Source organism: Crinia signifera, chromosome 6 (genome assembly GCF_055691185.1).
Source record: "Crinia signifera chromosome 6, ASM5569118v1, whole genome shotgun sequence".
In the NCBI taxonomy this organism is placed as follows: Eukaryota; Metazoa; Chordata; class Amphibia; order Anura; family Myobatrachidae; genus Crinia; species Crinia signifera.
In genome coordinates, this window is record NC_139222.1 from 179317691 (window position 1) to 179461869 (window position 144179).

The 144179-nt window shown below is 43.5% G+C and overlaps 2 protein-coding genes across 5 annotated transcripts; one reads left to right on the forward strand and one right to left on the reverse strand.

Moving 5' to 3' along the window:
* Positions 1-17056: 17056 nt before the first annotated feature.
* MAP2K4 (mitogen-activated protein kinase kinase 4) lies at positions 17057-76222 on the forward strand. 4 transcript variants are annotated; one of them, XM_083148308.1, is made up of 14 exons: positions 17058-17230; positions 31230-31262; positions 48616-48681; positions 50925-51018; positions 51348-51461; positions 53156-53330; positions 53918-54037; positions 54786-54905; positions 55846-55897; positions 58086-58213; positions 68915-68992; positions 69522-69670; positions 72833-72878; positions 74485-76222. In XM_083148308.1, the coding sequence occupies exons 1-14, from the start codon at positions 17128-17130 to the stop codon at positions 74596-74598; spliced, it is 1392 nt and encodes a 463-aa protein (XP_083004434.1). In that variant the 5' UTR covers positions 17058-17127; the 3' UTR covers positions 74599-76222. The 4 variants fall into 4 exon arrangements, with proteins under 4 accessions (XP_083004437.1, XP_083004436.1, XP_083004438.1 ...); XM_083148311.1 differs by lacking the exon at positions 48616-48681 and having other exon boundaries at positions 17057-17230; XM_083148310.1 differs by lacking the exon at positions 31230-31262 and having other exon boundaries at positions 17057-17230.
* A 5165-nt stretch (positions 76223-81387) lies between these two features.
* On the reverse strand, positions 81388-91903 carry LOC146008717 (E3 ubiquitin/ISG15 ligase TRIM25-like). The gene has a single exon (XM_083148307.1). It carries the CDS (start codon positions 91887-91889, stop codon positions 90363-90365), a length of 1527 nt encoding a protein of 508 aa, XP_083004433.1. The 5' UTR covers positions 91890-91903; the 3' UTR covers positions 81388-90362.
* Between the last annotated feature and the right edge of the window lie 52276 nt (positions 91904-144179).

Genomic DNA, 144179 nt, shown 5'->3' on the forward strand with positions numbered 1-144179 from the left:
CAGTATTTACCCTGCACAGCAACAAAATAACTCAAACAAATCTAACTCTCTCTATACATGTTATATCTGCCCCACCTGTAGTGCACATGGTTTTGCCCATTTTGAGAACAAATTTGTTCTGCGATCAGATCTGAATAATGGCCTAATTCTCCCTTACAGCATTGTTTTAAACATAATTGTACTCAACTTAAAACACAGGCCTTAAACAGGGAATACATGGCTACTTGCTCATAAGACACTGATATACAGTTCGGGGGCAGGGCAGATGCTGAAATCATTAAGTTCTGCCCCATCCTATCAGATCCGTGCAACGCTTTTCTGTGTAAAAAATATGTAAAAATAAATAAATAGAAAAATGGTGTAGGGTCCCCCCCACCACCATCCCCCACGAGTATAACCAGACAGACAGAACCCCCTCCTGGGGCTAGACGGGCAGAACCCCCTCCTGGGGCTAGACGGGCAGAACCCCCTCCTGGGGCTAGATGGGCAGAACCCCCTCCTGGGGCTAGATGGGCAGAACCCCCTCCTGGGGCTAGATGGGCAGAACCGCCTCCTGGGGCTGGAGGGGCAAAACCCCCTCCTGGGTCTGGACAGACAGAACCCCTCCTGGGGCTAGACGGGCAGAACCCCCTCCTGGGGCTAGATGGGCAGAACCCCCTCCTGGGGCTAGATGGGCAGAACCCCCTCCTGGTGCTAGACAGGCAGAACTCCCTCCTGGGACTAGACAGGCAGAACTCCCTCCTGGGACTAGACAGGCAGAACCCCCTCCTGGGGCTAGACGGGCAGAACCCCCTCCTGGGGCTAGATGGGCAGAACCCCCTCCTGGGGCAAGATGGGCAGAACCCCCTCCTGGGGCTGGAGGGGCAAAACCCCCTTCTGGGTCTGGACAGACAGAACCCCTCCTGGGGCTAGACAGACAGAACCCCCTCCTGGGGCTAGACGGGCAGAACCCCCTCCTGGGGCTAGACGGGCAGAACCCCCTCCTGGGGCTAGATGGGCAGAACCCCCTCCTGGGGCTAGACTGGCAGAACTCCCTCCTGGGGCTAGACGGGCAGAACCCCCTCCTGGGGCTAGACGGCAGAACCCCCTCCTGGGGCTAGAGGGGCAAACCCCCCTCCTGGGTCTGGATGGACAGAACCCCCCTCCTGGGGCTTGGCAGTAGGCGTCGGGAGGGTGGAAACTGGTCATTTGGCGGGAGTGCTAAGAGAAACGCAGGTGTGAACATCCAGTGTAAAAATAATTTGATGGTGAGCCTGTTACGATGGGTTTTGGATATATTTGCATGGCTGTGAATGGATGAGCAGCTGTACACATTTATTCGCACAGCGATCACATTAATTTGCAAGATGGGATTTCACTCTAGTGGGGCGGTATCTTAACTGGACTTTAGCCGTGCAAATTCGTGGCCATGCAGTCAGGTCTGGATTACCCCAATTGTTATCCCTGATGTAAACATTTTGAATTGGGGGTTTATATCAGGGAGGCTGTACTTAGGCAGGACCTGAACCACCCTGTTATACTACGCATGTGCAGTATATTGATAATCAGCCGCCATGCAAATTCGCAGCTGCACAATGAGGTCTGAAACGGGCATCCAAGAGCCAGAATCCTAAAGGTTATAGGCAAATTTGCTAAATCTTTATTGGGATTTCTCCCAGATTCCTGAGGGAGCTGTGAATTCTCCCAGAAGTAATTGAGGGGTAGATTTATGAAGCCGTAATAAGGGAGGAGAAGTAATAAAGTGCCTGGTACCAATCAGCTCCTGACTGTCCCTTTTTATACCTAACCTGTAACTCAACAGTCAGGAGCTGATTGTCCGGTGATAAAGTACCAGGCACTTTATCACTTCTCCCTTATCACTGCTTCATGCATCTACCCCGAGTCTACAAGTATACCTATAGTTTAGACAAAGTAGTTACACCATACCTACCTACTTTTGAAAACTAGTTTCCGGGAGATTATACATGGTAATAGAATTTTGCACAGCGCCCCATTGAGGGGGCATGTAATGTTCCACCCAAAGGGCATGTCTAGTTCCATATATGGAGAGATTGTGAAAGTGGCACCTAGAAGCGTGGGTGTGTACTGCTACATCAGAGAGGAATCTTTTAAAATTACTTGTATCCAAATGTAGATGAGCCCCAAAGCGGTTAATAAGAGCTAAAGTGTTAGGAAATTGTGCTGATGATTCAATATAAATGTATCTGTCTCTCATTCTTTTTTTCCCCAAAAATGTAAGTGTAATGTGGGCTAGGTGAAATGAGGGAGATTTGTAGACTAATCAGGGAGAGACGGAGATTGCTTCTATTTCAGGGAGTCTCCAGAAAAATACAGGAGGGTAGGCAGCTATGAGTTACACCATCAAACACATATGGGTCAATTAATTACCTACAAACTACTCAATGCTGCTAGTAAAGCTGGCCATACATCTACAGATCAATTGTCAGATTTGGCTGGTTGGAACAAAACCCTGGTAATATCTGGAGTGACAGTTCTTGGCAGTTTTCCAGCAATTTAAAGCAAATGGTCAACTGTCATTTGCTCTCATCAATTACCAGGGGTTTTTTTTTCCAACCAGCCAGATCTGACAATCGATCTGTTGATGTATGGCCAGCTTAAGTCTGGCTTTATCTCACACTTATGGCACTTCTGTATGTGCAGATTTTTATTTGCATTTACGGACTGAGTGGTGCAAGCTACCATTGCATAGATAACTGGTAGCCTTCATAGGTAATTGAATCCCATAATCTTGTACATTATGAATAATACAACACAATATGCTTTTCTACCAGTAGATGTCAGGAGATTCTCACAGCAAACTTGACCGCTGGATTCGGTGAGGCTTGTAGGCCTCATTAAATACAAACATGCTGTAGCTGGATTTATCATAATGTCTCATACTGATTATATTGAAAATAAGGTTAAAGTAATATACTTGCAGTTTTTTTATGTCATTTATTTTATTTTTTTAGTGATTACTGTATTCTATATGTAGATATAGATCTGACTAGGAATGCAGATGTATTATGCCTGGCAAAGTGACAGCAGAGGGTGATAATGCACCAGCCAATTCCGTTATGAGTTGATTGGCTGGTGCATTATCACCTTCCACTGTATCACTGCTTTATCGCTTTACCAGGCTTAATACTTTTGCCCCATTGTGCCTTATAACCAATACAGGAAATCAGAATCAGCTTTATTGGCCAGGTATACTTGCGCATACTAGGAATTTGGTTTGGATTGCTTTGCAACAGCCAGTTAGGTAACAGTTAAACAGTGACAGTACAGCTATACATAACACATACAGGTATACACTAGATGTACCCTGGGGGCTTATAGACGCAGGGAACATATATTAGCTGAGCTGCACAGCGCCTAGGCAGCCTTTATGCCACTTATGATTCCATTTGGATGTACATTATAGAGCTCAGATTATTTTTTTTTCACCCAAAATGCAGCTGTATAATGGTAAAATCAGAGTTATTCCTAGACCCTTCAGGGAGACAGGGAGCTTGCTACTATTTCAGGGAGTCTCCTGCAGAATGCAGGAGGGTAGGCTGCTCTGCTCTCACTAGACCATAGTCACTATTTCCAGAGGGAAATTGGGTTTGTGCAGCCTTACTTATTCATATTTAGCAGTCAAAAATGTTCTGAGGTATTTGCTCTAGGCACATTCTCTGCACGACTGTATTATTAGCTAATGGACTTGCATTCTGCACTTGGAGCTGATTCTGAGTCAAACAAAGAGAGGAAGTCAAACCAGGTCGCTCGGCTGCGTATAGTCGCTGTGTAGTGAGCAGGCCCACCCCCGGCACCCACGTCATTGCCAAATTAACATGGGAACGCCCAGCGGTTTCATGGGAAAACCCATGAAACACTGGGTGTTCCCATGGGTGCAGCCTGTCAGCACCACCCCCCGCCTGCACTGCTAGATGCGAACGGGACGGATAACAAGCAGTTCAGCATGCCTGCTCGCACCAAGCAGCTGCACATGCTCATAAATGCATATATGAAGTCGCTAAACATCGCTCCTCCATGCCCATGGGAGCCACTGGACCTGAATAAGGTCCTTAGAGAAAGGTACATACATACATACATGTCTATTGCCTAGAGAAATAAAATTAACTTTCAAGATGTTGTTAGCAGAGGTGCCACACGGGGTGTGCAGACTGCCGCCAGGTGACACCAAATAGGTCTTTATTATATGGTCGACATGGTCAAAAGACACAAGCAAAAAGACATGGTATGGTGAAAACATGGAATGGTCTACATAATTTCTTAGGGATTTCTTACATTTTTTCATACCTTACCACACACGTGGACTCTGCTGTGGTACAATATGTAAGGGTCTAGGTGCTCAGGCATCGATAGCGACACCAAAAACAATGCGAAAAACTCATGTGAAACTTTTCATGTGTCAACCTTGTACACAACAACCTTTTTGGGGTCAACCTAATATACCACTCCCCTTTAAATTCCCGGATCACTTATACCCCTTTCACATTGCCAAAATAACCCTGGTTATTGCCGGGTTGAGGCTGCATAACCCGGGTTGAGGTGGACTGTAAATGCACCCCTTTTAAATATCTCTGGTTGAGCAACCTGGCATTTCAACCAGGGATATAAGCGGTGTTATACAATGGTTGGATCGAGGTTAAATGGCCTTTAAATTGTCCAACCCGGGTTATTCAACCCATGGTTCATTGTAAACTGCTGAGGCTGCTCACTGTGGGGCAGATTTATTAAGCTCAGTGAAGTGTCTGTTTTTTTTATCTCCGGCCAATCAGCTCCTAACTGTGAAGTTACAGGCTTGATTAAAAAATGACAGTTGGGAGCTGATTGGCTGGTGATAAAAACCAGACACTTTATCACTTCATCAAGCTTAATAAAACTGCCCCTGTGTGTCTGATGACATCATTAGCCATGTGCCTGGACAGCAGAGTGCAGAGGAGAGTACAGAGAGTATTTGGCTTACTTCCTGCACACACAGCCATGGCAAATTTGAGTCCTGAAGAGGTGAAGGAGTTGCTGAAAATAATGGGTGAGGCAAGATTTCCAGGCAGCTGACAGGAACTGTCAAAGATTCCGTTGTTTACAGAATAAACTTAAAAACTCCATGATCATAACAAAAATAAAAATGGGGTTGCCAGGATCAGAGAACGCCTCCTGCGCAGATACTGTTGTCGGTTAAAAGCCCTATCTTCCCAATAGTGTAACCTAGTGTAACCTCCTCCTCCTCAAATAGCTTAGAATGTCGAAATATGGTCCCTGATGGGCTAGTGGTGACTTACCTTCTGCTGTCAGCTTCAGAAACTCCTGAGGTGTCTGAGGGTCCTGGTGGTCATGTGACCATAACTTCTCGGTCAGTCCTCCTATTCTCCGGCATTATGATAAGTATTTATCCGCTATCCCTAATCCTAATGTCGACATTCTGACTGTCAATATTTCACCTGTTGATATTGAGAATATCTAATATTTACATAACTGATGACATTGTGCTATTGACATTATTGTTGACTTTTTGACAATATACCACTTTTAGCTGCTTCTCCTAGATTTCATTAAGTGTCACTCTATGCTTTTGCATTTAAAACACTGTATGAGTGATATAGAGGGAGATTTCACCATCTGGTTCTGATAGCTGAAATTGCTCAGATCACATATTGGGTTCAATTCAGGTTGTATAGAATAAGATATAAAGGGGGTTATTCTGGTTGATTGCGAGTCCACCAAACCCCAACTTGCAAATGGTTGTACGCTGGCCCACCATTCGCAAAGGCGATTCGTTCGCAGGGACTGTGAATGGATGTTGCACAGTAAAATCCATTTGCAGCCTTGTGGGATCCGCCCCCATCATTCTATGGTCGGCGACCATCGAATGATGGCAAAGGCGCATGTGTATAAAAGTGACTCTGAAGTCACTTATATATGCGTGGACACTGGGGGGGAAGTAGGCGTAGTAGGAAGTAGGCTGCCCACCTCCCGCACATGTGTCATAGGCCAATTACATACCTCCCAACTTGTGTCCGGAAGAAATAGGGACACTCGCGCGGCGAAGCCGCGCGAGCGTCCGAAAAGGGGGCGGGGCGTATGCAAATGAAGGTGCGGCTTATGTTAATTAGCCGCGACCTCATTTTCATACGAGAATAGACGCTGTGCGCATGCGCACAGCGTCTATTCTACTAGATTGGGGGGTCTCCCAACTGCCACCCCCGCAGCGGGACAATGCCTGCCGCGGGTGGGACGTCGGGACAGGACCCGAAAATCGGGACTGTCCCGACGGAATCGTGACAGTTGGGAGGTATGCAATTAGCATGAGAATGCTCCTCTCTGCCCCCCCCCCGCCCACAAGGATGGGTGCATGCACCCGGCAAACATTTTATTCGCCATAGGCGCACGCACCCAGTGTCGGCACAATTATCGGGAAACTGCCCATGTGCAGAACGTGTCCTGCAATTGCATTGCTATAATGTGAACACCTCCCTCTGCCTGATTGACAAGCAGAGACAGTCTTGGGAAGGGACGGGGCGGCTGGCATTTGGGATAGCGGGGGATTGTCACCCCCCTTTTCCGAACATGGCAAGGCCATGATCTGCATCGCGTTTGCAGTTTCCTTGGCCTCGCAATGCCCAGAGACTGCAAGTCTGAGTAAGGTCGGTCTTACTAGGCTGCAGTCTTTAGAACTGCGATCGAATCGCAGCTTTTGCAATGGCACCTCCGATTTGCCAGATTTCTTGGCCCGGCGGGTGAAATCGGCCCAAATTGGAATAGAGTATGGGCACCTTTATTCTGATGGTTTACAGAAACCATATGCAGTTTCCCCAAAATAATGAATAGACAAAGAAACTAACCAATAGATTACATTTTTTGACTGGGTAGGGGTACCCAAAAGAAAAGAGTAGGGGGGGGGGGGGGTAAAAAAAGAATCTTCTGAATTGTTCTTGAGGCAAATGACAGCTAAATACATATACAGAAATGCCTCATTTATTATTATTATTAATAATAATATACTATGTGTCATTCCTGTCTGTGTGTGGTAAATTCGGTTTACTTCCTTTTATTTTGATTTAATCAGTCACTGAGAAGATATTTAATTAGTGCAAATTGAAAGCTCTTAAATTTGGAACAATGGACATCCTGTGGTGATGGCTGCTTTTCACAATGAGATGGACTGCTAATTTGGTCACTGTACATGTTTGCTATAAGTAAAAGTGGATGGGATTTGGTAAATGACCATACATAATGGGAATTGTAACAGACCGATGGACTCATTAAGAGGCTGTTTCTGAGTTGAGAACAAAGCAGTGGGAAAATTAAGCTACACAACATTTGCAGTCTATATGCTAAAGCTGTCAGTATTTACTCTGCATTAAAATGAAAACTCTGCACCTATTGCATACTTGCCTAGTTTCACAGATCCTGTCAGAGACACCTTATTTTTTAGGTAGTCCCCTGCAGCCCCAGAAGATGAAGTGCAGCATTTTATCATGAGGGTTAAGGCCAATGATGCACCTAACTACCCCCATCACTGCCCACATGCATCTACACTCTGGGCTTCTCCCGGAAAGCAAGTATAAAAGGTAGGCAAATAGGACCTGTTTCACTGGGGCAGATCTTAAATAAGAGATAAATCCAAGGGAGATAAGGAGAGATAAACGTCCAGCCAATCACCTGCTAACTGCCATGTTACAGACTGTGTTTGAAAAAAGTCAGTAAGGAGCTGATTGGCTGGATGTTTAGCTCTTTTTATCACCCTTGCATTTATCTCTTGTTAAGGCTTAATACATCTGCCCCATTGCAACTTGGTTTGTCCAGATGCAAAGTTCCTTCTTTGTTGTATGTTTAATGACAATTTAGAAGCAGCTCCCAAATGAAAAAAACTGTTCTGAGGTACAGTGATCCCTTCACTTCTGACCGCAGAAGCAGTCCTCTAATGGTGTGTACACACGGGGGGGGGGGGGTCTTGCCGGTCCTCCCTATTTCACTGCCGATTTGCGCTCACACGGGAGCGCGCATCGTCAGCGCATCGGGGTCACAAGCCCTAAAAAAGCATGCGATCAGCATGCGATATGGCTTCCGATGTTCACTATATCGGCAACATCGGAAGCCATATCGTCCCGTGTGTACACACCATTAGAGTTTCATGGGGATTGCTAAATTGTTCAAATTTAAAAAGATCTGGTAAGTGAAACATACCAGACAAAGTTTTGGCGCATCCTCTAATGACATCTCTTCAGGTGGCATTAGCCTATAGCATACCACCCAACAATGATATTGGGTATATCAGGACAAATGCCCAAAAGGGGTGTTACCCTGTAAGAAGCGGAATGGCCTTGTGAAACACAAGTAACACCCCTATTTTGTACAGTACAAAGTTGTATCCTTGTCCAGAGGCGTAACTAGAACGTTGTGGGCCCCATAGCAAATTGTTTTTAAGGGCCCCCCCCAACTCATTGCTTTGACACCATCCCACAAAACTCTTTGGGTTCCAGGCCGTTACGGAGGTGGGGTTGAGGATGGGGGTCACCAGGACTGTGTAGGTGCTTCTGCCCGTCAAAGAGCAGCAGCACTCTATTTATTTATCTCATATCTCTCATATTTACGTTTCCCTCTATCTTGAACATTGCCACTCCCATACATACAGTGCAGCTCTCATTCATACTGTACATACATACAGTGCCGTTCTCATTCATACTGTACATACATACAGTGCAGCTCTCATACATAATGTACATACATACAGTGCCGCTCTCATACATAATGTACATACATACAGTGCAGCTCTCATTCATGCTGTACATACATACAGTGCCATTCTCATACATAATGTACATACATACAGTGCCGCTCTCATTCATACTGTACATACATACAGTGCCGCTCTCATTCATACTGTACATACATACAGTGCATAGGCGAATCTAGGGGGTGGTCCGGGGGTGCACAGGACCACCCATTAGCCCATTTTGTAGCTGAGGGAAGGGGCTTTCCAACGAGCCCAGCCCCGTGTCTCTAGCCCCCTGGGAACCGGAGATACGGCCAGGCAAAGCTGGAACGTTTTCTTTATAGAATAACATGGGACCCACTAATTCCGACGCCCACCCAGTTCAATGGCTGCCAGTTCCCCCTTTGGCATCACTGAAGCTCGAGGTTGATCTCAGTCGAACCCAAATCGCTGGGCCTTCAATCTGATACCAGGCTGGATCCATATGTGTTAATTGGTTCCAGGAATATTGAGGTTAAACCGTTTTTTTTTTTTTTTTCATTTCTTAAATGTAATTTCATGACTATTTATTTATGTTTTTTGAGGGCAGATTTCTCTGGAACCAAACAGCCCAGTTTCACGGGACCAAAATCATTCAAAGCCAACTCAAAAGTTCTTCAATATGATACTGGTCTCATGTAAATGGGTCAGTTGGTTCCGAAGATATAGCTGGTTGGTTAAAGGGGGGTAGGAAGAGGGGAGTGGTTGTCTCTCCCCCTCATACCAGAAAATGCAGGGACTAGGCTGGTGTATAAGGGGTCAGCCTGGGAATGTCCCTGCATGATCCTGGGACCATATTCCCGGGAAAATCCCTGCATTTTCTATTGTGAAAGGGGTATTATTTCAAACAGCCGTGACCTGCAGTGCTCTGAATACAGCCGGGCAGCCCCCTGCTCTCTGTCCAGCTGTCAGTGACTGTCACCCCTGCAGTTTCCGCTCCAATTCTTCTCCAAGCTTTCACCTCAGCCCGCCCCCCCTTTAATCATGTGTGGCATCATGTGTAATGGGTACTATGGTGTGCGGCATCATGTGTAATGGGTACTATGGTGTGTGTCATCATGTGTAATGTGTACTATGGTGTGCGGCATCATGTGTAATGAGTACTATGGTGTGCGGCATCATGTGTAATTTGTACTATGGTGTGCGGCATCATGTGTAATGGGTACTATGGTGTGCGGCATCATGTGTAATGAGTACTATGGTGCCATCAAGCAATAACCCACTAGCAATGAGCACGTAGGTAAGCAGCACTTATGTGGCAAATATGTAATGGGCATTACGGTTTGTTATATAGTATGTAATGGGCATCATGATGTGTGGCACAATGTGTAATGGGCATTATGGTGTGTGGCCTTATGTGTAATTGGCATTACGGCGTGTGGCTTTATGTGTAATGGGTATTACGGAGTGTGCTAAAATGTGTAATGGGCATTACTGTGTATGGTCTAAAGTGTAATACCACACCCCTTTTTGTGATGCCACGCCTCCTTCCCATGAGGCACACCCCCTTTTTGCCACGCGGCTACGCCGCGCAAAGGTTCCCCTGCTATTATGTCTACATCTGGGACCACCCATTACCATAATTCTAGATTCGCCTATGATACAGTGCAGCTCTCATTCATACTGTACATACATACAGTGCCGCTCTCATACATAATGTACATACATACAGTGCCGCTCTCATTCATACTGTACATACATACAGTGCCGCTCTCATTCATACTATACATACATACAGTGCCGCTCTCATTCATACTGTACATACATACAGTGCCGCTCTCATTCATACTGTACATACATACAGTGCCGCTCTCATACATAATGTACATACATACAGTGCCGCTCTCATTCATACTGTACATTCATACAATGCAGCTCTCATTCATACATACTGCGCCCCTCTCATACATAATGCATACTGTGCAGCTCTCATACATACATACTGTACAGTTCTCATATATACATATATACATACTGTGCAGCTCTAATACATACATACATACATACATACATACATACTGTACAGTTCTCATATATACATATATACATACTATGCAGCTCTAATACATACATACATACATACTTACTGTGCAGCTCTCATGCATATATACATACTGTACAGCTGTCATGCATATATGCATACATACATACATACTGTGCAGTTCTCATGCATGCATACATACATACATACATACTTACTATGCAGCTCTCATGCATATATACATACTGTGCAGCTCTCATGCATATATGCATACATACATACATACATACTGTGCAGTTCTCATGCATACATACATACATACATACATGCATGCATACTGTACATACATAAATACATACCTTCTAGCTCACATACTGTACATACAGCCACTGTTTCCATAAACCCCCACCACTGGCCTACCCCATCTGCCACAAAACTTACCACTGGCCGTGTTGGAGGTTTCAGATTCTTAAAGATCCTTATGTTGCCTGCTGCAGGAAACTTGCATATCGACTTCCTTGTCATGCAGGCAGCGGCATGCATGTTGTTTGGAGGGTCACCTCAGCTGGCAGCGGCGGACAGCGGTGTTGCCGGTGGCTATGCAGCGCGCCACGATTGTTCTGCTGGAGGCGGAGCCTAGGTGGGTACCGGCTTCCTGTAACTGACAGCGCCGGCCAGCTCCTCTAAGGTGCAGACGGGGGAGGCTTCAATTCGCGCGACTGCGCGTCATCATTCCCCTGACTCTCTGCCCGGCTTCTCCTCCAGGCTCCAGCACGGCGCGCACGCCCCCCTCTTCACACAGCGCGAGCTGCATGTAAGGCGGCCGTGGTAGATAGTAGTAATACAATTACTAAGCAGCATGGCCATGGTGCAGGGGACTGCTTTCTGTCCATGGGGCCCGGGCCCCCCCAGCCGCCGGGCCCCATAGCAGCTGCACCCCCTGCACCCTCGGTAGTTCCGCCACTGTCCTTGTCACGCTTCAGGTACGGTGGTTCACTCGCTTCACTTCACTCGCCCAAGGTTACTATTCCCAGGAAAGGTCCTTTTGGTGAGAGGAACCTAGAAGCTACCATAAACATAGGAGATGGTAATTTCTGCAACCACCAAGCTCATTCACTGACAACTGGAACTGGCCTCTCTTCTTGGACAATATGGAGCTTTGCAACACCTCTTTGCTTATTGCTGTAGCTGCTTACTTAAGGTGCCCAAACACTGCCTGCGATGTCTCGCAGCAGTGTACGGACACCCGACACCCTGCGAGCCGCCGGGACCTTCCCGGTCAGCAGGGACGCATATGATCCGTTGTGGTGGATCGCATGCGTCCCTGCTTACCGCCCTCCTCGCCGCCTGGAGGAACGGGTGATAGGACGGCCTGCCGGTCCGACCACCTGGTCGGGTCCGATGCGCGCGGGACCGCGCATCGGGCCCGACGGCATGTCAGGGAGAGGCGATTTGGGCCGATTTAACTGGCCAAATGGTCGCAATCAGCCGAAATCGGACCAAATCGCCTCGATGTATGGGGGCCTTTACTGTAGATTAGGATTGTTGGGTAGCTGACAGATCGCTGATATAGAAACGATGGGCTGAACACAGGACAGATAAAAATGTGAAACACATTGGTCAAGGGACACTGCAGACCAGTTTAAAGTACTGGTAATCTTAAATGGTATTTAAAACGGTATTAGCACTCCCACTGCAGCAGATTACCGTTTTAAATACCATTTAAGTACCATTCCCATTGCAGTGAACCGTGTAAAATGTAGAGTGCCTAACCCCCCCCAGTGTAAGGAGTGCCTAATCCCTCCCCCCCCCCCCAAGTGTAAAGAGTGCCTAACCCCCCATACCTGCCCTGTGCCCCCACCTCCCCTCCCCTTGTACTTACCTGCACGGGGATGCAGGGCAGTGGGGAGGCAGCGGGGGTCCATGCAGGGTCCAGGCAGTCCCAGTGCCTGATGAGAACTAGTAGTTCTCACTTTGCGCATATGTAATGAGTGCACGTGCATACTAATGAGCTGCTCATTACATATGCGCATATGTAATGAGCGGCTCTTTATTATGCACGTGCACTCATTACACATGCATTACTAGTTCTCATCAGGCACTGGGACTGCCTGGAGGCTAAATAACGTTTAAGAGGCATTCCCACTGCCTCTTAAACGTTATTTTAATGTGTAGGACTCTGCTTTAAAAACGGGTTGAAATACCATTTAACTTTAAACGGTATTTCAACTCTTTCCCACTGCAGCCTTAAAACGGTAAATTGCGCTGAAAATCGGCAATTTACCGTTTTTTAGCTGCAGTGGGAAAGGGGCATTATATTCACAAGGATCTTATAGTAATTGTTTACAGACTCAAATGCCATTTCTAAGCGAATCCAAGTCATGCTTATCGACTTTCACAGTGCACACATGGGGCGGTTCTGGCTAACCTTCTAGCGGATTCTGGTCTGGCCAAAATCGGCTTTACTTTGGGCATAAAATTAAAGCTGCAAAGGAAGTAAATAGATTAAAAGCAACAAAATAACAATATGTAGCACTCCCACTAATAACAAACATTACATGTAAGTAGTTGTTATAAATGCAATTGAAATAGAAATGTAATTTCATAGTTAGAGATGTGCTTCAAGCCGATGTTGAATTGTGATTGACATCTTGATGGTCTTAAAAGGAACTGACTAAAAAAAGTAGCGACTGTGCTATCAATCATACAGGGCTAGAATTGGCAGCTCTGGAAAATGATGCTCAGGAGCTAATATCTTGTATAGTTATAGTGAACACTGACTGACAGATTGGGTTTAGAAGTTCGGTTATGCAGTCAGTTTTTCTTTTCTTTTCAACATCACTGTTGAACTAGAAACTATAGTTCTATTTATCAAAGACACAGCTGACTTATTGTACTTCTGTCAGTGACTTATGATGGCTAGCGCATGGTACAAGAGATAAACTGCATAAAGTGCTATTATTCTCACTTTCTGGAAGAATCTGTACAGCAGCTCAGACCACTGTGGTACCGGTATTTAGTCATATTACTGCCTCACAGCACTGAAGTCTTGGGTTTAATTCCAATCAAGGCACTTTTTTTTTTACCCCTTTCAGATCACGATCCGAGTTCAGGACCTTATTCTGCTCCATGCGTTCATGTGCGAATTTAGTGCGGGCAGGGGTGCGACGGGCTGGGGGATGCACCCATGGGAACGCCCAGCGTTTCATGGGCTTTTAACTAAGACACCTGAGAGTGTCTTAGTTTTGTGTGTACTCACATCATTTGATAGGCTGCAAATTGATGTTTATGCAAAACATCTATTCACAGCTGTGTGGGCGAATTCACCCTGTGGAGGGGGGCAGGCGGGCTTAAAAAGACACATAGCGCTGCGAGTAGGAGCGGCCATTGACTATCGATGTTCCAAAAACATTGATGGTTGTTGCCTAGTGCTCAATGTTTCTGCTATTGATAGCAGAAGGTTAGATAGTTTTCAGCCATCAATGTAAGGCATACCGATGGCGATTTACAAAAAAATTGAATTGCATGGAGCCAAAGAGAAGACTGGAGACAGAAGAGTGTCAGCGCAGCAGCAGTGCTGCAATTGACAGAGACTGGGCAGGGTGGGCAGAGAGAAGGAAAGACTCTGTTCCATCTCACACAATTCCTGAATGCTAATTGGCTAACTGCGGTGTGCACATGGGGCGAAAGAACCTCCTGATTGGCCTGGCCATCATTGAGGGAACACTGCTGGACCTGGGCACCACCACAGCACCTTACCCAAGCCTGAGTAACTGTTCCCAGTTGCCAGCGCTGCCCATTGCGGCTCTGCCCTCAACTGTGGCTCTGGGCAGCACGGATGGTGTAATGGTTAGCATTACTGCCTCACAGCGCTGAGGTCATGGGTTCGATCCCCACCATGGCTCTAACTGTGCAGAGTTTGTATATTATCCCCATGCTTGCGTGGGTTTCCTCCGGGTACTCCGGTTTCCTCCCACAATCCAAAAATATACAGAAAGGTTAATTGGCTTCCAACAAAAAAAAATTAACCCTAGAATGTCTGTGTGTGTATGTGGACATGTGGTAGGGAATATAGATTGTAAGCTCCACTGGGGCAGGGACTGATGGGAATGCTCAAATATTCTCTGTAAAGCGCTGCCTAATATGTATGCGCTATATAAGAAACTGTTAATAAATAAATAATGAATGCTGCAGCGCACGTGCCGGCTGTCAGCATTGGCATGGCAACCAAACAACACTGCGGCAGCAATGAAGGATGAACACAGAGTAGCAAGCCACCGGGGAGGGGATGCCCATGTGCAGAGGAAACTGTGCAACAGTTCCCCCTATTCTTCTGCACATGCGCAACAATTCGATGTTGGGAACCATCGATGGTTTATTACCATTGATGGTTCATGCTAAAATTGCCATTGATGGGGTGTGTTTTGATGGGAAGCGGGACCATTTGTCTACAACAAAAAGATAGACAGCCATTAGGTCGACACCATTAGTTCAACAAGCCAATAGGTCGACACTGCCATTAGGTCGACAGTCAAAAGGTCGACATGGGGTTTTTCACTGTTTTTTGACCCACATGTCGACATGGACAAAGTTTGAAGTGAACCGCAGCCCCTCGCATTGCTCGCTTTGCTCACAATGCTTCGGGCACGGTGCCTTGCTGCGCTCGGCACACTATTTCATTCACACACCTCGCCCTAGGGCAGGGCTGGGCAACACCGGCCCTCCAGATGTTGATGAACTACACATCCCAGGATACTTTGCATTAGTTTTGCTATGTGGCCATGCTGAAACTGATTCAAGGCATGCTGGGATGTGTAGTTAATAAACATCTGGAGGGCAGGTGTTGCCCAGCCCTGCACTAGTGGATGGTAGGGCATCAAATACCGCCTGTCGGCACATGTCGGGTCAAAAAACAGTGAAAAACCCCATGTCGACCTAGACACTGTCGACCTAATGGCATGTCGACCTATTGGCTTGTCGAACTAATGGTGTCGACCTAATGGCTGTCTATCTTTTTGTTGTAGACAAATAGTCCGGATACCATTTTGATGGCCATCCCTAGCTGCGAGTCAACCAGAATCAGCCCATAGTGTGAAAATACTGGTCCAACCTGGCATGGAGATCTGAAAGCAGTATTTAAGTACAATGGTTTACAACCATAATCTCACCTCACAAAAAAAATAAAAAATACTGCTAGATTATAAGGCTTAAGACCCATACACACTGGGCGACTTTGAGCTGAAAGTCGCTCAAAACAGCATGTTTGAGCGGATTTCAGCTCAAAGCCGCCCAGTGTGTATGGCCCGGCGATCAGCACTGCTGCACTCTCCCGCAACAATGTCGCATACCTCCCAACTTCCGTCCGGAGGAAATAGGGACACTCGCGCGGCGAAAAAGGGGCAGGGCGTATGCAAATGAGGGCGCGGCTTATGCTAATTAGTCGCAACCTCATTTTCATACGAGAATAGACGCTGTGCGCATGCACACAGCGTCTATTCTACTAGATTGGGGGGGTCTCCCAACTGCCACCCCCCGCAGCGGGACAATGCCTGCCGCGGGTGGGACAGCGGGACAGGACCCGAAAATCGGGACTGTCCCGACGGAATCGTGACAGTTGGGAGGTATGATGCCGGGAAAGCGGCTTTCAGGACGGCTTTGCATAGCTGTCTACTATTGTAAAGCTCAACGGAATCTGCTGCGCTACATAAGAAACTATAAATAAATAAATAGCGCTCCACTATGAAACGCCCCCCTCCGGCTTTCCTGTCCATACATGCTGGGCATAGTCGCCCAGTGTGTATGGACCTATAGTATATTTATTGCCCTGTATATCTCTCCACTTTACCTCTCTCCCAATGTTCCACTGAGTCAGGGACCAATGTGAATGACCAAGTGTTCACTGTACAGCGAATATGTGGGCTCTTTATAACTGGAAATAATATATAATAAAATAGAGAAGTACAATTGACAGCTGTAATGGACAGAGCTCTGCAGCATGCAATGATTGGCTGCTCTCAGGAAAAGACGTACTGTAGTACATCAGCAGCAGCAGAGTGATACCTGTCTCTATGAGTGGCTGCATGTAAATTAATGTGAAATATGCGCCGCAGCCCGCAGTAGATGCAGCGCGGCAATGTAGCAGCCAGCAGCACTCCCACCCCGGGCTGTGTGTGTTAGTGTGTTGTGTTGCGCTGTGCGCGGTTGTGTGTAAGTATGACTGGGCGCCCTAGCCCTTCCTGGTATGCTGCAGGCCGGTGGAGGAGGGTGGTGACGTCACGCGGGGAGGCGGTGTTGCGACGTCAGACTGAGGGATTCTGGGAGGGGGCAGGCACAGTGGGGGTTGCTGCATTGCAGCCTTCATTTGGAATCTAATATATTAACAATGGCGACTTCCAATCCCAGTAACAGTGGTAGCAGCGGCAGCAGTGCGGGCCCCGGGATCCCAGGACACCCCCAGCAGCACAGCACTGTGAGCAGCATGCAGGGTAAGTGCTCTGCCGAGCATCATTGTCTGTCACCCCCTAATCTGTGTACAGCAGTGCCCCCCTAAACCTGTGCCCAGGCTGTGTGCCACCCTGATGAAGTCACACAGGACCAGTCATGACCCCCCTGTACCCGGCATGCTGTTTGTGCATTTTAATCTAATCAGCTGTCTTGCTCCCCAGTCTCTGGCATTGCACCCCCTAAACTAGTGCACTGCCTGTGCACCCATATTCAGGCACATTCCAGTGATCGTGTGTGCCATCCACATGCCAGTGTCTGTGAGTTCCCTTCCCCCTTAACCTGAGCTTGTGTTTTCCAGAGCATGCTCACATATGTCCAGCCTAAGCTCCCTGTGATGACCTCAGTACCAATGAACCCCAGATATTTGGTATTAATCTGAGCTGTGCCATAGAGTCCCAGTTTGTATTGAGGGTGCAGAATTGCTGTGCTCAGACCACCTAGAGCTTGATGATAGTCCTGTGTTACCCAAATATCCGTCTTGCTCCTCTAATTACTGTTTCCCAGGATGACAACTTTGTTTTTTTTCCATAAATCCTTGTGTCATTCTAGTGTCTGCTGCCCAGTCTAGGAGCTGTACACCCCCTGAGACACCTACTGATGCCCTGATGAGATGTCCTTCAAGTGTCACCATTTTTGCCTGTTAGAATAGAGCATATTAACTTTTATATTGTCTGGTTACCCTTACCTACTGATGTGTTGCCCACCCCCATTCTGACATTCTGATCAGACCTCCAGCAGAATCCTGCAGCCCCTTCCCCCAATGTCAGTATCCCTATGTTGCCTCCCACATCCCCTAATAAGGGTTTCACACAACCTTGTCATCTCTGCAGTGCCTTTTATCACCACAGTTATGTGTGTTACCACCTGCAGATGAATGTCTGAGGGCAGTGAGCAGTTGCTGTCACCGTCCAGTGCTATGGACTCTAAAAGCAGCAGTTCCCACATCAGCTTTGTGTGCAATGCCCCCAATCCCTAAAGAACGTAGTGAGGATCCTTGGTTTACACTATTACCTGCAGATCATAGTTCTGTAATGAAGTAAATACCTTCAAATCCTTATTAAGAGCTCCTATAATCAGGTTTGCAAGTGTTTCTGGACCATGTCTTAACAAAGTATGCAATGTTGGCCTACATGTCCATTTGCATACCTTTTGCCATTGTGAACTTCAATTCGGAGTCGTGCATGGGGTATTGATTTATAGATTAAACCCACAGCTAAGCGACGTAAATGTATAATGAAAATACTTGGCAATGGTGACTCAACCCCCATCTAACACCATATATCCCTTAGGAATACTGCATAGTATACAGCAACGGCTCCTGTGCTATCGTTTCTTCTCTCATAATCATGCAGTGACCAGCCTGATCCTTTTATGCCATGCTTTCCCCAGAATAGTGCAGATACTAGTGAAAAAACATGTGTATTCTACACAATACCATCATATATATTGTGTCAATATGAATATAGAGATTAGTGTTGCCTTATTTTTGACTAGATTGCCACTGTAGCACAGTGTTTTCTTTAGAATATTGCTGTGGCCTCTGTGTTTTAATGTTTGTGGTAACAATGAAGTGCTGAAGAGGCACCTTGTGTCACCATGCCATCAGAAAAGCAAGGTCACTGTTTCACATCATAAAAGCACAAAAAAACAACCTGAAACCTATGGCGCCACTGTTAATAATGTGGTACCTTACAAATTATAAACATGGTAGTCCTTATACAACTATTACCATGTGGAATACAGAATTACTGTCTTTTTTTTCATGGACATTGTGCATTTTTGGGACTCCTGTTGTTGTTGTTGTTGTTGTGGTGTGTGTTTTTTTTTTTTTTTACCACAGTATACACCCTTGAGAATAATTAACCCCCCCCCCCCCCCATCCCATTCTGTAGGTTATACGGGATTAGAGTTCTTGTGTTACAAGTGATTATCAAACTATTGTTTTAATGTTAATTTCTACATGAGATTGAAGTCTACTTGATTTGGACCTCTGTGTGTTTTGAGGAGCACTTCAATTATCTAACATGGGATGTGTCAGATACATCTATTTCATGCTTTAATGTGAGTAAAATACTTCAAGAATACCTATACACTTCGGTCATATAACGTCCATTTTGGGACCTTAAGAAAAATAGTTCCATAGCAATCACCACTGGGGTACTTCACAAACCATATTAATGGCTGTACAGATGATGGAATGGTCACTTAGGTAATGGGTACAATACCCACCACAGCCCTGTGTGGAGTTTCGTATATTCTCAACCCATTTATTTATTTATTAACAGTTTCTTATATAGCGCAGCATATTCCGTTGCGCTTTACAAAGGGGACAGTGATACAACAAAACAGGGTGTTTACAGACAGTCAAAATGTAGGAGGGCCATTTGTGTGGTTTTCCACGGGGTACTCCAGTTATCTCCCACAATCCAAAAATATATTGGTAGGTTAATTGGCAATCAACAAAAAAAATTACTTGTATGTGTGGCACATGGCTTGGCTAGATGGCCCAAGTGGTTCATCTGCTTATCGGTCATCATTTTGTATTTATTCTTATTAATTTTTTATTTCCTGTTTAAATCTAATGGCTTAAACTGCTGAAGAAGCATCTGCGTTTAAGTGCCCTGCTTAGTAAATCTACATCTTACTTAGGTGTTATGTTTTTACCATATTTTTTTTAACTTGTGTCAAAGGATGAGAAGTAGATTGTGAAGGCTGCAATACAATTGTAGATTAAAGGCTGCATTAGTTTATGTTTTGGTTCCTCAAGGGCTTTATCAAGACCTCCTCTCAAACAAATATTGTACATGCCTTCGTATGAGCTCAAAATTAACATAATAGTGAGCTTACCTTTCTACAAACTGACATCAATATATAATATGTTGGTTTTATGTAAGTAATTAGATTTTTTCGGTGGTCTGTGTATTATTCTTTCCAGGCCTCAGAGTATGGACAGTGATCAAGTTTGTGTCATGTTAAAGCCTTCTGATTGGACGCCTGTTGTTATTATTGAAAAATAACACTGCTGTGGTTTGTATATCTGCACAGCAGGAGGGACACCCCTAGTGTTATACTATATTTTTATTATTTCTATGAATTTAACATAAAGCACATTAACATGTTTGCAGAAAAGCAACTTTGTGCCTTCTGAACATTTAATGAAGAATGTGGCACCAAATGGTCAAATGAAGAAAAAAAAATTGCTTTATCAGTCATTGAAACTGAATTTGCTGAGATACTGGCCTATATACTGTAGCTTATTATACAGTATAGCCTGCTCTGTTAAAATCTAGTACACCTAATCATTACACTAGTATATGAACTTTCAGGTATCCAGATGTCTCAGACAATTTTTAGTTTGACACACACTAGTTTGACATTACAGTGGTCGAGTTTTTCACAATTTCTTAATTTTTTTTTTCTTTTTCTAGGTAATGCTTATTAGGTGCCAAACTCTATGGGCTTAACTGCACTTTACATGCACCCTCTGCTGCTTAATGTGTGGGGAAGTCATCCTTGATTACCATATATACTCGAGTATAAGCTTACTTTTTCAGAACATTTTTTATGCTGAAACAGCCCCCCCTCGGCTTATACTCGAGTGAGGGTCCCACTTGAGTCAATAAGTTTTCCCAGTTTTTTGTTGTAAAATGAGGTGCCTCAGCTTATAATCGGGTCGACTTATACTCGAGTATATACGGTAAGTCTGTTTTATTCTTTCCTCTGAATAGGACACCTAGGGTGGTAATAGTTGAAATCATGGTGCTAACTTGCCACCATAGTATTCAATTGCTTGCATTTAAATTTTTTGGCAGGGAGGCCAATCAAAAACGGTAAAACGCCTGCAACTTTGACCACAAGTGGTTGATAACGTGTGTATCAGCAGTTAATTTGCTGCCGATCCACGTGGTTTACGCCCATGCTGGATTTTTTAATGAGATGGAAAATCTACATGGGCAAATCTAATTCACCCTAAAACTAGCCGACTATTGCAGGTTTTTCGTCTGGCAAAAAGTCCAGCAATAATTGAATTAATGGTAGATTTACTAAAGGTTCTTAAATTGAGAAGTGATGTTGCACACAGCAACCAATTCAATTCTTTCAAGAATTTTCTAGGGTAGATGGAATCTGGTTGCTAGAGGCAACAAAGTATCTTTTCATTTTTTAGAAACTTTAGTAAATTTTCCCAATAATGTTTAAATTAAAAAAGCAGGACCCACATGTGAGCTGTAGTTTTTAGAGGTTTCAAAATCCTCCTCCATACTAACATTTTAAGTCCTAGATAAGGTCCCCCCCCCTCAGTCAGCGCCGGGCAGGGGGAAAGCCGCTCAGTGTGTATGCACTGAGCGGCTTTCCCCGCAACGGTGATTGACATCATCGCTGTCCATACACGCTGCGCATAGTCGCCCAGTGTGTATGGACCTTTAATTAATGAAAACTTTACGTTTAAATAAAATGTATGTCCAAATGGTGATAATAAAGAACAATTATCTGGTATTTGAATACCTGTTTAAATTGCCACAAAATGAATATTTTAAAGTAGTGTGAATTCGTTGGTAAAAATATAATTAACTCATACCATTGGAGATTGCCATAATCAAATATCTGTATGAGATCCCCTCGGTCTCAAGCATAGAGACATTGATCAATGCGATTCCATGTAATAATGTTTGAAAAAATTAATTAAACATATAATTTCAGAAATTGGCATTAGTTTGATCCCTGCAACAGTAAATAATGTCAATTTAATCCATATGCTTATTTATGCACATAAATGTAGCTGAAATCCATGTAACAGTAGAATGCTGAAAATTGCAACGTTTGTAACCATATGGAGCCCTGTCTTTTTTCCTCTGATAACACCTTATATTATCACATACCTTATACACAACAATACTGTCTTTAGAACGTAGTGATAGTTCTGGTATGAAAGAGAGAACCTGGTAAAATTACCTGCAGCTTACTACTTCAGTGCCATTTGCATCATCGTTGCATGGCAACAGTGAGAGAGCCGTGGACTATCCCGTTTAGAGTCCATACACGCATACAAATATACACACATCGTATGGATAACAATGATGGGGAAAATCGCTGGGCTGAAAAACTTTTTTTTTTTTTTGCTTTTTAGTAATTTTCCCTGGGTTGGACTGCTTTCCATTGCAGGATGCTCCATTCAAGTATAGCTAGTGGCCTAACTGCAATACCACGAACCACTGATGTCACTAATTACGGTACTTATGTAGTATCTGGGCTGCCGATTTTTTTTGATTGTATGCCTTAACTTAAGGCATACAATCAGATGTGATGCGATATCGCATCGCATACGACCATATCGCATGCGATGCGATGACCCAATTTTTCCATAGGATTCAATGTTAAAATGGACTGAGTCCATTTTAACATGGAATTCAATGGGAAAAAGGGGTCCTTTTCATACCCCTACTATCCAAGTGGGCATGGAGTTGGATATAAACCTGTGGCGAGCGTAGCGAGCCACCGAGCCCGAAGCGTGGCGAGTGAACGGTATTCTGTGTCCCCTCGCGGGGCTCGCTACGCTCGCCAAGCTTCGGGCTTGGTGGCTCGCTACGCTCGCCACAGGTTTATATCCTACTCCATGCCCACTTGGATAGTAGGGGTATGAAAAGGACCCCTTTTCCCATTGAATTCCATGTTAAAATGGACTCAGTCCATTTTAACATTGAATCCTATGGAAAAATCGGGTCCATCGCATCGCATCGCATGCGATGCGATGGACCCGATTTCAAAATCGGCAGCCCAGTTAGTACATAAGTACCCTAATTACTTATGAAAGAATATACAGATCAATTTACAACACCAATATTACACCAATAACGCTGTTTGCATTTTTTATGGAACATTTATAATAAGTTGAGAATTCAGTTAGAACGACTAATTTACCTGTCCTGAAAAAGAGTTGGGCTTTAATGCCTGGGGCTGTTCCTCTACAGACCCTTTTTTCACCCTATAAATTAGCCTGATGGGAACTACATGAAATTTTCCATATATTAAAAAAAATCTGTAGCTGTGTATCTGTATCTCTTGAGTTTTCAACATAGGTTGAGAAGTTTAAATTATCTGTTTGTCAAAGGTTTTTCAATTAAAAAAAAAAGACATCAGCTCTTAATCTTAGGCCCCATATACAGGTTGAGTATCCCGTATCCAAAATGCTCGGGACCAGGAGAATTTTGGATAACGGATTATTCCGTATTTCGGAATATTTGAATATTTCAATTATGTATTTTGAAGTATCTTGCATGTATGCTGTATAAACACATAAAATACACACAAATATATTTTATTACCACATAAAATACACACAAATATATTTTATTTGTTCAAAAAACAAGGTTTCAAAACATGAAACAAAATTTGTGTACTATCTCAGATATTGAATTTGTCTTGCACATATATAGTGCCAGTTACATATCATGTCCTCAGTACTGCTGTTACAGATGTCCCCAGTGAGTTTTTAGCAAAAAAAATTTTTTTTTTCACTTTCTGGAATGTATGGTTTTCGGAATAATTCGGATAACGGATACTCGGATACGGGATACTCAACCTGTACTAAGTCAGGCATGTCCAAGCTATGGCCCCCCAGCTGTTGTGAAACTGGCAGAGCATGCTGGGATGTGTAGTTTCACAACAGCTGGAGGGCCACAGTTTGGACATGCCTGCATTAAGTGATATTATTCAAATTAACACTCAGAAAGGGCTTTCTGAGTGTTATGGAACAGTATCTCCTAGTGTGTACACTCAATGTCATTAACAATGCATGCTCCCATGCGTCGTTGACAGGCCCCCTCCCTCGTTGGAACATATTCAGACACGAGAGGCCACGTTTACAAAGGCCATGCTCTGGCTGCAGCATGACCATTGCTCCCCCTGCTGTCGGCCCTTCACGTCTAGAATGTGTGAAGGGCCCTTTGGCTGTGTCTATGCACTTGCTGATGCCGGCCCCCCGCCCCCAATATTGACATTGGCAGGGATTAGGTAATGTGTATGGGGCGTTAAAGATTAATTGTACAGAAAACTGAAGAAAACTGGGAAGATTATCCTTAACCCAAAAGGTTACTAACGCCCACCCCCAGTGTATAGTATCTGATACGTAACCCAATACATTCTGCACACCTGCAGCAGTTCCACTGTTTCCTGGTAGTGTGTCAGTGGATCTAAAGACCATGTTTGCAGGAGCACAAATAGTGAATCAGAATTCAGAGCTCTCATTTTTGTCAACTCTTAAGCTGTGCACACACGGGCAAAAATCGCTGGCAATATGGTCGCTCAGCGACCATGTTGCCAGCATTTGGAGTGTGCACCGGCGATAACTCGCCGGGTGCGCGCTCCTGATTTTAGCCCCCTTATGATCACTGGTCCTGCGACCAGCTGATTCCCTCTGCGGCTTCCCTTTCATCAGCAACCATCTCTGGTCGCAGATGAACAGAGGACACTGATCGATATATCGCCCCGTGTCTATGCACCTTTAGTTATATTTCTTCTACGATCCCCATGGCAGCCATAACATTGGGATGTTCCCTTCCCCCATAGAATTAGACAGGATACTTTTTCTCTAGGACCGCCCACCTTGGGGTATAATAGCCTCCTCTTCCCCCTCCTCCATGTCTTTTTTCCTGTCTCCGTTAGAGTTAGGACAGAGTAGGCTGTTATGTTTGTTTTTAAGCAGGGTTACCTCACGCAGCATGGAGCTGAAGGGGTGGCTCCCCGGGGAGAAGAAGTGTCTAACTAGCTTTAGCTATGTTAGTGCAATGGTTCCTGCCGGTATATACGCGATATGTGAGTAATGGTGACAGTCCCACGTGTGAGCGGAGGTACCTGTGGAGATGGACACAGGACGCCAGCGGGATCCTTGCGGCATGGTGAGGCTGTGTGCGCGCTCCACGTGGAGTGGATGCAGACCGGCTGGAAGCCGCGTCTGCACGCTCCAGATACATCAGGCAGAAGGGGCGGAAGTGTGCGCGCGCGTCACTTCCGCCCGAAACGCCGGGGGACGGGCGGTAAAATGCTTCCCCACGGAAACAAGGGGTAGCATATTGGTTCCGCTTGGCCATCCTGATCGAAGGTGAACCAGGGAACAGTGGGTTAAGGCGCCATATTTAAGGGCGCAAACGGACAGCGTCTTTACACTGATCTCAGTGCCGGGCTGTCTGACTGCTGTGTGCATTATGGATGAGCCTTCTCCCCAGAAGCCAGATAATGCCCCTCAGAGGTAAGCCCTTGGTTTTTGTGGGCATTAGTTGTTTTTTATTTATAGCGCTACTACAGAATAGTACTTAGTAATTTCTTTTTTGTAGTGTGCCTATAGAACAGGATGAGGATGTACCTGCTATTCCTAAGAAAAGAACAGCCAAAAAGAAATTTATACAGACTAACTGCATGTCATGTGACAAGTCATTTGCATCAGCTCAGAAGAAATCTCTGTGTGGAGAGTGTGAGACCAGACAGGACAAATTAGAGAAGAAAGAGAAGAAGTCGGATGTTCTTAGAGAACTCATGGACTGGATGAAAGAGTCCTTTGTGTCGAAGCAGGAGTTTGCTCAGTCACAGACCCAGAAAAGATCCAGAACCCAGGCAGAGTTCAGCCAGGAGGAGGATACAGCTGAAGAGATAGAGGGTGATAGAAAGGATTCTACAGATGAAGGTGAAATTGAAGATGTAAGATCTTTTAATTTGGAGCTGGTTGAAAATGTACTAAAAAACATCTATAAAGCGATGAATTATAAAGAAGAACCAGGCACGTCAGAGAAGAACCCCCTATTCGAAGATAGGGAGAAGAAGGGAAGAACGTTCCCGGTGCACAAGATGGTCAGGGATACCATTTTCAAAGAATGGACGAATATGGATAAGAAACTGACCCTGGGAAATCGTATTGAAAAGATGTACCCGTATAAAGATGATGAGTTCCTGGGATGGTGCTCTATCCCTAAGGTGGACGCTGCGGTAGCAGAACTGACCTCCAAGTCTACTATCCCGGTGGAGGATGCAGCAGCATTCAAGGACTCAATGGATAGGAAAATTGAGAACGGACTTAGAAAAATTCATACGGCTTCAGCTGGGTCGCTTAAAGCTACGGTAGCAGTCGCGTCGGTGTCCAGGGCCCTGAGACTGTGGGCGACTAACCTACAGACAGACATAGAGGAAAGAATATCTAAACATTATTTATTGAAAAGTTTGGAGGTGATGCAAAAATCCATAGATTACCTGTGCGAAGCCTCCCTAGATTCAGTGGCCTTTGCGGCGAAGACTATGGCAGCAGGGGTAACCGCGAGGAGGGCCCTGTGGCTAAGACCCTGGAGCGCTGACGCGAATTCCAAGAACAAGCTGACTACTCTGCAGTTTGAAGGAAAATTTCTTTTCGGCTCAAACCTGGACGCAATGATACAGAGGCTGTCAGGAGGAAAATCTGTACGTCTCCCACAGGACAGGAAGAGCCGCTTCCCGTACCCCAGCACAACCAAGCAGTCCTATAGGGACTCTAGGAGTTATAGGCCTGGTAGGCCATACTATAGGAGAGGTGGAGCAAGCACTTCACGGCAAGCCTTCCGCCAGCCCTTTCGAGGACGCTTTCAACCTGATAGAGGAAGGTCATGACTATGCCCAGGAGGCAGTGATAGGGGCCAGACTCCTCCAATTCAGGAGCCAATGGGAGAGTACCATATCCGACAAATGGGTGCTGAAGATAATCCAACAGGGTTATCATATCGAGTTTATGAACATTCCACAACAGAACAGATTCCTGACGTCCAGAGTACCTGTAGGAAAAGAAAAAAGGTCAGCTTTATGCTCCAAGATAAGTCAACTACTGAAGCAAGGAGCGATCGAGTTTGTACCCGAGATTTACCACAAAAAGGGATTCTACTCCAACCTATTCTTAGTAGAAAAGAGCAGTGGAGGTTTCAGGACAATCCTGGATCTCAGGGACCTGAACTGTTTTATCAAGAAATTGAAGTTTCGCATGGAGTGCCTATCATCCATAGTGACGGGCATAAAACAGGGCGAGTACTTAGTGTCAATCGATCTCAAAGACGCTTATTACCATATCCCGATTTGTATGGAACACAGAAGGTTCCTGAGATTTCATGTGGCCGGTCAGCATCTCCAATTCACGTGCCTCCCGTTTGGGCTGAGAACATCCCCAAGAGTCTTCACCAAAGTCTTGATTACGCTGGTAGCGGAGATGAGAAAGCAGAAGGTCCAGATCTGGCCATACTTGGACGACTTATTGATAGCTGGGAGCTCAGTGGACGAGCTGAAGCAAAGCTTGACCCTGGTCACAGAGACACTGCAAAGCCACGGATGGGTCATAAACAGAGACAAAAGTCAATTGATACCGACCAGAAATATTCTTTTTTTGGGGGTAAGGATAGATACCAGAAATTATTCTGTAGCCCTATCTTTCGAGAGGTGCTTGAAAATAAGGGAACTAACCCTGGAGGTCCTGCAAAGGAAGAAGATTCCCCTAATAAAAGCGGTACAGTTACTAGGAATGATGGTTTCCTGTATAAAGGTCATCCCGTGGGCACAGTGGAAGTCGAGACAGCTTCAGTGGTTTCTTCTGCCCTTACTAAAAAGAGGACTAAGGGATCACCATACGATAAAGTTATCGAGCCATGTGAAACAATCTTTGGGTTGGTGGATCCAAGACTTGGAAAGCAAGGTGTCAAGTTTGGAGAATCCACAGTTCCTGGTCCTGACTACGGACGCCAGCTTAGTGGGGTGGGGAGGTCACCTCAAAAAGACGTCGGTCCAGGGAACTTGGTCCAAGGAAGAAGCAAAGAACTCTTCCAATCTCAGAGAACTGCAGGCAGTCTGGGAGGCTATGTGTCAGCTAAGACCCATGATTCAGGGCACCCATCTGAAGATTATGTCCGACAACGTGACTGTAGTCGCTCACATAAACCATCAGGGCGGGACCAGAAGTCTGAAACTGATGAGGATGTCGGAAGAAATTATGAAGTGGTCAGAGAACAACCTAAGGTCAATCTCGGCAATTTATATTCCAGGCAAGAAGAATGTCATAGCAGACTACCTGAGTCGCAAGACTGTATTGCCAGGAGAATGGGAGCTGAACAGCGAGGTTTTTCTACAGCTGACGAGAATCTTTGGAACACCAGAAGTGGACCTGATGGCCACCTATTTGAACAGGAAGGTGAGCGAATTCTACGCAAAGTACTATCATCCACAGGCGAAGACGTTAGACACTTTCTCAATCAAGTGGGCATTCGAACTGGGATACCTGTTCCCGCCATTCCCAATGATAACCAAGGTATTGAAAAAGATCAGGGAAGACCAAGTAATAGTGCTGATAATTCTTCCACATTGGCCAAGAAGAGCCTGGTTTTCCAATGTCTTAAGGATGGCGATACAGGGACCGTGGCAGCTGCCCAGCAGGCGGGACCTTCTTCATCAAGGGCCTATGCTGCACCCAGAGCCGGCGAGTTTACAACTAGAGGCGTGGAAATTGAGCGGCAGATTCTAAAGAGACACAATTTATCACCCCAAGTGATTGAAATGATGCTGAGGGCCAGGAAGAAGGTTTCATCGGAGGCCTACTATAAAACCTGGTATAAGTTTATCAGTTGGGGGCAGTTCAAAGATAACTGTGTGGACATTCCTACGGAACAAGTATTACAGTTCTTGTTTGAGGGCTTCCAGATGGGTTTAGCCACAGCGACAATTAAGGCACAGATATCTGCATTAAGTGTGTTACTGGACAGACCTCTAGCAGAGGAGAGAATTGTTAAAAGGTTCGGTGGAGCAATGAAGAGGATCAGGCCACCGATAAAATCAATTGTCGCCCCCTGGGATCTAAACCTGCTTCTGACGGTGTTAACAAAGGATCCTTTTGAACCGCTTGAAGACTGCCCGCTAAAATATCTAACTTGGAAAGTGGTATTCCTAGTAGCTGTGACTTCAGCACGACGGGTCAGTGAGCTCCAGGCACTATGGATGGAGGAACCGTACTTGATAATCTTCCCTAATAGGGTTGTATTACGGACACATCCAGACTTCGTTCCCAAAGTAGTGTCAGCTTTTCATCTGAACCAAGAAATAACCTTACCTGATTTCTATCCTCAGCCTAAAGATAGAGAAGAAGAGGCGTGGCACACGTTAGACCTGGTGAGAGGAATAACGTTGTATCTAGAGAGAACGAAGCCTTTCAGGTTAACGAAACACCTGTTTGTGATTCCAGAAGGAATAAAAAAGGGTAAAGCACCTGTAAAGCAGACCATTTCTCGGTGGATTAGAGAGACCATCTTATTCGCTTATAAGAAAGAAGGCAAGGCACCACCTTCTATAGTACAGGCACACTCTACTCGGGCAGTGTCTACCTCATGGGCGAATAAGGCGAAGGCGTCAACAGCTGAGATCTGTAAGGCAGCAACATGGTCTTCCATTCATACTTTCTCAAACCATTACTCACTCAATGTTTCTACTGCCCACTTTGGGACGCATGTGTTACAAGAAGCCCTTACGGGTAAATGATTATATATATATGTATAAAATATTTCATGCAGTATCTTGCCCTCCCGTGTGTTTACTTGGGTATGTCCCAATGTTATGGCTGCCATGGGGATCGTAGAAGAAAGAGTCGAATTATACTCACCGATAATTCCTTTTTCTTCCTAGAGATCCCATGGCAGCCACTGGTTTGCCCTCCCTGTGTTATGTATTTTTCTCCAGGACATATTCGGAGACAAGAAAAGACATGGAGGAGGGGGAAGAGGAGGCTATTATACCCCAAGGTGGGCGGTCCTAGAGAAAAAGTATCCTGTCTAATTCTATGGGGGAAGGGAACATCCCAATGTTATGGCTGCCATGGGATCTCTAGGAAGAAAAAGGAATTATCGGTGAGTATAATTCGACTCTTTTGTTTCGCCCCTCTCAATTTGTTCTCTTTTTTTTTTGGGGGGGGGGGGGGGGGGGAGGAGATAACTGGGGCTTTTATTTTTAATAATCAAGCTTTTGTCATTTTTCTGGCACATGAGTTGGTTGGTATGGGAAACTTCTATCCCTCAAAAGGTTTATACATCTACAAGTGTTCATTCTAGCACCCTGCTCCTTAAAAAAACCTGTGCAGTGCCTCTTTCCTAACTTGGGTGTCTGTCCTCTTTGGTGCTTTTTAGTACAGTCTGGTTTGTATCTCAATACAGACCAGATTGTGCTAGAAACACCACAGTAGAGAGCGACAATCTGTCAGGAAAGAGGACGGCACTGCAAAGGGTTTTGAAAAAATGCTAGAATGTACACTACATCTCCCCTATGTTTCCAGTCAATTAAAGGAGTTTTGTACCTCATCCCATGTAACAATCAATAAAGCTTCCCTCCTACAGCATTGTTGTCAAATGAGTGAAGCTGGACTGTGCTTTCATCATGGCAAGAGAGGAGAGTGACTTGAGAGCTGGAGGTCTACATGTGTTATGGCAGTGATGGCTAACCTTGACACTCCAGCTGTTGTTGAACTACGCATCCCAGCATGCCCTCTTACAGTTTTACTATTTAGCCATGCTAAAACTGATGCAGGACATGCTGGGATGTGTAGTTCATCAACAGCTGGAGTGTCAAGGTTAGCCATCACTGTGTTATGGTGAACTGTTTTGATTAGCGGACTGCTGTACTATTGTCCATAGATGTTTTAATCCTGTGGACAGTACCTCATGAATGCAGTCTCTTCTTTCTTGCTTCTCCAGTTGAGGTTGTTATATGTTACGTAATACAAATGCATTTTTTTTTTTTATATATATATTTTTTAAATACTGTTACATGTTAAGTTTAGAGTGAAAATATGTATTTTTTTTTTTTAATTATACCACAGATTTTGTTGGTAGAAAAACTTTGAGTATGTTAAATGTGGTAAATTGTGTATGCCCCATTTCCCCACTCCAAATATTCTGTATTGTTTAGTTAATTCTGTGAATGAACAAGAATTTGTGTTTTCTACTTTAGGCCTTCAGATAAACTTCTGTGAAAGTGCACAAAGTAAGATCTGATTTTCTTCTAGCATTGTGGTACCTGTCACCTCCATCTTGGTATTGGGAATGTATCCACTGTCGCTCCAACTAACTGCTTTTTAAAGTGGACCTGTCAACCCTGTCCATTTCTCACTGGAGAAAGGAATTTACAAAAATAAACACTACATTTTTTAATTCAGAATGGGTCATGAAATAATATATATATTTTTAGTTAGTTCCTAATAAAAGGAAAGCTTTATGTTAAACACCTAGCTCTTCCCAATACTGAAAGTCCGGTAAGTCATCAAATAGTTTTGTGCTGAAGTGAGGTCTCCTTCGCTCCTGCCAACAGGTTGTTACTCGATACATGTTGCTTTGTCAAGTGAGAGCCCCACCTCATGTCTGCTTCTGTAGGGATAATCCCACTAACGCCAATATTTGTTTTTTGAAATGCACCTATAATGACCTACTTTTTTTTTTTTTTTTAAGTTATTTGTGATGCTTCTGAATCTTTCTCCTCTGTCTGCATTGACCATTACTATTGAAAATTTGGAGAAAGTAGTTCTAAAGCTTAAATACCAATTCTTTTTGATTCTAAGTTTTGCGGTACTTTTGAACCCAGAAATGTTGGTTACAGGTTCACTTTAAAGAGACTTGCCATGAAAAAAAAAATGTACATACTGTATAAATATGTTTAACTTTTCCCTTCTAACTAGCAAGCTGATATCTTATAGGGTTTTTTACTTAAAAATGTCTGGTTAACTGGTCAGTGTCAGCTGAGGTTTCTGGTGATGACTCCGCCCAACCATGAATTAATTCATAATCACTTCCTGGTGTTGGCAAAGAATGTCACATGTTCTTTTGGGCCCTATTAAAACAAGGGGATATAAAGGGGTTTTATATTATTTAGCATACACAGACATGCCAAAGATCTTCAGCCGTTGAACTACAATTCCTAGCATGCTGTAACTCAACAGCTGGAGGGTATTGGAATAACTACACCGAGTGATGAGTATTTTAATTTACCACGTACCACTATTTACGGGGGCTGAAGTCTTGAAAGAGTATCCAGATATCTATAATAACCTTTGCCAACACTGAAAACCACTTGGCTTGCTGGCGTAAGGGATTAGAGTTACATATTTACTCTATTTAATTTTGTTTAATGAGTGACCCTTCATTTGCAGTAAAGCAGCAATCCTGTTTGGGGTAGACCGCCCAGGATGGTCATTTCTTTCCTATTATTTCCCATGAGCCGCAATTTTCCTTTGTATTGATGCTGGAATAATAACCTTGACAGATTGTGATGCAGAAAGACAATAATTAATAATGATGAAAACATACAATTATATGGATTGCTGCTTTTAACCTGAAAGTTATTATTTTATTTATCACTTTATCATTGCATTTGTCATGCTTTTTTATTTATACTGTAAAGCTGTATTAAATACATGATAATGGGAAATGTGTAACCTGGAGTGGACTCTGCAACATCGAGGCCCAAATGCCTACCTATATTCTAAATTTTCAAACGGCAATTTAATTCAGCAGCTAGTGAGGATAGAAAAATATTATGGATACAAAGCCGGTGCAACCTAATCAGCAAGGGTATGTAGTGATGGGAGGAGTTGGGCTGAAGTGGTGCTCACCCCGCTCTGATACACCTGTCGCACTGTATGATGCCAGTGGGAAGTACAGCTCTCTGGCTCCCTCCACCTTTCTCCTACCCACTGCACCTGCAAAGTCCTATGACGGGCAGCTTCAAGCTGATCTCCATGTAAGTACTGCACAATGGGCCTTATTTTGGTTCCTTATTATCCTTCTTAGATGGACAAAACCATGTGCACTGCAGGGGGGGCAGATGTAACATGTGCAGAGAGAATTAGATTTGGGTGAGTAATTTTGTTTCTGTGCAGGGAAAATACTGACTGCTTTATTTTTACACTGCAATATAGATCTCACTTTGAAGTAAAACCCCACCCAAATCTAATTCTCTCTGCACAAGTAACACCTGCCCCACCTGCAGTGCACATGGTTTTGCCCATCTAAGAAGGATTTTGTCAGAAAGAATGAACTAAAATAAGGCCCAATGTCCGCTCCTGTAGGTATACATGTGTAAGAGCCACTACTTGTAAGGGGCACTACTCCTGTGGCTGTCATTTAAGAGGCACTACTGTGTAGCTTAACGTGACTGAGGCACTACTGAAAAGTGCAATATGAATTAAGGGCATTATGTGCGATTTCATGGTACTAAGATTATGCTACTGTGTGAAGTAATTTGAAACCCTATTATGAAGCCAATGCCGTGTGTGTGTGTGTGTGTGTGTGTGTGTGTGTGTGTGTGTGTGTGTGTGGTTTTAGCCAACTATGGACATGATTCAGAGTTGATCGAAAAAGCCAAATCTTTCTCAAATGGACAAAACCATGTTGCACTGCAGGTGGGGCAAATGTAACTTGCATAGTTTATTTTTTTGTAATGTATCACCATGTTGCTTGCTTCCCTAACTAACCTCTGCAGCGTGTTCTCCAAGCCCTGTCATTGCCCCAGGCGACCTGCCACCCCAGCGCCCCCCCTCACCCGCCCAGACCCGGTCCACAGGGGAGGCTCACGGGGGGAGGGGGGGTTGCCAGCATGCACCACCTGCGGATTAAAGGGGAGTGGGTGCGTGCCTCTCTGCGGCTAACTAGCAAAAGGGGGGCAGTGGGCATCTGCAGCGGATTTCTGCTGTCTAGCAAGAAAGGGGGCTTAACACTGCTCCACGGGGGGGACTCGCATGCGCCCTGCTGGTACGAACTCCTGGATCAGGTGCCATACTTGGCAGCGCAGAGCTTTCTTCTTCCTGCTCTCCTGCAGCTCTTTACCGCCCTCTCCTCCTTTACGGTCCTGCTCCTCACATGTCCAAGACATGAATCTTCTGTAGATTTTGGTTGCTGTGGGAACCTGCTAATATTTGTTGCTGAAGCCCAGGTTACAGCAGGACAATCTCAGTAAAGAGGTAATTACAGTACATGGAAATGCTAATGGGTTTGTTTCAAAATGAGAAACTGTTGCTTAATCCACCACACCTCATATCCTCTGCAACTATAGCTGGAATAGATCTCCAGTCAAATATTACCCCAATAACTATCTACTAAGCCTTTTTTTTTTTTTGCCACCTTGTTCCACTGTTGTTCATTCTCCCCTGTAACTGAAGGATTCTCTTTTGCAATAGAGAACACCATGAAAAAGCCACACAGTATTTATATGGGATGCAGTTTAAATCCCGGCGGTCGGGATCCTGGCGTTCAGAATCCCGACAGTTTCTCCCTCCGTGGGTGTCTACGACACCCCTGGAGGGAGAATAAATTAGCGTAGCGAGGCACCGGGCCCGCTGCGTGGCGAGCGCAGCGAGCCCGCAAGGGGGGGGCGATCCACGCCCCCCCTTGTCGGGATTTCGGCGGTCGGGATTCCGGCATCAGGATTTTGAACGCCGGGATCCCGACCGCCGGGATTTCATACTGAATCCATTTATATACATGTTATTGTTTGGGGGGAGAGTGTCTTTATACCAGCCATACAACAAGCCAAGTTTCCTTTAACTGGTTAGAATGATAAACTGGTAATGTATGAGAGCAAATGACAATCGGCAGTTTGCTTCATAACCCCCAAAACACATTTAAAATAGTCATTCTGTCAAGTTGTTTGGGAAGCAAATGGTGCATTGTTCTTTGATTCTTTTTTTAAAATACCAGATTTTCATTCCAACCAACTAGTTGACTGGTTGGGAGAAAGTTGGTCTGATGTATTTCTGACTTTAGTGAATGATATGCATGATCGTTACCTATCATCATAACAACATTATCGTGTATATCGTTTAACCCCTTGAGTGGTGGGTTTTGCTGGGGCAGGACAAACCTACCAGGGCAGGTTTGTCCTGCCCCAGCAAAACCCACCACAGTATGCAGAAAGCCCCCCCTCCTCACCTCCGCTCCGGTGTTTGCACACCGGAGCTTCCGTGGGCTCGGGGATTTTTACGGCGGCTCGGGAGGACTCGGGCGCCTGAACTCCTGAGCGCTCCAGAGTCCACCCCGAGCCGCGCCGACCATACCCGAGGGGAGCTCCGGCGTACGATCGCCGGAGGGAGTGGGGGGACACCTAAAGGTAGTGCTCCGCTGGAGGCACCACTGGCGTGCACCTACTGCAAAGTGGAATGCCCGGAAATTTTCCGTGACCGCCCGCTGCGGCAGCGCAGCTGAGCCCGGAAAGTTTCCGGGCACACCATTCAAGTGGGTAATGTGTGCACGCTTTATTGTTAACGATGCTTTCTCCCATTGGTTGTCAGGGATCTCCTCTTTTGCCTGTACATGCGGATGTTGGAAGATATCGCAAGCAAGAGCAATGCAGCTTGTAACATTGGGCATGAGCACTGCTGTGCGAATTTGCAACCTCCCCCCCATGCAAGTCTGTGAATGAAAATATCGCCTATCGCTTGCCAGCTGCAAATCTATTCGCAACTCCCTCGCCATCTAATGATTTTCTCAGTCTGTGCAAATGTGCGTAACTCCAACTAAATCCACAACTCTTCAACAGAGACCGGCTGATCGAGGCCAGGGCTGATTTTGCACGCCCTCCTTGAAAATGCCTGAGCATTCCTGACACTCCCAGAAAACAGGCTGTTACACCCACAAATGGTGGCCTCATGTCAGTCAAGTTGCGAGAGGGCTTGCGAATAAAAGAAATCACTGACTCTTGCCATTTTTTTTTTCTGGCCTCATGCATGCACAGTTCGATAATTGATTGCAAATTTGCACAACAGTGATCAGTTCTGAATAACCCCCATGGTTTTGTCCAGGAGCAAAGTTATTTTCTAAGAGAAGAGACTTTATAGACCCAGATATTAAGTACATACAGAGAAGATCTATTTATATCACCTGCATGTGCATTAATAAACACTGGGTTAGCACAGATCGCTGAGTACACATCGCTATGTGTGTATAACGTGATGTGTGCCGAGTGATCTGAGCTAACTAGATCACTCAGCACTACAGTGAAAGAACACATCACCCCGTGTATATGGGGCTTTACCCACAGTAGAGCTTGGCAGACAGCAAGGGCTAATTTTCTTATTATTGGAACAATGTTGAGAAGAATTACTATTTGAATTTTATTGTTGCAATGTTGAGAACCTGAGGGGTTGAAATGTTACCCTTAAGGCCTTGTACAGCCGGGTGTGGTATGGGGCTCCGACAGTCATTATCCCAACGTCGGGATCCCGACTGCCCGGAGTTAGACAGCATGGTGAGCTGCGGGCACCTATTCTATTCTCCCTCTATGGGGGTTGTGGACCCCCACGAGGGAAAATAGCGGGTGGCCATCGGGCACCCGGCTGTCGGCGTTTTGACAGTCGGGATCCCGACGTTGGGATAATGACTGTCGGGAACCCGTACAGCCAGGCATTATATAAAGTGTTGCTGAAGTTTTTTGGTATAGCAAAACAAATTATATACGTAGATGAACATGCATGCACACGGGTATGGATCATAGGATAGACAATCATAAGGTCGACGTGACTGAAGGTCGACAGGGTCATTAGGTCGACAGTCAAAAGGTCGTCATGGGGGTTTTCATGGTTTTTGACCCAAATGTCAACACAGCCGACATGGTTACTGTAATGTAGCACCATGTCCTATCCCATGGCTTGCTGCGCTCTCTATGCTTCGGGCACACTTTTTTTATTCTTCCTCCACGCCCTAGTGGATAGTAGGGCATGAAATACAGCCTGTTGGCTTAAAAGGCTTGAAAAACCCCATGTCCACCTAATTTTTCTACTTCTTGTGTCGATTTAATGACCCTGCCGTCCTAATGCTTGTCCACCTTGTGACTGTATACCACTGCAGTGGTGTTCTTTAGAGACACTTAATACCGACAGCCATGGCCTATTTGGTTGAATTATTGATGTCAGCTGTCTTTGGTAAATGACAACATATAATATGCAGTACTAGAATTTGGGGTATTTACGAACACCCTAGAAACAAGCAATTAGATTTCATCGGTCAGGTAAAGGAAAGACAATAGAAGCATATACTGTATGTGTATTTGATTATGCTACAAAATACCATGCGTTGTATTATAACTTTCATAGACTAGCAGAAATAATGGTACTCTTTACCTAGAAGGGCGCCCATCGCGACCATCGAATGCACTAAAAATCGGGTGCGACGCGATGCCCGCGATGGCCGCGATTTCCCATAGGGACCAATGTTAAAAATCAGATTGGACCCGATTTTAGTGTTCAATGCCTCAATGCCCGCGATTTTTACATAGGAAACAATGTTAAATGGGCCACAGAGCCCTAATAGTCACCGTGAACTGTGAAATGGCCCCCACAATTGTTAACGCCACCCCACGATCAACGTGAACCCGAAGCGTGGCGAGCGCGGCGGTACGCGTCCTCCGACCTTTTTCATGCCCTACTATCCACGTCGGCGTGGAGTTGAGAATAGAATAGTGTGGCGAGCGCAGCGAGCCACCGAGCCCGAAGCGTGGCGAGCGGACGCGGATACCTTCACAGTTATACGCGTCCCCTCGCGGGCTTCACAGGTGTCCGTGGCGAAAAGCGGACACCTGTGAAGCCCGCGAGGGGACGCGTTTACCTGTGAAGGTATCCGCGTCCCCTCGCGGGGCACGCTGCGCTCGCCACGCTTCGGGCTCGGTGGCTCGCTGCGCTCGCCACACTATTCTATTCTCAACTCCACGCCGACGTGGATAGTAGGGCATGAAAAGGTCGGAGGACGCGTACCGCCGCCCCTCGCGGGCTCGCTGCGCTCGCCACGCTTCGGGTTCACGTTGATCGTGGGGTGGCGTTAACATTTGTGGGGGCCATTTCAGAGTTCACGGTGACTATTAGGGCTCTGTGGCCCATTTAACATTGATTCCTATGGCCAAATCGCGGGCATTGAGGCATTTAACATTAAAATCGCGGTCAATCACCGTTTTTAACATTGATCCCTATGGGAAAATCGCGGTCATCGCGGGCACCCGATTTTAATGTACCCGCGATGGCCGCGATTTTTTACCCCCGACGCCCGTGATTCCAATCGCGGGCGCCCTTCTAGGTAAAGAGTACCGAAATAATTTAGTAAAAAAAAGCCATGAAAGCTTCAACTTAAATAAATCCTAATATTCTAAAACAATTATTTCTGCATAATATTTCTCCTTCATCCTTGGGGACACTGAAGTCTACGCTGGGGAATAGAGTGGTGTATCGGAGGAGTCGGCACTTTAAGAAACTTGAACTGTGGCATGGCTCCTCCCCCTCTATTCCCCCCTCAGACCTCAGTCTTAGTTTAGTGCCCGGAGGAGTCGGATCCCTGGGCAAGGGGCTCCGTTTGGGGCCTTTTGTTTTTTGCTTGATTTTTACATGAGACAGGCAGCCAGCGCGTGCCGGCTGCCTGCGACGTGGGATAGCTCTCCGGGGGGTCAGAGCGGCACTGCTTGCGGCGCACGCGGCTGACTCCGGTCACAGACGCATCGGCGTCTGGGTCCCGCCACAGCTGCCTGCGGCTTGTGTTACGGGGCCGCGACCTAGTCACCCGCCGGAGAGAGCAGGGCGTGCGAGCGCATAGCGCTGGGTGACGGCTGGACCAGGGTTAATTCGCTGGTCCAGCAGGGAGCAGACAGCCAATCAGCGCCGCTGTATACAGCGCGCGCTCTGATGAGGACGGAAGGGGCGGACCAGTGAGTGGTCGCGTCCTAGCTGCAGTTCTCAGCGTCAGACGCCGGTGCCTGCCACGCTGCTCCCTTGTCTGCTGTGCCTCTACAGTTCTCTGGAACAGGACAGCAGGACGCTTTCTCTCCCTCTTCAGCCTGGATATTATTGAATGCTGCGCTGGGTGAGTGGAGGGGATTTTCTCTTGTGAGACTTCCCCGCTGGAGAGATTATCAGGTGGGCCTAATTTGGGGAAGGTGCGCTCCTCTCCCCCTATTAGTGTGGTGCTTTTGCTCTTGGTGTGGGGTCCTTGTTGGGGGCTCTCTTTGTCTGGCTTATTTCACCTCCTTCCACCTGTGTGTGTGTGTAAGGGGTGTGTGTGCAGCATGGCAACCAAGTCTCAGTCAAAAGCTTCTCCAAAGCTGTTTGTATGCACTAAGTGTGAGCAACAGTTTACGCAGCATGTGAAGGGGGTATCCTTGTGTAAGGATTGCTTCAAAGGGGATGCTGGGCAGAGTCAGGTCCCTATTCTGAACACTGAGGGAGTTACCAGTGTGTTGGCCACTCTGGCATCAGAGATGGCTGCGTCTCGCAGGGACAGGGAGTCATTGCAGGTGCAACTGGCTTCCATGTCTGCTGCGGAGCCTACCTGGGCCAGAGAACTGATTACATCAGTGAAGGCGTTGGTCCAAGTCACTGCGGTGCCTTCTGGGTCCGCAAGTGCTCCCCCTCCCCCGAGGAAAAGAGGTGTTCCTTTATTGTTACAGGGAGATACTTCAGAGGATGAACCGGGGGACCCTTTGGAAGGGGATATGTTTCAGGAGGATCCTATCGATCCTGTGGAGGACGTTCCTCAGGAGGAGGCCCAGGGTATAGAGGCTCTCATTCAGGCTATTAAATCTACCCTCAATGTTAGCGAGCAGGAGCCGCCGACGCAGGTTTCTATTTTTGGGAGGTCTGCTAAGGCAGTGGTCACCTTCCCAGAGTCTATGGAATTGGAGAAACCTCTTCTGGATATTTGGAGGTCTCCAGAAAAAAAGTTTCAGTTATCTAAGCGGTTTAAGGCCTCTTACCCATTTGCTCCGGAGGCTAGGGCAAAATGGGAGACTCCGCCGTTGGCAGACGCGTCAGTGTCAAAGCTTTCCAAGAAAGCGGCACTTCCCATTCCTGGGGCAGTGGCCCTCAAGGAGGCGCCAGATAGGCGTCTGGAGGCGGGGCTTAAGCAGATTTTTTCAACCGCAGGTGTCTCACTTCGGCCCATTCTTGTGATCTCCTGGGTCAGTAGGGCCATGGAGAAATGGGCGGAGGATTTGTCAAAGGGTCTGAATGATCAGGGTTCTTCTGAGGAGTTCATTCAGTTAGCAGAACAGATGCGGGAATCTGCGATGTATATTGGAGAGGCTGCAAGGGATTCTGCGGCTCTGGTGGCAAGGATTTCTGCTCAGTCCATTACGGCCAGGAGGTCATTGTGGCTTAAGTCCTGGCAAGCGGAGGCGGACATTAAAAGGGCGGTAGAGGCTCTTCCGTTTACGGGAGAGGTCTTATTTGGGCCGGAGTTAGACAAGTTGATTTCTCTGGCCACAGGAGGCAAATCAACTTTCCTGCCTTCCGCGGCCCCTCCTCCCAAAAAGCCTTATCAAGGGCCGGCTTTTCGCTCCTTTCGGGGGGCACCTAAGTTCAGAGGTAAGTCCAGAGGATCCTTTACCGCTTCTCGTGGCAGAGGCAGAGGGTTTGGTGGAGCAACCACTTCCTCAGGACCAGCCGCTCGGCGTGCAGACGTCAAGCAAACCGAAAAGCCCGCAGCATGACTCCCGGCCCTCCTACCTGGGGGATCCCAGAGTAGGGGCTCGCCTGTTGGACTTCCGGCAGGCCTGGGAGGGGTCTTGCAAGGACAAGTGGGTTCTGTCCGTCATTGCGCAGGGGTACAGACTGGAGTTTTCCGGTACTCCTCCTCACCAGTTTTTCACAATAGGTTTGCCTCACGTGGAATTGAACCGTCAGTTGCTTCTTCAAGCAGTACAGAAGCTGTTGACCGCAGGAGTTATAATGCCGGTTCCTTCCGAACAACGCACAGAGGGGTTTTATTCTCCCCTGTTCCTGGTTCCGAAACCGGACGGTTCGGTTCGACCAATATTGAATTTAAAAGCTTTAAACGAATACATCACGTACCACAGATTCAAAATGGAGTCTCTTCATTCTGTGGTTGCAGGGCTGGAGCCGGGGGAATTTTTAGCATCTTTGGATGTCAAAGATGCTTATTTGCATATTCCCATTTACGTCCCGCATCAGAAGTTTCTTCGCTTCGCGATAAGGGATCTCCATTTTCAGTTTCGGGCTCTGCCTTTTGGCCTTTCATCGGCGCCACGTCTGTTTACCAAGGTAATGGCAGTGATGGTAGAGTTGCTTCATTCTCTGGGAGTAAAGATCGTTCCTTATTTGGACGATTTACTGATCAAGGCCGAATCCACGGATCAGTTGACGCAGGCAATTCAGGTAACCTGCCAGACGTTACTGAACCATGGCTGGATCCTCAACTACCAGAAATCTCAGCTGAATCCTTCAAGAAGGATTGTATTCCTGGGGTTGATTTTGGACACGGAGGTTCAAAAAGTTTTTCTGCCTCGGGAAAAGATGTTGTCCCTGCAGGAGTTGGTTCGGCAGGTGCTTCGACCTCGGAGAGTGTCGGTGCACTTATGTATTCGATTGCTGGGCAAGATGGTAGCCTCGTTCGAGGCTCTTCAGTTCGGCCGTTTCCATTCAAGGACCTTTCAATTGGACCTGCTCAGGAAGTGGTCGGGCTCCCACTTGCACATGTACAAGATGGTGGTTTTATCGCCTTGCAGCCGTCTCTCTCTCCAGTGGTGGCTACTGTCGGCCAATTTGTTGGAGGGCCGACGTTTCGGAATCTGGGATTGGACGATAGACACGACCGATGCCAGCCTCCGTGGCTGGGGAGCTGTTGTGTTGGGGCAGCACTTCCAGGGTCGTTGGTCGTTTTAGGAGGCGAAGCTATCTATAAACATCTTGGAGCTTCGCGCGATTCGTCTGGCCTTGTCCTATGCGGACGGGATCCTCCGGGGGAGGGCGATTCGCATTCAGTCGGACAATGCCACGGCTGTGGCTTATGTGAACCGGCAGGGCGGAACGCGCAGTCGCGGAGCTATGCAGGAGGTGCGTCCAATTCTGCAATGGGCAGAGCGGCATGCTCTGGCCTTGTCAGCGGTCTTCATTCCCGGGGTGGACAACTGGGAGGCGGACTATCTGAGTCGCCAGGATGTTCACCCTGGGGAGTGGGCCTTACATCCGGAGGTATTTGCACAGATCGCCCACCGATGGGGGATGCCTCAGGTGGACATGATGGCCTCCAGGAACAATCGGAAGGTGCGGCTGTATTGTTCCAGGTCTCGGGATCCAGAGGCGGTAGCGACGGACGCGCTGACCGCGAGGTGGAACTATTCCCTCATTTATCTGTTCCCTCCATTGCCCTTGATTCAGTTGGTACTCAGAAGAATCAAGCGGGAGAGGTCCACGGTCATCCTGGTGGCACCGGATTGGCCTCATCGTCCTTGGTATGCCGACCTTCAGGGGCTCCTGATAGATCATCCTTGGCAGCTACCTCTAAGGGACGATCTTCTACAGCAGGGGCCGTTCGCCTACCAAGGCTTACGGCAACTTCGTTTGACGGCATGGCTGTTGAGGCCGCACTGTTGAGCAGACGAGGAATTCCTAAGTCAGTGATTCCCACTATGATAAGAGCCAGGAAGGAGATTACTTCCCGGCATTATTATAGTATTTGGAAGGCCTATGTAGCGTGGTGCGAGTGCCGTAACTTGCCCACGGCTGTTTTTTCTTTGTCTCGGTTGCTGCAGTTTCTGCAGTCCGGGTTTAAGGCGGGTTTGCGCCTAGGGTCCCTTAAGGTACAAGTGTCTGCATTGTCAGTTTTCTTTCATCGGCGTCTTGCCGTCATTCCTGAGGTGCAGACGTTTCTGAGCGGGGTTCTCCGCCTTCAGCCCCCAGTGCGGGCTCCGGAGGAACCTTGGGATCTTTCCTTAGTTTTGGACTATCTTAAGTCAAGTGTTTTTGAACCCTTGGACTCTATTGATTTGCGGTTGTTAACTTGGAAAACGGTGTTACTGCTCGCGTTGGCATCGGCACGCCGGGTGTCCGATTTTAGCGCTCTTTCATGCCGGTCTCCCTACCTGGTGTTTCATCCGGACAGGGCTGAACTTCGGACCAGGTTGGATTATTTGCCTAAGGTGGTTTCATCTTATCACCTAAATCAGCCAATCGTGGTTCCAGCTCTTACGGGAGATTCCGCCTCGCTGAACGTGGTCCGAGCCTTGCAGGTGTATGTGAATAGGACCAAGGATTTCAGAAGGTCGGATTCACTTTTTGTCCTTTATTCTTCGGCAAAGCGGGGTTGGCCAGCGTCTAAACAGACTCTGGCTAGGTGGATCTGTCTCACCATTAAGCAGGCTTACCTTCATGCTTCACAGTCACCGCCAGTCAGGATTTCGGCCCATTCCACCCGTTCGGTGGGGCCTTCCTGGGCCGCTGCCAGGGGAGTTTCCCTGACACAGTTATGTAGGGCGGCCACTTGGTCGGGCCCTAATACTTTCGTTAAGTTTTATAGGTTTGACACCTTTGCGGCCTCTGCCTTCAGTTTCGGCCGTGCGGTGCTTCAGGATGCCCAGTGCCTTCCCACCCGTGGGGATGGCTTTGGGACGTCCCCAGCGTAGACTTCAGTGTCCCCAAGGATGAAGGAGAAAATAGGAATTTGGTACTCACCGTTAATTCCCTTTCTCCGAATCCGTAGGGGACACTGAACACCCTCCCGGCACTGTTCAGGCCTAAAGGGGGGGGTTTATTTTTAGCGCATGCAGTTATGTTTGGTTATGCATGCGTCTGGGTGTTGGTGACAGCCTGCTGAGTAGTATGGTTGTTCGTTTTTTGTTAATGTCTTTCTCTCTCTCTATTGGGGATTCCCTGGTCTCTTTTCTCCTCTCGGGCACGGTCAACTAAGACTGAGGTCTGAGGGGGGAATAGAGGGGGAGGAGCCATGCCACAGTTCAAGTTTCTTAAAGTGCCGACTCCTCCGATACACCACTCTATTCCCCAGCGTAGACTTCAGTGTCCCCTACGGATTCGGAGAAAGGGAATTAACGGTGAGTACCAAATTCCTATTTTTTGTGCGTGTTGGTTACATCTGGTACTGGTTAGAAACCCCCTATTCCCCCCCCCCCCCCCCCCCCCCCCAGAACATAATTATTGATAGTCTATATTTCATAAGATGCTATTCGAGTATGGTCCATGATGGCATGTTGTTCCTGCATATTCATGCTGTGAATCTCCTGTTCCACGTCATACTGACTGGACTGAATTCTAATTCTAATTCTAATGACTGTTAGGAATTGGAGTACTCTGAACTTCTTACGTTCATGTTATGGAACTCCAGCACACTTGTGTAAAGGGGCATACATACAGGGCAATTTCATCCCCCCCCTTTTCTAAGCGATCTGACTATATCGATTAGAAATGGAGCATGGTTCAGAGTTTGTATGCCCTGCAGCGTTGGTGTTGCATGGTCCAGTGCATTGCTATTACCCGCAGGGAAATCCAGTGCTTGCAAAGCCCCACTCGGCACAAAGCATTGCGGGACACCCGCAATGTGTGCCGGGTGATCATGGTTAAGCACATCATTTAAGTTAAATACCCTGATTGCTCCATGTGTATGGTGCTTAAAATCCTGAGAGGATCTACTACCTAGAACAGCTGCTTGTTCCCTTTGTGCATCATGCACATATACCGGTACTTAGGATGCTTTCAGGTCTAGAAGTAGGGACTTACTGTAAACAGGATATTTAGCTGAAGTAATAAACAAGCAGCAATACAAACAAGGTCTGGAGTACATATGGGTAATTGGCAGTTAGGTCTCAGCAGTTATTGGGACACTGTTAATGTTGAACACAGTGTTGTTGCTGAAACACTTGCATGCTGACGTGTAATGGAGCTTCAGAGGTCAGGCCTGACTGCCAGACAGAATTACTGACGGACAGCGAAATCTGCAGGAATACGAGACGCCGATCCAGTAATTTACACAGGAGCATGCCCGAGGTAGCCCTGATTGAAAACAAACATAAAAGCCCTGCCTGTCCTACCTAGATGGAGACAGGAGAAAAAGACACATGGAGAAGGGAAGAGCTGGCTATTATACCCAAGGTGGGCGGTCCCTAGAAAAAAGTCCTGTCTTAACTAGTGGGAGGAGGGGAATACCCCATTGTAACGGCTGCCATGGGGATCGTAGGAGAAAAATTGGAACCCCACAATAATTGGTAATGTTCTGCTATTGGCTTCCTGAGCAGTAGGCAACCAGAGACGACATAGCTGTCTGGCATCCCAGTTGGCCAGCAACCAGCAGTGAACATCGGGCACTGCGGGTAGAAGATGTGATCTACCAGTTGCCTGGCAACAGCTGGGATCTGTCATGGAGATGCAGAAGTGGCTTGTAACTGTTCATGCTACCAACTAGAGATTCTTTGTAACACTGCAATTTATCCTGCTTGGAAAAGACCATAGAAGATGACCTTGTAAAGTCAGGCCCGTTCTGCTGAGATCCCTGTTCAATGCTGTCGGGGAAGATGGCATTGAATAGGGCCCAGCCGCTAGTTCCCCCACCGGGAATTGCAGCGGGAGATTGAATACCCCCTAAGTCTACATGTTTGTATTCCTTCACTTGCCGTCACATGATTCAGTGTTTGCATAAATAAGCAGGGATAACTATTAAAAATGCCTGTTCTGGTTTCTTTTCACAATCCAAAGACATTTTGGTAGGTTAATTGGCTTGTAACTAAATGCTCATCCTTGGGTGACTGTGTCCTTGTGGAATGAAATATAGATTGTAAGATCCACGGGGGCCTGTGATTGATGTAAATTATTGACTTAATATTCTTTGTGACGTGCCATCACTGCATGTTTACACTATGTAGAAACTGCAGTTAAATTCATTTTTTCCAGGTTCATAGATAGTTAAGGTGAAATTATTTTTTATTTTATTTAAACGAATAACAGTAATGTTTTGTCCTTTTTGTGTTGGAACTCTCCTGCCTGAGCATGAATTACAGTTGGTGTGATGTACAGTAATGCTGCATGAGGTGTTTGAAAATAATTTGCAGGATGTCACACACTGAGAGCAACAGCTATGTGGGAATCCAGCCTCCAACTCACAATGGGCCTGATTCTGAATCACTTGCAAAAGCAAATTCTCTCTAATGGACAAAACCATGAGCACTGCAGGTGGGGATCTGATGTAACATGTGCAGAGAGTTAGATTTTGGTGTTATTTTGTTTCTGTGGAGAGTAAATACTGACTGCTTTATTTTTACACAGCAATACAGATATCCGTTTGAAGTACAAATCCCACCCAAATCTAACTCTCTGCACATGTTACATCTGCCCCTCCCCCTGCAATGCACATGGTTTTGTCCATTGAAGAGATCATTTGCTTTTGCGAGTGAACCAGAATCAGGGCCTAGGTGTCCCCAAGATATGAGTAAATGCAATGCAGGGAGAATCATTGATATGGCGTAACTTTTTTCAAAGGTCATTATTTTGAAATGTTATAGTGAAGAGCATATGTCCCCCTTTGGAGGAAGCATGTTTATTTGGACTGAACCGATATTACTGAGCTAATCAATTCAATGCACACCACAGACCAGAGAGGGATGCAGTAGTGGTAATAATACATTTTCCACAGAGTAATGTGTGTACCAGTATTTGCTATAATGCTGGTACTCTAGGGTACCTTGAATCATGGTACCCTAGAGTATCTACATATTTTTCACGGCACCCCTTAGGTTAAAAGTTTTATTTTTATATTGATAAATTTGAAGAAGAAAAATGTTTAATTAAATTGTACTTAAATGTGATCTGACTATATTGCTTAGAAATGGAGCACTGATCGCTCTGTGTGTATGCCGTGCAGCGATGACTATGCGCAGTGCCGCTCATTGCAATCAACTGCAGAAAGACCGTGCTTGCACTGTCTTTCCTGCTGGTTTGCAGGGTTTTGTCTAAAAACGGGCTTAGCATAGCATTGCTAGTGTCGCACGATTGTGCTTAAGACAGTCATTCAACACTGAGGCAACAGTCGTCTCCTGTCTATGAGACTTTAGGGACCAGCATGATGTGGTGCACAGTTGTGCTTCAAATGTTGATGAAACCAGTGCTAGAAGCTACCAATCGCTTTGGCCATATATGTTTTGCTTTTAGTCCTTGAACACCAACCAACCTACCCCTGTTAGAGCCTAGTGGCACCCAGTTTGGGAACAACTGCTATAATGTCGCTATTGCTTACATAAATGACTGTTGTTGAACAGACAATAGTCTCTACCAAGACCAATATCTAAAATGTTGCAAGAAAAAACAGCAGTACTTCTTCCCATTGCAGACCTAACCACTGCATAACATAACTTTTTCAGATAATTGGTGCATTACAAATGGCTGCAGTTGTATGTAGCGTATTTTTAATATATGGGCAAATACTCTGATACCCCTTTAGATTGCACCTATAGCCTGGGTTGTTGCCGGGTCTAACTGTGGTGTGAAAGCACCAAACTGATCAACTTGAGTTAAAAGGAGGGTTAAACCAGCCACCTTGTGTATAATGGGCAGTCCGGGTTTAGTGTGATGAGTGAGTGCTGGTATCAAAATCCTGGTCCGACCCGGTTTGGCAATCTGAAAGTGGTATGAGTGACCAAATTATTATTGCCACCAGGGAATGTTATGCAGAAGTAGATTTTCTGTAGATAATATTTAGCTATGATTTCTGAATCTGTAGAAGAATGGTGAATGTATGCAGAGACTAATGACGTGAATCCCTAATTAAACAATGCAATCTGGTAGAGTTTGGAATAATTGTGGGCTCTTGCAGCAGCGTTGTGGCCATTGGCAATATGGCTGCACAGTAGAAATTGAGTGACTGTTGTTAAATTTACACAGTGGACCAAAGCCCGGATCTAAGCACAAGGCCTGTAGTCCTAAATGGTCAAATAATTGTCCCAAGAATATGTCCATGTTTTTCAGTATTGGCTGATGTCGCATGGCATTTCTTCTACATACTGGGTTCACCTCTTTCACTTCCTTCCAAACAGCCCAGCCATCTGATAGCCGCCATCTACAGACTCAACAATCTAATCTTATTTCGAAAGTATAATTATTTGGGCGACATGCTGGGATTTTGGCCAGTGGCCTAAAATAAAGCCTTCCAAATAATCACTACCACTCGTAATGCCTTTTTGCCTTTTTTAAATATTTAATAGAGGAGTAATGGGAATGCAGAATAATGATGCGACAACGGGTTTAGTAAACCTGATATTATGTAGTGTAGTACAAGAAGGCTGTCTGAGGCAACCTATATCTATGGGACATTGTTTGGCTGCTAAGTAGATACATCTAACAATCGGGAAAGTATGGGGATGGGGAGAAATGGTAAAAACGTTTGTTATGCACTTTACCGGTGACTACAACGCATCTTTTTGTTCCCCCTTGTGATTCACATGTTTTAGATTATCAAGGATCAAACTCCAACCTTCACTAATCTTCGCGCACGTTGAAGGCAAAACACAAGACCACCTCACATAAGCAAACTATTATATATGTTAAAGTGCTTTAATTTCGCATTTAATTGTTTTTTAGAAGTTAATGAACAAGAAAAAAAGACAAGAAATATACAAAAAAACTGCATTGAAACAAACCTTAGTGGTAAGGAGAAAATGTTTGTGGTATTGCTGGTTGTGTGTTTTTTCTCCCCCCCCCCCACCCCCCCACACACTTTAATCTAGATAGGCCTGTCAAATGTTAGCAAAAATCTTGTTTCAATTGTTTTTAAAATGGTAGATTTATTTTATATTGATTTACTTGTGGTTTTTATTTGTTAGTGTATGTGTGTGTATATTCTGGAGAATAAACAAAATGCTATATTTGAGGCTTGTTCATTAGCGATAATGCCCAACTTCTGCTCATCTATTTTAATCTACACAACCATCTCTTCCCCATTGTTCCATTGAAGCTGTATGTTTAATTGCACCAGCTGTGTACATGCCTCCTCCTTTGAGTGCCTGCAGTCAATCAATAATATATGCAGCATGTGACTGCGTTGTAGGGAAGCAGTTCTTTATGGGAATATCATTGAATATTTATCAACTCGGCTCCTGAGGTGACTCGCTTACTAAACTTGTCATCTCCAAAACCGTTCCACATACACAGTGTCTATCAGAACTGGGAAGCAGGCCTGAGCCTGCCCTCATTTCCAGGAAGCTGATTATCTGAGCCATGTTAAGCTGCCCGCCTGACCGTAATGGGGCTTCTACACTTAATTAAGACATGCGCTATTAGGCTGCCTGTATAGCATCTGGTCACTGAGCTGTAACGCTTGTGAAAACCTGACAAGCTATTAGCTGTTTCATGGCATTAAATCTGTCGATGGTGAATAATAAGGTTATGGTTTCTTATAATCGCACCCAGCAAGATGTTTGCAGACTTTTTTTTTTAAACTTGTGTAATATTACATTACAGCTAGTTTGATATTTTCTTTAATGGAGAAATGAAACTTTGTTTCTAGATTCCTCTGCAGTGATAACCATTAGAGATGTGTGGGTCTGGGTTTTCAGGATCTTATTGGCTATCCAAAACACGTGACCGCTGACAGCCAATTGAAAAAAATCCACACTCGTGATAATTTGGCAATAAGAACCGAGTAAATCTGAACCAGCACATCTCTAAAATGTATGGTTTCTTCAGTTTGTCATTAATTTGTTATTTAGAACTATTTTGTCACCTTTTGTTTGTACTTTTCTCTATTTAAATGTAAACCGGAGAATACCATATGTTATCTAGAGGTTCTTAGAGAATGTACCCTAGGAATGGCTCTTTAAGGTTTCTTTTAAACCCTTTAATAATCTCAATGACAGCATTGGGTTTAGGCCAGTGTTTTAGGTGTAAAGCTGGGCACATGTTGGATAACACCGCAAATAATGCAATGTCGTCAATTCTTTCCCTTGAACTGGCTGTTTTCCACCACAAACGATATTGCAAGCAATATAATTCAGTAACCACATTCTGTCAATGACCATAGTCAGGATTTTATGGCATGTACAGATGACAGAGTGGGATGATACAGACTCGCGGGAGTGTGTATCCTAAACGATGCACTCCGTAATACACTAAACAATATTCACCAAAATATTATCATTGTGCATCTAGTATAAAAAAAAAAATTCTAATATGTACCCAGCTTTAATAAACCTTTAACACCCTATCAGGCACCCTATCAGGCAGTAGATAACATGTCAGCAAAATGAAGGACTAGGCAAGATCTTGTATGACATTATATGCTTACCACAGAGGCGTAACTATAGCACCGCAGCCCCCGCGGGGGGGGCGCTGTGCATGTGTGGGTGCCGGGGGGCTGTGGTGCTATAGTTAGCCCCCTCCCATCCGCCAATCCGCCGCCCGCCAATCCGCCGCCCGCAGCCTTACCTGACTTCACTGGTCCCGTCCCGGCTCCCTTGCTGGCTTCATTCTTCTGCTAGTGAGACGTACCACAATAAAATGTCCGCCCCATATAGCAGACCGTTCCCTGAAAGTGTCTGCTGTATGGGGGCGGACATTTTGTGTTGGTCCGTCTCACTAGCAGAAGAATGAAGCCAGCAAGGGAGCCGGGACGGGACCAGCAAGACAGGTAAGGCTGCGGGTGGGGGGCGCCCCCCATTAACGGCGGGGGGGGGGGGGGGGGGTGTGTGTGGCCAATTCATAGTTACGCCACTGGCTTACCATGTAGACTGTATCTGTTTTCCCCCCCTCTTTTAAAGTTCTGTAGCCTAATTCAGTTAATTTTTCCATAAGGGCTTATCGTCAAATATAACAAACTATTTTATGTACACATTTCTTTCATAGGTTGTACTGCTGTCGGTCTGTAGATGACATACTTTTATATGTCTCCCTAGGTAAACGTAAAGCACTGAAGTTGAATTTTGCTAATCCGGCCTTCAAATCCACAGCAAAATTCACACTGAACCCCACTATTCAACCTGCACACCTGTAAGTACTCACATCCAAGATTTTTTATCAAATTGTAAAGGACAATATCCTACTGTAGAAAGACGTTGATCCCCTAATTTTATGTGTGCATGCTGTACCCCCCCCCCCCCCCCCCCCCAGCATGTATGTAAGGAACACCATGCTGTCAAGACACCATTTGGTATCATGCACTTTGTATATGTAGAAAATGGTGTTTGTGTGATTTAAACTACCTGATGGTCTTTAAAATGCTCTTCCATAATCTAGGATTTTAGGTAGTATTCTTGAAATACTTTTATTTGAATATTTACATTATGTCATTACCCCTCTCTTGTCATCTTCCTACTTAGGATGCAGAAAACAGACCCAATTAGGAACCTCGAGACATCCTACCAAAAACAGGAGGTGCGGTTGCCTTGTGCAAAGACGTACAGCTCTAATGAGCAGGCTACAAAAAACAGACTGTAAGTTTTTAATTTTGGATGGGAATTTTGGTTTTGGATATATTAAAAGCTTATGTTCTTTCCCAACAATGCAGGCAGACCTTTTGCGAATGAATTAGGTACTGCATTATCTAAATAATTCTTCAGGTCATAACGCTGTGCTGAATGCGTTAACCCTCGATGAAGGATGTCTGTCATGGTTCCGGAAATACCTTCTGCCTATCTGTTATTGACCAGTCATGTGTGGTGCGATAACTGCTTTTGTTTAACTTGAAACCAGCAATAAATTTGATCAGTTGAGATTTAGAACATGGAGCACGCAGAGTCCCAGAATTGTATTAAGGGAATATTAATCCTTGGCTTTTAGATGTTTTATCGCTAACAGCAAAGACTCTTCTGGGAATATTGGATACACTAATGACTGTTAATTGGGTAAAATCCTTTAACCGATCTACAGTTAACTATTTTAGCATTCTTACATTTGTAAGTGGTATGGATTGTTACAGCAGTGTTAACTCGTCAGCTGCTAAACTTGCATTTTCTTTTCTGCGTATCAGTATGTATGTGTGGGTATATATTATTATTATTTTTTTTTTAGGGGAGAGCAATGCAGAAGCTTGTCCATTGGAGCCTTAATACATTTTCTTGTACATTTCAGTTTAATGTATAAAGCTGTGTTTGTTATCAAGCTGAATGTACAGTTGACAGAGGATATCACTAACGACCCACAGGATCATGCATCGTTAATGATAGTGCTTATACACTACTAGACAATATACACAAAATTTTGACTGGTCTGTATCGTGCATATCCTTTAAAATATACTGCGTACGCAGCTTAACTCTGTGACACTCTGAAACTGTCACATGCTTCAACATCCTCACTAACCCAAGCGTTGCCTCACACGGATGTTGTAATGGTTAGCATTGCTACCTCACAGCGTTAAGGTCATGGGTTCGGTTCCCACCATGGGCCTAACTGTGTGGAGTTTGTATATTCTTCCTGTGCTTGCATCGGTTCCCTCTGGATGCTCCTGCCACAATCCAAAACTATACTGGTAGGTTAATTGTCTCCCTAGAATGAATGTGTGTGCGTACACGTGATGGGGAATATACATTGTAAGCTCCATTGGGACAGGGACTGTTGTGAATGTTCATATACAATATTCTCTGTAAAGCACTGTGGAATATGTTTGTGCTATATAAATAACTTATACCCCTTTCACATTGCAAATGCTGGGTCACACCCAGGACTTGGACACGAGTCCGTCCCGGGAGCGATCCAGTGTTTGGGAGGTGAAGCTCCTCTCAGTGACCTGGCAAGATGGGTTGCTGATTTAACACTGAGGCGGAGTGGCTACGCATCATCGGGGGGCGAGGGGTGGGAGGCAGGGAATTGGAGCTGACCCTGCCTCCTCCCTATAGTGTAAACGTGACCCAGGTCGCTTGACCTATATTGCCTGTTTACACTGCCCAGCAACCTGGGTCCGACCCATGTAAAACCCTTCTTTTAACCTGGGTCGGAATGCCAGGTTGCTGGACCCTGGTTTGTCCTTTGGCGCTTTCACACCGCACAGAGATCCGAATGGACCCGGGTTATTTGTGCGGTGTGATAGAGTATCAAGAAATAATAATTGCGCCCCCCCCATAAATTTAAGCAAAGAAAGTAAAGCTGAACTGTAATTGTAACCCAACCTGCTGTTTGTTTCTTTACAGAGAGAGATTACGAACACACAGCATTGAATCATCAGGAAAATTAAAGCTTTCTCCAGAACAGCACTGGGACTTCACAGCTGAGGACCTTAAGGATCTTGGTGAAATTGGGAGAGGTGCATATGGCTCTGTCAATAAAATGATTCATAATCCAAGTGGGCAAATCATGGCCGTCAAGGTGGGTTTTATTTATTTACTATTATTTTATAAGCCATCTTGCATGGTGGATTCTTTGAATTCATATTGAGAGTTTTACCATGCACAGAAAGTAGCCATTTTTGCGTTTTCTGATTCAGGCATATGCCTGCCAGATCTGTCTGTCCGGGAAAAGGACTTTTTGTGCAGGAACTGGGGGGTAACTGTGTGATCGCACAGAAATATTCTGTGTGGTGGTAATGTAGCTTGAGTTTCATAAAAGAGCGTTCTTGTCTGTATCTGGATTACTGATAGCTAGGACATTTTTTAACCTCCTTTTTATAGAAAGCATTAGTTCAGCATAGGCAAAGATGCAACTGTGTGGCATTTGTATTTTTCTCCCTGTGCTTGTATGGGTTACCGCCAGATGCTCCAGTTTCCTCGCGCAATACCAAAATATACTGGTAGGTTAATTGGCTCATGTTAAATAAAAAACCACTGTGTTGCGTGTATGTAGATGGGCCAAGTGATTACTATCTGCCATCAAATTCTATGTTTCTATGTAGTGTACCTTTTTACAAACAAGGGAATTCCTCTTGTAATATTTTTTTCTGTTTTTCCTACCCGCAGAGGATTCGCTCCACAGTGGACGAGAAGGAACAGAAACAGCTCCTAATGGATCTTGATGTAGTAATGAGGAGCAGCGACTGCCCATATATTGTTCAGTTTTATGGGGCACTATTCAGAGAGGTGCGTTCAGGGGCCCAGTCTTCACTTTAGGTTGTATAGCATAATTCGAAGTTACTCAAAGGGATTGGTAGTGGTAGGAATTGGCACCGTTAAGCAGATCCCTCATACAAGACTAATTGGACCTGGTGTCGCTTACTGCGCATAAAAATGCAATGTAAAGACCCAATCCGAGGTATATGGCTTTTGTTATTGCCATATTTGGCAGGTCAATTTCCTGTGATCTCAGTTATGTCACTTTAAAAAAAAAAAATATATATGTTTTTAGGACTTCTACTCTAATATATGATGACCCCAGCATTCTGAAGCTGTTGTTCAATCAAGGGTCTTTTATTTGTGAAACAATCTATGATTTCTGCAGTGCAATTATGCATACACAATCTTCCTATCAATCCAATATGTTAGAACTGATTCATGTGCCAGTGATCTATAGATAAATATAGTGATGTTCTCCCATTTGTCAGTGTATTGTTTTCTATGGCTGTATGTACCAGAGGCGTGACTCCCAGGGGCAATGGAGACTCCTGCCTCTGGGATCTAAGCCGTGAAGAGTTACTAGCTGGTATACAGTGGGATCCAAGTTTGACTGTAGCTCTCCCAATGGAGCTTTCTGGCGCACTCCCTGTTGCTGCACAGTTGATCAGTCCTACAGGCAACTGGGATGAATGTTTGCCTCTGGTACTGTATGTATTGCTTGTTCAGTAGATGGGAGACACATGCTGAATACCAATGTCCTCTTTCTCCATTCCAGGGTGATTGCTGGATCTGCATGGAGCTCATGGCTACCTCGTTTGACAAATTTTACAAATATGTATATAGTTCATTAGACGATGTTATTCCAGAGGAGATTTTAGGAAAAATAACTTTAGCTGTGAGTAATATATTGTCTTGAATACTTTCTGCACCTATGTAATTAAATTTCTTTTATTCCACTGACTTCTCGTGGGGATGCTACCAGCTAGGTTCTAGATGACTTTACAACTTGTTTATCGTAAATACTGTATTCAGTTAGTATAATTCACTTGATCCAATGACTCTTCCAGCATCACGGCATACTGTCTGCCTTTTATTCTAAAAGCCAATAGTTTTTACCTTGCTAGAAGGGGGAGGGGTGTAGATGTATGGGGATGCTCCAACCTGCTGCACAAGGAGGACAGCCTGTCCTGATCACAGCAGACATTGGGGCACCCATCATATCTAGAGCAGAGTAAAGGAATATGTTTGCAAGTATCCTTAATCTCCAAGAACTCCACTAAATCTGTAGTATTTCATTAAAATGTTGTGCTGAATTGGTGTTTTTGGTGTAGCACCATATCTCCAGAAGGATATAAATACATAAAGTGGTACATGGCCTACATCACAAAATGTACCAGGAAAGACTAAAACAAATCTATGTGTCTTTTGGAGCTGAGAAGAGAAAGAGGGGGACATGATAGAAACTTTCATATAGGGTTTTAACCAGGTCCAGGAGGGAACATTCTTCAAATGAAGGGATGTATAAGAACACAAGGGCATGCACTGACACTGGATGGAGATAGGTTCGGGGGTAATCCGGGAAAAATGACTTCACAGAAAGGGTAGTGGACAAGAAGATTAGCCTCCCATCAGAGGTGGTAGATGCTAAGACAGTAGAACAATGTAAACATGCATGGGGTAGACACAAGGATACCCTTACAAAGAAATAAGGATCAAATCGGGTTTGATATAAAAATATGGTTAAAAAAGGGGCAGATTTGATGGGGGAATGGGTTTTCATCTGCCATCAAATTTTATGTTTCTATGTAACTCGTCTCTCCCTCTTCCTCTCCCAGACTGTGAAAGCATTGAACCACTTAAAAGAAAACTTGAAAATAATTCACAGAGGTGAGACAAGCGTTTAATGCATTTCAGGGTGAACGGATCTTATCGTGAACTGCCAGTTTAACCTGTGGACAGATTATGTGGCTAATGAAATTAAAGACATTGTGACTACCCTTATTTCATATAGTCTGTTTTTACATAACGGTACATACATTTACTTTTTATGTCAGATTTATCTTGTATATAAGAGAACCTAGAAACAAAAAGTTGAAGTAAGTTTTCCTATAGGAGCAGTTCTAAACCAAAATAGCTGAATATGCAATAGATAGAGCACCTTTATCTGCCATAATCACAAATCACAGGTATAAACATTAGATCAACCAATACACTTGTGTTATAAACTCTCTACTAATATACTGTAGCAACATGTAATTTAATTGCATAAAAGGGCACATGGAAAGTAGACACTGTAAAAGTTAATATTGTAATTTACATTTTAGGGAACCACTACCTTGTTCAAATGTCCACTGTTGTGAAATGCTGTAGGTTACATTATACATGTCTCATACATGAGCTTCTGTGTGTAAAACATGTAGTAACCCTACTCACATTGGCATTTTAGCATGTAAAAGGCATTTCATTGTTGCAGGGTAATAGATCCTGCAATGATCATGCTTTAGTCCAGGGGTTCTCAAACTATTTTGCTCCGGGACCCCATCAGAACATAAAAATAATTACAGAACCCCAGCAAGTTACTGCAGAAGGTCATCACATCACATGTGTAGTCAGCAGATGGCACATACAGATGGGGCAGGTCCCATCTTGGCAGGGGATGGCGATGGCGAGAAGGGGACGCGTGCGCACGAGAGGCGCGCACGTCCCCTTCCGACGGCGCTTCCAGACGCTCCCCCGGGTCACCGCCACCTGCCCGCACCAACCCTGTCCATCTCCCTGAGGCAGAGACGGCCAGGGCTCCCATCGCCGACGCGCGCGTCTCAGTCAGATGGTGAGGCAGGCCGCTGGCGGATCGCCGGGCGCTGACGTTCTGGCGATTCGCCAGCAAGGAAGAGGCCTGCCCCATCCGTACATGGCAGCATTGTGGAGGCACAAAATTAAGTGAGGAGTCTGCAGTAACAGACAATTCAACAGATTTATCAGACTCTTTGAATCACTGACTGAGATTAGAAAAGTCATCAGCCTGATGGTCAGTAACATGGAGTCGCGACCCCATGCAGAGAAGGTTGAGACCCACTTTGGGGTCAGGACCCACAGTTTGAGAACCGCTGCTTTAGTCATATGAGTGAAGCTGAGAGGTGGTGAAACTAATTTCTTGTGCCAGGGTTTTTGGCACCCCTGCAAACTACAAAATTTGTGCCCTACCTACAATACTTTTATAAAGCGTTAGTGGTCTCACAATAGTACATCCAATTCAAATAATGTAATATAGTAGTAGTGCCTCTTATTCACATTATGACACACATTAGTGCCCCTTATTTAAGTTACCGTATACAGTTGTACTCTTTATACATGTATGCCACACAGTATTAATGCTTACACACATAATCCAAACAGCAGTAGTACCAGTTACACATATCTGTCTCTGTCCCACCAGCAGCTTCATCCCCTCTTTTCTTCATTTAAGCAGTGGTGATGGCATGACCTCACATATGACATGGGAGAAAAGGGAGCCACTCGGACCGGATTTTCTGTTGAAATTATTGTGCATGGCTGTAGTGGAGGTGAAACGCAGTTCCTCCTGCCTTGAGAGGTGTTGAAACTCAGTTCCACCCTGTCCCCTACTTTAACCCCAGGTTGTAGGATAATATAACCCTCAATGATCATTCTTTAGTCCTATGTGTAAAGCTGAGTGAAGAGGAAGGCTGCGCCTTGGACTCTTCCCATTGTTAACATGTACATCTTGCACGTGGGTATGCGTGGGTTTATTAATGTTGGGGAACACTGCAAGTTTGCCCATCTTCATACCTTGTAGCACCTTTTTTAAATATTTAGCAAATCCAAAATATTTAAGCCTAGGACACAGATGAGAGATAACGGGCACATTGGTCCATCTGCATCGCTAGGTTTTCATTTGCAGAGTAGAAATGTTTGTGATGGAGGGTCGTGTGCAGAGGGTGTAATATGCCTGCACTGTCACAGCAGAGAAAATTAGGTTTTCCTCTACAGAGGCCACTTACAAGTGACCCCAATAAATGGAATTGAAAATTATAATCACTCATTTACTGTATTACAGACATCAAACCTTCAAATATTCTTCTGGACAGAAATGGGAATATTAAACTATGCGACTTTGGAATTAGCGGACAGCTCGTGGATTCCATTGCCAAGACCAGAGATGCAGGGTGCCGGCCGTACATGGCAGTAAGTCCACTCGTCACCACTTTCTGTGAATTAAGCTTATGCCTCGTGATTGTGATCTGAGGCATTAAAACAAACTGATGGGCTAATTTTATTAAGCTTGTTGAAGTGATAAATTGTCTTTTTTTTGATTGGCCAGTGATAAACAGACCCTTTACCACTTCACCCCCCCCCCCCCCCCCCCCCCAAGTGATGTCTGTCATATGTCGTACCACTAGACCACACCCATAGCATATCCTAGTGTGAGAGGGTATCACACTCTGGTACTAGTGGGGGGGATATATAAATGGCATCTCTATTAAATATTAAATTGTGAGCGCTGCAAGTAGTGTTGTCTGTACTATCATAAAACTAGGGAATGCCTTATATTGCAAGGATGATTTATATGGTCCACCCATGTTAGGTTGACATGCGTTGGGTCGACCACTGAAGGACGACATGGCTTAAATTAACAAATTAATTAGGTCGACATGGCTAAGGTCGTTAGTCAAAAGGTCGACATGAGTATCTCACAGGTTTTTTGGGAGCCGACCGGTGGTATTTCATGCCCTACCATCTACTAGGGAGTGGAGGGAGAATATAATGGGGTGCGGAGCGCAGCGAGCCATGCAAGAGGGCGCGGTACATTTTGACGTTGTCCATGACAACATCTGGGACAAAAACGTGAACAACTCATGTTGACCTTTTTGACTGACCTAGCCATTATGGACCTAAAGCTTCTGGAGACCTATCAACCCAGTCGACCTTAGCCATGTCAACCTAATGCATTGTTGACCTAATATGGGTTGACCCATACCATTTTATACATGATTTAATAGAAATATGGAGGGATTAAATGCAAAGAGGAATTACTGTCTAATTTTCAACAGTAGCCAGTCAAAATGAACTGTATAGGCAGGCAGATTGCTGAAATTTTGATATATATGATATATGTCTGGCCCTCCAATATTGGATAAACCTTGTAGCTGACCTGGTGCCCTCCAGTATGAGCCTGCTGGTCCTGTTATATGGGAATGATTCAGGCGGCACTCACGGGTTCAATAAACAGCGTAGTGATTTAATCAAGATCCAACATGTTTCGGGCGTCTTGGCCCGTCCTCAGGGAACAATTGTTCCCTGAGGACGGGCCAAGATGCCCGAAACATATATTAATATAATATATGAGGCTGGATTAAAGTAATGCCTCCATGGCTAGAAGTTTTAATTTTTTTATTTTTTTTGTGAACGCATTTAAACACTTTTTATTTTTTTTGTACATAACTCAGTGTTTCCTTAATATAATGTACTATTCACTTTTCAAAGTAGAACCATCCCTTTCCATGCATGTGTGCCAACTATTGACAAGTCGGGCAAACCCATTGGAGAAGAAAGCTGGTGGTTGTTGTCGACCCCAGGACTGAACGGCAGCTTTCACCTCGTCGTCAGAGTTCAAGTGTTGACCCTTAAAGGTGCTCTTTTATCTTTGGAAAGAGGGTTGCAGCACCTGCAGTTCAAGGAGGTTCTGCCACACCTGTCGTACAGCCCCGACATTGCACCCTGTGACTTTCACTTCTTCCCAAAGATGAAAGCGCACAAAGGGTCAACACTTCAACTCTGACAAGGAGGTGTAAGCTGTCGTTCATTCCTGGTGTCGACAACAACCACTAGCTTTCTTCTCAGACGGGTTTGCCTGACTCATCAAGTGTTGGTGCACATGCGGGAAAGGGAGGGTGCCGGACAGGGTCCCGGCAGTCGGGATCCCGACAGGCATTCACCCGACGTCGGGATCCCGACAGGCATTCACCCGACGTCGGGATCCCGACAGGCATTCACCCGACGTCGGGATCCCGACAGGCATTCACCCGACGTCGGGATCCCGACAGGCATTCACCCGACGTCGGGATCCCGACAGGCATTCACCCGACGTCGGGATCCCGACAGGCATTCACCCGACGTCGGGATCCCGACAGGCATTCACCCGACGTCGGGATCCCGACAGGCATTCACCCGACGTCGGGATCCCGACAGGCATTCACCCGACGTCGGGATCCCGACAGGCATTCACCCGACGTCGGGATCCCGACAGGCATTCACCCGACGTCGGGATCCCGACAGGCATTCACCCGACGTCGGGATCCCGACAGTCAAAACACCGACAGCCGGGTTCCCGACAGTCAAAACACCGACAGCCGGGTTCCCGACGGCCGTCGGCTATTTTCCCTCATGGGGGTACACGACCCCCATAGAGGGAGACTAGAGTAGCCACCGTGCCCGCAAGGGGCTTTGTTGCGCTCGCCATGCTGTCTGGGTCCGGCCAGTCGGACCCCTATACCACACCCGAAAGAGATGGGGTCTATGTTGAAAAGTGAATAGTGCATTACATAGAGGATCAAAATACAAAAAAAGGTGTTCAAATGCGTCCACAAATAAAAAACGGTACTTGTGTATTATCATGGCGCCCCCGATATTAAGTCTCGCGATTTTTCATCGCATCGCATGCCATACACCCGATGCACAGGGATGCGATTTAAGCCCCCTATACGATTTTAAATTTTATAAGCACCCTAATGGGTGCTTACAATGTTAAATGCACCCCCACGCCACCCCCAGTATGAACGACAAGCGTGGCGAGCGGCGGCGGTACACGTCCTCCGACCTTTTCATACCCCCACTATCCACGTCGGCGTGGAGTTGATTTTATATAGTGTGGCGAGCCACCGAGCCCGAAGTGTGGCGAGCACACGCGTATTACTTTACATGTATTACGCGTCCCCTCACGGGGCTCGCCATGCTTCGGGCTCGGTGGCTCGCTGCGCTCGCCACACTATATAAAATCAACTCCACGCTGACGTGGATAGTGGGGGTATGAAAAGGTCAGAGTACCGCCGCCCCTCGCGGGCTCGCCACGCTTCGGTTTCACGTTCATAGTGGGGGTGCATTTAACATTGTAAGCCCCCATTAGGGTGCGTATACAATTTAAAATCGCATTGCATTGTATCCCATATACAATGCTATACAATTTTAACATTGTATGACATCGGGGGAAATCTTGTCGCATCGCATGCCTTATGGTCTGCGATGTAATGGGCGCCGTGATAGTACACAAGTACCTAAAAAACTTATAGCCATGTATATATAATTATTATTTTTTCCCTCTAATTACAGTGCATCCCTACCATGTTAATCCCTTCTTCTGCACTGCTTGACTTTTCCTGTGAAGTTGGCCTCCACAAGAGAGCCATTGGTTAGGTCACCAGGGAATGCTGACACCATCTCTTGCCACATCCGGACATCTGTTCACACCAATCAGTACATTTCTTCAGGCTGCCCATATTATAGCAAAAAATATTGATTCTTGGCAATAGAGGTCCTGATTTAAAGTGGCAGGCCGGTCCTAGTTACAGATGGGTATGTTACTGCATACGTGTAGGAGTCTTCATACAACTTGAAAACTTTTGTAGCCTCACACATCTCCACTTGTGGCTGAGTAATTGCTAGATGCAATGTGGCCACATATAGACCACTCTGAATGCACCTCGGCCTGATTCTGGTTTACTCAGTAAGCTGCGAAGATGTCAGCTCACGGAGTCCCAGGGTGCCCACCCCACCGAAAAAATGCACCCACCCTCCCCCACCACCATATCCCCTTGCAACCATGCAAAGGGATGTATTCTGCAAACACATCCCCTTGCATGTGCCTGCAGCAGGAGAAATCATTTGCTGGTCGGTGACCATCGAATGATTTAACCTGCCCTCGCTAATATAAGTCAGTGGGACAAAGACAGGGTGGGCTGCTGACATCAGCCCTGCCCCCGACACAAGTCCCGCCCCCATTGGCATGGGAACCCATGGCATTTTCATGGGGACGCCCGTGAGGTGCTGGGCATTCTTTTGCCCCGGGTGAGCACCATGCCGACTGTGCAGGTTGGTGAAGGTGCCTGCACAGAAGCTATGCACATGTGCAGAGGCTTACCATCGGTCCCCTGTGCAAACATGCGGGGGACCGATGAAACCAGAATCACGCCCCTAGTGTGGCCATATTGCTGTGAGTATCTGAGGGGAGAATGTCTTGTAAAGAAGCCATAATTTATGTATGCAATACTAAGTAAGCAACTATTATATATTGTGTGCATCCCTTCCAAGTCCCTTTAAAATCAAGACTGCTATATCTATGTAAAGGAATGTTAAAGCTCTGTTTTTAATTTCTTAAATAGACATGGCCAATATTTGTATATACACATTATATCATTACTAGAAATGTTTCAGGGTCTCTAGACTAATGTATTAGTAAAATGACAATGTAACCTTTAATGACCCTTTAAGGTCCTGTGCAGGGTATTTTATTTTTGCGTTCCATGTGAGGTCATGTTGCTTCTTCCCCCAGTGTGCACGAGCATCTGGTATCTCTCAGTTTCCGAGCCAAGTTTGGCAGTTAAGTGCAGGCGTCGGGGCCCCGGCACGTATCCACGTCACTCAGAACTTGTTGGGTCATTCCCAGAGTGAGCTCAGTCTGGTGGAATGTGTGGCAGGGAAGCCAGGACTTCCTATCCAAGTAAAAATAGGAGCTGACGTCTGGAACTTGCTGGTTGAGTTCAGCTTGTAGGTGTTAACCCTTAACTGATGTAATAAATACATTCTTTCATATAGCACTTCTGCTACCAAAAATGATCTTATGAGACAATATTCCATTTAAATAGGTCATGAAATGTTATGGTAAACAATAACTATCCATATCGGTCATATATTAACCAAAACTTTTAATGATGATTGGAACACTTTTTTTTTTTTTTTTTTTTTTTTATTTAAACTGTGGCGGAAATGTTAATATCTTTATTGGTGGTATTGCCAATGGAATTGAGGGTAAATGTGCCTATTTGCAGATGATACAGATGTAGACACACAAGGAGGGGTAAAACAAATGATTGATGATCTAGGTAGATTAGAGGAATGGTCAAGAGCATGGCAACTACAGTTTAATGCCAAAAAAAATTAAAATCATGCACTTGGGGCCTCAAAAATCCCAAAACTAAATATAGTATACAGTAAATGGCACTATAATGGAAACTACTGAGGAAAGGCAGGTATGCAATGTAACAAAGCAATGAGGAAGGCACGCCAGATGTGTGGTTGCATAGGGAGAGGAATCGGCAGTAGAAAGAAAGAAGTAATAATGCAACCTCATCTAGATTTCTGTGTTCAGTTCTGGAGGCCATATCTCCAGAAGGATATAGGAGATTGTACAAAGAAGGGCAACTAAAATGGTGCATGGCAGACATCACAAAACTTACCCGGAAAGACTAAAAGATCTTAATATGTATAGTTTAGAGCAGAGAAGGGCAAGGGGGGACATGATAGAAGGGTTTTAACAAGGTACAGGTGGGAGACATTCTTCACAGGAAGAGGAGCAACAGAATACAAGGACATGCACTGAAACTAGAGGGAGGAAGATTCAGGGGAAATTTGAGGAACAATTACTTCACAGAAAGAGTAGTGGAATAGCCTCCCATCAGAGGTGGTAGAGGTAAATACAGTAGAGCAATTTAAACATGCTTGGGATAGGCATAGTGATATCCTTACAAAGAAATAAGGATCAAATATGGTTTGAGGTAACATGTTTGCATACATGCCGGGCAAAAAATGCCCAGTGTGTATGCACCTTTAGTAGAGATTTCTGACATCGCCGGCAAGAAATGTCAATGATCCATGACCAAATGGCTGCCAGCCTACCTTTATCCTTCTACCTTTTTGTATGTCAAAATGAATGCGGTCATGGCAGTTTACAAGAATGTTTTTTGTGTATGTCTCCTTTGTAAATAATCACATTTCAGCATTATATAGAAATGCAGGCATGAGATCTATTACTCCGAACACTTTTTGTTCTGTGTTGACTTTTTTGACCTTTTTGGAGCACATAGTCCAAAATTATATAAAAATTAGAAACTCTTAAAAAGAATGTAACCAAAAACAATAGCTTTCATTCACCAGCACAGCAAACGTACATGCAAAGTTAGAGAATTCATATTTTTGTTATGGTATGAAAATGTATAAGCTACATAATATCTTATTTAACTAAAGACTACTTTTATTTAGGTTTACATTCCCTTTTTTAAGTGTACCTGCCACCTGCAGGAAATTTGGGCAGGGTACAATGTCCACACACATGGCATCCTGAATCCTAGGCCAAAGTGCTGCATATCCAAAATATATTGTGTGCTTATTAACTAACCTATTGTTCCTAAAGTGGCCCTTGTCACAGTATTGTGATTTGCAGCTGTTCATAGCACAATATTTTTGTCCCTAATTTATAACCAGCATTACATTGTTAGTACTCGTGGGGTAAAGCCCAATGGGGGAGATGTACTAAGCCTCGGGGAGTGAAAGTACAAACCAAATAGCTCAGCAACCAAAAAACGTAATTAAATCTGTTTACCAAGATCCTGGCTCCAACCTGGCACTGTGCTATGAAAGCAGTATTATGTATTTTAAAGGTGAGGCAGTCACACTGTATAACTGCTTCAAAACTACTAGGAAAACAGCTGAAACCTGTTTAATGAGCTTACACAGTGGTACATGATGAGATGTGCTTACAAAAGTTAATTGAAAAAATAATTACCCAAAATATCTAAACCATAATCCACTGTAATCGACGTTCCCAGGTATTGGATGTTGCCGTTCTAGCAGTTGGCAGGTTTATATTCTGAGTGATAAAGTAGGACTTGCAGTGAAATGAGGTTCTTTGGCGTGGACTGCAAGCTGAAATGCATTGATCCGTTCATTAAATTAAACCCTATTCTTTGTTGTTCTCTGTGTGATTTTTATCTAAACAGTGTGATCACATACCCCTTTGCACTACAAAGCTGGGAATTGGCGAGTTCAGAGGGTTAATAGTAATTGTAAAGGAATGTGACCGGAATAGCAGCAATATACATTAAGAGGTGCGAGAGGTCAGGGTTTGGGTTATAATTCAGGATTTTTAGGGGGAGGGGGGGGGGTGTTGGGTTAATTCCAGATTCCGACTCTTGGGAAATATCTGCATGGGTTGAATGACCATTCCACACGTACTCTGCGATTTTTATGTGAAAGTTTTTTTTCCATTTTTTTAAGTTTCTAAGATCTTTCTGCAAAACCATTTTTGCACCCCCAAAAATCAGTGTCTACAGGAATATCTATAGCATGTTATAGTATTTATAGTTAAGCTGCAGTCATCATGAGAACTCTTGTTTACCAGAACTTGTAGACACTCATGGGGTTACTTAAGTGTAGACATGAGCTAAGCTTGGTAATGAAAGCTGTTTAGCATGGGCAAAGAACCAAGTGATGTAATGTCCTATTTTTAGACTCTCGTAGTTACACATTGAGTTTTCCAGGCCCCCCTTCTCCTACTGCTTCCGAATGAGTAAGCTGAGGTATTTTCTCAGCCGAAACCGCTGAAGAATTTGGGTGATGACATCGGCATCCCTTTGATATAGGGAGCTTAGTCAGAGCCTCAGCATTTCTTGCATTAATCTGCAAAACGCTGATGTCACAGGCGTGGAGCGCAGACACGTTCCAGGGCTCTGGTATTCCTGCAAGTCAGTACTGCCTTACAAGTATTGATCTAGTACACCAAGGCTGCATAATGGCTTTTGCAGCTTTCTCCAGCTAAATGCGTATAGCAGCCATATAAGCCGATCGTAACTCACATATGCCAGCAGATTGACCTCTGAGTCAGATTATTTTACTTGGATAAGAAAAAATCTCAATGCTCTATTTTTAAAGGTCAGTCCAGATTTACAGAATTCTGAACAACCGAAGTATGTGTAACTGATCAGAAGAACAGATCACTTGGGGTTTATGAGCAGAAAATGTCATCCGTGTCTTATCCAATATTAAAATTCAATATAATTCCTTTTTTATATTACCATTAATTGTTTACATAGATGATCCTGCATACATTTGTTTGGCATGGCGGGCACAGGAGTAGAAGAAAATTAGGTACTCTTTACCTAGAACGGGGGTAAAAAATCGCGGGCACATAAAAACGGGTGCGATGCGATGCCCGCGATTTCCCATAGGGATCAATGTTAAAACTGTGATTGGACGCGATTTTACTGTTAAATGCCTCAATGCCCGCGATTTGGCCATAGGAAACAATGTTAAATGGGCCACAGAGCCCTAATAGTGCCCTTGAACTGTGAAATGGCCCCCACAATTGTTAACGCCACCCCACGATCAACGTCAACCCGAAGCGTGGCGAGCGGCGGCGGTACGCGTCCTCCGACCTTTTCATACCCCCACTATCCACGTCGGCGTGGAGTTGAGAATAGAATAGTGTGGCGAGCCACCGAGCCCGAAGCGTGGCGAGCACATGCGGATACCTTCACAGGTAAACGCGTCCCTTCGCGGGCTTCACAGGTGTCCGCGTCGCCATGGACACCTGGGAAGCCCGCGAGGGGACGCGTATAACTGTGAAGGTATCCGCGTCCCCTCGCTGCGCTCGCCACGCTTCGGGCTCGGTGGCTCGCTGCGCTCGCCACACTATTCCATTCTCAACTCCACGCCGACGTGGATAGTGGGGGTATGAAAAGGTTGGAGGACGCGTACCGCTGCCCCTCGCGGGCTCGCTGCGCTCGCCACGATTCGGGTTGACGTTGATCGTGGGGTGGCGTTAACAATTGTGGGGGCCATTTCAGACTTGACGGTGACTATTTGGGCTCTGTGGCCCATTTAACATTGTTTCCTATGTAAAAATCGCGGGCATTGAGGCATTGAACACTAAAATCGCGTCCAATCTCACTTTTAACATTGATCCCTATGGGAAATCGCGGGCATCGCATCGCACCCGTTTTTTAGTGCATTCGATGGTCGCGAGGGGCGCCGTTCTAGGTAAAGAGTACCGAAAATTATATATGCATGATGGACACAGTTCGTACAGCTACTGTAGAAAAACTAAAAACCTTTGTTCAAAAATATTCTATATATTGCAGGAGTCTTGTGTAAATAGACTCCTGCTGCCTCCTCTAATCCGATGATGTATCTGAATATACAGTATCGTATCATTAGTGTGACCCTCAAGTTACTTGGGTTTGCTGGTGTAAGCTAGCAGCCGGGGCCAGTGAGGATGCATCCAAGGACTCGCACAGAAAATGGGTTTGAAACCCCCCCCCCCCTTTTCTGAAATGCAGTCCTTACCCACCACAAACAGTCACATTATGTCAGGCTTGAGGCCAGTGCGACTGTACTCTGAAACAGACCCTGTACATATGCAGTGCTTTAGCTTGCGAACAGGGCCCTCAGTACTTTGACAGTCTGTAAATACCCAGTTTGTTGTATCAATGTCTCCTATTTTAAATGGAATATTCTGCGCTATATAAGAAACTGTTAATTAATAAATCCATAAATAACCATTTGTTTGTGCTTAGACCATACCTCCCAACTTCTTGGGAGCCGGAGGAGGGACGGGACTACGTGCCGTAAAATTTTGGGGGTGTGGCCTATACTCGTGACTCACGCCCTGTTTTGACGCTATGGGGGCATGACCCAGAGGTTCTTTGAGCCTCTAGCCATGCCTCCAGCCCCCTGGTTGCGGGAATATGCGCACAGCGTTTATTCACCGCTGCTCACCAACCGACAGGGGGGACTCCCAACAGCCCCCCCTCAACGCGGGACACTGCCGAAAACCAGGACATTCCCGCGGTTTTCGGGACTGTTGGGAGGTATGGCTTAGACCTCTGAATTAGAAACAAAGTCAATCGCTCACAAAGTAATCTGCTTAACCACACTTCTAACACCACCCAAACGATGTCTCCCCATTTATATGCACTTAGAACACCACACCTACATATCTCTATCTATATTTACTTATCACAACACCCAAACTGCTTACCTCATCTATGTATACAAAACTATTTTCCCTATTCCCTATCCAGTTCATTTGCATGCCCAAACTAATTTCCGACGGGCTTTCTCCAAAATCTATATACAAGTAATACAACACACCACACTAACTTTTCCCACTCATACATACTCGTCCTAAATGCTTCCCAATTTGGTATGTATATTGTGCTGTGACTTCAGTATGTGCCAGCTTGTGGTTTGCTTGTGAAGCCCACGCTTGCATTGCAGAACAGTCCTGTCATAAATACTTGTAGTGTTTTCCTTCCTCTCCAAAATGAATACATGAGGTACCCTCCTCTCTCTGGTCTGTATCCAGGAATCCTGCGGCTTCATGTTGGGCGCCATCCAACCTTTACCTGGTAAAAGTGAGACCCACAGTATGTCACTGGAACAGATTCTAGCACATTACTGTGCGGTTATTGTAGACCCTCTTTGTATATATGATAGAGGAGCCGAATCGCCTTTTGTCTATGACGTGTACATCGGTGTGCCCAAATCTGCAAGGACTGAGACATCCACTGTCTGCTCTCTGTATACTCTGAAATACTGCTTGGTGTGTCTTAAGACGCATTGGTATCACCATTGAAACTTGTACAAGCCTTTTGGCATGTGTAGTTTCTCCTTCCATGTATGGCATCTCGTATGCATGGTTAAGCATCTTTTTAGAGATGGATTCCAGGACAAGCCCATAAAAAGCAAAAACGCTGTGCATCAGTTAAGCCATCTCCCTGTTAATGCTCCATACAGTTTCAAGACCTTTCAGAGTGAATTCTGTTGTACTATAGCACTTCAATGGACAAATAAGTGGCTTACTTTTTTCACTGTCCTTTGTGTCTCCCCGGAAACTAGCCGGAAAGAATAGACCCCAGTGCATCCAGACAAGGATATGATGTGCGGTCAGATGTGTGGAGCCTTGGAATCACATTGGTGAGCACTAATTTGGAGACGACGGTTGTGACATACATGTTTTGTCTTTATTTTTGTAGAAATGTGTTAATGCAGACTGTAATGTTTGAGAGCTGTGTCAACACGACACCTAGAATTGTAAAAATTCCAAATTCTGTACAAGAAACAGCATTGATCCATGCATTTAAAATTAAGTTAGGTCTGTATATAATTTTCCAGCATTTATCATATCTGCATCTTCAGCTTATTTTTTTTTTTTTACTTATTATGACATGGCTAATGTGTAATCACTGGTATATCTATAATGGGTGCATGGTGTGTGGTGCACATGGGCCCCTGGTCTTGAGCGGCCCCCACACTGCACCCATTTATACTTGCCTCTCCAGAGTCGCTGGGAAAATATTGTGGTGCCCATTTTCCTGGTGAATTGTCCTTACAAAAATTTTCTGGGAAACAGAAGTGAGCACCATGTTTCCAGCCTGCACTCTCCTGTCTTAAACAGATGCTATGTATGTTGCATGTTTTTTCACCTCTCTTTTCTTTTTCCCAGTATGAGCTGGCTACTGGGAGGTTCCCATATCCAAAGTGGAACAGCGTGTTCGACCAGCTGACGCAAGTAGTGAAAGGAGATCCTCCCCAACTGAGCAACTCTGAAGAACGGGAGTTCTCCCCTAGTTTCATCAACTTTGTTAACCTGTGGTAAGTAACAGAGATCAGCACCATGATCAGTGTTCGTGTTATGCCATTGACTATATCTTGGGCAAATAAATACTGAGTCATATAAAGAAGTTGTGCATGTCCAAATGACGACCACTTCCGTTACAGGAGAAAAAACACTGGGAGCAAAAAAAATGTTTGTTCTTCACAATTTATCGCAATGTTTCCCCGATAGTTGAATAGGCAGTTGTAAAGCAATTACCCAAGAAAGAGAAAACATTCGATTAAAGCTGCAATCAATTACATGGGCAAATCAACCCAGTTTTGCAGTGTGAATGATTGCCCCTTTAAACAAATGGGAAAACTCTCCCAAAACCTCTCACTTTATGATTCTCATACCCTATATCATTTGGCCCTTGACCGTTGGAATTTGCAGGGTCTAGAAAAGCACATTCCTAGATCTCTGCTCCATGACCCTCGTAGGTTCCCAGGTTGTTTCTTTTCACACATGCAGAAATCCCGTGTTGAGTGCTCATGTAACCTGGGCCATAGCTGCATGTGTGAAAGGGGTATTTGACTGTTGTTGTTGTTGATGATGATAATGGCTTTTCAAGTTGATGCAATGTTGGAATTTTAGCTACTCATTTTAGATGTTAATTTACTACTGACTGTTTCATAATTTGTTGTGTTGCTGGGCACTTTCATTTTTCTTTATTGAATGTTAGTAATTGAAATAATCCATATATAAATCTACTGGTTTTACATTTTTTGTGACTTTTAATATTTCAGCATTTTTATTGCTAGGATTATGCAGTGTTTGCATAGCGTGTTTAGTTGACCTTTATTTCTTTTTCTGCGATGGGCCATTCCATTGGCTGGCATCTTTTTGCTTGTTTGTTTTCTTGGAGTCTATTTTGATCTTGTTGTGGTCGTTGCAAATTTATATTTCAATATAGCTCTTCATTAAATCTTTTGAGGAATCTAATCATAACCTTAAATAATGGAACCAAGATACAAAATATTGGCGCTTATTCTGTGTTCATTGCCATCTACTGGCCTATGATTGTTCTACAGCCTACAGTCTATTTTAAGTAAAATAGGAAAAGCATTTTGCTGCCACCTGCAGTGAATTAGCGTTACTGACTCCTTGATTTGCTAAAGACCGTTTGTAAATAATGTGATAGTGCTTATTTAAAATGTGTTTTTTATTTTTCATTTTTTTTTTTGTATTATACCTTTTTGTTTAACTACTATAAAATTATTTTTTTTTTTTTTAATGTTCACATTTAGTGGTTCTTGTAATTCTTTTGGGTACTTGTTTCCTAGCACGGCCACACTGATTTACATCGGGGTGGTCGTGTCGGAAAAATCGGGTCGATCGCATCGCATGCGATTTGGTCGCATGCGATGCGACCGACCGATTTTGGACCCGATTTTTTTTTTTTAATGAAATGTAAATCGGGTCCCTGGGACCCGATTTTACATTGGATTCAATGTAAAATATTCCCAACCCCCCCAAATGTCACGGCGTACACCCCACCCCACGATAGACGCCAACCCGAAGCGTGGCGAGCGCAGCGAGCCCGCGAGGGGCGGCGGTGCGCGTCCTCCGACCTTTTCATTCCCCTACTATCCACGTCGGCGTGGAGTTGAGAATAGAATAGTGTGGCGAGCCCCGCGAGGGGACGCGGATACCTTCACAGGTAAACGCGTCCCTTAGCGGACTTCACAGGTGTCCGCGTCGCCACGGACACCTGTGAAGCCCGCGAGGGGACGCGTATCGTATAACTGTGAAGGTATCCGCGTCCCCTCGCGGGGCTCGCTGCGCTCGCCACGCTTCGGGCTCACTGCGCTCGCCACACTATTCTATTCTCAACTCCACGCCGACGTGGATAGTAGGGGAATGAAAAGGTCGGAGGACGCGCACCGCCGCCCCTCGCGGGCTCGCTGCGCTCGCCACGCTTCGGGTTGGCGTCTATCGTGGGGGGACGACGGGGACATCTAAAATGTGAAATTGGTCATATTGGCCCATTTCACATTTTTCACATTTTTTCAGGATTTCAATGTTAAAAAATCTTTTACCATTGAAGCCTATGTAAAAATCGTGGGCATCGCGTCGGGACCTATGTTAATGGTCCCGACCGACGCGATGCCCCCGATATTTTACCTTTCCCGACACGATTTCAATGTTAAAATATTTTTTAACATTGAAGCCTATGGGGAAATCGCGGGCATCGCGTCGGTCGCGTCGGGACCATTGTTAACGGTCCCGACCGACGCGATGCCCCCGATATTTTGTCCTAGCCGGCCAAATGGACCTGATTTCAAAGGAAATCGGGTCCATCGTATGGATCGTGTACCTTAACTAAAGGTACACGATCCATAAGATTTGTGGCCGTGCTAGGAAACAAGTACCTTCTTTTGAATTTGGTTATTTATTTGTACTTTTACTGATAGTTAAGGATTTCTATAGAGTCAGTTACATATATTGTAATATGCTTTGATCTTATGTACAATTCTCTAATACCTGTGTTAGTGGCCAGTTTGGACATGTGTGAGGTAAGCTGGCTACACAGTTGCTAACCCTCACACTAGTCTAGTGCCACGTTATGGAATTAATGTCTAGTTTTGTCAAATACAAATGAGGGGTTTATTAGTCCTGTTGGGTGATGACCTCACTCATGGGACATGATTACCTAATGATGATTACTCCACTTTTAATAAATTATTGTGTATTGGGTTTATATTCTAGAAATTACAACCAAGGTTTGTGTCACGCAGTAATCCAGACTGTCTCACCAGTGTTTATTTAGCAATACTGTGTTTCCTGTTGCCTGGACAACACATCTTTTCCATAGTCCGTGTCAAAATAATACATGATTGAAACGACAATAATCTTGAACTTTCATTTGTGACAATTCTTAGGCCTCAACATTACCATACCCATGCTTTACAAAGAGCTGGAGGAAACCATTTTTTGAAGTAAATCAATACAGTGAACACGTCTCATTTCCTAGACACATCGCTCTTCCTTTGCATCCATTCTGAGTTTAGAACAATAATGTTGTTTGCATTCCATATATGTATTGCATATGCTGCAGGACACATTGCGATGCTGAAAGTCCTTGCTAATATTTACTGTTCTTATTGCATTGAACCCCTTTTTTTTAATGCTAACTGTATTATATTTTCCCTTTTCTGCAGCCTTACAAAGGACGAGTCTAAGAGGCCAAAGTACAGAGAGCTTCTGGTTAGTATGAAGAAATGAGTGACTGTTATTTTTTTTTAACTTAAGCCAAAAAGTTTGGTATCAGCAGGCATACTCCGTAGTGGCTACATTTTCTATAGCCCGATATACACTTGGCGATACCCACTTCCGCCGAGGATGGCGGCAACAGGGACCCGTTGGGTGGGGCAGCCGGGCACAAGAAGTGCCTTCACACCACAACGGGGGGTGGGGGGGGGGGGGGGGGGGGCGATGGCCGTGCTGCCAACACAGAGGGAAGATATAGGGATTCAGTCCCCCCATAGAGGAAGGGTTTAGTAAGAAACCCCTCCTGGAGGGTTTACAAACTGTCTTGATGGTTAACCTTCACAGCCAATCTCCTAAAGGGAGAGGGGAGGCTGATAAGTGATGGTTAATCTGAAGGAGGCTGACGCTCACAGGCAGTGAGAGAGCCCCACAAGCCAGGGGTTAAAAAGCAGAGCTGCATGTGTGTGTGTGAGAGAGAGAGAGAGAGAGAGAGAGAGAGAGAGAGAGAGAGAGAAGACACAGAGCAGGGGTGCACGCTGTGATGAGAGCTGCAGAGGCACTAAATGTAGAAAGAATTATCAAAAGGCAACTCACTTTGATGCAGCACGGGTGCCGGTGTCCCGGTAATCCTCTTCAGAGGATTACCCAGAGTTGTCAATGCAAGAAACATTAAATGTTAAATGATGGAATGACGTGAATGCTGCTGGTCCAATCCCTGTATATTGATGGTGTAAAGGATGATCCGATAGAGATAGTAATTCCTGTATCCAGTATAACTGTTATCATCAGGAGCAGTCCTGATGAAGCTGGGAGACCTTTCCCAGAGAAACGCGTAGAGCTTCAAAACTCATCACACCCTTGACACCAGCTACTCCTGGGAAATACAAAACAACCGTTATACTGCATATGGAACTTACCATCTCTACCTGGTCCTATACACCATCATTATACAGGATTGGACCAGTGGCATTCACATCATTCCGCACTCAGGTTTACCGGACAACCAACCAGAACTCATCTGCTACTATCACATTTTATCTCTGGATACCGGCCACCTGGTATATTGCTGCTTACAATAGAGACTTCCCTTCCAGTTAACTTTTCCTGGATATAGGAGTAATATAAGAGTGTCGTAAGTTTTTTTTTTTTTTTTTTTTTATCCCATACCCACACAATAACCACATTTCTAGATGTCCATTTTTTAATATGTATGTTCCTATTGTTTTATTAAATTTTATTATTTGAAAGAAACCATCATCTTTTTTTTCAAATTGTTTGAGAAACTAAGCTCGCGCTGGTTATCCTTCTCGTTTGTCTTCTTCCATTTTTAGGAATTAACAATCCCTTAACCAGCCGCATATTGGCAGCGCACTTTTAATATTACATATTTGTTAAATACTTACCTGGTTGAAATTTAAAAAAGAGCCACACAAACCATCTAAGAAATGACCTGCAAAGAAAGACCTGCGCTAAATACTTGAGTGTTACATTAGAGCCTCTTTTTATAATGGCTATATGGGCAATTTTGTTATAATGACAAAGTTTTTTTTTTTTTCTTTCTTGTGATTCATAAGATGTTTAATACTGTGCTCTTTCCACACAGAAACATTCTTTCATTATGATGTACGAAGAGCGACATGTGGACGTTGCTGCTTATGTCATAAGAATCTTGGATCAAATGCCAGCCAGCCCCAGCTCCCCAATGTATGTTGATTGACCCTGCTGCCATCCAAAACTCTAGCAAACAACATCAAAAAAATGAAAGAGCTGGGAGTGAACAAAATGTGGAGAGATGCCATAACACGATTCTTGTGACATTTTCCTCTCTTGCTCCGGCGCCACGTGCAATAAGATCCGTGTTTGTTTCCTATCTTTCCATTGTGTCTGTATGCTAAAGTAACATGTAAAATGCATCCCTGTAAATGGCTGGTCACACAACGCTCATCTGGTGGACAGAAGGGCATCTGGTTCTACGCTGACCTGCTCAATGGAACTCTATAAGACTGGAAAAACGTATCTCTGCTGCAACCTCTTGCATCTGCCCACTGAAACAAACTAAAACTAGACGCTGAACCAATCACCCTTGGGGTTCAGTTTTTTTAATAAGGAGGAGAGATTGAGAGATCTGGTGTCATCATACAACACTTCCCGTCACTCCCTGAGGCGGGATAAGGCAAAGAATATGAATTATATAAATATATATATATTTTTTATTATTTTTAAATAAAAAAACAAAAAAAAATTTCTTCACAAAGTGCAATAGGTTAACCGATTCTCCGCCAGGTGGTCCTGTGACTGATCAGGTTCTGGATATTCTTTATTTTTTGGTCCCTCTGGCAGAGAATGGGGTTAATGAAATTTAAATCCTTTTCTGCTATAGGTATTTTATGTTCTTGAGTGTCGGTTGAATTTATTTTTCCCCTCATTTTTTATTTTATTTTTTGGTTTAAGATTTTTTTTTTTTTAAGAATCATAAATATAGTAAATGTCTCTACCAAAAAACACACAAAAAAATCAAATTATGTTGCATTGAAGAAATCTAACATTAAATATTAAGAGATGGAATATAACTTTTGTTGCAATGAGCATTCCTTTTACATATGTTGCACACGTTATTCAGCATTATCTAGATTTGGATCAAATCCTATGTCTTAATCGGATAAAGGAATATACAAGTGTTTCAAATTTTTTATATTATTCCTGTAATGGCAGACTTAATCAGGTCCACAATAATTGTTCTTCAAAACCAAGATCATTGTTGCAGAAACATAGATTTGTGGATTATTGCGGAACCTGTGTGTTGCCGTGTAGTATAGGGTAATTTACTGCATGGTAAAAATGGGCTATAATTGAATAGGCCAATAATAACCATCATGTAAAAAGATGAATTACCGCAGGTAATAGAATGCTGGCTTTAATGTTTCTGGAGGTTATCGAATATGATATCAATAAGGTCAAGAATGCTGGCTATAACACGTGGATGTTTTTAAGTTAGAACTTTCAAGGGAAAAGTTGTTGGTATTTTTTTTTTTTTTTGGAGGGGGGGGGGGGGGTGTTGCAGGTTTAATGCCACATTACAGTTTTATGACTACTGCACCTTCTATTTCAACCACTGTATGTCTGGTCAAGATACTGCATTTTCTGACCTTATGTGATCTTTTTAGCAGGGCGGTATTAACCCATGGCTCCTAGATTTTCAGGTATTTTGGGACATTCTCTCTGGCACTCAAATCTTTCACCCTACTATAGCTGACATTTTGGAAGCCGAGTTATTGCACTTTCCGTATTCACACAGATGCCAATACTCACTTGAAATAAAGTATGCTGATCTCTTTTCTTTAGAGCGCAATTGGTCTTCCTTTTTCTCTTTTAATATAGTATTGGTGTCCTATTGGTCCACAGTGCAAAACACCTTTTTAATCATGAAAGCCTTAGGGCACAGGTAACAGTACCTTTAGAAAAAAAAATATTTATGGGCCCCTTGTCCTTGCAGGGCCCCTCGGCTTCAGCCTAATGAGCATTATGGATAAAGCGGGCCTACACTTTAGTTCTGACATTACACACTGCAACAGATATTGGATAGTTGTTCCAATACTGATGCATGTATTTTTTTTTTAATCAACTCCGATAAAGGACAATGATCCTATTGAATGTATGGCCATTTTCCAACCAGAAAAGACTTGACAATTTGGCAGAATTGTTTACTGGATGATAATAGATGCAAGTAACCTATACAGTTGCTTATTGACCTCTCTAATGATGTGTACACACGGGGGAGATATATGGCTGAGCAATATATTGCTCAGTTTCTACTTTACATCAGCGACTAGAGATGGTCGCTGATGAAAAAGAAACTGCCGGGGGAGCCCGGCAGTGGTAATCAGCTGGTCGCAGGAGCATGTTCCTGCGACCAGCGATCACCACAGGGGCAAAAACGGGAGCGCGCACCCGGCCATATATCGCCGGTGCACACTCCCATTGCGGGCAATATGGTCGCTCAGCGACCATATTTCCCGCGATTTTGCACAAAATCGCCCCTGTGTGTACGCACCTTTACTCTTCTGCAATAAATATGCAAATATCCGTATTCATATAATAGCATATATAACGATGACTTACTTATCGATGGTCACTTATCAATACTGCTGTATTTGAAATAAAAAAAAAAAAAACGTAATATGCAAAAAATAAAACCTAATGATCAGCATAAACCCTAGATTTAATAGAGCAAACAATCTATTAAACGGAGGAACTTCAAAATACACCAGCCTTTTATTATTTCTCCCAAGAAACAAATCTGCATGATAATTATGATTTATTTCACATGGCTGCTCAATGACAAAAGTGAAAGCATGACAAATAGTCCATAAAACCTGGAACCATGTTTCTAATGTATATTAGATAGTATATAGTACAATATTGAATGTAAAGTGAAAAAATGTAAAGTATCAGCCCCTTTCTTCCATGGTAGAACAGGGTAATGAGCAATTACAAATTCCTATTAAACATAATTATGCACCTTTTGGATTTGGAGAATGGCTGATGAGCAGCTGGACCTGAAGTAAACTAATTGGTCAGCCACCAGTTGTCCATAGGAAAGGCTGAACAAAGGGGTTTTGCACCCAACGTGACATCTGAGAAACCTAAACCAAGCAAATGAAGTATTCCTGCATATCGTTTACATATCTTATAGGGGGTCCAGTATTATTTGCCGGCGGTCGAAATACTGACGCCGGAATCCCAATCGCTGCAATGCCGACGAGGGGGGCTGTGGATCGCCCTCCCTTGCGGGCCCGGTGCCTTGCTACGCTCGGCACACTATTTTATTCTCCCTCTATGGGTGTCGTGCTGGCATTGCGGCGGTCGGGATTCCGGCGGCGGTATTTCGTCCTCCGGGATATTGACCGCATCCCCTTATAGGGTTACCTAATGAAATACATTATATCTGCGTGGCATTGTGGGTATACTAGACATGAGGTATTGTTGCTCATAGCCAATTTTTGGTCAGTTAGAGGGTATTGCTGTAGTATAGGCATGAAGATAAAAATGCATGTATGACTTAAGACAGATCTTATGAGGGAATTAAGTGCTTGAATCTGGCTATGTTCCTCAGAGGAAAGGATTATGATTTGATAGTGACTGATTTCTAATGTTTAAGCATCAAGTCACTATATAAAGGACAATCTCCAGATTTACCCACATGTTCAGTGTTTTGTAGTTCTGAACCCCCAAGACAAGTCCTGTTGGCTAGGTTGCAATATTAAAATGACAATATAAAGTCAATCTATAGGGTATCCTGACTCATGTTAGATTGACTCGAAAGGCTGACAGTCAAAAGGTCGACATAAAAAATGTTGACATGCATTTTCAAACAAAATTTTGAGCCGATGTGCTGACCAGCGGTATTTCATACCCTACCATCTACTGCGGCATGGAGAGAGAATATAATGGTGTACTGAGCCCGAAGCATGGCGAGGTGGCGCGGTACACTTAGACAGTGACATAGACACAAAAACATGAAAAACACATATCAACTTTTTTCATGTCGACCTTTGGACCCTGTCGACCATTTGACTGTTGACCTAGACATTGTAGATCTAATATACCATAACAATCTATAGTTATTGTTTCCCTAGTGCTGGCCATACACGGTCAGATAAAAATGCCTGTTGAATTGACAGGCCTTTTATCATCAGCTGGACAAGCCAGCAGATATCCTGGTCATACACTGTCTGATATATCTGGGCTTCTTCACTGTGAAAGAATGAGGGAAATGTCTGCAGGTTGGCTGCTGTAGAGCACTGCCCGATGTGGATATCTTGTTACTTTGAAATCTCACATCATACTAGCATGCGGAATGATTCAGCATGTCCAAGCACTCGATATTTTGGGTTGGTTGCACTAAAATTATTTATGTGATCCACCAATATCAGGTGGTCCCTCAGATAATTGATAATACTAGTAAGCCCACTCAAAGCAAATGCTTTGAAAGCTAGTCTGCTACCTTGTGATTGCCTCTGTGTTTGTGCATGTGTGAGAGAGAAAGAGATGTAGTTTCGCTCGCTGCCAACAGATGGCACTTTTTCTGAGACAGACACTAGACGTATACAGTGGCGGCTTGTACCTTTTGGCAGGAGGGGGCTGCAGCTGGCCGGATTGCAGACACCCCCCTACTGCAGCCACCTTCGGCGTCCCTCTCGATCCCTTGCATTATAGGCGCCTGTACTATGATGACAGGCGCTGGGACTGGCGCATGCGGCCAGATTATATGGGCTGCTTCGCTACAGCCCATAGAAGGGGAATCAAGGCCTCAGCGCCTGTACAATACAGATGACGCACTGGGACCGGCGCTTGCGCAGTACCGACGTACAGTAGGCACCGCCATTATATATGTGGTTTTTAATTGTTGTCCGGGTTACGGTATCAAAGAGGTATGCATCATTTGGTTGCGATTGCCTTGTGCACTGGAGCCCGGCCCCCGGCGTCTTACCTGGTGGGAATATAAGGTGAGCTTTGATGTTTATGTTGTATTGCTAGATGACGATGTAAAGAGTAAACATCGAAACGTTGCAGAAATTAGTACACTCTAAAATGTCATATCATGTTTATCCAACATGTCAATTTTCACTGTTGAATTGTGACAATCCTTTGCAGATGCATGGGGCCCTTAAGGTTCATTGTGAAGCACTTTGCTAGAGAGGAAGATGAGAACTTTCGTACACATCACAGCACATGTAGGTCACATCGGTTACCATCCCCTCAGTGTTTACTCAATCAGACTTGGTAATACAAAGTCATATCAGGTAAATATAGTGTAGAGAACATTTTTGTATTGATTGTAAGCAAATACACTCCTATATCAAACTATGGGGTACGCCGATTATAGAAAAAAATGAGTTGTTAATAGTTATACACTGCTTATACACTTAATAAAAAAAATCTATAGCATATCTTTGATTAATAACACATAATCCCACTGAATTATAGTCACACAAATTATTATAATATGTTTGTCTCTTTAGTTATAACAAAGTAAAAATGAAGGGTACATTTACTTAAGCTTCTAATAATGAAAATAGGTGATGTTGCTCTTAGCAACCAATCATATTCTGTCTCATTTATATATTGCCTCCTAGAATACTATATAATCTGATTGGTTGCTAGGGGCAACATCACTTCTTTTCACTTTTAGAAGCTTTCATAAATTGACTCCTTGTCTGTAATAATAGAGATACCATAGGGCAGAATAAAGGCCCTTATTCTGGTTCACTAGCAAAGATAAATTCATTCTCAAATGGACAAAACCATGTGCACTGCAGGTGGGGTAGATGTAATTTGTGCAGAGATAATTAGATTTGGGTGGGGTTTTACTTCAAAGTGAGATCTATACTACAGTGTAAAAATAAAGCAGTCAGTATTTTCCCTGCACAGAAACAAAATAACTCACCCAAATCGAATTCTCTCTGCACAAGTTACATCTGATCTGTCCCACCTGCAGTGCACATGGTTTTGTCCATTTGAGAAGGAATTTGCCTTTGCAAGTGAACCAGAATAAGGCCCAAAATCACAGAACTGTGTGCTCTATACAGGCTCGAAACAATGAAAAGTGAACATGGGATTTAATGGAAAATAATGATGTATTATTTTTCAAGGAGGGGGAAAAAAAACCCCACACACAATTATTAATGCATTCTACTATTTATTATGGGTTATACGAGTTCATCTAGTTCAATGTTTCCCAACCTTGGTCCACAAGGCACACTAACACCCCATATACACTATGCGATAAAGGCAGCTAACTATCGTTAACGATTTCCCTTGAATTCCCTGAAGCTACAGAATGAATGATAAAGAGCGCACACGCTGAACGATTTCAAAATATAAAGATAGTATACGTTACCAGTGACCATATTGTTTTATGAAAAATGTATCTTTATCGTTCAAATACACTGAACGATATGCACCTAGTCATAAACAACATAACCAATATTGGACTTCACGTAGAGATGAGAAAGGAGGTTGATAATGACCTATGGGAAGGCACATCATTATTGTTGGTACATGATAATATTGTTTACTATATTGTTATCATGCATGTCATCTGCCTTTATCGCACAAGGAGCTTAACAGTTGAGATTTTATGGATATCAATGATGGTAAAGGTGCGCAGGTGGATAAATCAAAATAACTAAGGTACTGTACTAATCAAGTCACCTGTGCTTAAGTAAGTCTAGCCATAAAACCTCTTTGGGAAACACTGCTCTAGGCAGTAGTCCACTTAAAGGTCACCTCATTTCTAGAAGACATCTATAATAATTGATCAACAACATTGTAGATTTATTATCCCGCCCCGATCACCACCCCCCCCATCTCCTCCCTAAATACATCACAGTCAATACTAACAAGACTGCCACTTGTTATTATGTCATATGCAGATTGAAGGAGAGTTTTTACAACCAAATAAAGTTGTAAGCTAAAGTTGGAAGAACCCCATATAAATTTTGTATGAGGAACCACACACTTCTTATACATGATAAAGAAAAAGGATCAGGAAAAAAATCAGGACCATTTGACCAGACACCACTAGCAAAACAGGAGGGCTCAACTCTGGCTCCACCCACTGATCAGTCATTAGCATCAACATTTGGGGCTTGTTTATTAAGATCAGATATGTAAATTCATTTTATAACTGCTTATTGCCTCAATAGAAAATATCATTTTAAGGAGCACCAGGGCATCTGAGCAATGTAATACAAAAAAATTGGACCACACATGAAAAAATACTTCATTTTAATAATAAAGCAGTTTTTTTTTCTGTAGGTGCCCTTGCTAACAGCTTTATAAATAGGTACATTGAAGGTATTTTGCCTATGAAAACTAGGATCCTCTGTAAAGATTCTATTCTCTGAGCAGATCCTTTCTGGTAACTCTTCATTCTCATCCACAGATTTTTATAAATCCATCTCTCCATATGCAGAGTGCAGCATGAAGGGGCTCAGTGAATGTAGCATTGATGGTAAATAAGTGCCTAATTGGGTATGGAAGTACATTTATTTATATATGCAAAGTCTATCTAATTTATTCATTTCGCACGCAACCAATAATTGAATGTCCAGATTTATAATCAATGAATATTATTTATAAGTGTAAACTGATGAAACTGTATCATGGATTACAAAATATAACAATACAGGTATTTATACATGATAACGATTATTATGCTCCAGCATCCTTAAATAAAGCTAACCTCAGTGTTATATACTGTGTATGCGAATACAGCGCGGGAGGGGGCGTGGCTATGAAGAAGCAGCCATTTTAGAATAACTACTTGTCGGCCATCTTAGCTAGAACACATGTTAGTCTGCCACATGGCATTCCGCCATCTTAGATTCCACTACATAGCACACAAAGGAAACCTTAGCAAAAGACTAATAACTTCCGCCTGGCAATCACACATGAACTGACTGTATGTTCATGTTTTCTTTCCACAACATTTATTCCAAATTTAACCTCTAGCTTGCATCATACGATACGCTCAATCCTTACAATAACTCGCACATTCAGCAAACACACTTTACCTGCAGCATACACAATTGAATATCATTTAAGCTACAATGTACTTCTCAGTACAGAACACCTAACTGGCACATACACTCTATGGCCTTGCTATATCATACTCACATCCCATGCCGTTACACACACACCATCCGAGCATCATGCTATACAACACACACAAAGCATTCACACGCTTCAATACAAAGAGTCTATACTTGCTCACGCATAGCCTTACACATGCGTTCAGATTCCTGCGTCCCTTTGAGAACACCTCACTGCCTTTCATACAATATAGTCCATACAATATACTACAAAACTCCTTTGCAATCAAAACTAGGACACACAAGGGCCAGTCCACACATCAATGTTAACCGATTAACTACACAAAAGCCACACTGCAGGCCTGAGCCTGAGCACATGTCTACAATTGATTCTAGGCCTACACTTTGTCCACATGTAAACGTACACAGCTATCTCTACCAATTTAAACATATCCTTGCTCACAAATCATAACAGCTACACATACCCATATGTATATCAGATTCCAATCCTCACTTTATCTCTTACAGTCACGTTTCACATACCTTCCAATCATATCGCCTTCTCATACCTTCAACACTCCATACCTGAATCATACTCTCATGAATAAGCTCTATCCATTATCAATATTCCGAGCCATGCCTGATACACAGTAATATAAACATTTGATACTTATCCCTCACTCATGTCCTGGCGAGTCCAATCCCATAGCTCCTTTCGTCTGCTGCTAAAATCACACACTAACTTATTTGATTTTCTCTGGCTTTCAAGAGAACTCTCGGGGGAGGAGTTGATCCTATTGTCTTCCCCTGGTATCACTTAGCTTTTGTTTACAGTATCTTGTGACTGGCTTAGCTGGATCCTTTTGTCCTTCCAGAAACCATTCAGTCATCTCCTTTCATTAGCCTACAGACACGCCCCTCTGTTACTGTATTTTAAATCTTATGTGAACTTATGATTTGTAATAACATGTGAGTGCAATATGATATGGAATTCTAATAACTGTCATCTGACAGCTATTATAATTTCGCACATTTTGAGTCCAAACATGACATTATGTTATATCTAAAAATATGTAAATTAATATTCGATCTTTTCCTTACTTATGAGATATGAATAATATTTATCTCAGACTATATTAATGTTATGGGCATGATTATAATTATGATTATGGAAATTATATGCTGGGAAAAATTAGGCATTGACAGTCGCCCATTTGACAGAATATAAAACTGTCACATTAATAATGCATAATTTCCGCATAAATTTTCATAATTCATAAAATTTCAATATTTTTTTTTCATTAAAATATTTTTCATTGATAAAAAAAAGATTTTTAAAGGGTGGAACTTATGTGTATGTATAGAAAGAAGGGGATGTATCATTTTTGCGCAATGGCTTAATCCGAGATTAATAATAAATGGGGGAGGGCATTTACTTAACGCCGGCATGTCCAGACTATGACCTCACAATAGTTGTAGGGCCACAGCCCAGACACACACGACTGAATGATACATTTGGGGAGTGTATGTGTAGTCTATGTGGGTGTAGTGTTCCTGCATAGGTGTTGTGTAACCTACCGCAGGGTGTACAGGGTTGTACGACCTTCATATGTCCTACAAAGGATGCTGGGTAAACATGGATGAACAACATAACAAAAAACAATTTAACAGAGTATTATAAAGATTTCCTGAAAGAGTGGAGAACAGTCATTTCTCCTTGGGCAGTAGGGGATTAAAAAACCTGAATAGGGTCCCAGGGTAAAAAACCTTCTACGCCCTTTGGGTCATTCCTAGTGTCTCTTGACATTAAAACTAAGGGCCAAAGGAAAAGTCTCATAGTGGGTCTTCTGCTCATCACGACGTGGGGTCGTCTAGGGGTCATCATTCTCTTGGTCGGCTTGTGTAGTTCGTCGGCTCTTGGGGCTTTCTAGCTGGGTTCCTGTCTAGTCATCTGTCGGTATCCAAGTCGTCATCTCGAGGACCATCATCTGTCTACTGTTGGGCTCGTCTCTCCCTCTCCATTGCATCTGTAGGAAAAAGAAGTATCAATATTTTTGCATTTCCACCTATTTTCCCTACCATCCTTGGCTTCTTGTATTCCATCCGATCCACCTGTAGACTTCCGATAGTTCTGTCGTCGACTTGTTTCCCTGTAGAGACATAAACAGAAAGAACTTCCCAAACGTTAAAAAAATATCCCGCCTCCCACATCTGTGAAGCTTCTACACTCTAGAGTGCTATAGTTTAACCCTCGCTTTACTGTCTTTTGACACTAGGTGGCGCTCTAATTTATTTAAGGGTATTTCTACCCTGTACTACCAAACCTCTTTCAATTTAACCTCTATACCACTCCATATATTACAAATACAGTTGTCCGAGCCAAATAATCTGTGTTCTTCTTCGGAAAAATGTGACTAGAGGAAATCTGAGATATTCAGAATATTCAATCTCTCATTTTCCTCTTCTCCGTCTAATCACTAGGGACTATCAGTTACTTGACATCTGGACCTAACACTATCAATATCTTGAGATTTTTAAATCTCATTTAAAAACACTGTAATATATATCTCGTTGTCTAGGGGATGAAACTTTTTCAATGTTAGGTCCATACGCTCTCCATGCAATTAGGAGCAACAGGGGTTTCCAAATCCAATGCGTCACATTTGACCGGGTCCAATCACAGCTCTTTCCGGCTTACTAAACAACACAAAGAAAAACAAGTCGTTAGACATCTTACACGACACATGTCTGATTCTGTGAACCATCAAAACAAACAATAACAATCAAACAAACAAAAGAGAGTACGTATAAACTAACTTCCATTTCTCCTTATCTCCTTACCTGATTCCTAAGAACCTGGACTGACAATTACACCACATACAAGTCACCACTAGGTGGCTATTAACTTTTTTAACCACTTCCCTATGCCTATGTGTTCACATACATATGTGTCATGGGAACTATATGTCATGTAATGAACAAGCATGTTTCAAAAACAAATTTCCCAATACGTCATTACCCTGGTACCAAGGGCGGATCGTATGCAGTACTCCTTTGAATAGAACATGTTATCTTGTTCTCTACCTTTCCTCGTGTTCTATACCTGTATGTTTTACCATAGTCTAAACCTTCATGTGTTAGCTGTAATATTGTGTTCTATTCTTAAATCTTTAATCTACTTGCTGAAAGGGGAGAAAGAAAGTTTAGGAGTCTTTCTAGTTACCGTTCTTCATTTGGGTGTCATCTCTGCTTCTCTATACCTACAGCAGTTATTAACCTGGGGATGTAATTAATTTCAAATACAATTTGGCATTCTCAATTTATCTTGTTACCTTAATACTTATTACCTGAGTCAGTGTGAAACCAGTATACCTACTTCTCCAGCTGTGTCAATTTGACATTGACTGTACCGTCTCTTACCACTTGGGGAAAAACAGCATCCTCTCTGGCTGTTTGACTCCGCCTTACATTTGACTTCTCTCGTCTCGGAGATGACAGCTGTCTTGAATATTGCGTCAACACTTACTAATCCTTAACAAGGAGTTGACACAGGGTATAGGTTAGTCAGTTTCACAATTACATCAGACACTTTAGAATAACTGGTCCCATTATATACGAATGGGAGGGGTATTGCTATTCCGCATTAACAGTCTAATTGCATCTGTGTCATCACTTTTCCTATTGCCACTTCCTATACCACAGTTTTAAACAAACACTATGCCTCCTCTTACCTCGCGTTGATGAGAGCAGACATTGTTTTCAATTCTTATTGTGTAATTCATCCGGTTCGAAGCTATCAACACTGGGAAATTCTAAACTTGCTGCCTGTGTATTCCTTTTTCATTTGGCAAACAACTGCTCGTTCACCGTGCCCACAGCACTTAATAAAAGCAGCCATTCCTTTTGGCTGGCTTGCTTCCTCCCTAACATGCACGTTATCACAGCGTGACCCGTTATCACCCATAATTACAGGAATAAACGTTCACAGCTTAATAGATATCGGTGGGTTATTACTTATCTGAGAGCTCCCCAAACACTCACTTCTACAGCTTCCTAGAACATCCCACAGTCAAGCAGGTGCGAAGGATACGAGGTACGATACTCAATCACCAAGTCTTTCAACTAGCAGCGAACTTCTAGCCAACTTGCTTGGAGCGGCACAATTTTTCCAGGGTATAACAAACTTGTTTTCCTATACCCCCAAAAATCGGATTTCTAAAGTAGCTAATCGGAAACAAGTGCGTTCCGATATATCTTCTTGTACCCTCCTAGCGGAATCAATTCCACTGAAGGGGCAGTTCCTATGTGTACGTCGGCACGTACACCCTGTCCTAACTGGACCTGTCCTACACTGGACTACACTGCGCTTGGGTCGTGTCCGTCCCACACCCGTTCGCCTCAGTTATGTTTCACACTGGGCGCTATACATCTTACGGTCTTATGCTTAAACTTGAAATATTTCTGTACAGAAAATTTTTCCCAGGCCGGTAGCTTTTCTACTGGATGTCACACGAGTGTTCCCTTGACTATCAATGGGAATTTGATCAATACTACTTGAATTTCTTGAATTTTGAACAATAATAAAAGAGTCCTGTTTGTAACTCAACAGGAGTCTTACTCAATGTGTATGAATGTATAATTATCACTCAATTAAGTATCACTACCCATCCTTGGGCATTTACCTGTACAGCGTACCTAGGCAATCACATGCGCCCGCACATGTGTCCGTCACGCAAACAGTGTCTCAATGAGCGGCAGACGTTGACACCCATGTGTCCGAGTCCCGCCTTCTTTTGTATACTTTGCAAACCTATTTGCACTTGTATTTAACTTAATTCTTCAAGAAATCCAAACAGTACACTCTTTCTATAACAATTGTGGTTAGCACGGATATGGCACTATGAATTTAACACCTCTTACAATACTGTAGATATCTCATATTCACTTGGGAAAACAAATGCAATTTTACCCTTAACAGGCACAAACTCCACACAGTACCATACCTCTTACCAATTTTTCCATGCACTTATGCATTTGGGATAAAGATCACAATAGTTACAAAAAGACATTTTCTGTCTATTGAGCCTATTCAAAACTACAGTCTCTGCTGCTGAGAGTATAAATGAACCATTCCTATTCAAACTCTCCCTTTGGCTATGGTTGTAAATCTATTGTCTCAACACCTTAATTTACATCTAAATACCCTCTGGCTGGCCCTTTTTAAAAGTTAAGAATCTTTTTTTTTCTTTTAGCCTGGAATAAAAAAAAAAGAAAGATGTTATATATCATATTTGGTAATAATTACTTTCAGTTTCAGGTTTAATACTTTAGAGTAACATTCAAATTTCATACTGCTTGGACATATGTTGATTTTAACTATACTTGATTTTTCTCTCAACTGGTATTTTATCTCTCTCTGCTTTTATCTTTCTAAAGTTAAAATACTTATGACTCAATCCTATCAATTATGGGAATGAAAGTTTACCATTAAACACTCTTAGCCACCTTGCCCACTATTCTCATTACCATATGTTGAAAGGTATACTAAAAATAAAATAAATTTATTTAGTAGACATAGCATTTTTACCCAGAGTTCTTTGCAACATACAATTATACATATGGCTTTCTCAGGTTGAGATGGTCTGCAGTAAAATACCTGCAATTTATGGCTATACATTATTCCCTTATAATCCGCTTCTGCTGCACTTATAAAAGATGTGCATTTATTTAAAATTTGCACTGCTTATAAAACAATTCAAATTTAAAAAAAAAAACAATTCAACCTGAAACAGCCCTTGCCAATCATATCTGACTATTATTTAAAAGATAAACATCAAGAGGAGATACCATCACAGGAGAGAAAACAAATTATTAAAACATATTTACTTATAGAATTGCATCTTGATATTTAGATATAAATAAATGTTTTTCCTTTTGTCCCAAAGTTCAAATTAGAGCTTTGTAATACTACAGATCCAACACAGGCCCCTAACCGGCAGTAATATGGAAACACACACAAAATGCACCAGAAAAAAAATAAAAAAAAACTTTTTCTTCCTTTCTGGTAGATGATCCCACACCTGCCGATATTCGCAACCCTGCGCATATCTGCACATCGTCAAATGCTTAATCCCCGGACTGAGGCCCCATCTATGGAAGTACATTTATTTATATATGCAAAGTCTATCTAATTTATTCATTTCGCACGCAACCAATAATTGAATGTCCAGATTTATAATCAATGAATATTATTTATAAGTGTAAACTGATGAAACTGTATCATGGATTACAAAATATAACAATACAGGTATTTATACATGATAACGATTATTATGCTCCAGCATCCTTAAATAAAGCTAACCTCAGTGTTATATACTGTGTATGCGAATACAGCGCGGGAGGGGGCGTGGCTATGAAGAAGCAGCCATTTTAGAATAACTACTTGTCGGCCATCTTAGCTAGAACACATGTTAGTCTGCCACATGGCATTCCGCCATCTTAGATTCCACTACATAGCACACAAAGGAAACCTTAGCAAAAGACTAATAACTTCCGCCTGGCAATCACACATGAACTGACTGTATGTTCATGTTTTCTTTCCACAACATTTATTCCAAATTTAACCTCTAGCTTGCATCATACGATACGCTCAATCCTTACAATAACTCGCACATTCAGCAAACACACTTTACCTGCAGCATACACAATTGAATATCATTTAAGCTACAATGTACTTCTCAGTACAGAACACCTAACTGGCACATACACTCTATGGCCTTGCTATATCATACTCACATCCCATGCCGTTACACACACACCATCCGAGCATCATGCTATACAACACACACAAAGCATTCACACGCTTCAATACAAAGAGTCTATACTTGCTCACGCATAGCCTTACACATGCGTTCAGATTCCTGCGTCCCTTTGAGAACACCTCACTGCCTTTCATACAATATAGTCCATACAATATACTACAAAACTCCTTTGCAATCAAAACTAGGACACACAAGGGCCAGTCCACACATCAATGTTAACCGATTAACTACACAAAAGCCACACTGCAGGCCTGAGCCTGAGCACATGTCTACAATTGATTCTAGGCCTACACTTTGTCCACATGTAAACGTACACAGCTATCTCTACCAATTTAAACATATCCTTGCTCACAAATCATAACAGCTACACATACCCATATGTATATCAGATTCCAATCCTCACTTTATCTCTTACAGTCACGTTTCACATACCTTCCAATCATATCGCCTTCTCATACCTTCAACACTCCATACCTGAATCATACTCTCATGAATAAGCTCTATCCATTATCAATATTCCGAGCCATGCCTGATACACAGTAATATAAACATTTGATACTTATCCCTCACTCATGTCCTGGCGAGTCCAATCCCATAGCTCCTTTCGTCTGCTGCTAAAATCACACACTAACTTATTTGATTTTCTCTGGCTTTCAAGAGAACTCTCGGGGGAGGAGTTGATCCTATTGTCTTCCCCTGGTATCACTTAGCTTTTGTTTACAGTATCTTGTGACTGGCTTAGCTGGATCCTTTTGTCCTTCCAGAAACCATTCAGTCATCTCCTTTCATTAGCCTACAGACACGCCCCTCTGTTACTGTATTTTAAATCTTATGTGAACTTATGATTTGTAATAACATGTGAGTGCAATATGATATGGAATTCTAATAACTGTCATCTGACAGCTATTATAATTTCGCACATTTTGAGTCCAAACATGACATTATGTTATATCTAAAAATATGTAAATTAATATTCGATCTTTTCCTTACTTATGAGATATGAATAATATTTATCTCAGACTATATTAATGTTATGGGCATGATTATAATTATGATTATGGAAATTATATGCTGGGAAAAATTAGGCATTGACAGGGGTCACCTAGTTCATAAAAGGACAACTGGCCGGCCTCATAGTCCAGACAGACTCTAAGTTTAGGACAAGAAAACTTGGTAGGTAACTTGGTGACTTTACTGTCATGCATGACTGAATACTGATTACTGTCATTACAATACCACCTGCGCAAACACCATGACTTCTTATTGTCCCCAATCCATGCCTGATATCCTCTCCTTTCTACACTGGGATAACACACCCCTACTCTCAGGTTCCCTGATCTACTGGTCTCCACATCCCAGTAATGTTGTCCTGATGCAAAACTTCTGGTGCTTAACACCTGATTGCATTGAAATCTCTCTTTGGTTTCCGAGCGATTCTGGTTTTGTTGTAACTGTGTTGCAGTTTTCAAGTCATCCGATATATGTATATAATTACCAGCTGTGTTTATGTCCAGTTCTATGTCTGCAGGTTCCTGCACGTTGATCCCTCTTTTTACTTCTTTGATTATTTCAGATATACCTGAATGTAGCACATTTGAGATAGCTTTATCCAGATTACCTAGATCAAGAACCTTGTTATAGTGTCTCTCTGTGTCCTCGTCATCTCCATCCTTGGGCTCACAAAAGTCACCTCTGTCTGATTCCTGTTCTTGTAAGACAGATATTGGATCTTTCATGGTGCACAGTTCATCAATGTAAAGTATTTTACTATACAAGCCATCCTTCTTAATTTTCAGCTGCTGAGTTAGGCTAGAGACTGATAGTGAAATGTTCTTTTCCCAACTGGAGATCTCACTCTGGGTCGTCTTCTCTAGTCTTTCTAGTGTCCTCTTGATATTGGAAATCAGGGCAGCAACTCTGCCTGTTACACCAGCGGCTTTCTCCTGCACCACTCTCCGGTGTTCCTGCAGACTCTGGACTCTTTTCTCAGTGTCCTCTCTCTTTGAGGTCAATTTCTTCTGAATTTGTTTCAGCTTCTGCTTCTTCTTTGCAAAAGCTCCATCTAGAAGCTCCACACAGTGCCCTTTGTGTTCTCTAGAGAGGGAACAGGTGCCACAGATATATGCCTTGTCTTCAGTGCAGTAATACTCAAGAACCTTCTTGTGGATGGAACATTTTGTGTTCTCCAGAAACGTGGTGGGATCAGCTAGGGCATGTTCCACTGATTTGCTGTGTACTCTTAAGTGTTTATGACATAGGGACACTTTACAAAGCAGACAGGATTTAACAGCAGGTACAGAAGATTGAGTGCAGTGAGTACAAAAAATTCCAGTTTCCGTCTGTTCTGTCTGCGTGGAATGGAAATGTTCTGCTATGTTACGCAGTGCTATGGATCTGTACAGTATCGGACGCTTCTCAAACGTTTCTCTGCAGTCAGGACAGGTATAAACTCCAGACCCCTCTTGAGTATCTAACGCACGCCCAATACAGGCTCGGCAGAAGTTATGTCCACATCTCAGTGTTACAGGATCAGTGTAAATGTTCAGACAGATGGAGCAGCTCAGCTCATCCTGCAGATCAGCAGATGCCATTGTTGATAGCTTGAAGGCTGAGTCACAAGTGAAATGGAAAGTTCCCTTTCTTTTTAAAACTCTTATATTATGTCCCTGGTGGTTTTGGTTAACCCTTAAACTTCCTGAAAAAAGAACATTAGTTGTTCAAGGCTTAAATGGCAAATGGGATATTTTAAAGAAGAATCAACCCTAACACATACCGGTATATTTAGAACAACTCGTGACACCAAATTTGTATGCCAAATTGACATCATGAATGAATGCAGAATACATGGCTATGTGGAATAAAAACTAGATTTTTGGAATGTTAGCCAACTCAGGGGCATCACCCATTCTGTGCAGGAGGTGTGAAACATACTTAATATGCAGTTGTAATCATTGATTCTACTATACATTACAACTGTCTACATTTTTGTGAGATAGTCACGATTTTTTGAGACTGTCCAACATCCCACCGCATACAGCATCTATTCACTGAGACCGAGGGAAAGGGCACATGACCAGCAGCTCACAAGTGCTGACCATGTCCCCACAGCTGCAAAATGATGGCACGGCCCATTTTCCTGAGGCCACAACCCCTTTTAAAGAGCGGGCATGCCACGCATGAGTCCCACATCTGCACATTAGAATTTTGGGAGGTATGTTCTGTTGTTGCATACCAATGAATGGTTTTTGTATTGATGTAAGCAGCTTACAGGATGGCTTATTTTATATATATATATATATATATATATATATATATATATATATATATATATATATATATATATTAGCCACAATAGTGTCTTCAGCGCCCTATGTGCAATAAGTAATGTCCATTCAACAAATAAAATTATATAAAAATAATGAAAGATGCTTGTAGCTTCAGTTTTTCTGGAAAAATCCTGTTTTATTTGATCAAATAAAACAGGATTTTTCCAGAAAAACTGAAGCTACAAGCATCTTTCATTATTTTTATATAATTTTATTTGTTGAATGGACATTACTTATTGCACATAGGGCGCTGAAGACACTATTGTGGCTAGTAGAAATTGTTGGGTTCCTACTGGTGGGGAACCTAAGTGTCCAATAGCTACCACTGATTGTGTGTATATTTAAGCGCAATTTTGGGGATTTTGTTGTGTTTCGATATATATATATATATATATATATATATATATATATATAAAAATGAATATAAAATCACTTTTCATGTTCCTTGTGTCAGACATGTGCCATCAAGCAAAGGAATAGGGCCTTTATAATACTCTAGGAGAGCCTTCTGGATGCTCCCAGAGACATGGCCTACCCATATATATTACTGTGGGTTGCGTTGAAATGATTTCCTACTGCAGCTGCCATTTTGTTTTCAGCAATATGACAGACCATCCTCAAGTTAAAAATAATATATTTAAGAGCAGAAATATACAATTAAAAAAAGGTACTAGAGCTCAATGTGTTCCAAGAGCTTCTCATGTACTGTATTAATATGTATACCTAAACTGTAATGCTGACTATTTAGCAAATATTTTACGTCATTACCCTTAATTTGGCCAATGATTTTTTTTTCTTATTACATTTAATATACATCAGGTTCACTCCAATTTTCACTCCTGGTCAGCCATAGCTCTTAACATTTTATTGCGGTTGAAATAGATGTGAATGGGAGGACCAAGAAGATGCATGTTCCATGTTTCTGAGGGATTAGTGAGGGTGTTGCATGGTGTAGTATTGGTAAGGAGACTATTGCGTCAACTCTATTACCCTAACAGATCTACACAGCAGTGTACAACTTTATGTTCTACAATACAGAAAGGTCATAGCTGTTAACATTAAACAAAACAATATGTGTATGGGGGGCGTGGCCTAGCTGCTGAGCCGAGCAGCAGCATTTTCCCTGCACTCCTGCCCATTCTCCGTTTTTGGGGCATTTACCCACTTATTCTGCTACCCCCCAGCCTCCCCACCGCCTGTACCTGCTGGACGCTGGCCTGGGGCACCGGTGGATGTGCGCTGCGGAGCCGGGAGACGTGGGGAAACGTCTTTGCGGGTTGCGGCCTTGCCCACCTCCGAAGCCGGGACCTCAATTAGTACAGCCAGCCGGGATTCGAGCTCCGTGACGCGGACGGAGGAAACGGGGGCGCCTGGAGCCGCGATTTTTACATCTGCTACCTCCTCTCCCCTATTCCAGCCTCCGCTGAGGCTCAGGACCTGATCTGGGGGTGCCAGCTGTCCCTGGAGAGAGGGGTAAGTGCCTGCAGGCTCTGCCAGCTCCGGCTGCTAGTTACAGCGGCGGCCATCTTGGATGTGACCCCCCCTCCTCTCCTGCTGCTGCGTTCTCCCTCCTGCACCTGGGTTTTCACTAGCCTCTGTTGGGGTGCCCCAGGAGCCCCCTGGAGAGATTGCCCCTCTGTACCCTGGGGGATCAGTGGGACCCAGGGCCCCCATACCATCTATACTCCTCCATACATCTAATCTGAGGTCTGTGTTCCTGGGCGACCCCTGGGCTGCCCCTTTGCAAGCTGGACAGTATCAACAGCCTCTCTCCCCCACTGGTATAAGCTGACACCCTGCTTAGCAGGTCTGGCAGGGGTCAGCCTCTCACTGCCTGCCCAGAGCCCTGTGCCGCGAACAACCTGTGACATCCAGACCGGGCTGTCTGTTGCCCCACCTGTACACCATCCCCCTGTTGCCTCTGTGGCCCAGCAGAGCTCTTTTGGACCTGACTCAGAGCTTCACTCTCCGGGAAGCCCCAATCAGCTCCTTATTCTCACTAGCAGCTGTGGTAGCCCCCCCCTGTTAGCTCCTTCCACAATAGTGGGCTACTTTTCGCAAATCCTCCTGCTGCTCCAGAAGACAGCTTCACCTCTGCCCGAGACCTGTTGTCGTAATCCACTATGATGTGACACTACGCCCTGCAATGTCACCGCCCATGTGACCCGTAATCTCATGCTCATTTCATTAACAGGCACCATTCCATTATACTAGTGTGTGAAGCCCTGTTTGTTACTATTTTCATACTCCTCTGAAAACCCCTATCATGTCCCCTAAGAAATCTAAAGAGGTCCCTACCCCTCGGGTCTCTTTTCCTGCTAGGAGGGCCACGCAGGCCCTGGGAACATCTCCGGGTACCTCTGTGGCAGCGCCAGCATCTGACACCCCAGCACACAGCTCTGGCCTGTCATTCTCAATGGCAGGCGCAGATTGTGCCCCAGACACCCCATTAACAGCTGGGCTACTCTGTCAGATACTGTCCACCTTCAAATCTGACCTGACCAGAGACTTAACAACTGCGATTCGGGAAGTCAAGACCGATCTAATTGCTGTTGGGGACCGAACAGATCACCTTGAGAGGAAAATGGAGGAGCTGGTGGCCTCTCATAATGACCTCCTCACCTCCTATGACCAACAACAGGCTGAAATTGAAGCAGTTAAAAACAAGATGGCAGATCTTGAGGACAGATCTAGGAGGAACAACATAAAAATCAGGGGGATTCCGGACTCCGTATCCAACCCTGAACTGGAAGGCTATGTCACCACGCTGTTCCGCAAACTGCTGCCTTCCGTAGAAGAAAGAGACCTCTTGATCGACCGGGTCCACCGGCTCCCAAGACCTCGCTCAGTCTCGTCTGATCTCCCTAGAGACACTCTCCTCCGTGTACACTTCTTCACCACCAAGGAGCGCATCCTGAGGGCTGCAAGATCAGCCGGGGAGAAGGGTACATTGGGAGGCTTACAGATTTTTCCAGACCTATCTGCAATGACGTTAGCCAAAAGAAGAGCGCTGACCCCGATTACCACTGCACTTCGAGCCAACGAAATCCCCTACCGTTGGGGTTTCCCTGTGAAGCTTCTGATTACCCATGAAGACTCCACACACACCATCTCGTCCGTTGAAGCAGGACTCAAGCTCCTTTCAGAATGGGACATCACGGTGAAACACCCATCCATGCCTAAACGGAGTTCAGCTCCGCGTGCGGAATGGAGGAACACTTGAGAGACCAATCCACTACCCCTTCGGGGTATGTAAGCCATATGTCCTTTATCTGGACAATCCCTGTCTCCTCACATCCTGGAGTCTGACTTCTTGGCTAAGTATAACAGCCGTTTGATTATTAGGCTTATTGTTTGTTTAGATATAACATGCATTTTACTACTATTCTGATGATAAAACTGTTTTGCGCTAGCTCGCAGCTAAATGACAGGTTACGTTAATGTTCATACAGTATTTTTCAAGTTATGCACTGGTTTATAGATGTGTTGTTTATTGGACAATTTTCTTATTGGGCCTACATGGGCGGTGGCACTAGGCCACCTATAGAGCCCCCACCTTCTCCCGTACTACTGCATTTGTCTCCCCTTACCTCCCTGCAGTAGTCATGTCGGTCCGATATAATGGACCGTTTTGGTTTCATATTTTCCCTTTCCTTTTCAATTTGTTCCCTATTCTCCCCCTAAGTTACAGCCCTCCCCCTCACACTAGACTCTGTCTTGTACCTCAAAAATATGTACACCTTACATACCATATAAACATTACGCTATTGGTTGACCTTTTCACCCATCATTTTGCCCATGTGATCCTATGACGACTAAGATCCTTTCCTTGAATGTAAAGGGACTGAACTCCCCCAACAAACGCAGACTTGCCCTCACTTTCTTCCATAAGCAGAGGGGAGACGTGATCGCTCTACAGGAGACTCACTTTTCCTCCGTAAACCCCCCTATATTTAGAGATAACAGATACCCTCTGGGATTTTATGCTAGTGGTCAGGTTAAACGTAATGGTGTTGCCATTCTTTTCAGCAATAAAGTGACATTTGTCCAGCACTCCCTTACTGCGGACAAAAATGGGCGCTATCTAATCCTGACTGGACTGCTAGATGATAAATTGGTTACCCTGGTCTCAGTATATGCTCCTAATTCTAACCAAATCCCCTTCTTACGTAAATGATTTCTTCTAATCCGCAAAGTAGCCAAAGGGTCACTACTAATAATGGGAGATTTCAACTTGGTATTAAACCCACATCTAGATAAATCTAACAAACCTCTCACGACTAGGCTTCCTCCCCTCCCCGGACCTTCCTTAGCATTCCGCAACATGCTTACTGAATTCGACCTATATGACATCTGGAGAACTCATAACCCATCGGGCCGCGAATATACATTTTTTTCAAACGTCCACAATTCATACTCTAGAATTGACATGCTTTTATGTGACAAATGGACCCTACAACACTCCAAAGACATAGATATCCTCCCCATCACCTGGTCTGACCACGCCCCGATACTGTGGAAATGGTCTTTAAATAACTTCAATATCCCTCCCAGACCTTGGCGCTTAGCTCCTCATCTTCTAACTGACCCGCTCCCTAATAAAATTATTTCGCACAGTATATCCTCGTACTTCGCTAACAATACCCCGCAAGACACCTCTACATTCACACATTGGTGTGCATTCAAGGCGGTTACTAGGGGTGCTGCTATTCAGGCCGGGGCTGCCCTCAAGAAACAAAACATTCAAAGACAAACAGACTTAGAAAATAAAATTAGGGATTTAGACTGCAAGAACCAATCCTCCCCTTCCGCTGCCCTCAAGAAAGAGCTTTCAGAAGCTCGTAGTCAATTACAGAAAATGCTCCTGGCCCAAACTCAGTTGGCCTTGAACAGACTCCGTACAAAATTCTATCTATCAGGGAATAAATCTGGGAAAATGTTAGCACGTAAACTGAGAATGCAGCATGCCAAGAATAGGATTAAGCTCATACATTCCCCATCTAAGGAGAAACTCCTAAACCCAAAGGATATATCTAACCAGTTTGCTAAATATTACTCTCATCTATATAACCTATCTCTAGACCCAGACACCCCCCAACCCTCTAAAATGTCTATATTCTCTTTCCTAGAAGGAGTTAATTTGCCTTCCTTATCCAATGATCAGTTAGAAGTTCTAAATGCCCCCTGGTCTCCGTCTGAAGTAGATGCTGCTGTTAAATCCCTACCTAGGGGCAAAGCCCCAGGCCCCGACGGGTTTATCAATAATTTTTACATCACTTACCGCGAAACCCTCACACCCTATCTGACTGATCTTTTCAATACTATCACATCTTTAGGTTCCCTCCCCAAGGAAATGCTGGAAGCACAAATAATAACCCTGCCCAAACCAGGAAAAGATCCAGCCCACTGCCAGAACTATCGTCCGATAGCTCTGCTGAACAGCGACACTAAATTGTTCGCAAAACTTATAGCTCTCAGAATTAAAAATTATTTGCCTATGCTGGTACACCCGGACCAGACGGGGTTTGTCCCAGGGAGGCAGTCGTCTGATAACACACGTCGAGTGTTTAATTTAATTGACTCTCTCACGGATGATCAGGGCCTTCTGCTGCTGTCTTTAGACGCGGAGAAGGCCTTTGACCGCTTAAACTGGGAGTATATGCAGACTGTCCTCTCTAAATTTGGGTTTGGGAATCAGATTATGTCTTTTATTTTGGCATTATATAGTACCCCCACGGCCCGGGTGTTTAGTAATGGCTTTCTCTCAGATCAGTTTCCCATTTCCAATGGAACAAGGCAGGGCTGTCCCCTCTCCCCAATAATATTTGTGCTATCTATTGAACCCCTTGCCTCCAAAATTCGTGCTGACCCTGATTTTCCCGGTCTCCAATCAGGATCCTCATCGCATAAGCTAAGTCTCTTTGCGGATGATATTTTACTTTTTGTTTCTGATCCCTTACGTACATTACCCCACCTACACGATACTCTAGACAGTTTTAGTAAAGCCTCATACTACAGATTAAACACCACAAAAACTGACGCCCTACCCATTAAGTTAGCTGACTCATACCCAATTCTGTCCTCTAAATTTCCATATAACTGGCAGAAAGTGTCTATACGCTACCTGGGTATAAATATCCCATCAGACACTGGGAAGGTCCTTGAGGTTAACCTACCACCCCTTCTTAGTTCATTAGAATCTCTTTCCAAATCCTGGCTTGCGTTCGATGTCTCATGGATGGGACGCATGGCTGCCTTTAAAATGTCCCTATTACCTAAACTCATGTATCTCTTCCGCACGATCCCCTACACTTTCCCGAAAAAAGAACTTGCCAAATGTAACTCAATCATGCTCAAATATATCTGGTCCTCAGGTCCCCCTAAACTGGCTCGCTCTAAGATGACCCTCCCTAGAGCCAAAGGTGGATTGAACCTACCAGACCTAGGTTTATACCATGATGCCTGCAAACTGGCCCAGATAAAAACTTTCTTTGAAGCACGCTCAGAATCAAGGTGGGTGGATCCTGAGATATCGCATGCAACGACCCCAATCGATGATCTGTTTAGAATACCTAAACAACTCCGACCTGATCTCTCCTCACTTCTCCCAACTACTAGGGCCTCTATTGCAACCTGGGATGCATTGATTTCTAGACTCCCCCACCCCATATCTCAACTCCCACTAATTTCATTGAAATCATTACCCAAACTAATACCCAATCTACATCTTGCCAGATGGACCACGCTAGGTATTTCTAAACTACGTGATATTTTGGAAGGCCAGCATATCCTCCCGTTCTCTGCCCTCCAGCAGAGATTCTCTCTCCCCAAATCTGAACTACTGCATTATTTTCAAATTTGTCACTGGTGGAATACTGCCCATCCGTCTAATAGTACACCTAGTAACTTTGATTCGCATATCTACTCCCGACTTAACCTACCAAACTCGAAAGGGGATGTTACATTCTGGTATAGAACATTGATAGACATTCCAAATTCCCCTAAGTCAAATGCACAGACTAAATGGGAAGCTGACTTAGGTATGACCCTCTCGGACGCTCAATGGAGCAAAATTTTTCTCTCCTCCTATGCTATGTCAAAATGTATGAACCATACCGAGATGCACATAAAGTTAATACACAGATTATACCTAACCCCAGCCAAATTACACTCCTTCTGGCCCACATGTTCCAAGTTCTGTTGGAGACAATGTGGTAATATCGGTCACATATACCATATATTCTGGTCTTGCCCCCTCCTCAGTGTGTTTTGGAAGGAAGTATTTGACCTAGCAAATCAGGTCTTAGACACAGCACTATTACCCACTCCATTAATAGCCTTATTTAATATATTTCCCGACACGGTCTTACCTAACAAACGCTATGTTCTAGGCCATATATTCATTGCGGCCCGTGCAGCCCTGGCCCAGTGCTGGAAACAAAACGCCCCTCCTCTACTTTCAAAAGTTACTCAGAAAATTAACTTTAACTTCACCATGGAAACACAATATGCTTCCCACTCCGGCTCTGTATCTGCTTCAATGGCTCGCTGGTTGCTTTGGCATGAATATGTTACTAGTGGAGCAGGTACATCGCACATTTCCAAATCACCCCAATGTGACCCCCTCCAATTCAGCCTTAACGAGAGACAAGCAGAATCTACAGACTCTTCTTGATCCCTTAATTCTCCACTCTATAACCTGCTTGCGTGGTTGCGTTACGTACTTAATGTTTATCTAACTATTTTTACTGCTAGATGTATTTGGCTAACATAGATATAGCTTACATTACTATTATGGTTAAATACTTTACCTGATGTTTCTGTTTAGACTTACTGAATTCTCATTGTGTACCGTATGACGATATTCCTTGCCTGCCTACTTATGCACAGAGTCTATGTACCCTCCCCCCACCCCTTTGTCCCCCCCTGTTCCCCCTCCTTGTTCTACTTTATTCTGTAACCCCCCATTAAAAATTTCAATAAAATATTGATGTTAAAAAAAAAAAAAAAACAATATGTGTATGGACCGTTTCCTGCATCTATTCATTTCGGTGTAGCTTAGAGCATTATAAATGCCATCATGTCATGTTTTCTCAATTTAATTAGCATATATTTTTGTGTGGTAGATACCCCTCAATACATATCACTTATGATGGCCATACTATAAGAATAGTTTGCAAGAACTACATCTGAGAGACAGAAATAGAGAAATATTGCTGTGCATCTCGACAATGTTAAAATATAGAGACATTTCCAGTTACTGTCATCATCTTTATTTACAAAGAACAAAGGGCCTAATTCAGTAGTGGCTATACAATTCGGTATGTACGTCCACCGCAGCACGCATTCACAAATGCTGAAACTGTGTTGTCTTAAAAGGATGCAACCACAGTCTGAGTGGCAACAGGGGCGCCTTTCCATGGGCCTGGTCAGGAGGGTTCAGGGATGTCTGGATCATTTTTTTTTTCTTTTGCACCGCATGGAGAGAAAGCTGAATCAGCCCCAATATACTCTGCTGAAAAGTGTACATATAAGTCAAAAGGTTGAGGGGGCCTTGGAAAGCATGGACAATGTAATGGTTGGCATTACTGCCTCACAGCACTGAGGGCATGGGTATGATTCCCACCATGGCCTAACTGTCTGGGGTTTGAATATAAACCAAGACTCCATGGAGGTCACTTCCTATCACAACATGGCAGGAACAGTTGAGCTGGGGCACCAGGGGCAGTAGAACGGGAAAGCTGGATAAAAGCGGTACTTCTAGAATCTTAACTAACATGGGGTGCTGTGATTGAACAGCCGCTGGATCTGCTGTCCAATCGCAGCAGTCCGTCAATGAAGCACTTCTAGAAGTGCTGCTTTTACCTTTTTTTTATGGGATTCTTTAAGCCGATGGCTTAGCCCCCCCCCCCAATCCAGCGATTCACCCCATTATACTTGTCAGTGGGAAGCACCGCTTACCGGTGCCTCTCAAACTAATTTAAATGTTATAAATGAATAAAATAATATAAAGAAAATACTTATGACAGAATATGTGTCATAGGTATATTCTTTGTATTATTTTAAACAAAATTACAGGGGAGGCACCTTCCTGATACAAAGCTCTTAGGGAGGCTCCCCAGATTACCAGCACAACAACCACTGAACAAACATGTAAAGGTACCCACACACTAGAACGATTTTTCGGCTGATATATCGTCCGATGTTTACCGATAATCGGTCAAAAATCGGCCGATTTCGGTCCGATGCGCGCTCCCGTGGATCTTTTGCTGAATCTTCTGATCTTACGTGCTGCATGAAAGATCAGAAGATTTAACAAAAGATCCATAGGAACGCACACGGGATCGTAAGAAAAATCTTTGGTAAAGATGTGCGCTTGCCTCAAATCTTTTGTCCAGGACAGGCAAAAGATTTGAAGGCTAATTTATGCGCACATCTTATGGTCGCAGATCTTTCTAGTGTGTGGGCACCTTAAGAATTGTCTCTCTTATGTAAAATTGTCACTAGGCTTTGTTTACCTGTCCCATGGCCTATAGAAATAATTGGACGTTAATCCTGTTGCATAGTGATGGTAACAAGATGCAGGATATTCCTGTGTGTGAGTGGCTTTGGTGAGGTGGGGCACTGTATGCGTAAATAGTGTGCTATGCTGTATCAGAAGATAAGGCAGAAGAGTCCAACTAGGACGGGTGTGGGAGAAATAAGCATCATACTGCAGTACAAAGATAAAGTGTTCTTTAAACTTTTCTAAGTAGACCAGAGGGATTGTGTTTCAGTTCACTGAGGCAGGGTCTTATTAATCGTTCCCAATGCTGTAAGCTAAAGAACCCCCAAATCTACAGTCACCAATCTTTAAACTCGTAAAACAAAAATATAATTAAGTTGATACATGACTCTATTAAAGGTAAATAACCTATTGAAATTAAAATAATTAAATTGCATCAATAGATAAGAGTAACAGAGATTAGACACAAAAGGATAAAAAAAATTATAAGAATGTATGTATTGAAGCAGAAGTCTTCATTTCTTCATTTCTTGTTACACAAATGTAACACAAATGGTTTCTGTTTGACTCTAGGGAGCACCACGACCTATCATTTTCATTTTTTTAAATTTGAGGGTCCATTTGTAGGCGCGTGGTGAGGGCAGGGGAAGAAAGCAGGGACAGGACAGCGCTGCTGCGGCTACCAAATAAGAAAGGTCTATTGGGTGCAGGGGATGCCTGCTTAGCCCTCGGGCCCCCCCAAAGGCCTGGGCCCCATAGCAGTTGCACACCCTGCACCCTCCATAGTTATGCCACTGCTTGGTACAATTCATCAGTTTAAGCCTTAAGACAGCAGCTTGATCAGATGGTGGAGTAGAGGACCATACATGTTCGATGTAGCCTATAGCACACTTATGGATGCCCAAATATTGCTGCTTAGATCTGTCACACTATCAGTTTTCAACATTTTAGTCCCTACTATTAATTATTGAAGAAATGAATTCACAGTTTCCTTCCAAAGCCTGATATTTTTATGTACTGTAAGTCTTATTTTTGGCCTGTGTTTTAAATACAAAAATTAAAGAAACCCTGAATGTTTATATATAACATAAAAAGCACTTTGAGATTTGAGGTCTCCTTAGCATCTGCCTGAGCCAATTCCTTGTTATCATATTCAGAAAGCAGATTGTCCCTCTTTCAGCTTCAGCCAAAGTATACAGGGGTGGTGCGCAAACATCCTTTATGGGAAACCCAACACACAGAGATAATGAGGAGCTTGAAGAGAAAAATGGTGGGTGCAGCTGACAAGTGTGTGTAACCCAACTACAGACGGGTCACCACTGGTATTAACATTGCAGGCAACGCTAAACCTTAGGCATATAGTATTTGTGTAGCACTTAAACATAAAATAAACTGACTATGATTTGTTTAACAATGGCATTTCATATAGTATTTTTAATCACATAAGAAATTCTAGATCAAATTCCATCAATGCCATGCTTGTAATATATGAGGCACTTAAGGTTTTACCTACATCATTCTTTCAATTCATTTTACAGAGATTTATAAAGCAGAAAGAAAGTAAAGGGAAGCAGTGGTGAATAGTAAGAACCTAAGACCCACACACTGGGTGACTTTGAGCTGGAAGCAGCTCAGTTTTGTCTTTCAAGCTGCTTTCAGCTAAAAATTTGATCGCTGATGCGCGCTCCTGCATCATCGCCAGCAGAAGCCGCCCATCTGCTGGCATTACCAGCAGAGGAGCGATGGGTTAGGTGGCTTTCCATAGCGTCTTGCCCCTGGAAAAATCACTAAAACGGGCAAAAAACGCTCTGTGCATTTACACCAAGCATTTTCAGCCCAGCGAATTTCCCCATCATTGGTCAGCATACATGCTGGGCAAAATTGCCCAGTGTGTATGGACCATAACTGGGGTATGTGATAGATCACTAAGTCCAGCACAATAAAGAATAGGCATAGGTGTTGGAACAGGGTGGGCAAGGGATAGGCTTGACCCCCCTCCCTCCTAATCATATGAGAGGCGATAATGTACTGGGTTAGCTTTAGGACATAGATAATCCATTTTCTGGCAGCTCAACCTCCTCCCTCCCCACAGCCTTTAGCCACCTGCCTCCGGGGCCCTTCTCTGTCTGCCTTAAGGCTATCTTATCCCCGTGCACCCAGCTCCAGTCCCTACAATGTGTGGCGAGTTACTGTGGGACCCCTTCCTCATAGCTACCATGAATACTGGCAATAAGAAATTTGTAAAAAACTCTTGAAATAATGAATGGGCCCCTTATTGTGGTCTAATACATTATTATCTGTGTTGGCCATAGTGTCCTTTAAGCTGTTTTTAACATGTGTATGTATGTGGGTGTGTATAAATAGATCGATCCAAAGGAGCATTTTCTGTACTACATAAATGAAACATACAGCACCCATTGCACTAAGAAACATGTTATTTGTATTTCATAAGGAGAGTCCTATATTTGCACTCAATACAGTATTTTCCTGTTTTTCTGATTTTATTGGAAATACACCCTCTATTGGGAAACTTGTGGTTTCAGTGGGCACACACACACGCACGTACACACACACACACACACACACACACACACACACACACACACACACACACACACACACACACACATATATGATTGATTCATTATGCAAAATACATTGATCAGTGATAACTGCATGCTGCTGCATTCAAATATAACCATACACCTCTAAAAACTGTTCTGTGGGGGTAATTCAGACCTGATCGCATGTCTGCAAATTTGCACAACGGCCATTTAAGATGGACTGCTCATGTGTACTGCACGTAGTATGTATGCGCAAGCCCATTCTGCAATAATAGCCTGCTACTTTTTTTAATCGCTGGCTGTTGTAAGATCGTCGGGCCGTTCTTCTGTTCTGGGTCGAATGTCCGTTCAATTGTATAGGTTGTCCCGATTCCCTCTGTACGATCGATAAATGGGCAAAAACGGTCTTGTCCGTCCATACTCGGTTGGTCGAAGGTTTAGTGCTGTCTAATATTCATCCGTCAGGACGGGCCAAAATACTGCCAAAGCTGGAACGCCCATGTGGGCATTCCATAGCTGCATGATCTCTCCTACAGCACATATAGACGGGTTATGAGCATAGGCAAATCTAGAAATATGGTAATGGGTGGTCCCAGACTAAAAATAATAGATGCGCGTGGCGAAGCAGGAGGGGGGGGTGGGGGTGGACGACAGATTACTGCGTTTTTTTTAACCCCTTCCCGACATTTGACGTACATGTACGTCATGGTCGGGAAGTACTTCCCGACATTTGACGTACATGTACGTCATGGCTTTAAACTGTCACCGCGTCTATAGACGCGGTGACAGTTTGGAGATGTCTGCTGTGCCTGTCCCGTCCTCCCACCCGCCCGGCAGCCTAACCTCCCACCCACCCGGCAGCCTAACCTCCCACCCAGCCAGCAGCCAGCAGCCGCAGCGCCAGCCCCCCTCCCACCCCCCCACCAGCCGCAGCACAGTAGGAAATTACTTTTAGTGAAATAAAATGAACTATATATATATATATGCCTCTATATATATATATGGTTGTAATGCTCTATTTTACAGTCTTAATGGTTGGACAGTATATGTAGAGAGAAAACTATTTAGTTTTCACGTGGATTGTTGGGTTGCCACTGCGATGTCGACCTTTGTGTCGACTTTATGTCACTTCGTTGCATAGTGACTATTGGTTATAAAACCTCTTTAGGTAATAAGCTTTTATACCTGCAACTCATGTTAATAATAATATCATTAATGAAAAATATATACTTTCCATGTTGACTTTTATGTTGTCATCGCAGTGTCGACAACTGTGCCATTTGTCCATTTTTGACAGTGTTATATATTGACAATTTTGTGTATAAATAGTGATGTAATTGTCTACTATTATTTTATTAATGTCTTGCGCAAAATGTCAACTTTTCTATGTGTCGATTACCTTCTGAATTCTATTTTTATGCAAATGGTTGTGCTGTTTGGAATGGATTACCGGCACTTAGTCACTATTAATACTGTGAGTTTTTCGCATTGTAGATTTGTATTGTTTAGAGCTTTTTTATATGTGTTCACATGTTTTTATATTGTAACCATTACCTTAATCGCTCTCTGAACTGTTAAGCTGGTCAGAAACCAGCGTCACGTGCTCTGACACTTTGACTAATCTCATTGGCCGTGACACCAGTTATATTCGGGCGAGCAGTCACACTAGCCACGCCCTCTGACGAAGTCCCAGTGACGAAACGCGTCACAAAAATGCAGATCTGGCTCAAAATTTTTCATTTTCGCAAGGAATGAAGGAGACAAAGCACCCCAAAATCTGTGCCCCAATTTCTCCCGAGTACGGCAATGCCTCACATGTGACCAAAAAATACCAGTTGGGTGCATGGCAGGACTCAGAAGGGAAGGAGTGATATTTGGTGGTGGAATGAATGGTGGGTGCTATGTCGCATTAGCAAGACCCCCGAAGCACCAATACAGTGGAACCCCCCCACAAGTGACCCCATTTTGCAAACTACACCCTTCAGGGAATTCATTTAGGGGTATAGTGTACATTTCAAACCCCCAGGGGTTTGACCAATTTTGATACAACTGGGCTGTGAAAATGAAAAAATTTAATTTTTCATTTTCACAGCTCAGTTGTATCAAAATTGGTGAAACCCCTGGGGGTTTGAAATGTACACTATACCCCCTGATGAATTCCCTGAAGGGTGTAGTTTGCAAAATGGGGTCACTTGTGGGGGGGTTCCACTGTATGGGTGCTTCAGGGGTCATTCAACCAGAATCTGTGCTGCAAAATCCAAATATCACTCCTTCCCTTCTGAGTCCTGCCATGCACCCAAATGGTATTTTTTGGTCACATATGAGGCATTGCCGTACTCGGGAGAAATTGGGGCACAGATTTTGGGGTGCTTTGTCTCCTTCATTCCTTGCGAAAATGAAAAATTTTGAGCCAGATCTGCATTTTTGTGTAAAAAAATGTAATTTTTTACACAAAAATGCAGTTCTGGCTCAAAATTTTTCATTTTCGCAAGGAATGAAGGAGACAAAGCACCCCAAAATCTGTGCCCCAATTTCTCCCGAGTACGGCAATGCCTCATATGTGACCAAAAAATACCATTTGGGTGCATGGCAGGACTCAGAAGGGAAGGAGTGATATTTGGTGGTGGAATGAATGGTGGGTGCTATGTCGCATTAGCAAGACCCCCGAAGCACCAATACAGTGGAACCCCCCCACATGTGACCCCATTTTGCAAACTACACCCTTCAGGGAATTCATCAGGGGGTATAGTGTACATTTCAAACCCCCAGGGGTTTCACCAATTTTGATACAACTGAGCTGTGAAAATGAAAAATTAAATTTTTTCATTTTCACAGCCCAGTTGTATCAAAATTGGTTAAACCCCTGGGGGTTTGAAATGTACACTATACCCCTAAATGAATTCCCTGAAGGGTGTAGTTTGCAAAATGGGGTCACTTGTGGGGGGGTTCCTAAATTTTAGCATCTTATGGTGCCTAGAAACCTACATGGTGCCTAAAAAATAATCTCATAAAAAGGAGGCTCCAAAATCAAGTAGGTGCTCCTTCTATTATGAAGCCTGTGGTTTGGTCAACGTGCACACTAGGGCCACATATAGGATATTTTTGAAAACAAAAGAATTGGGGGAATCAATTTTTAGTCACATTTCTCTAGTAAAATCTACTGTGTTCCTTAGAAAAATGTATTAATATTGCAAATCTGCAAAAAAAATGAAATTTTGAAATTTCACCTACACTTTGTTTTAATTCCTGTGAAACACCTAAAGGGTTAACAAACTTCCAAAATGCTGTTTTGAATACTGTGAGGGGTGCAGTTTTTGAAATGGCATCATTTATGGGGGTGTCTCACATACAAGTCCCTCAAAGTCACATCAGAACTGAACTGGTCCCTAAAAAAATCAGTGTTTGAAATTTTCTTGAAAATTTGAAAATTTGCTATTCATATTGTAAGCCTCCTAGTGTCCAAAAAAATTACAAGGAAGTTGAAATAATGATGGAAACATAAAGTAGACATATGGTCTATGTTAGTTATTAACTATTTTGAGTGGTATGATTATTTGTCTCACAAGCAGAAAATTTAACATTTTGCAAATTGCTAAATTTTCCATTTTTTTACGACATTTTGGTATTTTTCACAAAAAAACACAGACTGTATCGACCCAAATTTACCACTAATTTGAAATACAATGTGTCACGAGAAAACAATCTCAAAATCACTGGGATAAGTAAAAGCAAAAAAAAGTTATACCCACTTAAGTGATACATGTCAGATTTGAAAAAAATGGCTCTGTCAGGAAGGCAAAAACTGGCTCTGTCAGGAAGGGGTTAAAGGCCATTAAAAAAACCGCAGTAATCTGTCCCAGAATTTTTTTGGCGCAGGGGGAGAAATATTTCTAGCTACGCCACTATATATTTACATGAATCGCAAATATGCTGATATGAAGAAATCAACATATCAACATATACTTAAAAAAAAAAGTGTCTATTAATTTACTTCTATCCTCAGAGATTGGTTATAAGCTAACAAACGGTCGAATAAATTGTAGCAAATATCTTCTTGATAGAAGTGTACACACCGGAAAATACATTGTAGCAATTGTTTCTCAAACACAAGAAGCAGACTTCTTTTATTATCTCTCATACCCCTTTCACATTGAAGCTCTAACCTGGTATATTGCCGTTTTTTTACCGTTCTAAAATAGGAACAGCTGCAGTATGAAAGCTCCATTGTCAATTTACCGGTTACAGAATACCGGTATTTTGAAACGTGTAAAGCAGGATCCTACACAGTTCTGAGCCATTTTTCCACCAGTATGAACAGCTCAGAAACTGTATTTTCTACAAATGATAACCACACAAGGGTGATAGGTTATCTCCCTGCATGATCCCCGCCCACAAGCAGGAAATAAACATTTAAAATTACATTGTATGACTTTCTATGAGTGAAACAAGTTGAATCTGAAAGGTACAAAAACGGTATTGAAACTGCAATATACCGTTTACAACATGCAATATGAAAGGGGTTTAACTGGATTTTGACCCGTTTTAAGACACGTTTACAAAAACGGGTTGAAAGCAGGTTTGCAATGTGAAACCAGTATCACTTACATTCTAAAGCAATAGTATTTGTAAACATCAAGCTATTAAAACTGTCTGTCTGACAAAGCTTCCTTTCAGCAAATGCACTGTTTTCTTAAAGAGACCGCAATAGCCACTGTTTACTAACATGAATTATCAATATGCAAATATGAAGAAATCTGCATGTATATAACAACTAACTATCTACCATTCTGACCTGATCCTCAGGGATTGATGATAAGTGAATACAAAGATAGACAAAATGCAGCAACTATCTATTTTATAGAAGTGTACACACTCTCAGATAAATTGTAGCAATTATATCTTGACAAGCTTATTTCCTTTCCGATGGTTCTCTCATTCTGACAGCCCTAACACTTTTCTCTGCAATGCCACAGTTACAGAGTTCAGGACAGCAGAAAGTGTTATCTGCAACTATCATTTCACTCTGAGGCTATAAGGATAACTGTCTCTCATCTAGCATTAGATGCCAATACGGCAGATACAAGACAGCAGAACAGATATTAAATTATAAAAAACACAATCTTATGTCATCTATATAGTTTATCTCTTGTATAAACAAGACTATGCAGTCATTTTTTACTTAATCTCCCGTCACTCATAGTAAAGCCATCGCAGTCTGACAGCCGGGTGGGTACCCTGCACTGCAACCTTAGTAACAGGGTCGCTCTGAGCAGTCGCTAATGACTAGCAGAAGCTGACACTATACTCAATCTTTACTTCAGTGCTGGCAAACACAGTGCTAATCCCTCTCTCATCCAGCATCTGATATTGATATGATGCGGGAAAGCAGAAGGGATACACAGTGACAAAAAGCCCACTCTTTTCCTAACAATATATCTCCTACTCCTTCTCTCTAAACAATGGTGAATGATAGATACTGAGATACTGAGAACAGTACACAGGCAGGAGGAGGTGAGCAGGCAAAGTAGCCCTATAGACCTGTCACGATATAGAGTACTGGGCATACATATATTTAATAGAAATTTTAGCAAACTGGAGTTTGAATGAATGATATTTAATAATGAATGCTTAAAATAGTTTTTCATTGAATTGGTGTATTAACGAACTTGTAACATCTGTCTAAAAACACTAACTAGAAAGTGACAAAGTCACCCTTCCTTTTAAAAGTATAATTAATAAAAGTTAAATTTTAAACTGTACATTCTTTACAAAATTCAAAATCAAGTGTGCCCCAGGAAAGACATAGTCAGTCTTTTCTTGTGCCTCTACGCAAGACCCTACCCTCCATATTCTTCCATTATAGCATACCCTCCAACATGACCCATTCCATTAGGTACAAAATGCTCTGTTCCTGGACTTCCCTGCCAGTGGCAGTTACAGAGGTAGGGCTCCAGCACAGTCCAATATTCAAAGAGGGGGGGGGGGGGGGAGGTCACATCAACTGCCAGTGAGTCTAGGACAGTGATGTTTGGAGTGGCATTAGGTGTGGCTCCCCTTTTTGAATATTGGACTGTGCTGCAGCCTCACTTCTGCAACTGCCACTGGTAAGGGAGTTCACAAACAGAGCATTTTGTACCTTAGGGAATGGGCCATGTTGGAGGGTATGTTATAGATGCAATAAGCCTCCATGTGCTATGCCTAGATTTCTTCCAAAGTCTTCGCTCTACAAGATGGCAGCATTTGCATCATTACGTTTTCTACTGGATTTGAGCATTGCTGTGCATTTGCTGAGCATTCATATAGAGCATTTCAAAAACAGTTTATTTAGCAGAGACTATGTAAATAAGATGAAATGCTTTGGAACTCACAATTATAAGTACAATTCTTTGCTTCACATAATGCTACTTAGCAATTTTACTACCATCTACAGAGCTTGCAGACATCAGGTCATATGGCCAAATGTACTAAGACTTGAAAAATAATAAGTAGAGTGTGATAAAGTACCAGCCAATCACATCCTAACTGCCATGCTGCATTTGAAAAAGAACAAGTTGGTTGGTAGTTGGTGTCCAATTTATCACTTTTCAAGGCTTAGTACATATTGCCCTTATTTTCTACTTTTAAAGAACCACATGTAAAACACAATACATGAACAAGCCCTGACACGTATCAATATCTTTTCTTCAACAAGTACAGTAGATCTTACTAACTGCTCTGGGGCTCATCTACATTTTTATGCTGTGCCTCTCAGATGTAGCAGTACACATCTGCGCTTTTAGGTGTCACCCTCACAATCTCCCTGATATTCTTTTTCAAAAGTAGGCAAATAAGACGCACACATTTACTGCCAGCATAAGTTAATCCTGACAGCGGACACCAATTTTGTTGATACTGTATATCCAGTCAAGCCTATATTTAGATTTGCTAAGCAGCGAATCATCACATACTGTATTTGAAGAGTGTTGACGTAATTCCCATAAAACATAACTTTAAATCTTGAGAGTGGTGATGTCACTTGTTTAACATGACTCAGACAAATGGAAAATTACTAATGGTATAGTTAGTATATTGACACCCCATGCAATGTATTGAACAATATATTCTGTGTACTTAGAATAAATTAATCTGAGAGGCAGTGCTTTTTAAAGCAGAGACGTTATTTTAGATAAGGTGGATAGATGTATTTATTTGGACAAACTCACCAACAATCACAAACTAAGGGGTCATTTCCAATTTAGAGATAACGGAAGCATTTATCTCTGTCCGATTTCAACAGTGAAAGAGACACAGCAGTTGCTCTAACACAAATCACTTGTGAATATGAGACAGGACATCTTGGGTGGGATTTCTCATAACTACTTATCTCTCCAGAGTGGTAGGAAAGATCATTGTGTCCCAAAGTGTCTTCACATCCTTCACTACAGTGGCAAATGATTTTGTTTTGCTCTCAGGGTAAAAAAGCAGTTTGTCTACCCTTCCATTTGTGGAAAAATCTACATTTTTGTATTGAACATTTATAACAAAATGCATACAGTACATATAGTACATAAAAAAACTGTACTTTTATTATCTTTAGGTTTTCTGGTAATTTGCTATGAAGCTGGGTACATATTTTATACATAATCATCGGCCTGTTTCCCGGTTAACCGTTGATTGTATACTATAGGTCACAGGTTCTCAAAGTTGGTCCTCAGGCCAAAATCAAGTCAAATAATTAGCTCTTTTAAAATGTGTCAGTCAGTAATGAGTGCACCTGTCGGGTGACCTGGAAAATGTCCTGAGGTCAGAGTTTGAGAACCACTGCTGTAGGTGTTTATACAGTGCTGATGGAGGAGCTTTAATTGATACACAGCTTAGAACACTGGATTGTGAGGTCACGTCTTATATGCTGTGCATCTGGCCTCATGATCCGCATAGAAGCCCATACACACTTCAGTTATGTATATGTGTGTACAGATGTTGTAGCAGGGCAATCTGGGGACACACTACTCTGCTGATCAGAAGCACCAGATTTACCTGATTAGCAGGTTGCGTAGGTGTGTACCCAACTTTACACCATACCTCCCAACTGTCCCGCTTATCACGGGAACGTCCCGGTTTTGTGGGATGTTCCCACGTCCCTCCCGTGGTGGGTGGTGGGGGGCAGTTGGGAGTCCCCCTGTCCTGTGTGAGTAGACGCTGTGCACATGCACACAGCATCTATTCATGCAGCCCCACGGTCTGGGGACATAGCCTGCAGCTCCCAGAGCCGAAAGCCATGCCCCCCCAGTGTTGAAAATGGCAGCGTGGCCTCGTGGAGATATGCCACGCCCCCTTGCCGCGAGGCCATTCCCCAAAATTTTGGGCTTGCACCTCCGGCGCGCAAAGCATCCCTCCTCCCGGGCCGGCAAGGGTTCGTATAGTAAGCGATCCATCTGAAGTCGAGCAAGCCCTGAGCCAAATGGTTGACAAATTTGCGGCGAGGGGATACCCAGAGGAGGCTTTATTAAAAACAAAATCAAAAGTGACCAATATGACTAGAAATCAGGCACTTCAAGCCTCCCCAAAAACCAAAGGTGATGATAGCTTGATCTGGGTTAATTAATTTTACCCCGCAAGCGCAGACATCAACAAAATAGCCAAAAAACACTGGCCCATAGTCAACACGGATCCAGCATTACATGCCCTGCATCACAAGAAACTTATGTGTGCATACACACGAGGATAAAAACTGAAAAATTTCCTAGTCAAAAACGATGTCACTACACCAGCCAACCAACGCCTCACCTTTCTAGTCATCCCTAAAAACTGGTGCTATAAATGTAGTGGGTGCACTACGTGTAAATTTATGACTGCTGGTGACATGTTCTATCACCCATATTCAGGGCGTCCCATCAAAATCAGACAGCAGGTGACGAGCACGTCTGATTATGTTGTGTACCTGATCAGTTGCCAATGTCGTCGACATTATTTCGGCAAAACTATAAGATCATTCAGAGAAAGAGCAGCAGCTCACAGATCTGCCATAAAATCGCTATTGCCACCGGTGTTAGCGAGCAACCAGCAAAACATCCTCTAACTTCATTAAAGTATAGGATTATAGAACAAATCCCCAAACCAAAAAGAGGAGGCGATAGGGGCCTCCAGCTGTGTCAGGCAGAGAGCAGGTGGATATATAGACTCGATACTCTGGCCCCTAAAGGGCTTAACGAGTATTCGGGTCTTTCATATTTTTTATAAGAGAATTCCTCAAAAAATGTCAACACACGGCACATGAAGCCATTAGATGTATATAATAAGCTTCACAGTAAGGAAAATATTTTATAGCAGGAACGTAACTATGGTGTTCCCAACTAGCGCATTTAAAATAGCCTCTTCAGGACAGTGCCTATCTGTATAGAGTAGATCAGTGGTTCCCAAACTGTGTGCCTAGGCACCATGGGGTGCCTTGGGACACTTACAGGGGTGCCTTGGGTTGGTGGACCAGGCTTAATTCATATTAGTTATGTGCAATGTAACAGACAAAACTAGTGCTAGTGGCTGCCAATCATAATATATGTGGACAAAGAGAAGCAAATCCTGTCCCTCATCACATAACTGTGACATATACTCACAATGCACTTACTTTTATATTTTTTCCATAATTTTTCAATAAGAAACATTTGGCCTAGGGGTGCCTTGAAAACATTTTGATGCTCTAGGGTGCCGTGGAACCCCTGGAGTAGATCAATTCACAATGATACAATGTAACAACATGTTGAAAGTGAAACAGGCTTTGTCCAAAAACATATCTAGGGGTTGACATGATATGTCGACCATGGAATTGTGTTGGATGTATCACATACCCTGTTTTAACAATATTATTGTGTGCACCAGTTCTGCAATTATATATGTACTGTATGTCTGTATTCTTTAAACTTATATTTAGATGTATTTTGTTCAGCGCACATATTATGTGTAATAAGTTTTTTTGCCACCTATCACCAAGTTTTGTTATATTTAACACGTTTGTTTTTCACCAGTTAAGTACACTTATAATTATGTGAATTAATTATTTTGTAATCACAATTGCTAGTCTGCATGTGTAATTACATGCTCTTATTTATGATATATAAATACTATGTATTTTTTGGCACGCCCACTGTGTGATGCTAGCCAGACACCCGCCCCTCCACAACGGAGCAATGATGTCATGTCACAGTGCCGGGAGGAGGCGCCGGCGTGGACGCTGAGCGCAACGGAAGGGGATAAAGGTATCTGCTATATCACTTTTTACCTGTCTTTCTGCACCTTGATGAAGAGGCTCAACGCCTCGAAACGTTGGGAACCTATCCAGTCTCCTGGTTGTTCTTTTCTACATGAGACGAGTGCCGCCGTGACCCAAGTCTTTAAATACCCTGAAAGTCTCTCAGGTTCTACATATGGGGGGCACCGCATTACCAGCTTTTTCCCCAAAAATGTAACCAATGTAAGCCAACTTGATTTGCATCTCTTTGGAAGTCCCTATTCCTAACATATGAATTAATAGTTTTGAATGCTTAATTGAAAGAGGTTTTTTATATATATATATATATATATATATAGATATATATATTTATATATATATCTATATATATATATATATTTTCTGTATAATGTTTATCTCTACAGATAATGTGAGTATGTATTATAATGATTCTATTCTGTGTGATGTTATAGAAAATCCCTGATGAAGTCTCGCTAGAGACAAAACCCAAATCTGATGCTTGTGTCGATCTAATGACCCTGTCAACCTAAACTCATGTCAACTTTTTGAAAGTGTCGACCTAAGGCCTGTCGACCTTCAGTGGTCGACCTAATGATCCCAACCCGGCTCTAACTGTGCTGCAATTCTTACAAGCCAGCCAACTTTTCTTAATTTAACTTGCGCTAAACCAAGCTTCCATTTCATAGGTTGCTATAGGTTACACCACATGAAATGCATATTTAGTTTGGAAAGCAGAAGTGAACAATCTGTGGCTTCTCGTCCGTCAGCTTCACTACATGAAAAACCCCAGCATTTAGGAGATATATAGCTTTGCTGTTTTCAGAACACAAAACCCAAATCGACCTAATGATGTGTTCCATGATCCCGTAAACATGTCAGCATTCAAATGGCCTTTGGAGGTCTATACTGTAGATTGGTTTTACCATTTAGAAATACAGGGCAAAGGTCACAGTCCTTAACAACTTGGCATAAGAAAAAAGGATTTCGTAAGTACAAGCAATGTGCTTGCAATTTGTATTCAAGCTCAACATATGTTTCACCTCTGGAAATTGCAATATAAACTTTGTGTAGTAGACAGGGGTTGGATTCCCATATGGAAATGTTGTATGTTGTATCCGCACGGTATAACTTCTGTTACTGAGACATATAAATGAAATACTTACATTAGCAATGGGATCAGATATACTCTAATACCAAACATCTGAATTATATTGAAAGTATACCATCATTTTAGGTAACAAGGAGTGTGGAAAACTGAGGCAGCTGTCTCAGAAAACAGGTCTTAACATGGTGGCTGCATTATTTTTCTGGTGGTTTCTGCTATAGCTGCAGCGCTGACATGGGACACTGGAGAGGGGAGTACATACTTGCCTCCTTCTCTGTTCTCTTTATAGATATGGCAATGTGCACAAGTACTGTGCACAGTGATCTGTGCTGCATACATAAAATGCTGTAAGTACTATTTCAGGTTTGTCATCATAATAGTGTCTGCCTTCCGGTTTGTCCCCATTCTGTTTATTGGCATTGTCGTTCTTTGCAAAAGGGCTATTTCCATACCTTCCATTATGTTAGGTGCTGTGCTTTTTTTTAGCAACAGTTTCCAAGCAAGGACATTAGATGGCGCCAAATGCCTTCTGAGCTCCACTTTTACATCTGTTGCTAAACCGCTGAGAGAGGACAGTTGTCTATTACATCTACTGTGTGTGTTTTATGGCTTTTCTCTAGCAAATTATATATTTTTGCAGCAGCAGTAATATATATATGGGTTTTATGAATAAAGGACCATGGGGGAGATTCTGTAAAGCAGAAATGCGGTAAAAACCCAGTTTTCGGGGATTTTACCGCATTTCTATATGCTATATGGCGCCTCCGCAGTGCCAGCGCTGCGGAGGGAATCGCCAGCAAAAGCTGGCGATTCCCTGCAGAAGCCTATGGGCTTCTTACCGCAGCGCTGTTTGAGGGATCCGTCACGGATCCCTCCCAGCATGCCCTGCGGGCGGTGCGTCACTCTGCGCATGCGCAGATGGACTCCCGGGTCACATACCCGGAAGTCCAGCACCGGCACCGCATCGCAAGGGACAGCTCTTATCGCAAGAGCTGTCCCTTGCGTTAATAACGGCATATGTTACAGCATATGCCGTTATTAATAATGCGGTAGCCAGCGATAATGGGCGCGGATGTTACAACATTCCGCCCCATTTGTCTGACTAGGAGTCATCTTCTTATTTGAAAAGTGGACGGAAGAACTGTGTGTGGTTTTAAAATAACTGATAAACGCAGCAGTGGAATGGACTAAATATATAAATTGGATAGGTGGTACTCTGTTTAGCGCGCTCCGATAACCCCGTCTGCATTTTTGTACACTCCTGGCTATCACTAACAGGAGAACCATATCGGAGGAGCTGCTGTCTAATTAGCGCACCATGGAGGTGAACCCATTTGTCATTGTATATATATGTGTATATATAGATATGTGTGTGTGTGTGTGTGTGAATAGTCAAATACAATTGTCCATCGTACGGACATGTATGTTGTATTTAACACTCTATTTTTATACTGATAAGTGATAACTAGTTTACAGTACTTACCATAATAACATGATATCTAGTGTACAACATTCAGCTAAAGCCCCATACACACTAGAGGGTATTGTGAAAAATATCACTCAGAAAGGGGTTTCTGAGCAATATCGTTCACAATATCGATTAGCGTGTACACTCAATATAGTTAACAATGCAACCTCCTGTACATCATTAACGATGATTGGTGTCTATAGAATATGAAGGTCAATTTGGTTGTATAGCCAAACGACCCACATGTTCGGCAGGTCCCAGTGACTTCACTGATGGATATCGTTTACCAATATCGTTCAGTGTTTATGCACAATATCGGGACCAGCGGCCATGGCCAATATTGTTCATTATATCGGCCGTGGCCCTTGTCGTTTAGTTTGTATGGGGCTTTAGTGGTACCCCTGTAATTAAGGTTGTAAACCATATAAGTTGACTGACAGGTAAAATCTAGTAACTAGTAGTTTTTACTATTGAGAGTCTATTCATAAAGTTCTTCATAAAATTAGATTTTTATTAAGCGTCATAGCTTCTTTATTATTAAAGAAAAGCTGGGGAAGCAATCACACAGAATTCACAAGACAATACACAAAAGTTTCAATAAAAAACGAAGAAATAGTGGAATATTTATCAGGTGCCGCAAATATCCCCATTTCCCCCACCCAATATGTATAGCATTGGAACGCTGAATCTGGAGGCAGTAAGAATGCGTCCTTAATCATCGGGGTAATGCATGAAAAAAACACAGGCAGGTGGGAATAGAAAGGGGGAAATTTACTAAGATGTGTATTCTACTTCACATGTCTTCCATCTTCTCCTGTCTTCTAACTTCTAGACTCTAGAAGATAGAAGACAGGATCTGATTGGTTGCCCATAGAAACATCACATGTGAAGTAGAATGCACATCTTATTAAATTTCCCTCAAAGTCTCTAGAACCGGCGTGGAATACATGTAAAGTAATCCGCTTCCCCTTGCGGGGCTCGCTGCGCTTGCCATGCTTCTGGCTCGGTGGCTCACTGCACTCACCACACTATATAAAATCAACTCCACGCCGACGTGGAAAGTGGGGAAATGAAAAAGTCGGAGGACGCATTTCGCCACCCCTCACGGGGCTCGCTGCGCTCACCACGCTTTGGGTTGGCGTGGTGTTTTTGGGACATACAATCATATTATTGTATACCTAATGTCATGGCATCGCACAACCTATATAATCGCATGCGATTTTGCAGGACATGTGATGCGATATTGTGGTGTAAATTTTTTTTTTTTTAAATTGCATGAAAAAATCGCATCGCATGCTGCTATAATGGCCAATGCAATGCAATGTGATTTCCCTACGGTGCCATATGTAGAAAATCTGGGCGCCCTGCTTGGAAACAAGTACCTTAATAACATCAATCTATTGTGGAAAATACACCATAGTCCTGTGCAGTATAAGGTAACATATCTACAGTATATTGTGTACTTCAAGTGCACAGTCTGGAAGCTGAGGAAGAGGTGGGGCCAACTGGGGGCTTCCCCTATTCCCCTCTGGGCCAGTCCAACCCTGGCTACAACACTGCTCAAGGCAGAACTTACTGTAATAACGATTCTATCCACACAACATAGATGAATGTTATCATTCTCTTATTAGAGGCAGTTCTGTGAGGACATACTTTTTGCCAGTTGCTACTGCCAACCATTTGTGGAGCTGCATAAGATACAGAGTATAATGGGCGAGATGTAGTAAGCCTTGAAAACGGATAAAATGGAGAGTGATAAATATCCAATCAGCTCCTATCTGTCATTTTTCAAACACAGCCTGTGACATGGTAGTTAGAAGCTAATTGGATGGTCATTCATCACTCTCCATTTGATCACTTTTCAAGTTTAGTACATCTGTCCCCATGTGAGATATAATCTGGCTAATGCAGCCAAACCATAATGTGCGCACACATAGCAAAGTGATTGTAATCACCAATTACAGAACAGTATTATTCCTGCACACAAGATATGTGAGATTCTAGACATTTATGTAGAGTACTCTTCCAGGACTGATGCCAGCGAGAGCCAGTTTGTGCTGTACCCTTCCGTGATTAATAGAGTGTATTTTGATTTGGGCCTTGTTAATGCAATAGGAACATTTTGCCAGGTTTGCAACCTTTAGCAATATGTGACTCACTGGTGTCTATGTAAACTGTGCCAGATGCTAAACACAAGGAGAATTTAGTTATTGAAGAGATGATATCAATATTATGCTGTTCTGTGCTGAAGGTACTTACTAGATCTCAGGATGTCATGTTTCAGACACGCACTTCAGAATGTGTATCTAGACCTGTTGTCTGTCTGAATTGTGGTTTCCCCCCCCCCATACTCAGTGGGGACTGGAGCATAAAGGGCCCACTGGAGAAATATGATGGGAGGGGCCAATGCTTAAGGGTGTGGCCAGCCTCCAGTGGGGGGGAGGGGGGGTCCACCCAACCCAAGGTCTTTTGCTAACCATTAGAAAGTGTATAGTCTGGGACCCTTTATGAATATATTCAATACATGATAAATACCCCACAGTCCTGTACAGCATAATATGTGTATACGGTAAAATTCATATACATTTTCGTGAACCTGATCCCTAGAGGAGGGGGTGAGCACTCAGGCAGTGTGGCCCACTGGGGCTTTCCCCTGTACCCCTGTGGGCCAGTCCAACTCTGCCCTGACCTGCTGTACAAGGTTACAATTGAAGGAAAAGCAATTTACACAAAACAGGTAATATTAGTAGATTAGATATTCACAGTATAGTAACTTTTGGTGCTGGATTTTAAGGTACTCTGTTCCTGGGGTGCAGTGACAACCTCATCTCAGGGTGCACAGTCATCGGTGTGACAAATATGAGGCTCTCAACTTGGCTTCAGTTTTCCAGTCACCAGATGTAGTGGCAGAACGGGTGTCAGTACAGCTGGTGCACTGCAATAGGGTCCTTGTGGACATAGGGGCCTGGCACCTCATAAACTGGAACCAGCCAGTGACTTCAGAAGGTTTCCCGACAGTCATTGACCTGATTTATTCCATTGCCTTTTTAGATCCTATGAGGCCTGCAAGATAAAGGTCTTGCGGCATGGCATCCATACATCTTATAAACCATCACCACTTATCTAATCATAGCCAGCAGCTTGCTAGTGACCACTAGTTTGGCAGAAGTCGTCTTTGGCAGCATTCAAGCTTCTCAGCATTCCAGTGTAAAAAATGCAAACAGTGAGAGTGACACTGTAACACAGATGCAACTGGAAAGAGCCTCAGTTATGTGCTATTAGCTGCTGTATAATAAATGAACACAACACTGCTTGAAGATCACCCTCTGCCATTTGCCAAAAGAAGCATAGCAGCATTATTAAGGCTTTCCCAATGGTTCCTGGCATGAGACTGTATGGTTTTGGGGAGGGATGATGACTAATGGTTAGGGGTTAGACTTTGAACCAATATTCAACAAATATTTAGCACATTCTTATACAATAGTTGTTCTTCAATGAGCATTCTGGCATGATCAATCTGACAGTGAGAAGCCACCAGTCACAGAATGGAAAGCCATGACTGACTACACAGATTTTATGCACTCAATGAAGAAGACACCACTTTGAAAAACAATATTGATATAAGCAAGTCTGAAGAAGCAGGTAATCTACCAGTGAAACGCGTAACTATTAAAGGGGCAGGCTAGCTGGACAAATGGTTCTTTTATGCTGACAAATTCTTTGAAATTTCTTTGTAACTAGTTAATGCCATTATTCTTCTATATGCTGTATGCAAGATGTTGCTTTCCTTTCAAACATTATGAAACCTACTACAATGAACTTTTATTAAACTTTGGAAGTCATTTATATTAAGTGGTATCAAGTAGAGACATGCGCAGAGCCCCGTATTTTGGTTTCGGTTCTAAATCATCATGGTTTTCGCAAATCCACTCTCAAGTGTTGATAAAAACAACCAAAACCATGTCATTTGGACCTGTTATTGTTCTAACAGCATTCATTTGGTTTTTACAGCTGAGATCCAAACTCGGTTGGATGACTCGAGTCAGGACCTGATTTGACTGAGAACCTCAAAATGACCCAAACCAGGAAATATCACAGCACTCCCAAATACTGGACAATCTATATGCATTCAGTTCCGGTGCATTTGTTTTTGACACAGAAAAGGTCAGTCTTGAGTATAGAGTACAGATTGTCATTCTGGGCCAAAACATGTTTGGTGCGCAGTGTGCCAACACCCACAGCACTGCATGGTATCGGGCGCTGCCCCCAACACTTGTTAATTATCTGTTTTAATTACTAACATAACATTTTATTACGACTACTTACCTATACAACATTCATGAACTTAACTTGAGAGCTCTTTGTTATTAATTAACACTGTCATTTATTACATTTCAAGATGCTTACATACTCAGGATGAAAATCCATCATCTGTTGCTTTGCAGTCAAACACTATTTATTGAAACATATCTCAATAAATATAGTGTTTGACTGCAAAGCCACACGCAGACATGACCTTGCATAGAAAGCTAGAGCATTCTAACTATTTGAAGCTCACCTTTACTCATTGAAAAATGATCAGCATTGCAGCTGAACAGAACTATGTAGTTAGTGTGTGGCTGCACGGGATTGAATGCCGATTATGTTTTTGGAACATATGAGTGGCTTCATAGAATTAGAAATCTCATATTTTTTAGTCAGCATCAAATAGCTCAATGAGTAGATTGTTTGACTGAAATGCAATAGGTTATTGGTTCAAATCCTGGTATGGCAGTATAATGAAATGTGTTATTTAGTAAATGGTATAGTAATTGAATAAAAAAGCTCGCAAATTAAGTGGCACATATAATACAAAGAGGTTTTGGGTCCAAATCCACTTTCTTGCAGTGTTCTATAAATGTATGTGTAAAAAGCATTTTATTCAAAATAAAATATGTATTTCTTTCCAGGTCAAGCCAAGTGTGATCATTACCAGAGAATAATACGGTTAACTTGGTAGTAATGTAAATGGCTCACATGAATTTGCGTTTGTGTGGTCTACATATGGGAGAAGGCTAATATCCTACGATATGGCACTTCATAAAATAAGAAATGACTCACAGTTGTTTTAAACCCTGCCACACTTCACCCGCCGCTGCTGTCTTTTTTCATGCTTAAACAAAACATACAAAGCTGGAGAAGTGCGTAACATAGGACAGATAAAGCCCAGCAGTCACTGTGACATTTATGTATCGTATAATATAAACAATGCCTCCAACACGTTACATCTCATTAGTCATATGCTTGTTTTGTAACTAGGAAGAGGAATAGAGAGATTCCACGTTTAATTGTGCTGTAAGCATTTATGTACATAGTTTGGTGTAACTTAATGTAAATAACTTCCACTGTTTGTATCAGAAAGTTAGCAGAGTTAGTAACACAAACACATTTACATTAAACAAAGACAACTAAACTAAACACTCTGGATGTGTGAAATTAGATTCCTTTATATAAAGTGTTGCTGCCACAAAGCCTCTACCGTTCTAAAGCTGGTTACACACTAGGCGATACGCTCAGTCAATGATCTTGTTTATGAGTTTCCTTGAATTCTACGGAGCTCCAGAATGAGCTCCACACTGAGCGTTTTGACAAAGAGTCAACTGTAAGGTGTATACGCACACCATGCACACCATATCAATATCAATATGGTGTGTATGTACTAGACCATATGCACCATAATATCGTTAAAGCTATTGTTATCGTGCACATAATTTCAAAATATCTTAAAATGTGTTCCCAGTATAAGATTTCGGGTGAATTTTTTAGGTCATCTAAGATAGTCTACAGCAGTATTGAGGTTATAGAAATTATGTGCAAATGAAACCTTATTTCATTTGAAGGTCTGTTTAACTAGGATCTGAGCACATTATTGCCTTCAATGTTTTTCCTGGAGATATCCACAATTGTGAAGGCAATGTGTGCGTTTATAGAAGATTATGAATTTTAGTGAACTCGGACCCTATTACATTAGCCGCCTTTGTAAAAAGTCAGATTTTTATGGAAAAATCTGATATTTCATCAAATTGGAAATAAATTGTCTCCCATTACATCCCGGCACATATTATACTTATTTTAAGTGGTACATAAATTAGGTTTGCTAAGATGTGGTCTAACTAATGCTTCCTTTAGTGGTTCAAGGAAAAATGCCTGTCTGCAATGAACATTAAATTATTTTTGAAAAAACAGGACCAATTATGTCCATACACCCTAATAGAAGCTTGGATGAAGCAGTGTAATTTCATACCAGGTGCCCAGAGGTGACATGGATGGTAGTGCCCCTCCTATGCACACACACACACACACACACACACACACACACAGCCAACTACACATACATAGCATAAGTGATCCCCAAATCTACAGACAAGACCTGTGACCCCCAGATACCGCAGATAGCATTAAATAGCATTGATTTAGAAATCCTATATATATATATATATATATATGCCTGCCGCTTCATCGAGACCTACCTGCATAGATCCCTAATTGCCCACTCCATAGTTGCCTTCAATTCCCCCCTCCATAGCCCTCTATCTGTGCCAGTTCCATCCATATACGACTTATCCCATTGCTGAACACAGTCTCACTGCCCCCATAGCAGCAAAATGTGTGCACTCACTGACCCCATCACTGCTCACATGCGGCCCCCACAGCACATACTGACCCCTTCACTTCTATCTCCCCCTTTTATAGTCTACTTCACAGCAGCCCCGTGGACCCTTCAGTATCCACTGCACAGAACTGACCCTCCACCATACACCTCAAAGCACTCTCTCCACTAACACACAACACTCCCCCAGCCTCTGCAACACCCTCCACACAGCATTCCCTATGCACTTTCATTGTCCACTCCCCACCACCGACCCCTCACACTCTACCCAAAGTACAGCACTCCATTTGACCTCTACACTCACTGTACATCCCACAGCTCCCCATCCCCATGCAAAGACTCAGACTCCCCCTCAGCACCATTAATGTCCATCCTACAGTACTTTGGGCAGGACCAGCAAAATTAGTTTACTTTGGTGTGGTCTTATGTACTTATCTGTTTCTATCCTGAACTTCTTCTAGCTGCCTCCCTTCAGTGGTGCAGAGCCTGTCTCTTCTCATGTTGCCACATGCACTTGGCAAGATGTGCTTACGGAGGCCAGCTGCCAGCTGATCTGATAGGGCCCACACAGTAGCACAGTGAAGGATAAGCAGGGAATACTCACAGTCTCCGCCGTTACACCTGTTCCTACAGCTGCTGTTCTGCCTTCCCCCCCATAGCCACTGATCTGCCTGACTCCTGCAGCCAGCGGTACTGTATATAGTCAAAACATGGCTGCAGGTGGCCCTGTGTAGGTGACGGGCTTAAGATGGCTACCTGCCCCCCCCCCCTCCCCCTCCGCAACCCCCCAACCCAAAGTGCTGCTGCTGTTGCAGCAGTTCGGAATTCGGAAACCAGCGGAAAATGCATGACAGTCTGACGGGAGCAATTGCATCAGTGCAGCTTCCTGCGTATGGCCTGAGAGGGAGAGGCCACCAAATCCTGTCTACAGGAATGAGAAGGGAGGAGGTGCCTTACCTAAGGGAGGCGACTATGCAGATGCTGCTGTTATTATTAGCCTGCAGCTGCCCACTGAAGGCTGATAGGCAAATATGCATGGCCCCTGATGCTATAAAGTGCAAGCCACGGGCAGCGGGTGAAAAATGCTGTAGATGGATCGCACACTGCCAGAGCTGCTCACTTACGCCTCTGCCTCTGTGCACCCTGATGGCTAATGTCCGGCGGCCAATGTCTTCATTGCCTCCAGGAGTTACGCCACTGTGAAGCAGGATCCACGTCACAGGTGGCGAGATGAGACGTTCAGGTCATTTCAACAAATCAATGTTGTTCCATGAAGACAAGTGGCTTACATTGTGTACTTTGTAGTTTGGCACTCCCAGGATTGTGGGGATTCCAGCCCAGATTAATGATAACATAATGATTTCAGAAAAAAAATCAGACTTGCTCTGGAGGTGCTTGATACAAGATGCAGCCATTTTAATAGAAATTACTGTGTATCATTTTGTCTCCTCTAAATGGATAACAAAACTCCACAACTGTGGTAAATACCCAGCTCTGCTTGGAGGATATTTTTTTTATTGCGTGAGGCATGGGAAGAACAGCCAATAGATGAGGAAAGTGTCCTTCAATATGTGGTCCAGATGCGTAATCGCATTAACTTCCTAGGTCATTTGACCCGGAAGAAAATGTAGCAAATGCCAGGAGACTCAAAAACTTCTCTATAATTTCAATGTCCGAGCTAGATTTTTTCCACCAGGTCTTTTTCTGTAATGGGTCAAAGTAATTGTTTTTCTTTCCTGTGCAGGATGATTTTTTTTCCACTGTGGATTAATTGGTTTTCCTTTTACCTGTCGGGGGATCAATGTATTTCTTTTTTCCCCATGGAGTGTGTTTTTTTTTTTCCTATTGATGCTAAAGTGATTGTTTTTTTTTCTGTATGGATTGATGTGCTTATTTTCCCCCTATAGGTCCAATGTATTTTTTTTCTGTGGGGGCCAATGTGTATGTTTTTTTTTCTGTGGCGCAATGTATTTTTTTTCCTTGTTCAAAGTATTTTGTCTGTTCATGCATGCAGACTTGCAGTACAGCTTTATACACTCGCACCAAGAAGTGTATTAGAAGTGTGTTGGGCTTTCCTAATCAGCTATAGGGGTTGGCAAATCAGACGGAGATGTTCCATGGTATGGGTGTGTTGCTTTTAGAGACTTGGAGGTTGTAGTCAAACTGATGATCTGCACTTAGCATAGGGAAAATAGTTCCCTGTCTGGTTATCAATACCAATCAACACCTGTCTATATGACTCATTCAGAGCCTCACTATAAACTGGGTACTGTCATCTCTATAATTGTGAATTATTTTTATTTAAAAATTTGTAAATCTTATGCTACAAGTGACAATTTACAGACTTCAAGATAGAACACATTGCCCTGTTTTTTAGGATCTGGATTTTCCTGATATCCTGCCAAGCAATGCCACGCACTTGAATAGTTTTTTTTATGCTATGAAATGTGTATACACACAGAACCGCAATATAAGCACACTGACAATAGCCATGCAAGATGGCATGGAACAAGGGAAGAAATTGATGGCATCTTTAGGCAAATTTCCTTTGCTTTTTCCATATGTTATTGTAGAATCTAAAATATTATATTGAGAGCGGAATCTCTGCATTACCAGCAAGGACAGGGTGAATTTCTTATTTCATTTTACAAATAAAGACTAGTTAGAGTACATCATTATTTCATCTGTGTAATAAATGTAGGGTCATCTAAATCCTTATGGCTGATGCAGATATTGGCAATATGGTCCTTATTCTAGTTCACTCTTTCTGACAAAATCCTTCTGACAAAATAACTCACCCAAATCTAATTCTCTCTGCACAAGTAACATCTTCCCCCTGCAGTGCACATGGTTTTGTCCATCTAAGAAGGATTTTGTCAGAAAGAGTGAACTAGAATAAGGCCCTATATGTATTAAAAAATAAGGTTTGAATAGCCCCATACACACTAGATCAGGCATGTCTAAACGGTGGCCCTCCAGCTGTTGTGAAACTACACAACCCAGCATGCCTTGCAATCAGTTTAGCATTCCATAATAGCAAAACTGTGGCAAGGCATGATGGGACTTGTAGTTTCACAACAGCTGGAGGGCCGTAGTTTGGACATGCTTGCACTAGATGATTTTAAAAAACAAAGCTCGGAATGGCCCCTCTGAGCGATATCGCCTAAAAAAAAAGTTGAGTGTGTACACTCAATATCGATAACCATGCTCGCTCCTGTGCATCGTTAACGACCAACACCGCCAACCCCCCCCCCCCTCATCAGAGAATGCAGGTCAATTTATGCAATGTAGCCAACGACCTGCATGTTCAATGTCCGCGTGTGTTCACACTATCTAGTTTGAGCAGCGGCACCACTGATATAGTGATATAGTTGACTATGGGGGGTATTCAATCTTTGTCGCTATTTCCGCTGGGGTAAATAGTGGCCGCTAGCTATTCAATGCTGTCATTTCCGACAGCATTGAAGGTGGATTCAGACAAAACAGATCCGACTTTAAAACAAGTCAGGTCTGTTTTGTCGGAAATGGTCGTGGACGGTATTCGCCAATCCTCAGTCGTTTTTTCCATTCTGCCTGTCGAGTATCTGTTGAGCGGAGCGAAAATGACCAGGGATTCCGACTCTCAGGACGTTCTGACAGTCGGTGTCCCGGATTAAATACCGCCCTATATTGGCGGTGCCCCTAGTCGTCTAATGTGTATGCTGCTTAGCTCTTCAACAGTGGAACTCTTCTGTCATATAGATATCTGTAATAGCCCATCCAACAAAATATATCTTTTCTATACATTTTAAAATAGATTGCTTCATTTCTAACATTGTTTCATTTTAAAAAGCAGTTAGCTGACGTACCCTTTACTTTCTCAGCACTACCATTTGATTGTTATGTATCTACATTATTATTATTATTATAATTTTATTTATAAGGCGCCACAAGTGTTTCGCAGCGCCGTACAAAGGAACAATACAGGGAGACAAAACTTGGCATAACATTGAATAAATAACAAAAATACAGTACAAATAAAGAGCACCACAGTTCAATACACATTACAGCTTAAATGTAAGTAGTGAGGACCCAATCAACATACAACTAGAGGCTTGAGGCCAATGATGGAGATGAGTATGCAGACGAAGATGGTCACTGAGTGTTGGAGTAAAGGAGAGCTGTGAGTGAAATGTGAAGAGAAGTGGGCTTTGACAACAGGAGGGAAGAGGGCCCTACTCGGAGGAGCTTACAATCTAGTAGGAAGGGGAGACAGACAGATTACATTGTAAGGCAAGTTTTCTCTACTCTAGACCAGGCTTTCTAGACAAAGCTGCACACATCCAGTTTTGCCTCACTACCCACTTCTCAGTCCTATTCCCACTTGACTTTTATAAAAAATACAATTAAAGCCTTAACTGCTCCCCAATGGTTGGCTGGTGAGGCTGTAGTCCAGATTTATTATTTATGTACAGTTTCTTATATAGCGCAGCTGCCCAAAGACAGGGCTAAAGGGTGGGGCAGGAGGCCCAAATAGTAAGGTCCAGAATAAAGCGTAAAAGATGTATATATATTTTTTTTTGTGATGACTTGTTACAAGCATTGTGACATACTTGTATAATGTACTAGCATAATATAAAAAATCTATTTAAAATAAATGAAAAAACATTTAGGAAGGAATGAAAGTCTCAACTTCATATTGTTCTTTGTAGAAGCAATCATTGTTTTTCAGTGCAAACGTGTACATTTACCTCAGAAAGCTGATGCAATCTCCGACTATGTGTATGTTCAAACCCTGCATAGAGTATAATGTATTCCTTTCTTCATTGATACATGCTACACTGTGTATACATGCTGCAATTTGGTGGCCACCGATATCAATTCGGGACCCACATACAAGCTTCATATGAATAAATTCAAAAGATCTGGCACTCTCCAATAGTGAATAAACAACCATACACAGGGTCTTTTTAAGTCAACGTTTCAGGGGTATTTTATTCAACTCTTTCGTCAGGACATCAAACATATAATTCAAAGAAAGCAGTTTATCAGTATGTTTTTGTGCACCTGCAAAACTGAATATGCACCAAAGAGCCTTAGTCCTTGTATGATCCTTTGTACTCAATGGTCTATTGCAGGGGTGGCCAACCCGCGGCTCTCGAGCCGCATGCGGCTCTTCTCTTCCCTGTGTGCGGCTCCCTCCCTCCTTGCCTCCTGTGTCTGGTTACTCTGGTAGCACAGCGTGACGGGCTGCGGCCGTGATGATGCTGCAAAAGGCACGCTAGGCGGCAGCGTCCTTCCGGGTCTGCGTTCCATCTGTGTTACGCCCCCAAAGCCGGACTAGTGGGTTCTGCCACAACTCCACTGTCCTGCACAATCCTGCCTGACCAGGAGGTGACCGGTAAATGACGCATCAGAGTGGGCGCGTCCATTAGAGATCTGAGACGCTCGGCTGTTAATATGACATCTGCCGGCTGAGTATGGTGAGTGCGCACCTGACTATATTGCTTGACAGGCGGGATTGGGCTGGACAGTGGAGTCGTGGCAGAACCCACTAGTGCGGCTTTGGGGTCATAACATAGATACATACATTATATTGATTAAACTCTGATCGATGAGGCGTCACAGAAACATTGCAGGGTTTGATTTACAACTGATAACACAAGCCAACCACATGTCCTGACAATCCCACAGAGGCGGAACGTCACAGGACACTGTTCCCTACAATGCAGCAACGGTCCTGTCACGTGTAGTTCCACTAATATTGTAATGATTGAACTATTACCTCAACAGGCAAATAACCAGAGACCGACGTCCCTTATAGGCAGTAGTAGACTCCTGACAAGGGGCCTGATTCAGGGCAGAGTGCTAATTAGAGAATTCACAAATTTTATGATTACCGAACTACCGCACCATTCGCATTGCGCATTTGCGAGGGTGAACAGTGACAAAAAATCTGTGTGGATCGTAAAAACAATGTGACCGGACTTTTACCGACAGGAAGCCGGCGTTTGGAGATGGAAACCAGCCGTTTTCTGGGTGTGCCCGAAAAAAAATACATGCGTTCTCAGGAGTTTTCGGGGAGGGTCTGTGACGGCAGCGATGATCACTTTCACCCTGTTTAAGTCGCAGATCAGAGTAACTCACAATAGCACAGGCGGCAAAAACTGTTCTATGGTCCGGGAATTGTATGTGGATTAAGGAGTGGGTAGCGATTCATAAACAATTCTCCAGCAATGTTACATGGAACTGAAATCTAAATTGCAGTGTAAAAATAATGCAGCCAGTATTTACCCTGCACAGAAACAAAAGGGAGGGAGAGGGTCATGTTGGGAGGGATGTGAGTGCCTTGTCCTTGAATTCGTATCCCAGCAATGGATTAATGGTTACTGTGAGAGCACTGGAAATGGACACATATATATTATATATACACACATACGTCCTTATATATACCTCCTGAAAGCAGCATTTTGTGGTAACATCCTTTATTCAAGCCCGCCGAGTGCCGTACTAGACATTAAAATGGGGCGTGGCCTTCTGGGAGCTAGGCCACGCCCCTTTTTGAATGGTCGCGGCTCTTTGTCTTAACAGGACAAATTTTTTGGCTCTTTGTCTCGGATGGGTTGGCCACCCCTGGTCTATTGTGTTTATGACTGACTAGATCAGCTACTAAAATGGGTAGTTAGGATATTGACAGCTCAATCCCTTTGTCCTCCTGTTGTATCCATCCTATTTAAACTGATTTCTTTGCATTATGTTTAATGTCCTGATGAAAGGAGTGAATAAAATACCTCTGAAACGTTGACTTAAAGAGACCCTGTGTATGGTCCATTATTCACTATTGGAGAGTGCCAGATCTTTTGAATTTATTTATAGTTTTGAAACAGTAGCAGCAGCTGGTGTGTAATCAGCAGCACCTAAGATTTCCTGATATAAGGGTTTCCAGGGCAGAGTGATCTTGCTCTTGATGGTGGATTAGCCGCCCAAGTTATAGGCCGTGGTGTGGAGTTTTTCTCACCGGGGTCGTAATTGGTTTCACAAAAGACAAGTGATCAGTCCCGGAAACCTCACAAAAACCTTTTCAGCGACAGGCCTTCGACAGGCTTCTGAGGAAGGATTTAATATCCGAAAACACATTCAAACCTATTGCCCTTTACTCCACTGGATTCTACAGGTGGGATCGCTGAAAAGGGTTTTGAGGTTTCTGGTACTGATCACTTGCCTTTTGTGACACCTAATATGATCCTGGGGAGAAAAATGATCCATGTGGAATATACCTTAAATATTGATATGCTAATTTTTGTTTTTAATTTGAGTGCTTCTTTTAATAAATTGTCCCCATTGTGTGATACAGAGTTGCACTATATGTATATTTTTGGAATTTCTTATAGCATCCAAAGTCCATAAAAACTGGATGAGAAGATCTACAAGTTGGTGTCATACATAAAGTGGATGCTATATGCTTTGAAGTTCACATTTGTTAATATGAGTGCAACCAGGAAAAATAAAACCATATCATTTTTTACCAGACAATATTTGCGCTGTGTTTCTTCTTTCTATTTATATTACAGAAGGACATAATATACTACGGAAAGTATTGTATTATATTATAAAGGGGGTTTGGATACTTTTGGAATTGCCAGTGTGTCACACAATTGTGTTTTTCCTGTATCTGATTGTTGAGAGTCTTTGGTGAAGGCTTTTTAGTGTGTACACAGGCTGACCCCAAAACGAGTAAGCGCAATATCAGCAAGACTCTATTTGTAAACCCCTCCCATTGCTCACTACATGTTAATATGAGCTCTATTTGAAGGTAATACCTAGATAATTTGATTTAATGTGTTAGTATTAGAAATGTTAGGGACCCATCTAATGAAGATCACCTGGACGCGGTGAATGGGCCCACTTATTTGCGCAAATGTGTGCTAAGAACTTCAATTACACTCCATATTAATTGTAAGAGTTTATCAAAATGATTTTTACTATCTTTGTTCTTAGCACCTAGAGTGTGCATCAGTATTTTTCTTTTAGCCTCTTCTACAGGACAATAGAAATGGGAATAGAGTGAATAAAGCGCTTGATGGTTAACCACGTGATAGATGTAAATAACAACAGCCTTGTATACAGGTCTGAATCAGGTAAAGGCCTATGTTTTCAGTTTTTTGACACTTTTCCAAATGTTCTAAAGCCCCTCCGCCAGGGTTCCATTGTGGAGGGTAAAGCTGCCCATACACGTTACATTTATTGTATACAATATTGTATACAATATCGCATCTCATCGCATCTTGGCTTTGCGATGAGATGAGATCTAGTACAAAAAGTATGTGCAGCACATACTTTTTGTACTAGATCTGATCTGATCTGATCTCATCTCATCGCAAAACCAAGATGCGATGAGATGCGATTTTGTATACAATATTGTATACAATAATTGTAACGTGTATGGGCACCTTAAGGCTAGGTACAGCTATAGCTGGCATTACCTCCTAGAAGCCTATGGGCTTCTCTTCACAGCGCTGTAAAAGAGACACAGCAAGCATCCCTCCCAGCATGTCCCATGACCGCCGGCGTCACTCCAGGGACCAGTGGTGACCAGACTGACTCTCGGTAACACACACAATACAGCAGGGGTGCCTGTCGTGTATTGGGTACACTTTGTGTGACACATATAGTTAAGGGGTGCCCTGTGTGTATTGGGCACACTCTCAGTGACACGCAATAATTACAGGGGTGCTTGATGTGTATTGGGCACACTCTGTGTGACATATAATAAGCCTGGGTCTGTCTGTTGTGTATTGGGTACACTGACTCTCTGTGACACACACTATACAGCAGGGGTTCCTGTTGTGTATTGGGTACACACTCTGTGTGACACATACAATTAAGGGGTGTCCTGTGTGTATTAGGCATACTATTAGTGACACATAATAATTACAGGGGTGCCTGTTGTGCATTGGGCACACTCTGTGTCACACATAATAAGCCTAATTTATTTATTTGCTTTGTGTTACTGAAATTTGGAATTTTGGATTTTACATGCTCTCTACCATAACATTGGGCATTGGCCTTGGCAGACAACGTTGTTGGCATTTCAGTACTAGGAGGAAGTGGTTCTTGTTCTTTCAGTATTTTATCCTCCATATTTTGGTTCTACATTATCTTACTGGAGTATCACTGGACTGGACTTATATGGCAGTATCACTGGACTGGACTTATGCAACAGTACTAATGGACTTTAACAGCAGTATCACTGGACTGGACTTATGCAGCAGTATCACTGGACTGGACTTTAACGGCAGTATCACTGGACTTTAACTTTAGCATCACTGGAATTTAACGGCAGCATCACTGGACTTTAACAGCAGTATCACTGGAATGACTTATACAGAAGTATCACTGGACTGGATTTATATAGCAGTACCACTGGACTGTACTTATACAGCAGTACCACTGGACTGGATGTATACGCCAGTATCACTGGACTTTAACTGCAGTACCACTGGACTGGACTTATACAGCAGTATCACTGGACTGGCCTTTAATGAAAATGTCACTGGACTTTAACGGTGGTATCCCTGGACTTTAACGGCAGTACCACTGGACCAGGGGCGTAACTAGAACTTTGTGGGCCCCATAGCAAAATGTATAATGGGGCCCCATGCAGTGCCGATTACACATTATGCGACACACCGCAATGCACATTGCACACTATGCGCACACCACAATGCCCATTAAACATTATGTGATACACCGCAATACCCCTTAAACATTATACAGGGGGCCGACTCGCATGGCACAGCTAGCCCCAGTGATGTGTCTGCTGCTAATACAGACTGCATCTAGCGTAGCATCATCCTGGCAGCGGTGGTGGGGTCTGTGTGATCAAACTTATGCAACTTTATGCATATGCAAAGTTCTGCAACTGAACGCAGCCAAGTTAATGTTTTCTGCAATGTGGTATATTGTGCCGGACTGTGCGATCACCGTGTGTGAATAGGCACAGCCCAATGCAGCAAGCCACATTGCAGCAAACATTACATTTGTAAAGCTCATACTGTATTAAAAAACTAAATAAAACATTTTAAATGTATTATTTCAGTATAGTAATATTGCTGTTGTAACATGTAGCCCAGCTCACCAGAGAGAAGCTGCAGCAGCCAGCAGGACTGTGTTCTCCCTGCCAGACCCTCAATGTCACTCTTTTCACAGTCACAGCAGTCAGCCAGTATGTGCTGTGCTGGAAAGCCTGTCATGTGCGTCCACAGCCGAAGTGTCCATAATGGTGTGGGGGCCTTCCGGTGTCAGTGTTCCGGTCTCCAAACTTCAAAGCAGACAGGCAGACACTGGTTCCGTGCGCTGTTCTCTCCATCCTGCTTCCCCCCAACCCGCCGCCTCCAGCATAGTGCGTCCCTGTTTGGCACAGCCACAGTGACACGGCGCCCACTGCCCGGCTCCTATCCAGCAGCTTTCCACAACCCGCCGGCGCAGCATATCCCCGCCCGGCATAGCCACAGCGACACGGCACCCACTGCCCGGCTCCTCTATCCAGCAGCTTACCCCAACACGCCAGCACAGCGCTTCCCCTCCTGGCACAACGACACGACGCCCACTGCTCGGCTCCTCACTCTATCCAGCAGCTTATCCCCCCAACCTGCCCATCACAGCGCGACACCCACCCGACTTCGCAATCTCCCAACAGTGCAGGTGGACGTGGCAGCTTATAAAAAAAAAAATAGTAAGCAGGTGCAGGGGATTGCATGCTGTCCATGCCCCCCCCCCCTGCCGCCAGGTCCCATAGCAGCTGCACCCCCTGCACCCTCGGTAGTTCTGCCACTGCACTGGACTTTCACAACAGTATCACTGGACTTTAATGGCAGTACCACTGGACTGAACTTATACAGCAGGATCACTGGACTGGACTTTAACGGCAATGTCACTGGACTTTAACAGCAGTATCACTGGACTGAACTTGTACAGCAATACCACTGGACTGGACGTATAAGGCAGTACCACTGGACTGGACTTATACAGTAATATTAATGGACTTTAATGGCAATACCACTAGACTTTAACGGCAGTATCACTGGACTGATACAGCAGCATCACTGGACTGGACATATGCAACAGTATCAATGTACTGGTATCAATGATGTGCCAATATCACTGGACTGGACTTTAACGGAAGTATTACTGGACTTTACCAGCTGTATCACTGGACTTGAATGGCAGTATCTCTTAACTGGACTAATACAACAGTACCAATGGACTGGGCTTATACAGCAGTATCACTAGACTGTAACGGCAGTATCACTGGACTGGACTTTTACAGCAGTATCACTGGACTGGACTTATACAGCAGAATCGCTGGACTGGACTTTAACGGAAGTATCACTAGACTTTAATGGCAGTATCACTGCACTGGACTTTAACGGAAGTATCACTGGAATTTAATGGCAGCATCAGTGGACTGGACTAGCAGCACCACGACTTTGCACAAACAGAGCACAAGGTCACCACCCCACGCGCTCAATACCAGACCACAGAGCACACCACAGACCCTTCCTATCCCCTCTACATCCAAACCTGGACTGACAATAGCGCCGAGCTGCCTGCACTTATATGAGGGCCGGATCTCATGAAATCTGACAGCGGGATCTGACGTTTTGCAGGGACCAGCACTCTGAGTCTGGGTGGAAATTCCGGAACAGGCTCAGAGACCGGGCTCAGATTCGGGGTGTTCCACAGTGTTGGAATCTGGGGAATCTGAACCTGCTCAACCCTAGTTTTAATCAGGCACATAACCTGTATAATCCATGAGCATCCCGGGTTAAAGAGATAATATAATTATCTATCATTGTATATTATATGAGCAGTGACTTTGTTTTAGCGGGGGGGGGGGGGGGGTAGGTTTAAAAAATTGTGTTTGTACGGGTCTTTAATGATGCTGGCTGCTTTTTATTGTTATGGGGTTGTGTAATGGATATTACGGTCTGAGGCATAATGTGTAATGGGCATCACAGTCTATGGCATAATGGGCATCACGGTCTAAGGCGTAATGTGTAATGGGCATCACAGTGTGAGGTGTAACATGTAATGGGCATTACGGTGTGTGGCATAACGTGTAATGGGCATTATGTAATGTGGTATAATATGTAATGGCTGTATGAAGTGCGCACTGTCCCTTTTATCCCTATTTTACAAAAATTTGTCAATCCCTGGCATAATGTGTAATGGGCATTATGGTGTGTGGCATTATGAGGAATGGCCATTACTGTGTGTAGCATTATGTGTGATGGCCATTATGGTGTGTGGCATTATATGTAATGGGCATTATGTGTAAATGGCATCATGTGTAATGGGCATTACTGTGCGTGGCATTATGTCTAATGGGAATTACAGTGTGTGGCATTTTGTGTAATAATCGGTGGTGATGGACATGCCCAGTAGGCAGTGACGGACACGCCCCTCGAATGGTGTACACCCTAAGAAAATCGGCTGCACACGCCTATGCCCACTATGTGTTCCTTATATTCCATTTGAACCCTGCAGATGACCACCATGGGCCATATGTGCTAAGCATCAAAAAGTGATAAAGTGGAGAGTGATAAACTACCAACCAATCAGCTCTTAACTGCCATGTTACAGGCTGGGTTGACAAATAAAAAGGAGCTGGTTTGCTAATAGTTGATAACTCTCCACTCTATCACTTTTTGAAGCTTAGTCCCATATCTATATAGTCATTCCTATAATAATTGCTCACTCCTCTCCAGTGACTGACCACACCCCTAGAGGGCCCCTGTGATTGCATTCCCCTGGTGGGTCCATCATGTCACTGACTGCATATGAGCACAATGGTGGGTAGTGAGATTAGTTGTAATTTATAGGGTACCAAAGAATACCAGGTTCTCAGGGTCATTTTTGCGTCGCACCTTTCTTAAGGGTTGCTATACATATAATGGGTATAGACAGGGCTATTTTTCAGTAGGCTCCAGCAGGAACTGAGGCCCTTATTCTAGTTCACTCTTTCTGACAAAATATTTGTTAGATGTACAAAACCATGTGCACTGCAGGTGAGGCAGGTGTTACTTGTGCAGAGACAATTAGATTTGGGTGGGGTTTTACACCTGCCTCACCTGCAGTGCACATGGTTTTGTCCATCTAACAAATATTTTGTCAGAAAGAGTGAACTAGAATAAGGGCCTCAGTTCCTGCTGGAGCCTACTGAAAAATAGCCCTGGGTATAGACATATACATTCACTATTTTTCGAGTATGAACCACAATATGATAAGCTAGTTATCCTCATACAATTGAATATTCCCCAGACAAAATAGGGTACATTTACTAAGATGGGAGCTCTATTAAAGATGGGATGTTCCCAGAGCAACCAATCAGATTATATCTACCACCTTCTAGAAGGTGCTAAATAAATAAGAAGTACCGTATATACTCGAGTATTAGCCAACCCGAATATAAGCCGAGGCACTGGTTTTCATCACAAAACTGGGAAAACTTATTGACTCGAGTATAAGCCTAAGGTGGGAAAAAGGGTGGCCGTTATGGCGAGCAGTATTTGCTGTGTTGACTGCACTGCAACATCTGGGGGAGAATCCTTCCCTGGCTGAGAGGGGATTAGCAGTGCTTTGATGTCAAACACTTTAAACTTGTTCCCCCTAGAAATTCTGATTATGCACCATGCAGCATTTGTGTAATTTCACGGCGGTAGTTACATAGTCAGCGTAGTGTCCCTGTCAGAATCATGGTAATGTTCCCCAGCCAGTGTAGTCAGCTTGTGTCTGCGACTGTGTGTATGTTCGCGCCTAACCGGAGCTTACGTATTTAGCGTAGTCAGTCAGCATTGTGTTAGCGCTTATTACATTGTGTGGGAACCATTGACCAAATTAAACTGCCTGACATGACAGTTGTGAATGTGTTCCTGAAATACCCCACTATCCACATCAGCCCGAATCGTGGCGAGCGCAGCGAGCCCCAAAAGGGAAAGCGGTACGTGTCCTACCGACCTGTTCATACCCTCACTATCCACGTCGGGCACTCGCCACCACGCCCGAAGTGTGGCAAGCGCAGCGAGGGGCCGTGTAAAATGAGCCCAAAGCGTGAAAAGTGGACGCGGATTACTTGACTTGTATTCCACGTCCCCTCACAGGGCTCGCTGCGCTCACCACGCTTTGGGCTCGTTTTACGCATTTGCTCACCACGCTTCAGGCTTGATGGCTCACTGCGCTTGCCACACTTTCGAAGATCAACTCCACGCTGACGTGGATATTGGGGGTATGAACAGGTCGGGAGGATGTGTACCGCGTACCCTTGCAGGGCTCGATGCGCTCAATACGCTTCAGGCTAGATAGTGGGGGTTTGAAATGGAGGCATTTGCCAGTATGTAATATGGAGCACTGGCAAATGCATCCTTTATTGTGCATGAGATGCACTTGCGCACCCCCCCCCCCTTTGTGCCCTAGACGCATGCGATATCTAACCCTGACCGTCTCCCTGAAGTGGACACTGGCAGGATTGACCTACTTTGCCGCACTACTATTACTATTACTGAGACGCACAAGCGTATGAGACGCTCGTGTGTTTCAGGCAGATAAAGCGCCTCTCTACCAGTGCCCGCATGATTATCTGCCTCTCTGCTGGCGTCCAGCACAGAGGATCTGGCGGTTACCGGCGATGTGTGAGAGACGTACACTACTCTTGCCAGGGATGCTAGGGACAGAGCTGCAGCTTGCGGGGACAGTGCGGTGACTACGCAGGGCTGCCGCTGGGACAATACGCTAACTACACTAGGCTGCCGTTGGGCTACGCTGACAGCATAGCATGCCGCAGTGAAACTACACAAGAACCTAGCATTTTAATTAACAGATACTAGAGCTTGTCATACTGATAATGATGTACAATGCATATAGCTGGTTTCCACGGAAATTAGGTAGCAAAGGTTTTATGGATGGAATTTGGCTTCAAAAGTGACCAGATGTTATCAATCATACCCTTATACACCATAACGAAAGACAAACCTGTCACTCTCCTAATTCTCGAGGTAAGTAGTAGTATAGGTAAAGTGACGCTTTCTCTTCTTCTTTCTCGTTAGGACACGTAAGTATATGGATTTTTGTAGATGTTTTTATTGTCTCAAAATTCAATTTAACAATTTCAAATAAATTAATATACAATCACAACATTGACAGCAAACCGCTGCCACTCAATGCTCACACACAAACTACAGGATTCTTTTTATTAAGCTGGAACATGTCTTCACAATATACGCTCTGCCTCTCCGTTCAATCGACTGTACTGAGATCCTGTAAGCTTGAAGTGATTACTACAGTTGAACAACACTCTAAACACATATGATGTACTTAAACGTATCTCTTTTATATTATGCCTTTAAGGTGTATAATTGGTAGTAGCTGTTATTATTGCGCAATAATATATGTTAATGTCTATAACACTATTAATTAATCTTTCTTATTTACTTTCAGAAACCTGTTCAAGCTAAGAACATTTGAGGATTTCCTAACCCGTAAGTATTACATGTTATTCCTAGTATCTAGTAAACTCAATCTCTATAGATCCTTACTTTAACTCAATAACCTGCTGGATAGGCCAGCAGCAACAATGTATCTATTTAGTCTATTAACTGTCTATAAGAGTCTCGGCTTAAGCTGCCGCAGCCTATAGCTCTGTCCCTCTCTGTTCTTTTCACTGTGCACAGACTATGTTAGCTATTAAGAAACCTGAGTTATCCTGCGAGTCCAGTAGATAATTATAGCATCCTGCCTTTTGCCTGTGCTGACTGTCTCTGCTCTTGGTAATGCTGATGAACAATTCTGCTAAGGGCGTCCCCTGACCGGAGTCGGGTTTAGCCCTCCTTTCCTATTGAATGGTGCGATGCTTAGTAGTTGAGCGGAATCCAGCTTTCACTAACTACATTCGGCTTGCTGGCTAGCGCTTGAGAAAGCAATGGGCGTCCCCTGATCGTGATCGGGTTTAGCCCGCTAGCGATCCTGTACTGACGTAGTTATGGCGTAGGGTTGGGCTGTCTGTAGCTGAGTAAGGTATTTTACTTCACCCAAGTTCTGCCCAGACTATGTCTAATGGCCCTGAACTGGCGCTGACAGTGTGTATATAAACTGGCGCTGACAGTGTGTATATCACTCGCTATAAAATCATAGAGAGGGGAGAGGTGCAGACGACGACTAGTCTTTTCTCTATTCGTTGAGAGGCGGAGCGGGCAATGGGGGTGGTGCTGTATGCAGATTACTCACCACTCCATCTTCTCTCCCGGAGCGTAGGTCCCCGTCTCTGACCTGGCTGTCACCGCCTCTTGGGTAACACGGAAGCCCCGTCTCCGATCCTGTCTCTCCTTGCAGCGCCTCTCCAATGACGCGGGTGGTGACGCGCGTCTAGGCCGGTCTCTTCCCTGCTTCCTCAGCGTCGGCACTTGTCTCCGTCTTACCGCAAACACCGGCAAGACATTCCGGACACCATCCTTTTGGGCTGACACCGACGATGCTCCGGTAAGCTTGACTGCTTACTCTCCGGCACGCTCTCCGCTTCTTAATTGCTGCGTAGCTCTGCCCAGTAACAAATCCGTTCTCCAACTGCGCCAGAGCCGTTAACGGCTGATCTCTTATATCCCTATCCTCGCGGACCATCAGCTGCTCACCGTTCCCCGCGCTGTATAACTTTATTGGCTAAAGTACAGTCCTCATGACGGGCTGGTGCACGGGCAATGCAAAGCTGGCATATGCTATCTGATCCTTGCCTACTATGCAGTAAAGTCCCTTTACAATACACTCATACTCCTATATTTTACACAGTTTATGTACATAGCTTTAACTCTACTGTAACCCACACAGGCTATCACACCTCCCATATGTATTCAAAGTGTATATACTGTACTGTACCAGAGTAGTGAAGCAGAGGGAGAGACTGGGCAGCGAGACCCGGCAGTGGGCTTTTTCAGCCTTAAAAATGTGCTTAAAAGTCGGCTTATACTTGAGTACTGTATATACAGTATATTCTGATTGGTTGCTATGGGCAACATCCCATGCACATTATCGCGTATGCACAATCCCCGAGCATCGGGCACAGGGCTGAATTTGGACCCAAAAAAATGGGTCTGAATCAGTCCCTAGGTGTGGTCAAATCACGTTCATGTTTGTCCTACTCTGCGGGAGGAGCTGGACCTTCCTCATTTTGAGTATTGGTCCTATCTCCGACCTGTGTCCTATGTAATAACGGTTAATATATGTGATGTTCTGTTGAGAAACCTGACACCTTTGTATTTACAAGGAACACCTCCATCACTCTATAGCAGGGGGTCCTCAAAGTATTTTGCTCTGGGACCCCATTCAACAATAAAAATAATTAAAGGACCCCAGGAAGGTCCTGTAGAAGGTCATCACATCACATGTGTAGTCAGCAGACATCACATACTTGGCAGCATTGTGGAGGCACGTCATGATGGGAGGAGTCTAAAATAACAGACAATTCAACAGTATTTTCAGACTCCTTGAATCAATGACTGAGATTAGAAAAGTCATCAGCCTGATGGTCACGACATGGAGTCGCGACCATCAGGCTGAGAAGGTCAGGACCCACTTTGGGGTCAGGACCCACAGTTTGAGAACCGTTGCTCTATATTGATCCTGTTGTACCTCTTTTCCATTAGACACACTGGATCGTACCCAGGATTTTGTACCCCGATGCAACCCAGCTTGCATACACTTTCCCACTAGTCTCCAGAACTGGGAAACAGCCAGGTGGGAGGCGTCATCTCCCAGCAGCTGGTTTTACATTGCAATGAATGTGACCCAGGTTACCATTTCCCACTGCCCCTGGACCTGGGAGAATCCTGGGTCCAACCCAGGTATCCCCCGGGTTGGAGTCCTAGGTCAGTAGACCTGGGATTTTTCTTTTGGACGCGTTTCCACTAGCAAAATAACAGGGTCGGTGCGTGTCCCTGCGCATTAACCCTGGTTATTTTTGCTAGTGGAAAAAGAATATTATTTTTTATGTTTCAATGCCCAGGATTACTGCTTCTTGGAACCGAGATTTTGGGATTGAAATTTACTGATAATCAAAATGGTCTCATTTTTTAAATATTTACACATCAGTGTTTCTGTTGTTGAGACACAATATAATGTATTCACTAGATCAGCGATTTTCAACCTGTGTGCCGCGACTGGTTAACAGGTGTGCCATGGCTGTTTTACCATCGCTGGTCGCTTGCGTGTACGGCTCCCTCTGCTATCAGTTTCAGTAGCTGCCGTCTGCAGGGTATTTGCCTTGTGCAGTTCGTGGTGTGCACCAGGTATGTGTGGCAGAAGGAAGATGCAGGATAACCAGTTCTCTGTTCGTAAAAAATGTTTTCTTAATTCATTTTCATGGACAATTGTTCATTAATTATACTTACTATTATATGTTACATGGGATTATGGCCTCCTATAATTTTATTTATATATTTATAATTATATGTATATAATTATATTTTGTTACATTGTAACATATAATATAATTATAGGAGGCCATATTCCCAGTGAGTTTTAAGGTCCCCATTATAATGGTGACTTCTCCCATCAGAGACATTGTTATTTTCATATATCTTTTCATTTTACGCATATAATATAAAATCATGGCCAGTTAAAAGTAAAACATACTTGTTCCGGTACTAGCCTTGAGAATAGATACCATTTGTTATCCACATATTGGGGCAGATGCATTAACCCCCCCCTCCTTAATGCTTGTTAAATATGGGGTCCCGCTTCTAATGCATAACGAGGAGAAGCGGGCACGCATAGCAGCCGAATGTATTATTCTCCCCCCCACCCCACCGATAAGGAAAGCCATAATGCCCAGTGTTAAAGGCTTTCCTTATCGGTGCCCCCGGTGTCCCTGCACATGCGCCAGCCGTAATGGGCATGCGCAAGATCTCGCTATAACCGCAACATCTCTAGTGCAGCCCAGAGCCAGCAGCAGGGATAGCGTTGTCTCCGCAGTGGGGATAGGACAACGCTAGCCCTGAGCTGGCATTGTGGCCGGGGTGATTTAAAGCCTAGTAGGCTGTTAATACATTGCCCCGGCCGCTAAATACTGGGGGGATTACAGGGGACAGCCCCGCCGAGCGTTTCTCGACAGGCTGTCCCTAGTTCACATTAGGTGCACTGTACATACATTGCGCTTTACATACATTAGGAAAAACGTACTCCCCTCAAGCTAACCAGCGTTAAGTGCAGAAATGCTCTTAACGCTGGTTAATACATCTGCTCCATTGTTGTTTATAAAGTGGTCTCTTGCTTCTACTTGTTCTTTATCTATGTTCCTACTTTCTTATCATCTCTATTGTTTCTGTTGGTTATCTGACAACAATACTGTATTTGTACTACTGTGAGGGCCACTGTGTTTGTTTAATTACTGTGGGGTCACTGTGTGTGTTTTTTTTCCATGTGGGGTCCAGATAGTGTGCCTTGGCAATTTTAAAGTCTTGTTGGTGTGCCGCGAGTTGGAAAAGATTGAAAATCACTGCACTAGATGGTACAAGTGACCCAGCATCCTGAGCAGATTACAATTTTTGGAAATACCTGCACACTGAAAGATGGAATTCCATGAGCTGCAATCGCACTGCGGGATCTGACTGTATTCCAAAAATTCAATATAGTATATATTATGGGGATAGTGCTGCACTCAATCTGGTGTATTTGATATTGTATAAATGGGAGGAACTGGAAATAAGTGGATGTGACACAATGTTAATCTAAACGTACTTTACTTATAAAAGTTTTACATTGATATAGTGATGCATTCAGTATAGAAAATTGCCACGTTCCGTGCACTGGCCCCTGGCCCCTGTGCACGATTTGTGTCAGAAATCTCCTGGTCTGTATGCTTGCACAGTGCAATTGTCAAATCCTTGCTGCTGGATTGCAGCGTTATTAATCTCAGTCTATTTTATTATACTCTGTTTCCGGCATCCCGTCAAACAGTTGTATAATGGTGCAAACAAATCTTCGGGTACCCCTTTAAATCTTATAACTTCTTCTGT

What these genes read in the sequence shown, in the direction of transcription:
- MAP2K4 (XM_083148308.1), top strand. Translation starts at nt 17,128, where the DNA reads ATGGCGACTTCCAATCCCAGTAACAGTGGTAGCAGCGGCAGCAGTGCG. An exon ending in CACTGTGAGCAGCATGCAGG is followed by an intron (nt 17,231 to 31,229) that starts GTAAGTGCTCTG and finishes TTTCTACTTTAG; the next exon opens with GCCTTCAGATAAACTTCTGT. An exon ending in TAGGAAAAATAACTTTAGCT is followed by an intron (nt 54,906 to 55,845) that starts GTGAGTAATATA and finishes TTCCTCTCCCAG; the next exon opens with ACTGTGAAAGCATTGAACCA.
- LOC146008717 (XM_083148307.1), bottom strand. Translation starts at nt 91,889, where the DNA reads ATGGCATCTGCTGATCTGCAGGATGAGCTGAGCTGCTCCATCTGTCTG.